Genomic DNA, 128,341 nt, shown 5'->3' with positions numbered 1-128,341 from the left:
ATTAGAGCAGTTTGGGAGCTCAGTGCAGTCAGAGGCAAAGTCTGTGTGTCACAATGTCACCTCAGCCTGGCACAAGTCAGCTCCTACATCCAGCTCTTGTGGTTCTTGTGCCTTTCTGGGCCCCTTCTGGGCCTCTCATGGGCTGAACTGTCTCAAGGCACCTCTGAATCTGTGATGCTGGGACCCAGAGCCCCCCACTCACCGTCTGTGCCCTCTAAGACACCCCGAACCACAGCCTGCACCCCGCCAGGCCTCAGCAGCCTCTCGGAGAGCAGGTGCCCGCAGAGCCGCCGCAGCCAGGCCGGAGCTGCCCCGGCACTCGGAGACCTCTGGAAGGGAGGAAAGGAGCAGGGTAAGGAGCGTATTTGCACACACCTGTGCCAACCCCACCTCTGGGCAAACAGCCCATGCTCTGACAGAGAGCACAGGACACATCTGAATTGCTGCTTCATCCAGTGGCATAAAGCAAATTGGGAATTAACGAGAGAGGACAGCCCACAGGTGCTTAGCATGCCATTCCATCTCTGGAAGTGTGCAAGGCCAGGTTGTACAGGGTTTGGAGCAATGTGGGATAGTGGAAAGTGTGCCTACGCATGGTAGTGGGTGGAATGAGATGAACTTTGAGATCTCTTCCAGCCCAAGTCATTCCGGGATTCTGTGATTCTATTAAGGGCATTAACCCATGGGGACTTTCTAAAACAACACTTAAGACATTCCCCATCTCCTCCTCCCCAGGAGGCTTTGGAACGGCCCCAAAGAGCAGCAGGCGCCCCGTGTCACCCCCGGAGTGTGAAGGTTGAGGTTTGGAGGAGCGGAGCTGCGCTTGGCCGGGCACGGTGGATGTGGGTGCCAAGCCAAGGCGGCACGTGCCGCGATGACAGTCCCTGACACACCCTGACACCCACACTCATCTCCTGCACAGCAGGGCTGGAACGACACACAGCCAGCAGCCTCATCTGCGCTCAGGGACTGCTTTTAAAGGTGTAAGAACATTTCCAGAAGAGCAGCACCCTCGGAGAGTGGGAACCATGGCGGTACGGACCCTGCTGGCCCCGTGCCGGGGATGGCCCCGGGTACCTGCTTGGGCTGTCCCTGCAGGACGAGCAGCTCCTGCACCGCCAGCGGCTGGTAAACACGGTCCAGGATGTCCCTCAGGGCTTCCCGGCACCGCGCTCGCTCCGCTTCCGAAACACCCTGGAACAAAACATACCAGGGCTGATGAGAACAGCCTGGCCGGGCACTAAAGCCGCGGTCCCGACGGCGTGCCGGGCTCCGTGCCGCCTGTTCTTTCTCTCGCAGCGGCACGGCGGGCAGGGCACGGGAGGCACCGCCTGAGGAGCGGGCTGGGGCTCGGTTAGACACCCACACCACCACCGGGGAGCGGGCACACGGGGTGCGAGTGTGGCACGGACCTGGCAGAGGGCGGCGGGGCCGTGTCCTAGCCCGCAGAGCCCGAGGAGGAGCAGACGGAGGTGCCGGCCGAGCAGCGGGGCGCCCAGGGCGGGCAGCCGGGCCAGCTCGACCAGCGCAGCCACGGCGGCGAACAGCCGGGCCCCGCGGGTGCCGGGCGGCGGCCCCAGCCCCGGCCGCGGCCCGAGCCCCGGCGGCAGGTGCGGCAGCAGCCCCAGCCCCACGACGGCCCGCAGCGCCCGCCGCACCGCCCGCTCCTGCCCCACGCTCAACGCGTCAGCGCCGGGCCCCGGCGGTGCCCCGGGGGCCGCGGGGACGGCGGGGGTGGCGGCGAGCGCGGCCAGGCGCTCCTTGAGGCACAGCAGCAGCGCCAGCAGCCCGCAGGCCGCCGCCCAGCCCGGCTCCGCGCCCGCCACCCCGGCCGCCAGCGCGGGCGCCCGGGACAGCACGGCCGCCCGGAGCTCGCGCAGCGCGGCCCAGCCCGCTGCCCGTGACAGCCGCTCCTCCAGCGCCGCCGCGTTCCTGCGCAGCGTCTCCGGGCACAGGGCGGGCTCCGGGCCGGGCTCGGCAGCGTTGTCGCCGTCACTGGGCGGCCCCAGCAGCAGCTCCAGCGCCTCCACCACACGGGCCGGCTCCGGGCCCGGCCGCGCGCCGCCCGCCATGTCGGGACTGCTGTCAGCGAGCGCCGCCATGCTGCCGAGGTCAGGGGAAGGGGCGGGGCCGCAGCCGGCCGCCATGACAGGGAGGGCGCGTGAGGGGAGGGGCCGCGCTGCTGGCCGCCATCTTGGGGAGGTCGGGAAAGGGAGGAGAGAGCGGCCGGGGAGCCGGGGCGGGCCTGGGGACACGGGATGGGCCGGGGAAATGGCTCCCACCGCCTCAGGACAGCGTTAGACGCGCTCTTGGGAAAGAATCCTTCTCACTTGAGAGCGATGAGCCCCTCCCACTTGTCCAGAGCAGCTGTGGCTGCCCCATCCCTGGAAATGCCCAAGGCCGGGTTGGCCGGGGCTTGGAGCAACCTGGGACAGTGGAAGGCGTCCCTGCCCTTGCAGAGGGGTGGAATTTAACATCCTTAAGGTCTCTTCCAGCTCAAACCCTTCCACGATTCTGAAGGCCCACTTGCCCTGTGGAGGGGGCCACGGCCACACCTGTGCAGCAGGTAAAGCCTTCCAGCACCGGCAGAGCCTCACGCACAGAAAAGTGGTTTGGTTTTCTTAAAACAATTTATTATTTCAATTTTATATAAAAAAACATGCAATCAACACTTGGCCACCGCTGGTTTCACAGCTTGCGTCAGACCCTTTTCCCATGATAAAAAATACAAACTGTGATAACAGCTAAACACAGAGGTCAGGATTTTGGGAAAGCCCTTTGATTTTGGGAAGTACCTTTCAATGACTGCACGCTAATTACACCTGGGAAGACGCTAATTACACGACATGGGAAGAAATCAAACCATAATCTGGGATACGGAAAAATAAAAATCTGCCTGTACATACTGTAGTAAATACAATTCCCTGTGATGCAGGAATCACCACCTGTGATGGTGCATCTTTGGTCTGTGTTGATCGAGTGCCTGGTCGCACTTCTCCATCAGCAGGTTCACGATCTGAGCCTGTGTGGGGCTGGGAGCACGAGGTATTTTGGAGAGTGCCAGAGAAACCCTTTTTCCCCGCATGGAAAAGGGAAGAAGGACCTGATCCTGCCCCCCACAGCTGGGAGCACCTCAATTCCAGGATGGGGAATGGATTAAACTGTTCCATGCCCTGGAGCCAAGGGGGCCAGGAAACACCCAGACCACCCCAAAACCCCCCCATCCCCCAGCGAGCCTGAGGTTTTCTCAGTGAGGGAGACTTGGGCACAGGGTTCAGGAGGTGTTGGAGGGGGTTTGGCCACCCTGGACAGAGACCGACGTGAGTCCAGAGGGGTGAAATGAGGTGGCAGCGGCAGGCTGGGGGTCCCTAATCGTCCTCCTCGCCGCCGCCATAGAGCTCGGCCAGCTTGCGGAAGCGGCCGCCCCAGTCGTTGAGGTAGTCGTAGTCCTGGTCCCCGTCGGAGGCGGAGGAGTTGAGGGAGCTGAGCGAGGTGGCCTCCGAGCCGCTGCCCTCGTAGTCAAACACCAGCAGCGAGTCGTAGGGGGGGGCCGTGGGGTCCGTGTCAGCCGCCTTCAGGTTCTGGGGGAACAGAGGGGTCAGTACCTGTGTCCCTGCACTGGTGTGGCAGGGATGTGCCACCCCTGGGGCCAGGACTCACCTCGTCAATGAAGTTCCCAATCTCATCGGGGTTGGCGGGGCGAGGCCGGTACTGGGGGGCTGGCAGGAGGGTGGGGGCCACATCATTGCGGATCACCTCGGGCCGGGCGTCCAGCCCCCGGTGCAGCTGGCTCAGGTCATAGTCCTGGGGGGACAGCAGGAGTCAAGGCTCGAGGGACAACTGCGGGCACTGCCACCACCACCAGGTGGGCAGGGTCCAGCAGGCACAGGCATCCCACCTGGTCCTCCTCGCCACCGCCCTCCTCGTCATAGTGGTACACGTTGTCCCTCATGTCATCCTCGGGTGGGAGCAGCGGCTCCTTCACCACCTTCCTCCTCCTTGCGAAGAGCAGCAGCAGCAGCAAGAGGACTGCAGGCACAGGGATGGGGTGTCAGGGCAGCAGGGAGAGGGTGACCCTCTCTCTGTCCCTATCATCCTCATCCCCGGGTACTCACTGAGCAGAGCCAGGATGCCCCCCAGGATGCCAAGGATGGCAGGCACGCCCATGCCACCAGAGATGAACGCTCGCTTCTCGCAGTTCTTGGCTGGCCCCTCGCAGCTGCAGACCTGGGCTCGCACCTGTGTGATCTGCTCCTTGTTCTGCGCATCCAGCAGCTTCAGGAAGATGCTGTACTCGCCCGGCTCCAGCTCTTTCTTCATGGTCAGCTTCACCAGGTCTTGGTGAACCACAGAATCATTTGGGTTGGAAAACATCTCCAAGATTACTGAGTCCAGCCATCCCCCAGCACTGCCAAGGCCACCACTGACCCATTTCCTGAAGTACCACATTCAGCTCTTAAATCCCTCCAGGGATGGGGACTTCACCACTGCCCTGAGCAGCCTGTTCCAATGCCTGACCACCCCTTTCCATGAATTAATTTTCCCCAATATCCAACCTAAATCTCTCCTGGCACAACTCGAGGTTGTTTCCCCTTGTCCCTTAGGAGCAGATCCTGACCCTCACCTGGCTGCACCCTCCTGCCAGGGAGTTGTGGAGAGCAAGAAGGTCCCTCCTGAGCCTCCCCAGCTCCCTCAGCCACTCCTGGTGCTCCAGCCCCTTTCCCAGCTCTGCTTTGGGAACACCCTTGGCGCTGGCACAGGACTTTGTCCTGTGGCAGGTGCCCAGCCTAGTGCTCACAGCAGAGCCAGCACCAGAGCAGGTGGCACCCACCTTGTTGCACCACCCTGGCAGTCCAGTTGCTGCCGGAGCCATGCATCAGCTCTGCCTGGAAGGGGTAGGTGTTGGGGGGCAGGTCCTTGTCGATGATCTTCAGTGTCTGCTCCTCGGGCTGCCGGTTGCAGATGTCGAAGCTCCGGGGCTCTGGCACGGGCCCGTTGTCATTCACATCATGAAGCAGGAGGAGCAGCGTCCCCATGCCAGTGGCAGCTTGTGGTGACCCTGTGGGACTGAGAGTCAGCAAGGCACCCAGGGAGGGGCCTGGACCCCATGGGGGCACACAGAGGTGGGCACGGGGGCAGCAGTTGGCCACCCTCACCATTGTCCACAGCCAGGACGATAGCCTTGTAGGTGCTGTTGATGACATACGCCGATTCCCGGTCCAGTAACTGGGCTGCCGTGATGATGCCATTCTCAGGGTTGATGGCCAACCACCCCGCGGGGTCGCTGCCCATGCGATACCTGGGGGCAGCCAGGGGTCAGCAGGAGGAGAGAAAGGGGCACATGGGACAGTGCAGCCCCTCAGACACCCCAGCAAAGCCCCCATCACCCTCCACTCACGTGATTTTCTGGTTCTGGTCCTTGTCGGGATCCTGGGCTGTGTAGGAGGCGACCTGGTATCCCTTTGGCACATCCTCCCTCACCATCACCTCCTTGACTGGGGGTATGAAGATGGGGGCTTCATTCTTGTCCCTGACCACCACCAGGACAGTGGCTGTGGCAGGGTTCAGGGTCACGGTGAAGGGGACCTCGTTCTCCACTGACACCACGAGCTTGTACTCGTTCTGGGTCTCATAATCCAGGCCCTGGGGGGTGGGAGAGAAGTTGGGTAGTGCCAGCAGGGAGTCAGCTGGTGCTGAGGCAGCCATGCAGCAGCGGGACCCACCTTGGCAGTTTTCAGAACCCCATCGTTAGTTTTGGGGTCAGTGCTGATCTCGAAGTTGCCCTGCGGGTCCCCGCTCTGGATGCGGTAGACAGCGTGCCAGGCTGGGGATCCTGGCAGGTCCTGGTCTGTCACATGCAGCCGGGCCACTATCACCCCCACCTCGTTCTCGTCCACTGCCACCTCATACTGCAAGATGGGACAGGGACAATCACCTGTGTGGCCCAAGGCACCCCAGGTGGGGGCTTGTGCCACAATGGTCGGGGAGGGCAGCGGCCAGGGCCAGGTGGTACCGTGCTGGGGTTGAAGATGGGAGGGTTGTCGTTGGCATCAGTGACTTTGATGATGGCAGTGGCAGTGTTGGTCAGGCCGTTGCCCTCCTGGTCTGCAGCCTGGATGATCAGCGTGTAGTTGGGAGTGGTCTGCAGGGTAAAATCGCCCAGTTAGGGCTGGGGTGGGGACTGCAGTGTTCCCCTCCTCCAGCCATCACCTGCCTGCTCCTCCACCCTTCTCCAGCCTCGCTGTTCCCTGCTGGCACAGAGGCAGCCAATGTCCCAGCTGCCCACCCAAGGGGCTGGCACTGCACCCACTCCAGGGCTCAGCAAGGCTGGAGGTCCCTGGAGTGTCTCCAGCACAGCTCAAGGCTGCAGACACCCCTACAGCCAGGGACAGTGGCCCAGGGATTGCATGTCCCAAAACCTGATGGACACCAGGGCTCCAGTATCCCTTTCTCCCCATAGTACATCCCACTGCGGAGTAGCTGCAGGCTCCCCTGAGCTGTGGCAAGGTGCCCACCTCCCGGTCCAGTCCTGTGCCAATGACACTGATGATGCCCTTCTCGGCATTGATGGTGAACATGGCCTGTGCACCCTTGGGCTCCTCGCTGAGGATGGAGTAGCCAATGATGCCGTTGTTCACATTAATCGCATCATCTGCATCTGTAGCGTTCACAGTCATCACAGATGTGCCTGGACATGGGGACAAGTCAGGGAGATTTTAATGATGGGAAAGAATCCACTGGACACGCTGGCACTGCTCCTGCTCAGGGCTCTGTGTGGTCCCAGCTCAGAGTCCCCCACGTACCCGGCTTTGCGTTCTCCTCAATGTAGCCAACAAAGACTTGCTGGGTGAAGACGGGCCGGTTGTCGTTCTGGTCAGTGACGGTGATGATGATCTCCATGGGGTCTTCCACGGACTGCCCGTTGGCTGACACAGCATGGGAGTAGAGCTGCAAGGGCACAGTCAGCGTGTGTGCCGTCCCCAGGACTGTCCCCATCCTGCCACAGGCTGCCCTCACTCACCACATATTTATCCTTCTCCTCCCGGTCCAGGGGTTTTGTCACCTCCAGCCACCCCGTCTCTCGCTCGATGATGAAGACACCAGCGGGGATGGTGTCCGCTCCCTGCCCCGTGATGCTGTAGAAAACCTTGGTCTCCTTGTCCTTGTTGGATTTGATCTGGCAGCGAGGCAGGAAGAAGGGGGTGGAGACATGTCCCAGTGCTCTGGGGACCCCCTTGGACCCTGCCTGGTCCCTGTGGGGACACATACCTGCACCAGCTTCTTGGGGAAGGGTCCCCGCTCATTCTCGGGGCAGTTGATGGGAGGAATGACCCAGTCCCTCTTCTGCCGCCGGAGGCCGTGTCCATGCTCCGGGAAGATCAGCACATCAGGTACTGTGTCCTGTTGGGACAATGGCACCACTCAGTGCCAGCACCTTGCTGAGCCCTCTGCACCAGGGACAGGGGCTGCTGTGACCCCAGGGAATGTGTCTGTGCTTTACCTGCTGCATCCGCTCGTGTCGGTGCTGCCGCCACCGCTGGCGCAGGGTCACCTTGGCCGAATGCTTCTTGCCCGTGGCGTCCCAGGTGTGCACGGCAAAGGCGATCTCCCGCTGCTGGAGCTGCACGGGCCGGGTGGCAGAGACGATGCCATCCCTGCTCACCTTGAAGCGCGTGTCGTCCGGGAGGAAGGCAGCACGGTGCGGCTCACCACAGTCCACAAAGCTCACTGGGGACAGGGGACTGAGTGGCAGGGGGTTCTGGGGACATGGGCACACACAGCGCCGCCACACCCCAGCAGCGGTGGGGATGCTCCACACGCAGTGACACTTGCCCTGCCAGGATTCCATCCTGGGCACAGCACACAGTGCACCCCTGAACTGGCTTTGGTCCAGGACGGGATATGGCAGGACCCACCGTGCCACAGGATCCTGCCGGACAGTGACAATGGGGCGAGTGGCACCTGGCACAGCATGTCCTGGTCCCCAGCACCATGTACGGCATGGCACCAGGCACGGCACATCCCCATACGGGTGTATCCCTGTGGCACAGCATGTCACCACCACTGTGCCCGTGCTGCTCCAGCTGCTTTTCCAATAAAAACCAGTGCAGAAGTTCCTCACCTGCACTGCTACCCAGTGCCCTGGCAGACAGACCCCTCAACCTGCCCAGGTACGTCCAGGACCCCCAACCCCAGGGACAGCGGGCAGGCGGGGTCCCGATGTCACTAGCTTGGCACCGGGCTGGGCGCAGTAGAGCTGGGCCGCCACGAGGCAGCGGTCAGCCGGCATCACATGAGCCGGGCCGCGCTCCCGAACAAGCCCCCTTTGTCTGGGAGAGAGTTGTTGGAGCCAGCGGCACCCAGGCTCCGGAGCCAGCCCTGCCAGCATCGCCTCGGCAGGGGACGCGCCGGGGTGGGCGGGAGGCAGCGCGGCCCCGATAGGAACGGAGCCCGTGGGTTACATCAGCCCACGAGCAGCCCAGGAATCCGGGGTGGCTGTGGCATGGAGCGGGGAGCAGTCGCTGCCCCCCTGCCCACCCCTGTGCCCCCGACCCGGCCCAGGAGCAGCCGGCGCGATGCCAGCCCCGCTCAGCCCCACGGCGGGACCCCCGGCCAGGGCTGGGGGAGCCGGTGGGGCCGGCTGGGCAGGAACGTGCCGGGACAGGCGGGGAAGGAGCGGCAGCCTCGGGCACAGCCGCAGTGCTCGGCCCTGGCCCTGGCAGCGGGCCCGCTGGGTGCAGCGAGGGGCGGCACGAAGCCCCCAGCCCCAGACGGGTGCACCGAGCGCTCAGTGCTCAGCCCGCACTGCATTCCAGGAGGGTGCTCAGAACCAGCTCCCCTCTTCCCGCTCTCCCCCCTTCCAACTCCCCCCCTTCCCACCTGGCCGTGCACAACCTGTTTTTCCAGCTTGGCTGAAGGAGGGCTGGCCCCAGCCCTCCTCTCCCCGGGGCTGGGAGCTGGGGGTGGAGGGGGGGCCCTCTCCTGGGAATGATGAGGGTGGGAGAAAAGGAGAACTCAGGGAGTCCTACAGGGGGATCCCCCCACTTCAGTCCCCCACCACCACCTACAGGGCACTGGGACAGCCAGGCTGCCAAGCAGGGTGTGGGGCTGAGACCCCACTCAGGGAAACAGGGCAGCCCCCCCAAAGCCACCTCATGCCCTGTGAGGTCTCAGCGGGGCTGGGCACAGGCAGAGCAGGGTGTCACCATCCCCGCAGTGCCACCACCACCGTGTGTTGCGCACACGCGGCTGTGCCAGGGCAGGGGGCTCACCCCAGGGTGAAGGTGCTGCGGGTGACACATCCACTGACGTCACCCCAGTTTCGCCGTGACTTCAGACTCTCGAGGTTTCTCCACCCAGGGCTGACGGGGACTGTCCCAGCCCCCATCACATCCCCACCACCCCAGAGCCCCCCGACCCACGGAGCAGAGCCCTGGTGATGCCGCAGCCCCCACGCAGATGTTGGTGTTCGCCGCCCCGGCGCCGCGCAGGGCCTGTCTGGGCCTGCTGGAAGGAAAACACCGCGCTCAACTCATCAAGCTAATTACAGGCCAGCTCGTCAGCCTGGCCACAAGCTTTGGGGTGCTCTGCGGCCCAGCATGGCCTGGCGTCCACCAGGCTCGGCCACCCCATGGCTGGCAGTGCCGTGGCACAGCTATGAATCACTGGGTGCCACACAGGCCTCAAGGGCAGATGGTGCCTTCCTTCCTCCCACGCCCTGACTGTGACCGGAACCCAAAACTGAAAATGCTGGTGCCAGGACAGAGGATTCCAGCAGGTCTCAGTGCTGCAGGAAAGTCACAGGGCTGCCCGTCACCCTGGTATCAGGCCCCGCCCTGATGGACATCGGTTTCTGCTCGTTAATGATCAACCACAAGGCAAACAAACACAATTCCTGGGCTATGGGGCAGGGTCCGATTCCCGGCTCTCCCAGGAAAAGCCGTTACGGAACTGAGGATGTTTGGGAGCCCTTGGTGCAGCACTGGGTGCTCAGTACCCCTCGGCTCTGTGCCCACCCAGCCAGCCTGGCACACACACTGCGTGCCAGCATCACTCTCAGCATGAACTGGTGCAGATGGTGGCAGCCACTCCACACAGCCCCAGAGCCCACGGAGCCTTTTGTGGGGGCCCCAGAGTGGCAGCAGCTCCCCAGTGCCCCCTTGCCACACCCGAACAGGACTTTAGTGCCAGCAAAATGAGACACCAACATCCCCAAAACCCTAGGAGCCCATTCTGGTGCCCGTCCCCATGCCAAGAGCTGCTCTGGGGGCCTACGCTCTGGGAGCCTACACCTACAAAGGGGGGCTCACCCTGGTGAACCCAGGGTGCCAGGTGAGGCACGGGGCAGGGCAGGCGCCTGCGCACCCCACACCCCAACCTGCCGGCCCCAACAGGTCTGCGGTGCCTGAGTCAGCGCCGCCCGCGCCGGCGCACCCCGGGGAGCGGCTCCTGCTGCCCCCGCGCCACGACTCCATCCTGCCATGCCAGGACCACTGACTGGCGCTTGCCCTGGGACCACCAGAGCCCTCAGTGTGGCCCCACCGCTCTGAGGGACACACCAGCCTCTGTCCCCCATGCCACCTGCCACCACAGCCAGCCTGTCCCCACCGTCATGGCACTGTCCCCACCGCCATAGCGCCATCCCCACGGCACCATCCCCACTGCCACAGCACTGTCCCCACAGCCCCATCCTCGTGGCCACACCAGCACCACTCAGGCACGGAGCCACGGCTTAACGTCCCCCATCGCACACACCCCCCTGTCTGTCCCACAGTCCCGTCCCTGTCCTCACAGCCACCCTGCCCTCCATAGCCAGTTGTCCCCGTGTCCTTACCTCGTCCCACAGCCCGTCCCGCCGCCACGCTGTCCCGCGGCACCGTCAGAGCGAAGGTCTCGGCGGTGAAGCCGGGCTGGCACGACGCTGCCCGCTGGCACAGCCGCTGCCCGCTCTGCCCGGAGAGAGATCTTAGCACCGGGCAGGGGCCCGAGCAAGGTCCCGCTGCCCCGGGCAGGGTCCCGGGCAGGGTCCTGCCGCCCCATTCCGTAGCTCACCTGGAGCAGGAGCAAGAGGAGGCAGAGCGGGACCGAGCAACCCGCCCGCCGCCCCATGGCCGGTGCCGGTGCCGGTGCAGGTGCCGGTTGGTGCTGGAGGGATCGGGCGCTGCCACCACGGAGTCGCAGGTGCGTTCGGTCCCCTCCCGATCCCTCCCCGCAGGTGTCGACCCCGCCGAGAACCGCCCCGTCCCGCCCCGACGGGAGGCGGTCCCGTCCCGCCCGCACCCGGGATCGCGGTACCCCGACACCCGCTGTCCCTGTACCCCCCACGGTACTGGTGTGCCCTCCCCGGTACCGCGGAACCCCCGTTACTCCTTCAGCCCCCGGTACCCTCAACACCCCGGGTGCTCTGCCCATCCCGGGTACCCCCGGCTCCCCGTGCCCCCGATACTCCCGGCCCTGGTGCTCTCCATGCCTCTCCCGTACAGGGCAGCGGGAACAAGGGGTGCTGATGGGTGACAGGAGCCAGGAGTACCCCAGGGTGTCCCCACAGATCCCAGCTCCGCCACAGGGGACAAACATCGTACCCAGGGACCCCCCGGGCAAGAAGGACCCCTCCTGATGCTGCAGTCCCTGGCTTCCCCCATACCCCTCTGTCCCAAAGCACAGCACAGCTGGGGGTGACCCTATGGAAGGGGAGCCCCTGTGCCATCAGCTGCCCCCATCCCATGCCTGTCAGGAGCCGATCCCAGAGCCAGTGGGAGACCCCCAGAGCTCAGGATCCTGCCAGGGGCAGAGGCTACTGTGCCCACCCATGCTAGCACCCATGGTCTGGCTGCCCAAGCCAGGAGGGATTCAGCACCAGGAATGCCCAATGCCACCATTGTCACTCCCGTGAAGGACAAATTGGTGGTCAGTGCCCATCAGCACCCCTTGGGGACAAGGACACCCTGGGGGGGGGGCATGGGTGACACTGCAGCTGTGCCATAGGTTCCACACTGTGGTGGGCAAGGGGGCCCAGGGCTGAGGAGGGTTCACTGCAGGGCTCAGGGCAGCGCTGATCTCCAGTGAACAAAGTGACACAGAGCCTGGAACATCTAAAAAAACCAAATCCTTTATTAAAACTGACCCAGCTCCCATCCCCTTGTCCGCAGCATCACACGCCATCATTCCATACCTTAAAAAATAGATAATAACCACAAAAACACAGGCGAGGAGGTGAGGGGGCTGCGCTGGGGTGGGGGGCACAGCAGGGGGAACCCCCAAGGCACAAAAGCAGCAATAAGGCGGGGGCAGCGGCAGGCTGGGGGTCCCTAATCGTCCTCCTCGCCGCCGCCATAGAGCTCGGCCAGCTTGCGGAAGCGGCCGCCCCAGTCGTTGAGGTAGTCGTAGTCCTGGTCCCCGTCAGAGGCGGAGGAGTTGAGGGAGCTGAGCGAGGTGGCCTCCGAGCCGCTGCCCTCGTAGTCAAACACCAGCAGCGAGTCGTAGGGGGGGGCCGTGGGGTCCGTGTCGGCCGCCTTCAGGTTCTGGGGGAACAGAGGGGTCAGTACCTGTGCTCCTGTGCTGTCACCCCCCAGGCTCTCTCCAGGTCAGGACTCACCTCCTCGATGAAGGTGCCGATATCGTCGGGGTTGGTGGGGCGGGGTCGGTACTGGGGGGCTGGCAGGAGGGTGGGGGCCACGTCATTGCGGATCACCTCGGGCCGGGCGTCCAGCCCCCGGTGCAGCTGCCGCAGGTCGTAGTTCTGGGGACACACACACATGGAGAGGGGCAGAGTCAGGCTGCCCACGCTGTCACCAGACCCCTGACCCCCACACCCACCTGGTCCTCCTCGCCGCCGCCCTCTTCCCCATAGTAGAAGATGTTGTCCCTTGTGTCATCTTCGGGCAGCAGCAGCGGCTCCTTCGTCACTTTCCTCCTCCTCATGAAGAGCAGCAGCAGCAGCAGGATGACTGAGGGGAATAGTGCCATCAGTGGGGACATGTGTCCCCCAGGTGCCCAGGACAGGGGTATCCCCACAGCTCCAGGAGCCCCACTCACGCAGCAGGGCCAGTAGCGCGCCCAGGGTGGCGAGGACGAAGGGCAGGGCGGTGACAGGCTGGGGTCTCTGGGGACAGCCCTGTGCCTGCCCCTCGCAGGCACAGACCCGTGCGGTGACAATGGTCACTTGGGCTCTGCCCGGCTGGTCCAGCAGCCGCAGGTACACGCTGTAGGTGTCCGGCTCCAGCGGTGCCACCAGCTGCAGTGTCACTGTGTCACCTGTGTGAGATTGGGGGCTCACGGACGATGCACCAGGAATGCAGCCACAGCACAGCTGCCTCTGCTGAGGACCCCCCACATAATGTTCAGCCCCACTGCAATACCTGTGTCCCCCACCTCCACAGCCCAGCTGTCCTCCGAGCCGTGGGTGAGCTCGGCGCGGAAGGGGCCGGTGTTGGGGGGCAGGTCCCGGTCGGTGACGGTGAGGAGCTGGGGCTGGGGACTGCGCTGGCAGACAGTGATGTCCCGTGGCTCGGCCTCAGGGCCGTTGTCGTTCACATCAAGCAGGGTGAGGAGTAGCGTGCCCGTGCCCGTAGCCGGCGGTGAGCCTGGTGGGGACAATTCTGGAGAGGGGACCCCAAACCCAGGACTCTCATGGGGCTGGGGTGCCCCGGGCAGGGGTGGGGCCAGGCAGCCCCTGCATTGCTCCATGCTGGAGCTGGGATGTGTTTCCTGGTGATGGCAGCACGTGCCCCTCACGTGGGAGAGGGAACAAGAGCCCTTTCATGTCCCTCACCATCATCCACAGCCAGCAGCATGGCCATGTAGGTGCTGTTCTTGACGAAGGGGGACTCGCGGTCCAGGTGGTCCCGCGCGGTCACCAGGCCATTCTCGGGGTGCACAGCCAGCCAGCCTGCTGGGTCGTGCCCCACCAGGTACCTGGGGGGCACAGGGGAGCTGGTGCTGCGGAGAGGGGCAGCGGAGACCCCCCAAACCTCCACTCCAACCCCGTCCCCGCTCACTTGATCCTCTGGCCCTGCGCCTTGTCAGGGTCCTGGGCCATGCAGGCGGTGAGGGTCTGCCCCGGGGGCACATCCTCCGACACCGTGGCCAGCTGCACCAGCGGCACGAACACCGGGGCCTCATTGACATCCTCCACGGTGACTGTCACCGTAGCAGTGGCCATCGGCAGCTTCACGACGAAGGGGACCTCGTTGGCCACCGCCACGTGGAGCACAAACTGCTGCTTGGACTCGTAGTCCAGACCCTGGGAGAGGGGGAGACACGGGCAGTGAGAGCGGCACAGGCAGGACCCCACTGTGGGCAGCACCGGGGGGACATGAGGTGACACAGACCTTGGCGGTGCGGAGGATGCCCTCGTTGGTGGCAGGGTCGGTGGTGATGGCAAAGGCACCCCCGTCGTTGCCGCGCAGGATGGAGTAGACAGCTCGCCACGCCGGCGTGCCGGGCTCGTCCAGGTCGGTGACAGCCAGCCGGGCCACCTCGCGCCCGGCCACGTTCTCCGGCACGGCCGCCTCGTACTGCAGGTCAGGGGCACCATCAGCAGCACGGCCCAGCAAGCACCAGGGAGGGCCACACCCAGTAGGGGGGCCCACATTACCGTTTTGGGGTCAAACTCGGGGGCATTGTCATTGACATCAGCGATCTCGATGACGGCCAGCGCTGTGGTGGTCAGTCCCTCCCCGTCCAGGTCAGCTGCCTGCACAGTCAGCGTGTACTCCCGCACTCGCTGTGGTGGACAGACAGACAGACAGACAGACAGACAGACACTCTGTCAGCCCCTGCTTGGGGCTGGGACCCCTGCCCCACGGTGCTGCAGAGCCCACCTCCCGGTCGAGGCCGCTGGCAATCACACTGAGGGTGCCGGTGGCCCGGTTTACGGTGAACATTTGGGGATGGGGCTCCCGTGGCTCCTGGCTGAGGATGGAGTAGGCGATGACACCGTTGTAGGTCTCCACCGCATCATCCGCATCCGTGGCTGTCACCTGCATGACGGAGGTGCCTGGGGATGTGGATGTCCAGGTAAGTGGGATGCCATGGGGAACAGTGCTGGGGCTGTGCCCAAGGAACATGGCTGGTGGAATGCAGAGATTCCCCAAGGCATGGGGTCCTACCTGGCAGAGCTCCCTCTGGCACAGAGCCCCTGAACACCTCCTGCGTGAACTGGGGCTTGTTGTCATTTTGGTCTGTCACTGTCACGATGATCTCCATCGGCTCCTCCACTGGCTTCCCGTTCTCAGACACGGCGTGGGAGAAGAGCTGTGGGGTGGGGTGTGAGTGGGGGGCCTGGCAGAGCACCCCAACATCCCCCTGGTGTCCCCAGGCAAGGACCTACGTGGTACTTGTCGATGTGCTCACGGTCCAGCGGCTGCGTCACTTTCATCCAGCCTGACTCCTTCTCAATGGTGAAGATGCCCTCGGGGGGGGCATCTGCTCCCTGCCCTGTGATGCTGTAGAAGATTTTGGTGTCTCTGTCCCGGTTGGATTTGATCTGGGAGGAGACACAGGACATCCCGAAGGGATGGGGTCAGTATGCCCCGCCCCGGTGCAGTGGGGATGCACCCCCAGCACCATCTCCATGCCCAGACTGACCAGCCTCATACCTGAACCAGCTTTTTGGGGAAGGGGCCCCTCTCATTTTCAGGAACCTTGATGGGGGGGATCACCCAGTCCCTCTTCTGCCTCCTGAGAGCAGCGTGAGCCCTGGAGAGTTCCTGTGGGATGGAGGTGAGTGAGGGCACAGCCGGCTGGGGGAGGAGGGGATGGGGGATTTGCGGTGCAGCATTACCTGGGGGGAGTGCCTGCTCTTTGCAGGAACTGGGGCAGGGTCTGGCTGGCCAGCGGCATACCGGGGGAAACCAGCATCTTGAGGGGGTACGGCGAGAGCCCTGCCCACCCCCGGTAGCCGCACGGAGCCCCCGTCCTCCCGCACCCCGACATCGGGCTCCTCTGTCCTGTACGGCCCTGCGCAGCCTCCGGAGCTCCCTGCGAGGGTGAGGGGTCAGGGGGATGGGGGGACCTCTCCCCCAACACCCCCGAGCCGCAACCACCAGCTCCAGGACCCCGCGATCCCCCAGAGACCCGAGGCGGAGTGAGGCTGGCGGCGGTAGAAGAGAGGGAGAGGACACCAGGATCGGGGCAGGGAACACCGGGCGCCGTACGGGAGCGCAGTGGAAGTTTCGGTGGAAGTTTCGGCTTTGTTTCGCAGATGATGGGAAATTCCTGGGCGGGCAGAGCCCTGCCCCAGCCCCCTCCCGGTGTGTCACCCCCTCGGGGCTCCCAACCCCCCGTGGCCAGATCACTGGGCACTCAATCTCCCTCCCCCGCCTACCACGCTGCATCCCTCGTGCTGGACACAGCCCCGGCTCCGCTCCCCCCCCCGGGGAAAGGATTAGGGGATTAGCGGAGCTGAGCCAGCTCCGGGCGGCCGAGCGGCCCAGGGCGGGACCGGGAGCGGGGCTGGGGGGGCTGCGGAAGGCGTGGAATGGGGCACGGAGAGCTGTGCCCCACACCGGAGGGATCGAGCCCAGGGCCGACGGTGGGGCCATGTGGGGAGCAGCAGCCGTGCCCCGAGGGCAGCACCGGGGCCCCTCCCAGTCGGGGTGGCCGCGATAAGAGACTTTGATGGGTCTGGACGGGCATCATTCACCCTGGCAAGCCTGGGAAGCCCCCAGCCCCCGTCATGGGGAGCCCCCAGCCCCGCTCCCCAGCTGTGGCAGGGGTTGCTGTTCCCGTACCCCACCGTGTCCTCTGAGGTCCCTCCGTGGAGGGCCCACAGGGCTCCGTGCCCGCCGGGTGCCAAGGCGGAGCCGCACGGTCGGTACCGGGGCCAGGTACTGCCCACGGAGGGGGTCGCAGCTGCACGGCCAGACCCCAGCCTGTGCCCACAGCAGGGGCCTGGCAGCGCCCACCTCCAGTCCTGGCAGGCTTCGCTGATGGAAACGGGATGTGGTGTCCACAGCAGGCGGAGGTCGAGGCCGCTCCCTGGCACTTACCGCCGAGGAGAGCTTTTAGTGCTCCCGCGGCCATTAGACGAGCGCTGGCTCCGGCCGCATTCCCGGGCAGCTCCGATCCCCCGGGAGCCGCCGAGCGAAGAGGGCAACGGGCCCGGGCCAAGCGCCGGCAGCGAGCCAAGAGCTGGCAGCAGCAGGACCCTGCCCAGCCTCGGGCCAGCCACAGCCCGGACCCCAGGGCCGGAGAAGAGTGGCCCTGGGGCACCCAGCCCCATTGCCGGCCCCGCGCCGGCCACCCACCCTGCGGGGACCCAGCCCTGCTCGCAGCGGGCGCCCCACGGCTGGGCCAAAGGCGCTGGCATCAGCCGCCAGCAGCCCGGTGAGATCAGACGGGCATCGCCAGCCCCCGGGCACAGCCAGCCCCACGGCCAAGCCCCACAGCCCGGGGGGAAGCACAGATCTGGACCACAGGAGCCCGGCTAGCCCCATGGCGCAGCCCCACACTCGAGGCACAGCGAGCTCCTCCCGAAAGGCAGCGGCCCCGCCACCGGGGGCAACGCGATCCTGATCCCGGCAGCGAGGGAGGCCCTGCCGTCCCCCCACTGCTCGGAGGCCCGATTCCCGATCCCGGTCCCGATCGCGGCCCCAGCCCGTCCCCGAGGCGTTCCGGGGGTCCGGTGCCGCCGCGCCCCGACGGTGCGAGTTACCTGGTGCGGGGAGCGGCCCGCGGCGCAGCCCCGGGAGGACGCACGGCGGGGACGGGGAGAGGGCGGCCGCCGGCAGGAGCGGGGAGAGGAGGAGGAGGATGAAGATGGAAAGCGGGCAGAGCCCGGAGCGCGGCCCCCGCATGGCCCGTCCGTTGCTGTCGCCGCCGCCGCCGCCGCTCCGGTCGCCGCCCGCCGCGTCCCGCCCCGTCCCGCCCCGCAACGCCCCAGGTGAGGCGGCGGCCGCGCAGGTACCGCCCCGCCCCGGAGAGCGGCCCCAGTACGCCCCAAGCATCCCCCGGAAATGCCCTGGACCCCTCTATTACCCCCGGGACCCTCCAACCGGGAATTTACCCCCTACAACACCCTCGGCAATCCCCGTTACACCGCGGTACCTCTCTGGAAGCCTCCGGCAACCCCCGATACAACACCCCGATACCACACGGGCAGCGCCGGTATTCCCCTGGAACCCTACGGCAATCCTCAGTAGCCCATGTAACCTCCCGGGCACCCACCCGTCAAGATCCAGGCGCATCCCGGTACCCCTCGGGCACCGCCCGGTACCGGAACGTTCAATACTCTCCGGGCACCCTTCTGAAATCCTGCTGTCAATCCACAGTACCTCCCGGGAACCCTGGGGCACCGCCGGTAAATTCTTGGAATGCCGTGGCAACCTTCGGCAACCCGCGATACCCCCCGCTAACCCCCGGGCACCCCGTCGGGCACCTCCCCGGTCTGTAGCCATCGGGATCGCCTTTGGAAGCCCCTGGCACTCCCCGGTAGGGCCCGGCAATCCTCGGGCACCGGCCGAGGCACCCCCGCTCTCTCAGTGCCGCCCCCCGGCGCCCCCGGCCCCGGAGCGCAGCCCCGTGGGCACGCCCGGACATCCCGGTATCTCCAGGCACATTCGTGCTCCCGCCATTCCTCCCTCCCGGTGCTCCCATGACCCTGGCACCTCCCACCATCGCCCCCGCAGGAACAGCCCCCCTTCCCCATTCCTCCGTGCCAACCCCGGGTGCCTCCTCCCCCTTTGCCGCCTGTGGGAGCACTGGAACTCTCGGGGGGGACCTGTGTGTGCCCCCCAGCCCCACTGGAGTGGCGGTTCCCGTGGCCACCGAGGGACAGCTCCGAGGGGTTCCTGGACTCCATCGTCCCGCCCAGCCTGGAGCAGCATCTCGTGTGCTGGGTCCCCCATACGGCGCCCCCAGACCCGCCGGGGCTGGCAGCTCTGGAAAGCCGGTTCTGCTTTCCTGGCCAAGGTCACTGACGCAACAGGGAAAGTTCCCAGCTGGCACCTGGGGGGAACAGCCAGTGCAGCTGCAGCCATGGCACTCTGCACCTTCACCCTCCTCCTCCTCCTGCAGGTGGGACCATCGCAGTGGGGCCGGGGCTGTTGCATGGCCACCCCCCCCCCCCGAGGTTCTGGGCAGAGCCGTGTCCCTCCGTGGCCCTACAGCCCTGCTCTCCATCCCACAGGGCATGCTGACCTTCCCGGAGCATGGACACGGCCTCCAGCGGCAGAAGAGGGACTGGATCATCCCCCCCATCAACTGCCCCGAGAATGATCAGGGACCCTTCCCCAAGAAGCTGGTGCAGGTACATGTGCCTGTGGACTGGGTCACAGGGAGGTCCCTGGAGGACTGGGACACCTCTCACCCTCCCCTTCCTGCCTCGCTGCCAGATCAAATCCAGCAAGGACAAGGAGATCAAGGTTTTCTACAGCATCACGGGGCAGGGAGCGGACACCGTGCCCGTGGGTGTCTTCATCATCGAGCCGGAGACGGGGTGGCTGGAGGTGACAAAACCCCTGGACCGGGAGGAGAAGGATAAATATGTGGTGAGTGAGGGGAGCCTGTGGCAGGATGGGGACGGTCCTGGGGACGGCACACACGCTGACTGTGCCCTTGCAGCTCTACTCCCATGCTGTGTCAGCCAACGGGCAGCCCGTGGAAGACCCCATGGAGATCATCATCACTGTCACTGACCAGAACGACAACCGGCCCGTCTTCACCCAGCAAGTTTTCCACGGCTCTGTGCTGGAGGGAGCTAAGCCAGGTGGGACCACTGCCACCACCTGGCAGGCAGCACTGGAGGGATGTGTGACAGGTCACCAATAACCACCTGCTCCAGGCACATCGGTTCTGCAGGTGCTGGCCACCGACGCAGACGACGCCGTGAACAACAATGGCATTGTGAGATATTCCATCCTGAGCCAGGTGCCAGAGAAGCCCCAGCCCGGGATGTTCACCATCGACAGCAGCTCTGGGCTGGTCTCCGTAGCCAAGCTGGGGCTGGTGGCAGAGGTGAGTCCCGGACTCAGCCCCCACCGAGCTCATCCCCCACTTGTGGGTGACAGAGCCTCTTGCCGCAGGTTGTCCCTGAATACACACTGGAGATCCAGGCTGCCGACCAGGAGGGGATGGGGCTGCGAGCCACCGCCACCGCCCGCATCACGGTGCAGGTGAGACGCTGAGCCCCCCGGTGCCCCGGCAGTGCAGAAGGGCAGGGCGAGGCTGTGGTGAAGCCGGTGCTGGCTCCTGACATCCCCACGTGCCCGGCTGCCGCAGCACCGATGCGCTCCAGGTGCTTTCCGTGGTGGGAGGCGAGACTGGGATGGCAGCTGTGCTGTGGCTCCTCCTGGCCCAGTGCCCCAGCTTCCCACCGGGCTCTGGGCCACCAGCCTCGGGGCCACGGCGCTGCCGGAGCGTGGGTGCCAGCGGGGCTCCTGGGCACAGCTCCCAGCGGGAAGCCGCCCGTGCGGCTCGGCCCAGCCGGGGAGGAGCACCTGGTTCTGCCGGAGCCCCGTGCCAGGATAGCGGCATCCAGCCGCGCCAGCTCCACCGGGAGAGCCGTGGCGCCAGGAAGGGAGGCCGGGCTGGGGATGGCGTTTTGTGCAGGGTCATCGGCCACAGGTCCCTGGCCAAGCGGGACAGAGGACAGGCAGGTAAGCTCGCCAGGGTGCCTCTGTGGCACCCCCACGTCATCTGGTGCTGGTGTCAGGCTGCCAGTGGGAGCTGCTCCGGCTCCAGGGAGGCTGCCTGGTCCTGCCAGCTGCTGGGACACGGCCCCGAACTGTGCTCCCACCCCAGCATGGGAACTCCAGGAGAAGAAGGGGCCTGGCTGCCCCCAGCAGCGCTGACCTTGATGTCAGCCAGCTGCAGAGAGCTGGGCAGGGTCAATGTCCGCTGGAACGTGACAGCGTGGGCAGGGATGGGGCTGCTGGGATGCTTCCTCATCGGGTCCAGGCTGGCTGCTGTGCTGTGCCGAGGCCCACCAGGACAGGCAGGTGAGCAGGGAGCTGCACAGACCCTGCATCCTGGTGGGAACCAGCTGGCACCCACACACAGTGGCTGTGGAGCCTGGGGCTGAGCACCGTGGCATGGGAAGGACGTGGGTTTCCATATCCCAGCTCTGGGGAAGAGCGAGGTGCAGGGATTTGGCTCCAGCACAGTCAAGGAGAAGGCACATGGTGCTGCCAGGACAGGTCCAAGCCCTGCTTCTCCCTCTGCCACAGGCTGACAGCATGTCTGAGGTGGGAAACGGCACCCTGACCACCCATGTGCTGAACACGGCCACGGGGCTGCCGGCAGCCGGCCTTGCTGTCCGGCTGGCCCAGCTGCAGGAGCCAGGGCCACAGTGGATGGAGCTGGCACAGAGGTAGGAGAGCTGGTGGCACTGGAATGGGGCAGGGACACTGCTGCCAGTGCTCTGTGAGCTTGGCCAAAGGCTCCTGGCACAACTGGGGTTTGCTTGCTGGTGGCAGGGCTGGTGCTTGGGGGTACAGTGGGGCAGGTTCTGGGGGTGGGGCTGTACTTTGGGGTGCAGCAGGACTGGCTTGGTCTGGTTTCAGGTACACGGATGCGGACGGGCGCTGTCAGCCCCTCCTGGCACCGGGACAGGCCAAGTCTGGCACCTACAAGCTGCACTTTGAGACAGCCGAGTACTGGCGGGGTCTGGGGCACACCAGCTTCTACCCCTTCGTGGAGGTATGGAGTGTGGGGAGACTGGGGCCAGGCTCAAGGGTCTGCACTCCCCAGGGCCTCACTACAGGAGGGGGATTCCCACTGCTGTCTCCTCACTCTCCCTCAGGTTGTCTTCATCATCACCGACCCGGCACAGAAGCTCCACGTCCCACTCCTGATCAGCCCCTACTCCTACACAACCTACCGGGGCAGTTAGAGGGGCTCTGCCTTCCCCTGGGCACCCAGGAATGGTGCCACTGATGCCATTAAAAACTCCACACAGCACCGTTTTGTCTCAAAAAATCGCCTTCCTCTTCTGGAGGGACAGAAGGAGCCCCGGGGTAGCCTGGTGGGGTGGGGGGGATGCCTGGAGCCCTCCAGCTGTGGTCCCCCTTGGGAGGAGAGGTTCCTAAAGATGCTCACTGGGGTCTGTTTAAAGGCATGGAGCAGGAAATGGGCACAGCCCCACTATCAGTGTGCCAGTAGGACCCTCAGTGCTGCTGGCATCAGGTGGGCACTGCAACGAGTCCAGCAGGGCCCTGCCCCAGTTCCTGCCCTGGGAAGGGGAAGGACAGTGGCTGGAAACCCAAGTTGTCCACGGGGATGCCAAAGGCTGTCAGCTTTGCCTCGAAGGTCTGCAGCATGTCGTTGTGTGCCTGAGAGGAAAGGGTCCCTGTCAGCCCCTCTGTCAGCAGAGGAGAGCTCCCTGCACCCCCAGCCTCATTTCCAACCCCCAAGCCATGGAATCACAGAATCCTTTGGGCTAGAAATGCCTCTGAGATGACCGAGTCCAACTGTTCCCTCAGCAGTGCCAAGGCCAGCACTAACCCACATCCCCAAGTATCACATCCACACAGCTCTTAAACCTCTCCAGGATTCCTCCCCACCCTTACCTTGCAGACTCGGGCCAGCTGAAGCTGCAGGTCCTGGATGGTGGCATTCTTGGAATTGAGCACGTCCTGCAAGGGGAGATTGGGCTGAGGCTGCGCTGCCCAGCCCTGGGGACACGATGGCCGGGTGTGGCGTGGCAGAGGACACGCGAGAGGAGCAGCACGGCCTGGCAGATGGCCACCACCCTGCCCCCTCTGAGTGGCACTGCCAGGGACAGCCAGCCCCGGGCAGGGACAGGGAGCTCCCAGATGAACACCACAGCCATCCCGGTCTGCCCTGCTGTGTGGGGAGTGCTGGCAGCACCTGCTCCAGCAGCACCACCCTGCTGCCGCGGCACCACGGGAATTACGGGGAGCCAGGCTCCTGAGGCAGCTGAGAGGAGGAATTCAGGGACCCCAGCAGCTGCAGGAGAGCCCGACGCCAGTGATGCCATCCCAGGAATGTGTTTTCCTTCCACCTGCTGGGAGGTGACACATCCACTGCCTGTCCCACAGACCTGGTGTAGGAGTCTACGAATCCCAGAGCATCCCAGAGTTTCCCCGACTCCCCCTGCAGCAGGGACCCGGGTGGGGACATGCAGGAGGGCACCAGGTGGTGGAGCCCTCGTTCCCTGTGTCTGTGCCCAACCCGCAGCAAGCACTGCTCCCTGGCTCCAGCTGCGGCAGGCTGCAGGAATGTGGGTCTCCAGGCTCTCTGCAGAGGTATTTTTAGCACGGCAGACACCGCAGAGCCCCAGGATCCTGTCTGCACTGTCCCCATGGCCAGGCAAGGCTCACCAGGTGTGACCCCCCTGCACAGAGCTCCTGGGTGCCACTGGACCTGCAGGTAGCCGGCTGTGTGGCAGCACAGGGTGCTGGCAGTGCCATGGAGCCTGTGGCCATGCTCCTCCAAACAGGCCCCACCTGAGAGACAGATCAGTGCCAAACTCTGCCACCCACACGCTCCACTCTCCAGGCAGAGCCAGGTGCCCCATGGCACCACATGTGGCCCTGGGAGCACTGGGAACGAGTGCTGTGCCACCTACAGTCATGGAGGATGGGGACTGGTGTGTTCCAGGGCAGCAGGCACCCCACAGTGCACTCTGCCCCCCAAATCCAGCCCTCGCCGGGCCCCAGTACCTCCAGCTTGTGTGAGACCAAGGAGAGAGCGCTGGGGTCGAGGTTGGAGACTGCAACGACCTCACTGAGCTCCACCTCCTTCTGCTCCAGGAGGCTGAGGAGTCCCTGCAACTTCCGCTCCAAGAGCAGGTTCTTGAACCCTGTTCTTTGTTGCACCTCGTTAATGGCTTTGGTGAACTTCTGATAGAGCTCGTCTCGCTCTTCCTGGACCTGCTCCGGGAGACAGCACAGTGTCACAGCACCCTCGGGACCCCAGGGGACACAGGGGCCTGCACAAGGCTGACTGGGGTCTGTGTAATGGTGTGGAGCACAAACAGGGCAGAAAACTGGTCCAGCAGCTCAGCCCGGCCGTTCCCCACGGCACCTGCAGCCCACAGGGAAGGCAGGTGCTGCAGCACAGCTTCCCCCCCTCCATTCTTCCCTCGCTCTCTCCCTCCCTCCATGGCGCAGCACCTGCGCTTCTCCCTCCTCCCCCTCCTCCCCTCCAGGCATGGAATGCCCCAACGGGATCCCTGCAGCACTAATTCAGACCCCAGAGAGGGCCCCCGGCACATGGGGGTCTCTTCTCTCATCCCCACAGCTGGCAGCAGTCCCTGGCTCACAGCTAGTTAATAACTGTCCTAATTAGGACAGTCTCTCCTCCAAAGCCTATTTCTGAACGCTCCGAATCTGGCGCTGTCTTAATGATGGATTGTTAATGAGGCCTCGGATCAATGTTCATAATCCTGGGGATTTCTACGAATTGCAAATGAGCTCTCTCCTGCCTCAAAAGATTTATCTGGGTTAGTGGGGGGGAGCACTCGCTCTGCACGGCTCTTCCTGAGCACCCCAGAACAAGGAGAGGGAGTGAGCCTGGAACGCTCGGCAGAGGAGGCCCGTGGCAATCCCCCTCTCCCGGCTCTGCCCCGTGCAGCCTGGGGGCCTCGCTGGAGCGTGCATGATTGCTTAGCAAAGGACAAGGCCAGGCCTGTCTGCTGACCGTGGGAGAGGCTGGAGCTGGGAGCAGCTTTGCTGGGAGCAGCGGTTATCACCCGACTCTGGATTAGCTTTGGAAAGCCCTGGGCTAAGCACGGGCTCTGCTAAGCCCCACGCCCTGTCCTCTGCAGAGGGTTTGGAAAAGGTTTGGAGAGGGTGCCAAGCCCTGCCTGCAGGTCCCACCTTACTGAACCGCTGCTCCAGCACCTCGTGTTCCCATTGAAGGTCCTTCAGTTCCTTCTGTGTGACTTTCAGATGGGCTTTGGAGTTCTGTGAACAGGAAGGGAGGGTTAAAGAGCACGGGATTCTCTGGGAAGTGTTGGATATGTGTTCTGGGAAGGGAGGAGAGTGAGCAGCAGAGAGAAAACCAGGCAGCACCCACACCAACCCCCCTGCAGTAGCGTTGGTCTCCCTTCCAGTCTCTCTTTGGATCCCCATGTGAGATCCCACAAAAGCACAGTAAGCAGAACAGGCAGGACTTGCAATCACTGCACACCAAGTGGCAGAGGTCAGTGTTTTTTCCTCCAGGAATGAGCCCATGAAAGGACAGGGCTGGCCACTCACCATCAGGGCCTCCTTGTCCCTGTAATAGTGAACCAACTTCTTTTGCAGCTCAGCCACCAGCTCCTGGGCCTCCTGCAGCGGCTCTGCCAGCCCCTTGTTCTGGCGCAGCACATCTGCCTTCTCTTTTTCCAAGACAGCCTCCTTCTTCTTCAGGTCTTCCACCTGCTCCTGTTCTTGGGAACACAAGTCCTGGCTCCTGGGAGCTGCCCAGCTCCTCAGAGTCCCCCACACCCTCGGGACACCCTCCCACTCATATGCTGGTGCACAGGCCAGTGGCAGCACCCACATTGACACCAGAGAACTGCCAGATCCAGATTACACCCTGGCAGGAGCAGTGACACAGGGATGGGCAATACCTTCAGGAGGCTGATGAGTGTCAGGTTTTTGGCAGTGATATCGTTGTAGTAGTTCTTGATGGCACCAAAAGCCCCCTCATGGTTCCCCATCAGCTCACTGATCTGGGTATTCTTCCTCTCCTCCAGCTCGTGGATCTCCGTCTTCCTCCGCAGGTCCATCTCATCCCGCAGTGCCTGCATCTTCCTGGTGTACTTGGCCTCCATCTCTGGGGGGAAAATTGTCAGAGCTGGGGAAAAACTGGCTGAAACTGGGGAGGAAAGGTGATCAGAATGGGGAAGGGAGAAAAAACACCCACAACCGAGGGAATACTCGCCAAAACTGTGTGGGTTGGGACCAGCTGGAATTGGAGGGAAAACCAGCCAGAACTGGAGGGCAAACTAGACAGATACAGGGAGGAAAACCAGTTGGGACTTGTGGGGAACACTGGCCAGAACCTCAGGTGGGGGAGATCAGCCAGAAGTGGGGTGGGAAGGTGACCAGAACCAGGAAGAAAAAATGGCCACAACTGGGAAAGGAAAAATGGCCAGAACTGAGGAGAACCTGCCCCCATATGCTCAAGGTGCTGCTTGGGAACCAGAAACAGCACTCCCTGTCATGCTCCTGTGGGATCTGCCTCATGCCCTGACCTTTGGTCTGCATCTCAAAGTCGCTGCGTAGCCGGGCCATCTCCTCCTCGTGTTTCTGTAGGAAGAAACTCAGTGTGGGAAGAAACAACCAAATCCCAAGCCAGCCCAGCCCCAGGGATTCCCTCCTGCTCTTTGGGAAAGGATTCTGATGCCATGCTGATGCAAACAGTGGCTTGTAGGTTCTCCAGCTGCTCTCACAGCTCCCCACTGTGGGAGAGGGGTCACCCAGGAATCTCTTCTCCTCGTTCCTGCACCAGAAATCCCATCCCACCCCACAGATTGGGGAGGGAGACAAGGAGGCAAGATCCCACTCCTGCTCCCACCCTGGGGATAAGGCACCTCACAGGTGGCTCCAGACGTACCAGGCAGAGGTTTGTAATGGCTGCCTCGTTGGCCAACTCCTGCTCCTTCAGCCTTATGCTCAAGGCGCGCTTCTCTTTCCACAGCTCCTGCTCCTGGTCCCAGTGATCCTTCTGGGCCCGCTTCAGGGACAGGACTTCCCCTGCCTTCAGCTCCGTCAGATTCTCCTGCTGCTCATGCAACAGGTGCTTCACCTTCTGCTTGTACACCTGAGGAGAAACAGAGAGCGGGTGAGGGGCTCAGCAGGATTACCCAGAACTGGGATGCTGGTAAAACATTCCTGGATTTCATCCTGCGCAGCTCCTACCCCTCTCCTCCTCAGAGCTGCCCAAGGCTCACCTGGAGCCCTTCAGCCCCACCTTGATCTCCAGTTGGTGCCGCTCCTCCGCCTCCTCCATCTCCCGGTCGCGGTTCCGCAGCTCTGCCTTCTTCTCCTCCAGCTCCTGGCGGGTGATTTCCCAGTAGCTCTGGATCCTGCTACACTCCAGCTGGAAGGAGTTCCGCTCCTGCCGCTCCCGGTCCAGCTCCTCCCGGAGACGCACCATGTGCTCCAGCAGCTGCCAAGCCAGGAGGAAGGGACAGGTATGGGGGAAGGGAGGTCTTTGGAGACTCCACATCCCAAACACGGCAGGATGTGGTGGTTGTCACTGGTGTGGAGCTGTGGAGGTTCCTGACTGAACCCTGCAGCTTCTGGAAAAGGAGTCCCAAACCTCATCTGACTGCCTGCAGCCTGGGATAGGGTTCTGGCTCGCAGTGTCCAGTAACACCATTCTCAGGTGCTCAGATACTTCTGGTCCATGGAATTGTTTGGGTTGGAAAAGCCTCTAAGATCACATTGAACTGTTCCTCCAGCACTGCCAACCCCTAACCCGTGTCCCCAAGTGCTACATCCACATGACTCTTAAATCCCTCCAGGGATGGGGACTACAACACTGCCCTAGGCAGCCTGGCCAGGGCTAGACAACCCGTTCCAAGAAGAAATTTTCCCAATATCCAACTTGAACCTTCCTCAGCAGAGCTTGAGGCCATTCCCTCTCCTCCTGTCCCTTTTCATTGGGAGCAGAACCCAGCCCCTCCCAGCTGTCCTCTCCTGTCAGGGAGTTGTGCAGAGCCAGAAGGTCCCCCCTGAGCCTCCTTTTCTCCAGGCTGAGCCCCTTTCCAGCTCCCTCAACCACTCCTTGTGCTCCGGACCCTTCCCCAGCTTCATTCCCTCCTCTGAGCTGGAGCTCCTCAGGGTCTTTCTTGTCGTAGGGGACCCAAGATTCCACGTGTGGCCTGAGCAGTGCCCAGAACACAGGGCTGGGGAGCAGAGGGTGGGATGAGGAGCCTGCTCCTTCCAGGAACAGCAAGAAGCCCCCTCCCCAGCCCCAGCCAGGCGCCAGTGACACAAACCCCGGCTGCTCATCCCTGTCACCCTCTGCACCTGTTGTCCCCGGAGCTGGGGCCAGGCGCCACGCAGGGTCCCCAGAGCTGTTCTGACATGTCCTCACGCTTCCTCCCCGGGGCTGGCCCGGGGACCTCTCACCTGCTCCTTGCTCATGTCCTCCGGGGCCGAGGCATCCACCATCGCCGGGCCTTTGCCCCCCTTCCCTTTGCCCCCTGCCTTCTTTTTGGGTGCCTGAGGACAGAAAGCCAAGCACAGGAGGTGAATGGGTGAGGAGCGCTGCTCAGGCCCCCGTGCCGGCCCCGGAGCATCCCTGCCCTCACGGCAGGGACTCGGTGACAACGGCGACACGGAGCCGGGAGCCCCGGGAGCGGGCGGGGACAGGCTCATGCGCTGCCATTGCCGCCGACTCGGCTCCGTGGTGAACCCCGGGCACAAAACATCTGTACCCAAAATAACGCCGGAGAAGCATCGCCGCGGTGCTGGGAACGGCGCCGAGGGGCTCAGTACCCTCCCCGGGAGCGGGCCGGGACAGGACGGGGATCCTAGAAATCGGGCCGCGGGGCTCCACCGCTCTGCCCTGCCCGCACACCCCGGCTGCAGGACACCCTTCAGCAGCCGCCCCAGTTCTCCCCCGACCCCGGTTCTCCTCCCGATCCCGATCCCGGCCCGGGCCCGGTTCCGCTCTCACCATGGCGGCGGCCGGCGTCTCCGGGCAACGGACGGCAGATCCCGCGAGACGACGGCGAAATCTCGCGAGAGCTGCACTGCGGGAGACACGCTCCCTAACAACGCCACGCTCCGCCCTGGCAACGGGGGCGGGGCCAGCGAGATGGGCGGGACCGGGGCGGGGACCGGGAGGGGACGGGGCGGGGACCGGGAGGGGACACCGGGGATAAGCGGGGGGACATCGCGGGGACCGGGCGGGGAGGAAGCGGCGGGGGGCAGTGTGAGGGAACGGGGAGACTGGGGGAACCGGGTTGTTCGGCGGCGGAACGTGTTCTGGGAGGACAAACCCGGGGGTCCCGCTGTGCCCGGCACAGGCTGCTCCCACCCCCGCGCCCCCCGCTGTGACCCGGGCTGTCCCCACAGCTGGGGTCCCCCGGTCCCCGTGTGCCCCTCGGCTCCTCCCGGTCCCCTCCGCTCCCTCTCTTGTCCTCCCGGTGCCTCCCGCCCCTCGGCTCCGCCCATCCCGGTGTCCCCGCCCCCGGTGTCCCCGCCCCCGCCGCGGCGGGCAGGACCGTGCGGGCTGCGGGCTGGCACCGGGCCCGCCCAGCACCGGACTGGCACCGGACCGGCACCGGCACCGGCATCAGCCCCGAGCCCGGCCCATGGCGGCTCCGGCAGCCGTCGCCGCCGCAGGTGAGGGCGGGGGGGCAGAGCGGGCAGGCACGGACCGGCACGCCCATCACCGTGGAACCGGGCCGGGCCCCGCGGGGCGGACAAGGAGATGTAGGGCGGGGGTGCAACGGGAAGAGGAGCGGGGGGGGCGCATTGGGGTGCAAAGGGGGGCGTGGGGCCATGCTGGGGGTGCCCGGCTGCAGGGGGAGGGGGATGTGGGGGGCGGGGACCGGACATCGCGGGGGGGTCTGAACAGGGAGAGTCGGGGATGGAGGGAGAGAGCAGTGGGGTACCCAGAGAATGTGGGGGGCCATGGGGGTGTCCTCAGGGGTCTGAGGGAGCACCGGAATGCCCTGGGGACTTGGGTGGCGGCAGTGGGATGCTCGCAGGAGGTGGGGGTGCAGTGGGGTGACATGGGGAGGCAGTGGGGTGGCCGGGTCGTCAGACGGAGCAGGGGAGTGCCGTGGGGATTTGGGATTGCGACGGGGTGCCCAGGGAATGTGGGGGTACGGTGGGGTGCTCGGGGGTGTAGAGGAGCAGCAGGGCGCTCACAGGACACGGAGGAACACTGGGGTGCCCAGGGGACGCGGGGAGCAGTGGGGTCCCTTGCAGACATCCCGCACAGCTGTGCCAGTGCCGGCGTGCGGAGGGGCTTGGGGACGGCGAGGTGGCTGTGCTGGTGCAGCTGAGGGGGGTCCGGTGTTCTGGGGGGGCCGCACCTGGCGACAGAGGCGATTCCAGGGCTCCCCTGCACGCCCGTCCCTCCCGCGTGTGGCCCGCACACCGCCGTCCGTAGCCGCCAGCACGGGGCAGCCCCGTCCGTGACCCCGGGGGAACGGCGGGACACCGGGCCCTTGAGGGGACAGTGCCACCGGGGCGGGCCGCGGGTGCCCTGGGGTGCCGGTACCGGCGGCTGCCCGGCTCTGCGGTTGCCGTGAGTCAGCACACGTCGTGCGGGAGAGATCCCTGATCCGGCCCCGCTCCCGCCAGGCAGCCGGTGAGCCCAGGCCGGAGCGGGCGGTGTGGCTGGGGACACTGCTGGTGACACGGCCGGCGGCACGGCGGGACCATGCAGGCGGAGGCCAGAGGGGAGTTCTGCAGCCGGGACCAGCGCCCTGGTGTGTGGGGGCGTGGTGCGGGCAGGGGGTGGCACGGCCCGGTGTCGCCCACCGGGGCTGGGCACCGAGCGGGGCGAGGCGGCGGGAGCGGGCAAGAGCGGGCAGTCCCCGTGTCCGCCCCACGGGGATCTTCTCTGCTCTGGAGCGGGATGAGAACCTCATGTCCCAGCCCGAGGGAACGTACCTGCGGGGTCAGGATGTGACAGAGTCAGAGTCGGGGCAGAGGGCTGGTGTCCCACTGGTGTCCTGCCGATGTCCTGCAGCTCCACGTGCCGGCAGCAGGAACACCCCGTAACATCCCTTTCCCCGTGGGGTTGGAGGTCTCTGTCCCTGCCCCGCTGTCACCATCCCGGTGGGAGGGAGGCGATGCCCACCCCTGTGCCGTGTCACCCGGTAATTCAGCGGTGGCACGGTTTGGTGGCGGCGCGTGGTGCCAGGACCCCGTGGGGACAGGGTGCCGCGTCCCCCCGTGCTGCCCTGGGCACGCAGGGCCTCCTGCCACCCTCAGCACCCGCTCAGCCCCGAGACACGGCTGTGCCCCCGCTGTGTGCCACAACCACGGGCTCTACCACCACCGTGTGCCGTGACCTGTGCCATGACCATGGCCGTGTGCCACGGCCGCCTTGTCCCTCCGGCTCTTCCCGCGGACAGTCCCAGCACAATGCGCCCTTGTCCGGGCCCCGGCACAGGCTGCGCTTTGTCTCGCCGACACAAAGGGGCTGCGCGGGGCGGGGGGCGGGGGCTGCCAGCTTCCGACACGAGGGTCTCGGGCAGCTCTGCCCGTTCCCCCGGTCATCCCCGGGGGTCCTGCTGTCCCCGGCCCCTTAGCTGGGCACCCCGGGAGTGCTGGGGGGCCCCGGGAGGAGCTGCCCTTGCTGAAGCAGAAGGTGCTGATGTGGCAGAGCTTGGCAAGGAGCCACTGGTCCCGGAGCGCCCTGCAGGGACCCCGACCCACGGGCCGGCCCAGGAGACCCCCCGAGTCCCCGCGGAGGAGCAGGGTGGCATCCCCATCCCCAGCGCCGGCCTGCTGCAGGTCACCGAGCGCCGACGTGAGTGAGGCCCTGAGCTGGGCTCCCTGCCTGCCTACAGCATCACCTGCCTGTCCCCAGCACCTCTGGCTCTGCTCTGGGCTTTCCTGCCTGTCCCCCAGAGTCTCCTTGGGTCTCCTGCCTGTCCCCGGTATTCTGCCATCCTCTGGGTTCTCCTTCCTGTCCCTCGGGTCCCCTGACACCCCTACGGTCCCCTGCTAGCCCCCAGCCAGTCATACCCCCCCAAAGCCCCTCATACCCCCTGCTCCCTGGGCCACAAGCAGCAGACCCCCGCCTCCCCCACTGGGGACAGCGGTGGGTCCCCAGCCTCCCCCCGGTGCCCGCAGAGCCCCTGAGCAGCGTGTCTTCGCTGGAGGTGCACTTCGACCTGCTGGACCTGACGGAGTTGACGGATATGTCGGACCAGGAGCTTGCCGAGGTCTTCGCCGACTCCGACGAGGAGAACGTGGCCGGAGAGACGGCCGGCGGTGAGCGGGGGTCCGGGGCCGCCGCTCCCGGTCTGTCCGCCCGTCCCGGTGCGTCGCTGACCGCCCACCCGCCGGTGCGTCCCGCAGGGCTGCAGCCGCCGGCGGTGCCGCGGGCCGGGTACCTGCGCTCGCCCTCCTGGACCCGCGCGCGGGAGCAGGGCCGGGACAAGAAGCACCTGAGTGACCCCGAGCTGCCGCCGGGACCCCCGGATGCCTTCCTGCCCGCCGAGCGCCCGCGGGAGCCGTAGGGACAAAACCCGCCGGGGGACACCGGGACAGGCCGGTGCTGCTCCCGTCGGTACTGATGGAGCCCGTCCCCGGGCGCAGGACTCCCGTTAGCCCGCCCGGAGGGCAGAGGCGGCCCCAGCCCCGCGGCGGGGACGTACCGGGGCTGCCCTCAGCCGGTGGCCCGCGGCCCCGGGGGGAAACCGGGCCGGCCCCGCCGGCCCCCGGGAGCGGCACGGCCTCGGTTGCCGGGAGCGGCGGGTGGGGCAGGACGGGACGGGTCGCACGGCTCAGCGCGGTCGATGCCGGTGCCCGCCCGGTTCTGATGTAGCAGTGCTGTGATCCGGTAAAACCGACCGACCGATCCACCGCCGGCCTCTGCCCGTCTGCGCCGCCGCGCGGGGGAGCGGGAGGAGCTGGGGGCACGGAACACTTCGGGAGCAGCGGGAACGGGGCTGCCCGGCCGGTACCGGGGCAGCTCTCGGTGGGCGAGAGACCGGCAGTGGCTGCGGCACATCGCCCGCAGCGCAGTTCTATCCCGCGGACCGGCCCGGTGCCGGTGCTCGCCCCCCGCAGCCCCAGCATCGGCGGGAGCTCCCGGGCTGCCACCCCCGGGCATTCGCACATCCTGCCCGTGGCCCCAGTGCCCCCCGCCGCCGCCCGAAGCAGGGACACGAGTGCTGGGTTGCGCAAAGAGGCTCGTTAATGCTACAGGGGAGAAGGGGAGGCAGCGGCTCCACACCGCACCCGGTCCAGGCCGGGGAACATCCCGCAACATCCCCCGCGGGGTTCGGCCCCGGTAACGGTGGTGGGGAGGGACCAGAGTCCAGTATTGGGTGTGGGAGGGACTCGGTGCCATCCCGGTGCCAGGGCTGAGCCCTCCCGACAGCAGCAGTGACTCCAGGAGAGCGCAGCACCAGCCCCGGCCTGCACCCCATCCCTGCCCGCACCCGGCTCCAGGCAGGGTCCCAGTTAACCCGATCCTGGCCCCTCCGGTGAGGCTCTCCATCCTCCCGGGAATGGCTGGGGTCCAGCAGTGATTCCCTCCCGGCAGTGCTGCTATTTCCACGAGCAGAGGATGCCAGAGCCAGGGCCACCCCTGTCCCCAAACCACCGCTGGGTTGATTGTGTCCATCCCAGGGCCCTGTGGTGGGTGGGGGGCAGTCTTGGGCCTGAGATCCCACCGTGGGGCCAAACCCCCCTCAGGGCTCTGCCTCCGTGCCGGAGTCCTGGAACAAGGATTGCTTCCGCAGGCTCAGCCGGGTGCACCGGGGGCAGGTGGTGGAGTTGTCGTAGTAGCAGTCCCTGGAGGTGGAGGGGGACAGTGTTGGGTCACCCCCTGGCATCCCCATGTCCCCACATCCCGCCCCCGCGTGTCGGTACCTGTGGAAGACGGCGGAGCAGTCGGCGCAGACCGAGGTGTGGCTGTCGAAGGGGAAGAGCACGTCGCCCTCCCGGCACAGCTCGCAGACAAAGCCCTTGGCCTGGCATCGCTGGGGGAGCAGACGGGAGGAGACAATGGTGACCCTTCCAGCCCTCCACTGACCCCACGGGGGTCTCCCCACGGCTCTGCCCCGCACCGTGGGCTCACCTCGCAGTCCAGCTTGATGTGCTTGGCAAAGAGCGTGTGGATCTCGGTGAGGGAGCAGCTGAGGCGCCCGGCCTCGATGTCGATCAGGTCCTGCAGTGAGTACATCTCATCGTTCTCCACGAAGTGCTGCCGGTCCTGCAGCTGTGGGCAAACGGGGCACTGTGACCATCACCGCTGTGTGACCGCCACCGCTGTGTGACCATCACCGCCGTGTGACCGCCACTGCCACACCTGGCCCTGGCCCCCCAGCCTGACCTGCAGCAGCAGCCGCGCCTCCATCGCCTCCTTGCAGGTGATGAAGTAGGGCTTCATCAGCAGGATGTCCTGGCGCAGCTTCTACAGGGACAGGATGGGATGGGGTGGGGTGGGAATGGGAGTGCGTGTAGGGGCAGGGATGGGACAAGGACAGGGAAAAGGGCAGTGACAGAGGCAGGATGGGGACAGGGGCAAGGATGAGATGGAGACAGTGTGAGAATGGGACAGGATGGGGATGGGGACAGGGACAGGAATGGCATGGGATAGGAATGGGGATGGGGATGGAAATACAGACAGGAATGGGGACAGGAATGGGAGTAGGAATGAGAACAGGGATGAAATGGGAATGGGGCAGGAATGGGAACAGGAATGGGGACAGAGATGGGGACAAGAATAGGACCATAGGGCAAACGGCAATGGCAGGGGCAGGATGAGGATGGCGACAGGGACGGGGTTGTTAATGGGATGGAGACAGAAGCGTGACAAGAAAAAGACCAGATGGGTCACGTTCACTCCTGTTGCAGTCTGGGCACCCTCTGTCCCAAACCCCCCACCTCACTTGCTTCCTCTCTGTGGGACCCAGTGGGTACCACTGGGGTCTCCCCACCTCCTGCTCACCCCACAGCCCCTCCATGGTGTCCCCTGCCCTTGTGCGGGTCCTCCCCAGACCCAGCACTCACCCGGATCTCCACCAGCTCCTCCACGTAGTTGAAGAGCAGTGGGTTGATCTCCCGCAGCTTCAGCACCGGCCGTGACACCATCAGTGCCAGGTACCTCATGCTGCAGCGCGACACCTGCCAGGGCCACCGTCACCCCCCGCACCTGCCAGCCCTGCCACCACCCACGGAGCCCTGCCAGGGACCTGTCACAGGGACACGGCCCTGGGGACACGGCTTCCCCTCAAGTGATCTCCACCCAGTGACCCCCATAACCAGGGACATGGCCCCCATGAACAGGGATGTGGTTCCCCATGTGACATCTACACAAGGCCATGGTCCCCAGGGACATGCAAGATCAGGGATGGGATCCCCCAGGTGACCTCTCCAAGGGACGTGCTCCCCAGGGACCCCCATAACCAAGGGCATGGCCCCCCAGGTGGCCTCTACCCAGGGCCACTGTCCCAAGGGACTTTGGTGACACCCCAGGGTGTCCCCACCCCATGCCAGGGGCACCTTGCGGGGCTCGAAGTCCCAGTTGTGGATGGCACGGGCGGGCACCACGGCCAGGTCGTTCCAGTGGCAGCTGGAGCAGTAGTAGAGGCCGGTGTAGTCGCACTGCCGGGCCTCGCTGGGCACCCCCCCTGCGGTGGCACGGGGCTGGCATGGGGCTGGCACTGGCACCCCCCTGCTCTCTGCTCACCCCACACCCTGTGTGTGCCCCCAGAACACCCAGCAACACCTGGGGACATGGCAGGGCCCCAATGTCACCTTCCCCAGATCCCCGTTACTCCCAGCCCCCAGTGCCCAAACCTTCAGCTCCTACCAGCCCCACACACCTCCCAGCCCACAGCCCCTCAGCCCCAGGCAGCTCCCCCAGCCTCACAAAGCCCCCCAGGGAGCCCAGTCCCACAAGCTCCCACCTCCCCTCAGCCCCCCTCTCAGTCCCACAGAGCTTCATTAAGCCCCCAGCCCTCACCCCCCAACCCCACAGAGCTCCCAGCTCATCCCAGCTCCACATCACCCAGCCCCACAGAGCCCCACAGGCCTCCCAGCCCCCGAGCCCCCTGCTCCCCCCAGCTCCCCCCAGCCCCCCAGCAGCAGCAGGGGCTCACGGAGGGAGATGGGGGCCCGGCACTCGGCACAGCGATAGTCCTGGCTGTCCAGCCCGCTCTCGGGGCAGATGCTGAGCTGGTACTCGGCCTGGTGGCTCACCTGGGCCCGCACGCACGGCCGGCTCACCAGCGGCAGGCACTTGCTGTGGCACCGGTAGTAGCAGCCTGGGGGGCACAGGTGGGTGTCAGTGAGGGGATGGGGGAAGCAGGGACGTGGAGGGGGTGTCCCAGACCCACCTGTGCAGGTGTACCAGGTCTGGATGAGCCCCCAGATGATGGTGCTGCACTTGTCGCACATCTGCTTGACACTCTTACTCTTCTCCTTGTAGAAACGATGCTCCAGGACCACCCGGATGTTGGGCTCATCCTCACCAGGGTCCTGCAGGGGGAAAGGAAGGTCAGAGAACTAAAGAACCATGGAATAGCTTGGGTTGTACCTTAAAGCTCATCCCATTCCATCTCCTGCCACGGGCAGGGACACCTTCCGCTATCTCAGGTTGATCCAAAGCTTGTCCAGCCTGGCCTTGGACACTGCCAGGGATGGGTGTCAGCATGGAGCCCCAGCCATAGAGACCCCCTTGCCCCAGCTCCAGCCTCAGCCCCACCTTCAGCTCCTGCAGCTTGAGGCGGAGGTGGATGAGCCGAACCACGGCGTCCTTCTGCCGCTCCGAGTGCTCGGGCAGCGCCAGGATCACCCGCTTGCACTCCTCAATGGCCCGGCGCAGCTGCGGCACGTCCGACGCCAGGATCAGCCCCTGCCGCCACCACCAGAGGAGGAGGAGGGTGAGCTGAGTCCCCCACATTCCCCCCCATCCTCACAACACCCGCCCCACTCACCACGGGGCGGGAGAAGTGGTCCTCGGCCAGCCCCAGGTCCAGGGCGCCCTCGGGGTCCCCTGGGGTGGGATCCGGCTGCTGGGCTACAAAGTGGGGTCTCATGGGGGGACTGAAACCACCCCCAGGATAGGGGTACCAGGGAGGGGCTGGGCCTGGTTGCCCACCCCAGTGTGGGACAGGGAGTGGGGTGGGGGAATCAGCACCCACCTGGGGCAGGGGATTCTCCATCGGGGCGCTCCAGCTGCTCAGGGGTCTTGTTGAAGGGGTTCAGGTGGGCCTGGCGGAAGCGGGCCAGCCGCTCATCTGACGCCATTGCCACCGTCCTGCTGGGGAATGGACACTGCCTTAGTCACCTCAGCTCTGGCACTGTCACCAGCACCCTGTCACAGCACTTGCAGTGTATCGGCAGCACCCACACCCTGGCACCGGCACCATCACCCCATCACAGGCACCAATAGCACCTCAGCAGCACCGACACTGCCACCAACACCCTGTCATGGCACTGACACTCCAGCACTGGCACTGATGGCCCAGCAGCAGCAGCGACATGCCAGCACCAGCAGCACTGTCACCAACACCTCGTTATCAGCACTGACACCCCGGCACCGACACCTCACTGTCACCGACACCCTGGCACACCCACAGAAACCCCAGCGCCGGCACAAACACCGACACAAACACCGACACGAACACCGGCACAAACACCGGCACAAACACCGACACACGGACACCGACACACGGACGCAAACACCGACACACGGACACTGACACCGGCACATCGGCACCGGCACTGACACCTACACACCGTCACCGGCATTCTGTCATAAGCACCAACACCCCAGCACCGTCCCCGTCCCCGACACCCCGGTCCTAGCACCGTACCCTGTCTCCGTTCCCGTCCCGGTCCCCGTCTCCGTTCCCATCCCCGCGGACAGACGCGTCTCTCCGCCTCCCACGCCCGTGCCCCCGCCCTGCCCCACCGCCAACGCCCGCTTCGGCCCACGGTCACCACGTACCGGCACCCTCCACCCATCCCGGCCCCCCGAGGGCGCCGCTGTCCCCTCGCTGTCCCCTCGCTGTCCCCTCGCTGTCCCCTCGCTGTCCCCCCGCGGCCCCCGCGGCCCCCGCGGCCCCTCCCGCGCGCCCGCCAGGGGGCAGCGCCCCCGCCCCGCTCACCGCCGCGCGCCGCCGCCAGCCCCGCCCCCGGCCAGCCCCGCCCCCGCCCAGGCCCCGCCCCCGCCAGCCCCGCCCCGCCCAGGCCCCGCCCCTCGCTCCCTGCGTGCTGCTGCCCCCTGGCGGCCGGCAGACCGCGCCGCGCCCGGGCGGGGCCGCTCCGCGACATCCGCACTGTCCCCACCCCTACAGACCCCGGTGCCATCGCACTGTCCCCACCCCTACAGCCCCCGGCCCCATCGCACTGTCCCCACCCCTACAGCCCCCGGTGCCATCGCACTGTCCTCACCCCTACAGACCCACCCCTACAGCCCCCGGCCCCATCGCACTGTCCCCACCCCTACAGACCCACCCCTACAGCCCCCGGTGCCATCGCACTGTCCCCACCCCTACAGCCCCCGGTGCCATCGCACTGTCCCCACCCCTACAGACCCCGGTGCCATCGCACTGTCCCCACCCCTACAGCCCCCGCGACATCGCACTGTCCCCACCCCTACGGCCCCCGGCCCCATCGCACTGTCCCCACCCCTACAGCCCCCGGTGCCATCGCACTGTCCCCACCCCTACAGCCCCCGGCCCCATCGCACTGTCCCCCCCCGGCCCCATCGCGTTGTCCCCACCCCTACGGCCCCCGGCCCCATCGCACTGTCCCCACCCCTACAGACCCCACCCCTACAGCCTTTATCGTCAGTGTCCCCATCCCCACAGCCCCCAGCCCCACCGTCCCCTCTCACATACCTCCTTGTTCCTATAGCCCACAGCCCTACCGCCCAATGGCCTCCAAGGCCAGGGGACTCAGATCCAGGAGTGTCCTTTCTCCTCCACAGCTGGGCACACACCCAGCCCTGGGGAAACACCCTGGGGTCCCTGGGCTCTGTGCTACCACCTCAGTTTGGGGAACAAAGCAACTGTGTCCTGGCACAGGGAGGTGGCTGCCACACCCCCCCAGCGTGGAGACGGGTGACAGTGGGGACAAAGGCACAGCCTGCCCAGGACAGCCGGATCTGAGGGGCAGAAGGGTGGGGGGCAGTGCATGGGAGCTTCCCAAACGCCTCCCCTGGCTGGGAATGTCTGAGGGGCCAAACCGTGTGGGTGTCCCCCATCCCCCCTACCCAGCAGCCACAGACAAGTAGAACCTGGACAGCAATAAATTTATTAAGTATTCAAAAAAAATAATAAGACACAAACCAGTAAAAAATGAAAAGGTGGGAGGTAGGAAGGGGGGCAAGGGGCCGAGCCGGCTCAGGGGGGATGGGGCCAGGAGACACTGAGGGGATGGCAGGGGGAGCAGCACCTGGAGGGTGCAGCAGCGCAAAGCCGGGGGGGCTGCGGGCACTGTTGGGGGGCGGCGTCGGGCGTCACTTGGCGCCCTGCGCCTCCGACTCCTCCTCGTCGTCCTCGTACATTTCACCCTCCTCCTCAGCTGTGGCGTCCTGGTACTGCTGGTACTCGGACACCAGGTCATTCATGTTGCTCTCGGCCTCAGTGAACTCCATCTCGTCCATCCCCTCGCCCGTGTACCAGTGCAGGAAGGCTTTGCGGCGGAACATGGCTGTGAACTGCTCCGAGATGCGCTTGAAGAGCTCCTGGATGGCTGTGCTGTTCCCGATGAAGGTGGAGGACATCTTCAGCCCCCGCGGCGGGATGTCACACACGGCCACCTTGACATTGTTGGGGATCCACTCCACAAAGTAGGAGCTGTTCTTGCTCTGGATGGCCAACATCTGTTCATCCACCTCCTTCATGGACATGCGGCCACGGAAGACAGTGGCCACGGTGAGGTAGCGGCCATGGCGGGGGTCGCAGGCTGCCATCATGTTCTTGGCATCAAACATCTGCTGGGTGAGCTCGGGCACGGTGAGGGCGCGGTACTGCTGGCTGCCACGCGCCGTCAGCGGGGCAAAGCCGGGCATGAAGAAGTGCAGCCGCGGGAAGGGCACCATGTTGACGGCCAGCTTGCGGAGGTCAGCGTTGAGCTGGCCGGGGAAGCGCAGGGAGGTGGTGACGCCGCTCATGGTGGCCGACACCAGGTGGTTGAGGTCGCCATAGGTGGGGGTGGCCAGTTTGAGGGTGCGGAAGCAGATGTCGTAGAGCGCCTCGTTGTCGATGCAGTACGTCTCATCCGTGTTCTCCACCAGCTGGTGGATGGAGAGCGTGGCGTTGTAGGGCTCCACCACCGTGTCCGACACCTTGGGGGACGGCACCACGCTGAAGGTGTTCATGATGCGGTCGGGGTACTCCTCCCGCACCTTGCTGATGAGCAGGGTGCCCATGCCCGAGCCGGTGCCCCCGCCCAGCGAGTGGGTCAGCTGGAAGCCCTGCAGGCAGTCGCAGTTCTCACACTCCTTCCGCACCACATCCAGCACCGAGTCCACCAGCTCGGCCCCCTCTGTGTAGTGCCCCTTTGCCCAGTTGTTCCCAGCACCGCTCTGCCCTGGGAAAGAAAAGAGGCTCCGATGGCCGCTGGCCCCCCCACGCCCACGGCCCGAGGGGACCGGGACGAGGATCAGGACTGGGACCAGCCGCCGCTGGCAGCACCGGGGAGATCTGACGCCGGGGCGGGGTGGGAAGCAGGAACCGCAGAGGTTTGGCGGCGTGCCGGCAGTGCCGGGCCCCGCGGCGCGGGAGGGGTGTGCCCGCCGAGCGCCCCGGGGACGGCGGCTGGCAGGGCGGGTCCGAGGATGCAGGGGCTGGGGGGAACATGGGGGGACGGTGCACCCCTCCCTCGCCGGGGACCTACCAAAGATGAAGTTGTCAGGGCGGAAGAGGTGGCCAAAGGCACCCGAGCGCACGCTGTCCATCGTCCCCGGCTCCAGATCCACCAGGATGGCGCGAGGCACGTACTTGTGAGCTGAGAGAGACCCCATGATGGGAGGGGACCTGCTGCCGCCCCCCCATCCCACCCCAGAGGTGTTCCCCAGCACCCTGCAGGGTTCTACGGGGCAGGGAGTACAGGTCGTGTCCCCCCCAAATCCCGGGGGCTCAAGGCGTGGGTGCATGTCTCATGCCCCCCAAACAATGGGGGTCATGGGTGGGTGCACATCTGTCCCCCATTCCCCCTCTGGGCCCCGTGGGGTGGGTGGATGTTCCTGTTTTGTCCCTCCCACACCACAGGATCCTACAGGGTGAGGGCAGGTGTCCCTGTCTCCCCAGACCACAGGGTCCCATGGGGTGGGTGCATGTATCACACCTCCACCCAGATTAATGGGTCCCATGAACTTGCAGGCACATGTGCACCCCTGCCCCTCAAACTGCAGGGTCTGAGGGGGTGGGTGCACATGTCTGCCCTCCCGGGGTCCAACAGGGCTGGGGTGCAGGTGTTGTGTGTGACCCATCCCAAATGGCAGGGTCCCACGGAACTGGGTGTACATTATTTTCCCCTGCCCCACACTAAATGGTCCCACGGGGTGGGTGCATGTGCCTGCCCACCCCACACCTCTGTGGGGTGGGTGTGTCTATCTGCCCCCCCTCCCCACCGCAGCAGACCCAGCTCCTCCTGCACTGGGGGGTCAGACTGGGGCCCCAGCCCAGGGTGGGGGTGCCCGGCTGCCCCGCCGGGGGAGGTTCCGAGGGGGAGGTCGCTTACAAGAGGCCTCATTGTAGTAGACGCTGATGCGTTCAAGCTGCAGGTCCGAGTCCCCCACGTAGTTGCCGCTGGGGTCGATGCCGTGTTCGTCGCTGATCACCTCCCAGAACTGGGGAGGACGGGGAGCTCAGAAGGGGGGGAGGTACTGGAACACCCCCAGGCCCCCGGGCGAGGCTCGGGGCACCAGGATCCTCCCATCCCTAGGCAGGGCTGGGTGGGGCAAGAGGCACTGGGATCCCCCAAACACCCAAAATCCCGAGCAGGGAGGGGCTTATCAGGACTCCTCAAACCCCGGGACAGGGCTCAGCAGGGCGGGGGACACCGGGACCCCCAAACGGCGGGCAGGGCTCAGCAGGGCGGGGGGCACCGGGACCCCAAACGGCGGGCGGGGCGCGGTGCGGGCGCTGTCCGCGGTGCTGACGGACAAAGGCGGGGGGGCGGGGGGCGCGGGGGGGGGCGGGGCGCTTTGTCCTCCCGGTGAGGCGGCAGCGGGGGAGGGGAGCGCAGGGGAGGGGGGAGCGGGTCTGCCTTTGTCCGCCGCCCGGCTCCGCCGAGGCGGGCGGGGCGGGGCGGCGGCGCCGTTACCTTGGCGCCGATCTGGTTGCCGCATTGCCCCGCCTGGATGTGGACGATCTCCCTCATGGTGCGGCCGGGCCGGAGCGGAGCGGGACGGGAGCGGGCTGGGGCCGGGAGCGGAGCGGCACCGGAGCGGAGCGGCACCGGGAGCGCGGGGGGCGGCGCGGCCGCCGCCGCATCCTTTATAGGCTCCCGCCGCCGCACCGGGCCGGCCGCTGACGTCACCGCCGCCCGCAGCCAATCAGCGGCCGCCGCCGCAGCGCCGCAACAGCCCTGCGGCACCGGCACCGCCCGCCACGCCCCGCCCGGCCCCGCCCGCGGCCACGCCCCGCCGCGGCGGAACGGGGACCACGGCACCCGCGGGGGGCACGGCCGGGGGGCACCCCCCGCACCCACCGCCAGCGGGGGCACCCCGGGATCCGTGCGAGGACCCCGGGACCACCCTGCGTCGGCGGGAGCGTCCCGGAGCGGCGGGGGCGGCGGGGCGGGGGGGGACACACAAGGGACACCCCTCCCAGCCGCGTCCCGGAATGGGGAGGGATAGGGACGGGGTACGGGAGGGCCGCCCTGGGGGTCCCAGGGTCGCCGGTGGCCCCCGCGGGACCGGGAACAGTGCCGGTGCCAGTGAGGAGGTGGGCGGCGGCGGGCGCGGCCCGAGAACAAAGGCGACGGTGATGGGCCCTTTGTCCCCCGCGTGGGGTCCAGCCTCCCGCCGCCCAGCCGGTCCTTCCCGGCCCCGCCGGTCGCTCAAGGGTCACTTGGTCCCAGCGGGAACCGGGAGGGACCTCTCCCCCCGGGGCTCCCCGGGGCTGCCCGATGCCAGCCACAGCGTCACTGCAAAGAGCCTTTATTGGGAACCGTGAGTCCCTCGCCCGGACCGGGCACCCCGCGGCTCGTCCTGTCCATCCGTCAGTCCGTCCATCTGTCCGTTTCGGGGCGGGGGTGGCCGTGCCGGTACCGTGTCCCCCTGCCTACCAGGAGCACGTCACCACCTCCCGCAGCGTCCGCCGGAGCTCCTGGCTCCGGAAGGCGTAGATGAGGGGGTCAATCACCGAGTTACAGATGATGAGGATGAGGAAGAGGTTGAAGTAGCTGAAGAAGCAGGTGCAGAAGGGGTTGGTGGGACAAGTGACGATGAGGATGAGGTGGAAGAAGAAGGGCCCCCAGCAGATAAAGAAGACGCCCAGGAGGATGGTGAGGGTGACGGCACCCTTCAGGCTGCCACCGCGGTGGGCAGTGGGTGGCTTCTGCTGGCTGGAGATGCTGTGGAGGTGGTGGCGGGCCAGGGCGAACATGTGGATGTAGAGCACCAGCATGAGGACCAGCATGAAGAGGAAGAAGCCGATGAGGCAGAGGAGGATGGTGTTGCTGCGGTAGTAGGTGATCAAGACGGTGCTGGAGACAGTGCTGGCCAGCCAGACGCTGGCCATGGTGACCACGGCCCGCTGCAGTGTCATGATGCTGTGGTAGCGCAGGGCATAGAAGATGGTGATGTAGCGGTCAATGGCGATGACCCCCAGGAAGGAGAGGGAAGACACGACGGAGCTGCAGATGAGCATGTCGATGACGCTGTCCATGTGGCGCACAATGCTGGGGCGCATCACCAGCACGCCGTGCTCCAGCAGCAGCATGAAGAGCATCTCCGCCAGGTTGCTGATGCTCACCAGCATGTCAGACACCGCCAGGCAGCAGATGAAGTAGTAGGTGGGCGAGTGCAGGTTCCTGTTCTTCAGGATGGCGGCCACCACCAGCAGGTTCTCCACCAGGCTCACCAGCCCCAGTGCCAGGAACAGCTCGTTGGGAATGTCCAGCCCCTGGCACCAGCCACCGCTGGCCCCGACCGTGGCGTTGCTCTGGTTGCCCTCGCTGGCATTCGAGGGCTCGCGCAGCAGACGCAGGGGGGCCAGCGTCGACATGGCCCCCTCCACAGCCCCGGGGCCCCCCGTGGCACCCGCACAGCCCCCGAGCCCCCGTTGTGCCCCGCCAGTTCTCCCGCGGCGCCCGGCGGCGAGGCCGAGGGGATGCCGAGGAATTGGGGACGGGAGGCGTGGGATGTGCCGGGGGTGTCGTGTGCCCGCCGGGACCCTCTGGTGTGGCGGCCGCTCTCTGTGCCAGCGCTGCCCGCGCCCCACGCCCGCCGGCCCAGGTTGCTGAGGAAGAAAGGGCCCTTTCTCTGCCCCACTTTAAAGGCGGCTCCCGCAGCTCCTCCTCCGAGGAGGGTGGGCACCTGCATGAGGGAGGCACTTGGGCAGTGAGGGGAGCCACTGCTGAGGCCAGGGCTGAGAGGATGGCCTTGGGGAAGGCGATTGCTTGGGATCACCATGTGCCCGGCTTCCCAAACACCCTGGGGTGGTCCATGCACCTTAGGGGCGCTGCCATAGGGTCCCCTGTGCCCTGGGAGACCGAGCACCTTAGGGTGCCCACGTGTCCTGAGGTCCTGTGCCTGCTGAGGGGACCCCTGAACTCTGGGGGGCTGCATATCTTGAGAGGCCCCCTATGCCCTGCAGGCTCAATGTGCCCCATGGGACTCCTGTCTTGGGGGGTCCCATCTGCCGTGGGGATCATCCACACACCCTGAGCTATCCATGCACCTCAGGGACCCCCGTAGGACACTCTGCACTGCCTGATCCAAGCTGTCCCACGCATTGGGACTGGCAGGGGTCCCATTCCCATGGCCCCAGGGAAGATGTACAATGGGGCAGGCATGGGATGCGATAGGAATCGTCAAAGGCACGATTAAATGGGATGCTGCAGAGCCCGGCGCCGGAGGGATCCCAGGCAGGCGGGGTGAGGACAGGACCCATCTGACCATCATGTGCCTTCGGTCCGTGTTGATGCCTGGAGCCGCTCGGCTGCCAAAGAGCCATTCACAGCTCCACCAGAAAGCCGATCCCACGGTTATCCACTTCCGTTGGGAAGCCCTTCCCTCTGGCACGGATGGGAATGGCTCAGCTGCACACACTGGGCATGGGGTCCCAGGCTGCCCCCATACCAAATTACAGGGATGGCATCCCTTGGGATTTGGATATACCAGTGGGGAATGGAGCCAGGGCAGGCTGGCTTGAGACTCGGGTCTGCACACACAGCCAACCCACACCAACTGCAGCCCCCTAGGGAGGCAATACAGCAGAAACAGGGATTTATTCCATGTATTCACCATTACTCTGCAAAAAAAGGGAAAAAAAAAACTTTAAAAAAGCTTTAAAAGAACAAGCAGGAGTTAAGGTTTGACTGTGGCTTACCTCGATCCTGACTCTAGAAGGTGAAGGTGAGGGAATAAATGATAGACAAACAAAGAAGGGGGGAAAGATTTCTTCTCCAAACATAATTGAAAGGCTGAAAAAGCTACTCCATGCACAATTCTACTGGCACAGGGGATTCTGAGACCTTTGTAAGGTTCAGTGTAGTGAGGGTGCAGAGTATTTTGTGGAGGGAGTGAAGCTCCAGGCTATGGGAAGCACAAAAGAGCTGAAGAAGAGGGCAGCAAAACCCCTCTGGGAATTAAAGACAAGAGCCAGAGAACAGGGAGGGAAATAGGATGGAAATTGTGTGTAGAGGAGGCCAGAAGGGGACTAAGCTGCCATGGGGACAAGGGACAGCTGCTGTTGATTAGCTCGGACATGCTCAGACAGCCCTTGTCCCCTGTTAAGAGAGAGGCCCTGGCCAGGGCCCATCACTGCGGATTCAGCCCCGCTCCCCAGATGGAGACCGTGCCATGGATGCAGCCCCCTCCTCAGAACAGCCCATTCCCACAGCCAGTCCATTTGTGTGACTTTATTGGAGTGCGACACAAATCGGGGGTGATGCCACAGGGTTTGGGGACAGCCAGCCCGGGCTCAGTCCCAGTCGCCATCACCCTCGGGATTGTCGTCACGGGGGGGCTCCTGGAACTGGATGTTGGCCAGCATGTCCCGCATGGCCGCCATCAGCCTGTTCACCCCCTGGTTGAGGTCCTGCGCTGCCCCGGCCTCGTCGTCCCCGTCGTGCCGGATGTCCCCCTACGAGAGAGCAGCACTGTGGTGGCAGGGACAGGGACAACACTGGTGCCAAAGCAGCAGCAGGCTGTTGCCAGCAGTGGCTCCTGGAGCAGGAACACCATGGGGGAATGGTGCACCCAAATCCCAACGTGCGCTCACCTGCAAGTTAAAATTTGGCAACAGCGAGCGGAAGAAGAGGGATAAAGTGCTTTCGTTGGAGGGATGGCTTGTCCTGGAAGACACAAGTGGCACCATGGTGAAGGTACAGCTCACTTTGTGACTCCTCAATGGGATGTGGCAGTGCTGGGAGAACCATGGTGCTGCTGGAACCAGCCCTGAGGGAGGGAACTGGGGGTTCCAATGGGATTCTGAATTCAGGCAACTCTGAGCAGCAACTGTGCAAAGCAGTCACTATGAGCATGACCAAGGCCAGGTTGGAAGGGGCTTGGAGCAACCTGAGATAGCGGAAGGTGTCCCTGCCCATAGGGGTGGAATGAGATAAGCTTTAAGGTCCTTCCAACCCAAACCATTCTAGGATTCCATGATTCTACCAGCTCTGTTCTGAGGGCTGGTGTTGAACACACCTATGGCATCACCCCAGCACCAGGACTGGCTGTAATTTAAATTTCCATTTACCCCAAACCCTCCCAGTCAGCCATGGCCTGGGTTTTCCCTGGCTTTCGCCCTATGGCTGGGAATGGCCAGTGGTGACCACTACGGGAAGCAGCAGGACCAGTCCAGCCTGTAGCTCTGCCTGCCTGGAGCACCACAGCTCTTGCAGTGCCATGGAGGAGGATGTCAGCACCGAGCACCCACGGACAGCCTGGGAACACGGCCGGCTGTGCCAGTGCAGGCACCAGCAGAGGAGGTGGTACCTTTCTGGTCGGGTGTAGGAAACAATGGAATCCAGAGGAGGCAGGGGGTCAAACCCCATCACTGGCTGGGAGGTCACCTCCTGCAGGGGGAGGAGAAAGGAAGAAATGAAGGAAAAAAGAAGGAATGAAGGAGAAAAGAAGGGATGAAGGCTGTGCATCCAGCAGCAGCAAACACGAGTGCCCACAGAAGCTGTGAGTGACAGGGGTTAGGACGGGCCCAGCAGGGACACAAGTGCCACCATACCACGTGCAGTCACAGCCCCTGTGTCCCACCAGGCCCCTCACCAGAGGCAGGGCTGCTGTGGCCTCCTTCATCTCCGAGAGGATGATGTGCCGGTAGATGTTCCTGGGAGCGCTCTGGTACCGGATCTTCCTCCTGAGGCGGGAAGGGGACACAGCAGTGAGCCCTGAGCAGGCACATTCCCATTTCTGCTGCTCCAGGTGCAGTGTCAGCAGCTTCCCTGGCTCCGGGGGACAAGGCCATATTGGATGGCGCTGGCTTAGAGCGAGCCAAAGGGGGTGGCAGCTGCTGAGCTCCAGAGAGAGCGGAGAGCTCAGGAATGAGCAGATTGACCTTGGTTTAGGACACCTGATGGCTCTCTCCTGTTTCTCAGCACTGGGAAGTGTTTCTAAGCTCTCACCTCCCTGTGTGGCCATGCCTGCCCTTCCAGGCCACCCCTCCACCCTCTCCAGGATGTTTCCAGGGTACAGGTGGCAGCCAAGCCTGGGGAAGGCAGTGCAGGATATGCAATGCAGGTTCAGCCACTGCCTTCCTGGCCCCATGCTGTGACCTTTGGCATCAGACCAGCAGCTGTGGGGCTCTGAGCCCTGTCCCAGACACTGGAACTGCTGCTGCCTAGGACAGACCCTCTGTCCCACTCTGTCCCCTGGCACAGGAACCCTGCCCTCCACCCTCTGTGCTCACTTGTGCTCGGCCTCCTGCACCAGCGTGTCCTGGGCCTCCACCATGTGCAGAACCTCGTGGACGTGGGGCTCCAGCCAGGCCATGACTGCTGGGTCCTTCCACAGGGCGTGTGTCCTGCCCACGTACAGGGATGTCAGCTGGTTCAGGGCGGGCGACTGGCTATGGGAGATGGCTGTTACTCACGGCACCCTCCTCCTCCTCCTCCTCCTCCTGCTCATCATGGGATGCTGAGGGCTCAGCTCTGGCCTTTGGCGTGGGAACACGAGAGGACTCGCAGGCTCCTGCCTGGATATTGCCATCCACCTTCACCAGAACTTCTGCCTCCATCTATTTTTAGGCTAAGCAGAGCCATGAAATGAGGGGACACTGCCCTGGCCTGAGGGAGAGCCTTCGCACGCTGAGAAGAACACGTGTCAAGGGAACGCAGACTGGCTGGAGACAGCCTGCCCTGGGAGGACACATGCACTGCTCCCCCTCCCTGCACACACCAACAGGCTCTGGGGTGAACTTCTGACCTGTCCACCTTGAGGTGAGGTGGGTCTATCAGCCTGATCCACAGGCCATTATGGAAAGCCATTATCAAAAGGATTATCAAATGAGGCATTATCAAATGAGCCTACTCAGGGAAGCCAAACGAGCTCCTCCATTAGCTGTCTGAGCATGCAAGATCCCCGCCGCCGGCAAAATCGATCCCTTCCCTTTGCTGAGAACATCTCCAGGCCTTACCTGATCTGGGCATTCAGCCCGAAGAAGGGGTGGGAGGCGACCCTGGCGTCGGGCTGCACGCTGCAGTGATCCAACAGCGGCATCAGAACTGCAAGACAAAGGCAGAGAACTGGTCTGGAGCTGCTGGTGAGGGGCAGGGTGGGGTGGGGTGGGGTCACCCCTGCAGAGAGCCACTCCCCTCCTCAGGGCCAGACCCCCCGTGGCACCAACACGGACACAAGGAGGGGGTGAGCACACTGCTGGTCCCTGCGCTCACACAGGCATTATTCCAGTCACCCCAACAAGCAGCCTAAAAAATGTTTCCAGCCCCCACAAACTGAATCTCTGTTGGAGAGCTGGTTCTTCCTGCTGCACACACCCTCCCCTGGGCCTGAGGGCTGTGTGCTCCTTTCATGGACAGCAGCACCCACAGGATGAAAGGGAGAGTGATGGGCACCCATGGGGAGAGCACATCCAAAACAGAGCTGTGCCTCGGAGGGAGAGCCAAGGAGACCGGCTTGTCCTTGCTCTGGGCAGCCTTGAGGAGGTGAGACATCTCCCTGCTCTGAGACTCCAGCTCTCATCCTCCCCCAGCCTGCTCACCCCTGACCATTGCTGGTGGAGGAGCACTGGCTGCTCTGGGGAGGGAGGGCAGAATCATGGAATCACAGAATTGTAAGGTTGGAGAAGCCTCTAGGATCATTGAGCCCAACCATTCCTGCAGCACTGCCAAGGCCACCCCTAACCTGTGTCCTCACGGCTTTTAAATCCCTCCAGGGTTGGGGACTCCACCACTGCCCTGGGCAGACTGGGCCAGGGATGGACAACACTTCTGGGGAAGGAATTACTCCCAATATTGAACTTTGAGGCCATTTCCTCTTTTCCTGTCCCCGTTCCCTGGGAGCAGAGCCTGACCCCACCATGGCTGCACACTCCTGTCAGGGAGTTTTGAAGTCAGTTCTGAGCCAGAAGGTCTCCCCTGAGCCTCCTTTTCTCCAGGCTGAGCCCCCAGCTGCCTCAGCTGCTCCAGCCCCTTCCCCAGCTCTGTTCCCTTCCCTGGACATGCTCCAGCCCTCAGTGTCTGTGCTGGGGTGAGGAGCCCAGAGCTGCACTCGCCCAGCCACACTGGGCACAGGCACTGCCGTTCTGCCCGACCGCTTCCGCTCTGACTCAGGGCTCCCTCCTCAAAGGCCCTGGGCAAATTCCTGCCTCTGCATCCGCCTGCCGGGAATGCAGTCCCGGCTCTCCCAGAGGACAGTGACAAAGCCCTGGAGGATGACCTCACCGGTGGGGACAGACTCACCGCTTGGGAACATGATGAGCGCGAGCTGGATGAGCCGGGCCGCTCGCTCCCGGGCCTGGCCCCGCTCCAGCTCCGGGCGCTCTTCCTGCTGGCTCAGGAAGAAATAGGCCAGTGGCACCGAGAAGGCGAAATTGGGCAGCTGGGACAGATTCCGGTGACTCTGCAGGATCAGAGCGAGCGTTACCGAGAAATGATGCTGTGCAGCAGAGCTGGGCTGTGCAGGGTCGGGGCTCTGCAGGCTGGGGTTAAGTGAGTTCCCAGCCCCTGGCTCAGTGCTCCCACAGCTGAGTGAGCAATTTTGAGTTCTTACAGCTATCTGCAGGACCCAAGGATTACAGGAACCAACAGCCCGGCCTGTATGGATCATTCCAATGCTGCTGGATGCCAGCTGGGCTGTGAGACCCCTCCAAAGGGCTCACCTGGTGGGGAGCACCCCAGGCACCCATCCCCTCACCTGCTGGCCACTCACCTCCCACTCCTGGAAGAGGCGGGTCAGGAAGGTGTATTCCCTGGCCCGGAGGGACAGGAAGTCGATCAGCAGCAGCACACAGAGCGGGTCATTCTCAGGATCAAGGCTTGGGAGCAGGGGGAGAGAACAAACCCAGTGTCACAACAGCTGAGAGAGCTGCCCTGATTTCTGAGTCCAACAGCCTTTCCCAGTGACATCCAGTGACTCAGCAAGTGCAGAGAACAGGAACGCGGTCGCTCCTGCATGGCCAGCAGGATGACAATGTGGTGCTCTGTGTCCCTACAGAGGGGACAGTCCCCTGCCACCACCCAGGAGAAGGATCAGTGGCCACAAACTGAGTGGGCTGAAGCCACTGCCACACTTTGCTCTGCTGAGCCTCCAAGCTCAGCCACAGTTTGGCAGTCACAGGCCGCCCAGGACCCCTCGTCACCCATCACCTCTCCAAAGGCACCAGCACATCCCCAGCACAGACTGTGCAGCTCTAAGGGGTGGGAATGAGGCCACACCAAGCCCAGGAGCAGCAGGACCCCTCTGGGGTGACTGTGCCCCCAAACCCAGACACTCTACCCTTGGTGGAGGCACCTACCTCAGGATGAGCTTGCAGAACTCCAGGGCTGTGCGGGGACAGCCCCTCTTCTCCAGGAACATCAGGTGCTTGAAGAGAGCCAGGAAGAAAGCCCTGCATGGGGAACAGCAGCAGGACTTAGAGAAGCATTTTGTGTCACTCAAAAAAGGGGACACAGTCATCAAGAGCTCCTCACCCCCAAGCATCACATCCTGATGACACCCCCCCAGCCCCATGCTCCCATCTCTTGTTTTTGTTATCTTTTTGTGCACAACCAGGGACAGAAAACTCATGAGCTGCTCTGGAGACTGGGATCAAGTCAAGTAAATCCCCCAAATCCACATCCCACCTTGTCCCAGTGGCATGGGGACGGTGACACAGAGCATGGAGGCCCAACACCTGAACTGGTGATACAGGTCACTGATGGCACAAAGCGTGTCAGCCACAGGGACTGAAATGTGAGCACCCTCCAGGTACAGCAGTTTGGGAGAGATGGCTTGGGTCAGCTGACTGGAAAATTCCCAGAATAAAGTCACCTTTCCCAGCAGCTGCAGAGCTGGAGTTACATAAAGACCCAAGCTGGGAGCAGTGTGAGTGCTGGGGGTGATGGCTGGAAACACACAGCAAGGACTGTTGTACCATTTCAGGCTAAGGGGTACTAATGGCATGAGAAGGATATGACAGGGAGGGACAGCTCCTACTGCAGGAAGCTATCCCTTGGGAAAAGGGATGCTTTGTGCAGAAGCCTCCATTCATGAGCTGCCTGTGCTCCAGCACCATCCCAGGAGCCCCCCACAGAAAGGGATGCTCAGAGGACTCCCTGGACGAGCAGCAGTGGTGAGTGTGGGTGGCTGTGGCCAAAAGGGGTCCAGGAGCTCCAGCTGAGCCTTCCTGCCCCCCAGCCCTGCTCACCTGTTCTCTGGCCGCCGGTAGTCCAGCCTGCAGGTCCCACTGGTGAGGCTGAACACGGGGTGGAAGGCGCATTCCAGGCTGTACAGTGCCCGCTCTGGGGACAGCAAGGTCCATGTCAGGGACAGGACAGGGACACCAGCCCAGCACAGCACTGCCCAGCACTCGGTTTAGCCCAAAAGACAGGAAACCAGCTCATTCCCAGCCCAGTAAGGCACAAAGCTACTTCACACAATGTGGTGGCAACAAGTAGCAGGGCAGTGAGCACTTCCAGATAATTCACACTCTGGGTGGGAAAAGGAACCATTCTGCTTGGTCCAGGAAGAGCCAAGCTCCTGCCCCCCACTGCCCCTGCCAGGGGAGGATTTCACACCAACACATCTGCTCCTCACCTCACTCTTACCTATGAGATCCCGGGCCATCTCCTGGTCCTCCTGCATCCGGCACACGTCACTGAGCTGCAGGAGGGAGTCCACGTGGTAGGGGTTCATCTGGAGCAGCAGCTGCACAGGAGCATTGCAAAGATTCTGTGTCATTACCAGTGTCTCCCTCACTGACCCAGGTACCTTCCAGCTCTGTGACACACAATTCCAAGATTAATCCCACCCTGCCAGATCCATCCCCAAGCTGGAAGGGCACAGGGAGCTCTTCCCCAGCATGTGCAGGATGGGAGCCCCCAACAGCAGCCTCCCCTGGGCAGCTCCCTCCCAGCTTTTCCAGCAGAGGCCATGCCACGCCTTTATTCAGCTTTACTGCTCTCCTCCAGATCTCTCCCAGCTCCTCCATTTCCTTGGAAAGGAGAGAACGAGATGCAGGCACTGTTACAGTTTGGGGTTTTTTTATCTATCCCTCAACAGTTCTGAGCATTTGATCAGGCTTTTGCATCCTCTGGACATTTGGACACATCTATTACAAATCCAGGAATCAGCAATGGTAATGGATAATAATAAATAAATATTTACTTCCAGGCTTCAGAAAAGAAGTTAACTTAAAAATCTTCTCTAATACACTAATTATACTAATACACTAATTATACTAATACACTAATTATATTAACTGTACACTAATTATATTATAAATAGTCTTTTATCAAGTACCCAAAACCTCAGTTCAGTAAAATACTGAAGCTACTACAAATCTTCTCACACTTTGGGGATTTTTTTTTTTTTTATAAAACCGAAAAAACAAAGCTTCCAAAACTCTAGCAGTTTCCATCTGCAGGGTGGAGACCACCTACAGCACAAAGACTGGATATTCCAGGGTGTTCCAGCCCAGCCTGGAGCCACTTGCCTGATGATTAACCTCTTCCTTAAGGGATAAAACTCTTAAGTTGCTTTCTAGTCCGCTTTTTGTGGGGGGGGCATGGAGCACTCAGGGTCACTGTGATGGGAAAAAGCCAAGAAAAGGTCATTGAGACCCTTTTAACCTGCCAGCAAGTACAGAAAAAGCACTCACTGAACAAGAGGCTCCCCAAAAGCAATGTTTTATGTACTGAAACCACAGCAACAAGACAAAGCTGGGCTCTAGCTATGCCAGGACTGTGGTGACCATGGACAAACCATCTGGAATTGCCAAATCCATCTGTTACATCTTACCCTTGATGGAAAAGGGGAAGACTTCAAGCCATATGAATGTCTTCAAATTTAGCCAGACCCCCTAAGAAGGTCAGAGCATTCAGATTAAAATACCATGGAAAGCCTGTCCTGTGTGGGGGACTGAGCTTGAGCTGTCCTTGGGACACTCACTGCTGCACAGGAATTACCTTGGCTCACTTAATCCAAATCCCTCAATCCAGGCAGAACTGCTGAGCTGGAGAGAGCCCCGCAGCCCTGAGCTGGGGATGGGAAAGCAGAAGGAAGTAAACTTTATTTAGCAAACAATGGGCTCTTTAAAGAACATCTCCAAGGCATGGATCCCAGCTCATGTGGCCAGACCTTTCAGAGAAACATCCCTCAGTTATGGTTTAGTTGGGTGCAGAGCAATTTTGCTGTTGCTTATCACTCCAAACTATAAATGTTACCATACAGCTTAATGAGCTCGGACACGCATGAAGGACTCCTAACACAAAAGCCTGTTTTGCTGAAATACCAAGAAAAGACACATTTTTCATCCTTGCAGGAGTTTATAAATAGAACAGCTGTTAGTTTGGATTCCCAGTTCACGATGGGTTTATACAATATTCCTCCTTTCCCGGCTAAGAGCTGAGACAAGGGAGCTTTGTTCCCACCCTTCCAGCCAAACGGACAGCTCCTGTGGGTTCCTCTCTCAGAAGGTGACCTGGCACGTGCTTGGCAGAGCCACCAAGGCTCGGCCACCAGACCTCCTCTGCACCAAGGAGGTCACTGATTAACAAGGTGACAGCACAACTCAGCGCTGCCTCACCCCACACAGGGCTCTACTGTCCAAAGAGGTCCTAACAGTCCAAATGAGACTGGAAATAAATAATCTGAGGCTCTGCAGAGGGATCTGGACAGGATGGATCAGGGGGATGAGGCTAGTGGGATGAAAGTCAACATGGTGACATGCTGGGTCCTGCTTGTGGGTCACACCAACCCCATGAATGCTACAGGCTGGGGGAAAAATGGCTGCAAAAGAACCTGGGGGTGCAGGAGACAGTGGATGGACAGGAGCCCAGGAGGGCAGGAAGGTCACTGCCACATGGCCTGTGTCAGCAATGGTGTGGCCACAGGAGTGACCAGGGCAGTGCTCATCCCCTGTGCTGGCATTGCTGGGGCACTTCCAATCCTGGGGTCAGTTCTGGGCCCCTCACCCCAACACAAGCACCAAGGGGCTGGAGCACATCCAGGGAAGGGCAACGGAGCTGGAAAAGGGGCTGGAGCATCAGAAACAGCTGAGGGAGCTGTGGGGGGCTCAGCCTGGAGAAAAGGAGGCTCAGGGGGAACCTTCTGGCTCTGCACAATTCCCTAACAGGAGGGGGAAGCCAGGGAGGGGTCAGGCTCTGCTCCCAGGAACAGGGGCAGGACAAGAGGAAACGGCTTCAAGCTGAGGCAGAGGAGATTCAGGTTGAATATTTGGGACAGTTCCTTCTCCAGAAGTGTTGTCCAGCCCTGACCTCAGTCTGCCCAGAGCAGGGGTGAATTCCCCACCCTTGGAAGGATTTAAAAGCCATATAGATGTGGCACCAGGGGACATGGGTTAGGAGTGGCCTTGGCAGTGCTGGGGGAACAGCTGGCTTAGAGGCTTTTCCAACCCAAATGATTCCACTGGAATGCACCAGCCCAACCTCCCAGGGAAAGGGACTGCAGGAACACAGGAGGGAACACTACAACCAACCCAACGTACCACTATGTTGTTGGGGTCCATGGACTCCACAGCGTCCAGGAACTTGAACTGGACCTGCTGGTACTCACGGTGGTGCTCGAAGGTGAAGTGCTGCATCCCCCTCCGGGTGTCCAGCAGCTGCATGGTGATACCTGCAGGGTGCAGGGGAGACCTGGGTACCCCAAAAGAACCTCCTCTGCTCTCTCACAGTGAGCATCAAAAGCTCACTCCCATCACTGGCTCCAGAGACACATGTGCTTTTGGAAACTCCCAGAGAATTTCACTCTTTTCCCCTGCCTCTCATGAGTCCAAATCCCAAACCCACCCAAAAAACCCAGGCTGCTCGTTCTGCCCAGGGATCCTTCTCATTATCCAGCAGTTCTGCTGCTAAGATGGGAAGCACCCATGCCCTGCAACCTCCAAAGGAGGGGAAAACAAACCCAAATCATAAGGTACAACTCCACAGAGCTCTCTGTTGAGGCAGGAGGTGTATTTCCACCAGCTGAGGAGCACTTCTCCCTTAGATTCCATGGCCTGAGCAGCATCCATGTCACATGGGCCAAGGGTTAAGAGGGCAGGAGGCAGCCCCAAAAGCCTCACCTGTCTTGCTGTAGCGTGGCCAGGTGTTCTTGGGAGCTGTCAGCCACATGCTGCGGACGTACTGCCGCTGCCTTTGCCTTGGCCTGGGGAGGGGAACACACAGGTCACAACTCCTCAGCACTGACAGGATGAAACCATGTTAAAGGGAAAAATGTGATCCAATTTCTTCCCCACAGAGAGCTACACAAAGCTGTGCCCGGAGCTCTACGTTTGCCTTCAGGACACAACATACCTGTGCTCAGGCTTTGCCTTATGTGCCCCATCTAGGCCAGCCAGTGCCTCCAGCATCTCCACTTGTAGAGCTTCTCTCCCTGTTTTTATCCCTGCCAAACTCTCAGCTGCCTCTGTGCTTCAAACCGCTTCCCATGTCCAATCAGGAGAGCCCCACATCCCTCTGACTCATCCCTCTTCCCAGCAGGGCCTTCAAATGGCAACTGATTAGTTTAAGCTGTACTCAAAAATGCACAATTTATTGTTTCAGGAGCAATTCAGGATCAAGGCTACTTTGAGGGAGTCATGTCTCCCCAGAAAGGGATCACTGACTATCCTGAGTTGGAAAAGACCCACACAGATTATTAAATCCAACTCCTGGCCATGCACAGGACAATCCCAAAGGACTGCAGTTTCTTCCTCAAGTACCAAATGCTCTTCCACAGATTTTCCCTCCTTCCACCTGCACTGCTCCAAGCTCAGACCATTCCTGGTTGTCCAACCAGCTCATGGAAGTGGGGATTTTGTGGGTGACAGCACAGTGCAGTGGATAAATGCAGAGACATCACACCCAGGGAGCAACAGGTTCCCTGGGCACCTGGAAGCAAGTGGATGAGACACTCTGAAAGTATTCAGGGTTCACCTTCTGTCCAGAGGCTCTGGGATGGCAACAAGGGGTGAACGGTGGAGAAACAAACAAAACCTGTGTCTGCACTCTGTGAACTTGAATGAAAGGACCTTTGAAGGTGGCTTGGAAATAAATGAGAGGGGAAAGGAGCAAAAGAAAAAGCAAATGCCAGTAAAAGCCTGGAGAAGTCTTTCCCCACCTTGTTCATACTGCAGAAAATATTCCTCTGTCCCAATAAGCAGCTACTAAATGAGTAACACACCCTGAGCCTGGGATTACCTGCCCAGGTGTGGCACTGGGGACTCCATGAACGCTGCCAAGGGCAGGACAGACACACTTCCTCGGATTTGGAAAGGGTTTAATATCAAATTTTGGACTAACCTCTGGTCCCCAAGCACAGCACGAGCCCCAAAGTATCTCTTCAACTCATTCTCTGGATTCAAGTTTCTGAGAAGGTGGAAAGAAGAAAGAAAAGCTCCATTAATTAAATAGTGGCACACTCAAGTATCTCCATCAACACCCAGCTCCCCACTGGGCTTTTTTCCTCTGGAAAACCCCCAAACTGTCACACTCTCCCCACTGATCAGACACAGCATGAAGAAAGGAGACTGAAACTGCCAGAACTGGAAGGGAAAGCCCTGCTCCATCAGACAGGCTTTCTTCCTGCTCTGCTCCAGAGCTGGGGAATACTGCTGCTGCCCTCTCCAGGGCAGCTGGAGCCTTAGCTGGGATGTTCCCGGGAGAAGCCTGGGCTCGAGAGCACAAGTGAATCCCATGTCAAGCTTTACACACCAGGGCTATTGGCACCTCTGCAGAGGTTCTCCCACAGATGATCTGAGGCTGGAAGGTCCCTCTGGAGACTAATCTGGTTCTGCCACCACTGCAAGCAGGCTTGGCAGCAGAGAATCCCCATCAGAACCAAACACAGCTTCCAGAGGAGCAGATAGGAGTGGGTATGTGCACAACCATCCCAACCCAGAGCAGGGATGTGCACAATCATCCCAACCCGGAGCAGGGATGTGCACAACCATCCCAACCTGGAGCAGGGATGTGCACAACCATCCCAACCCAGAGCAGGGATGTGCACAATCATCCCAACCCAGAGCAGGGATGTGCACAACCATCCCAACCCAGAGCAGGGATGTGCACAACCATCCCAACCTGGAGCAGGGATGTGCACAACCATCCCAACCCAGAGCAGGGATGTGCACAACCATCCCAACCTGGAGCAGGGATGTGCACAACCATCCCAACCCAGAGCAGGGATGTGCACAACCATCCCAACCTGGAGCAGGGATGTGCACAATCATCCCAACCCAGAGCAGGGATGTGCACAATCATCCCAACCCGGAGCAGGGATGTGCACAACCATCCCAACCCAGAGCAGGGATGTGCACAACCATCCCAGCCTGGAGCAGGGATGTGCACAACCACCCTTTCAGTCAAGGTGCTGAGTTCCTGGACAGATCACACTGGGAAGCTCCCAGCTGCCTCCTCAGGGAGCAGATATCCTGTCACACCAAGGCCAGAGCCAGGTGGGAGCCAGCAGTACCTGTGCTCCACATAGAGCAGAGGCCGGGTGTCGGCGGTGATCCCACCCTGGCTCTGCGGGGCCAGCCTGGGGTCCTCGATCCTCTCCAAAAGGCTGTCGATGTCCTCCAGGTCGTTGTCTTCCTTAAGAAAGGCAAAGCCAAGGCATTTATTACAGGCTGAGTCACAGCAGCTTGCAGGCCACCCAGCACAGATCCCACCCAGCTGCCTGCAGCTCATCCCGATCCCTGGGTGGGGGGGCTGTGGCTCTTCAGAGAATCCCGGAATGCTTTAGGTTGGAAGGGACCTCAAAGCCCATCATGTTCCACCCCTGCCATGGGCAGGGACATCTCCACTGTCCCAGGCTGCTCCAAGCCCTGGCCAGCCTGGCCTTGGACACTTCCAGGGATGGAGCAGCCACAGATTCTCTGGGCAGCCTGTGCCAGGGTGTCACCACCCTCCTCACAGGGAAGAATTTCCTCCCAATATCCCATCCAACCCTGCCCTCCGATAGTGGGAAGACATTTCCCCTTGGCCTGATACTCCACTCTTTGTCCAAAGATGTTTTAAATATTTAACCCTCTACTTTCCACAGAAACACCAAGTTACTGCAGTGAGCCTCAATACAAGGTCTCAAACACCCACATGACTTAAATCCAACTCTCCCATTCCCCATTTTCCAACCATCCCAGGAATCCATCCAGCTGCTCACATCCAACAGTTATATAACACTTTAACCCTGATTTCCCTCAACAAACAAGTGACACATTTCTTATGTGCCTGTTTCACATCCTCCTCATGATGTCCATGGGTGGAACACAGAATTCCATTCAGGACACCCAAGCAGCACTGCCAGCCTGCCTTCTCAAGCTAAATTTAGCCCCTGTGAGTGGAGTGTACACAGGAAAGGGATAATGTGCATGGAACTGCTGGAACAGAGATTGCATTATCCCTCATTGGCAAACCAATCTGCCTGGGTCTGGGTGTCCCCCCAGCCTCCAGCTGGCACATGTCCCCCTGCTGCTCAATATTCTTGGATTGGGAAAGGAAACAGGCTCTCCAAAAGGGTTTTCCACCTCAGAAACTCACTCCTGATTGGAATTCCCAGGGAGGAGGTGGCCAGCTGGGCGCTGGCACTGCTGTCACGGCTTAGCCACTCCCTCCAGAACCCGGTGGCTCAGCATGTTGAACACTGAATCTCCCTGGAGTGAAGAGGGAGGTTGGACTCCATCATCTGGGAGGTCTTTTCCAACCTTAAGGATTCTGTAACTCTGTGGACAGTTCAGACTCAAATCTCACCAGAAAACCAGCTCCCACCTGAACCTCACTCCTACTGAGTTAAGAAGATCAATGATTTTAATCCAACTGCTACATCCAGCTCTGGGGTCCCCAGCACTGGAAGGATGTGGAGCTGCTGGAATGAGTCCAGAGAAGCCCATGGAGATGCTCCAAGGGCTGGAGCCCCTCTGCTCTGGAAACACCTTAAAGCCTCTTTCAGTGCCTAAAGAGGCTCCAAGAAAACTGGAGAGGGACTTCGGACAGGGGATAAAGGGCTGGACAGGGCTTGTAGCAACCTGGTCTGATGGAAGGTCTCCCTTCCCATGGCAGGGGATGGAATGAGCTGAGCTTTAAGGTCCCTTCCAATTGAAACCATTCCAGGATTCCACAATTCCAAAAAGGCTTCTTTAAATTTTGAAATGGCTTTTTTCCTAGAATCTCTCCTACAGACACCTCAGAATTCCCACTTTGCCAACCCCACTGCAGGAATCAGCCTGGTCCCTGACTCAGAACACACACATACCACAGTCTCTCCTGATGAATTTTTCTTGGTTTTCCTTTTCTTTTTTTTCTTCCGTGGCTTGTTACTCGTTGCCAGCTGCAAAGACAAAGGGAAGAGCTGTCAGCATTACCATCAACTGCAGAGGTGCCAGCTCCATGGGGAGGAGAGCATTTCCCACAGGGATCAGCACACTGAGGGTCCTTAAATGAAACCAAAATTCACCCTTTAGTGTTTGTTAGTGGGTGGAAATGAAAACACAAGGAGAAAATAGAGGAAAGCACCGAAGAGTCACAAAGGGTTAAACCTCAGCTGACTTTCACATCAATGTCTAAGGCTACAAAATCAGGAGAGAAACAAGTTTAGCTCTGCCAGGTGCGGAGGAAATGCTTCAGCATCTTTCAGTGCCCAGGATAAGCTGCATTTCTGCTTTCTCGGTGAGCAGGACAGTTCCCAATTTCACTCCCATTTCCACAGAAACCAACACCTGAAAAAGGCCCCAGCACCAGAGTGCCTCTCCCCTGCAACTGCTTCAGCTCAGGATGCTGGGGGATTGTAGACCTGATTTTCTGAGTCTGAGAGAGTTTTCAGCCTGTCAGTAACTGATCTGTTCCCAAGGGAAAGTCTCTTGAGAACATTTCTCTCACAAGGACTGTGTTTTGTAAATAGATAGTAGTTCTCAGAATAATATTGTACAGCTGTGTTAAGTGTTTTCTCTTGTCCCATCAATGAGATGAGAGAGGTGTTGTTCCCTTTACCAATCATGTTAAACCTGTATTGGAACACCTTATAAAAGGAGCTGAAAAACCCCAAAATAAAACCCTTCTCTTCTGATAATCATACCTCTGCCTGCTGTAACTAAATCCATGCTACTTACCTCGTGTCCAGTAGCGACAGGGGATCCCCTAACCTGACTGGCACAGCTGGGAAGCACATTTCCAGGATCTAGCAGGTAGCTCAGCAAGGGATCACAGCATCATGGAATGGTTTTGGGTAGAAGTGACCTTAAAGTTTATCCAGTTCCTACCCCCTGTCTGGGCAGGGACACCTTCCACCACACCGGGTTGCTCCAAGCCTTGTCCTGGCTCTGCCCAAGAGCAGCAGCTGCCTGCCCAGGGCTCCCATGTCCTCCCTGGAGCTCTGGGAGCAGCCACAGGTGTGTCCTGAGGTGCTGGCACAGCAAACTCACCAGATCAGGAGCCCTGGGGCCACTGCTCACACAGGGACCCACTATCCAGAGCACTCACAGCCCCTGGGCTGGCAGAGGCCAGCAGCACAGCTGCAATGCACACAGACAGTGGACTTTGTTCCTCTGCCACCCAAACCAGGAACACAAACCCCAAATGCACAGCCAACAAGTGAGACCAGGGGCCAACCCCTTTGCTCCCCCAACCCTCTTCTCCATGAGATCTGGGCTGGACTTGCCATGGAAAATTGTTAACTAAATGCCCCTTTCCTTACAAAATCCTGCAAGGAGACACTTCTGGGCTGATACAGACCACAGGAGGACTCTTGATACCCAATGACAACAAATCACTATGGGGAAGAAGAAATTCAGTGTTCAGTTGACACTGCTTAAAGTTTTCACATCCCCTGTTCCAAAACAAATGCCTCCTTGAGACCACTCCTCCCTGGCCCAACCTCAGAGCTCATGTGGACACAGCACAACGACCCCCTTGCGTGCCTCCTCTCTGCAGCTGGAAAATCCCCCTGCACCCTACACACAAACCCAGCTCTCAGCTCCAAACTGCTCATCCTCACGCAGATGTAAGTTCCCAGTGTGCATCCCTCTGCTGGATCCCTGGGAGCAGTTACCGTTTGGTCTGGCTGCTCAGCCTCCTGCCCCTCTCTCTGTCCATCACCGTCCGTCTCCTCGGTCACAGCCCCTTCCTTGCTCCTGTCCTTGCTCCCTCCTGCCGTGTCCTGCTCGCTGAGCCGGGTGTCCGGTCGCTCCTCCCCGGCCACCGGCTCATCCTCCGACTCCTCAGCTGGGATCTGCAAACAGAGGGACAAGCTGCAGGGACAGCCCAGGGATGGCATTCCCCACGGATCTGATCCAACACTCCACCTGCAAATAGACGGAGTTTTGGACACCCCTCATGTCAAGCATGGACCCAGTGGCTGCCCAGACAGTCCCATGCACATGGAGGGGAGCACAGGATCTCCTCACACCATGGACTCTCCTCTTCCCTTGGAAGAGCCTCCAAACCCAGCCTTGCCTGTGCTGACACAGCCAGGCCTCGGGGAAGGACAGGGAATGGCTGGGGCTGGATCAGGTGTGTGGAGGGCAGGACAAGGCTCTGGACAAGGCACCCTAAGGACCCAGCAGTACCACCAGGGCCCATCTGACATCCAGCACTGGGATCCTGCAGTGCTGGGAAGCTGGCAGGGATGTTCCTAAAAACAGTTTCACCAGTCCAGCTCTGACAACATCCAGACCCAGCCCCTCCCAGGCCTCTCTCCCATTTCCTCCCAGTTCAGCCCCAGTTACTGCCCCCCACCACCCAAACCGATCACTCCCACCCCAATCGCTGACCCCAAATCACTGCCATACACATTGTCACCTCTGCCACCCCCACTGTGAGCCCTTCCCAGTCACTGCCCCCCTGTTCCCTCCAGTCACCCCCACACCCCGCCAGCCTCTGTCCCCAGGTCACTCCAGCCACCCCCAGTGACTTGTCACCTCAGCTGTCCCCCAGCAATGTCCCAGACTGCCCACCCAGCTGTCACCCCCAGTCACTGCCCCCCAGTTATCCCCCAGTAACTTTCCCCCCGAGTCCCTGACACCGCAGCACCCCCCTCAACCGCTGCACCCCGGAGTCACCCGGCTCTGCCCCCCTCACCAGCTCGAAGCGGTTGCTGACGCCGGCGCGGGGCGGCCCGCGGGGCCCCTTCCCGGGGGCTGGCGGCGGCCCCCCCTCACGGGCGCGCTCCGGGCCGGGGTCGAGGCCCAGCTCGCCCAGCCCCGGCCCCTCCTGGCCCCGCTGCTCCCCCCGCAGCCGCCTCAGGGCCCGGCGCGACATCGCCCCCGCCCGCTCCGCGCCTGCGCCCAAACTGCGCCTGCGCACCCGCCCCGCGCAGGGCCCGCCCACTCCCACCGCGAGCACCCATTGGCTGATGCTCAGCAGACCACGCCCCCTGAGCGCCGCGATCTCCGGCCCGGAACCGGGAGCGTGGGAACCGGGGGGAGGCACGGCCCGGGACACGGCTGGGGACCGGGGACCGGGGACCGGGGACCAGGGACAGCCTGCTCCGGGCCCGGGGACAGCCTGCTCCGGGACCGGGGACAGCCTGCGCCGGGGACCGGGGAGCGGGGACAGCGTGCGCCGGGGACCGGGGGCAGCCTGCTCCGGGACCGGGGACCGGGGACAGCCTGCTCCGGGCCCGGGGACAGCCTGCGCCGGGAGACCGGGGACCGGGGACAGCCTGCTCCGGGCCCGCGGCTGCGAGGGGGACATGGGAATGGGGAGCGGGATGTTCCCGCGGTGCTGTGCGGGGTCACGGGTGGGCACAGGCGGGGGGGGAGGAGGGATGGCGGTGGGAGATGTGCACGGTGAAATGGAGTGCCCCCATCCTCGATCCCCTTACACCCCGCAGCACCCTTCCCCGCTCTTCCCCATCCACTCCGGAGCAGCCACGCGGCCCCAGGGCAGCCCAGCGGGTTTATTATGGAGGGGACATACAGAACAGCCATGCCAGCCCAGGGCACCGGGCACCCCGGCACAGCCAGGGCTTGGCACAGAAGCGGGGCCGGGGGGACAGCGCAGGGGCTGCGGGTGTCCCACAGCAGGATCCATCCCCCAGGAGCTGCCCCGCAGCGGGACCCGTCCTCCGGGGCTCTGCAGTGTCCCACAGCGGGATCCATCCCCTCGGGGGCCGGTGACGGGGACAGAAGGGGATGGCAGGGGCAGCGGGAACGGCTTCTTCCGCCCCCTGGTCCATAACGTATATAAATATAGAAGCTGTGTGTATCCATCCTATGTATATATGTACATCGGGGGGCTGTGCCGGGGTGACCGGCACCCCCCTGGCGACCATCACCGGGGCGCCCGGCCCTTCACGGGAGCCACGCGTCGCTGTAGAGGGAGCGGGCCTTGGCGCGGCGCCGGGACGCGGCGCTGGCGTTCAGGACGGCCACGCTGCGGCGGCTGGAGCTGACCACGTCCGTGACGAAGCCGGCGCAGTCGGAGCAGACGTCGCGCAGGACCGAGCCCTGGGCGTAGATGTGCGGGAATTCCTCCTCCACCCGGCGCCAGCACGGCCCCGAGAGCGAGCTGCGGCACAGGGCACCCCGTCAGCCTCCGCCGGAGGAGGAGGAGGAGGAGGAGGGAGAGGGGGAGGAAGGCTCAGGGACTCACTGGAAGGGCTCCCTCCGGCGCAGCGGCGGGGCCCTGGGCGGCAGCGAGCCCGGCAGGCTCTCGAAGCCCAGCGCGTAGACGGGGATGTGAGCCAGCTTCTTGGAAGGCATCTTCATCTGCCGGAATGTGGGAGTCAGGGCGGGATGGGACAGGGACAGGGACAGGGACAGGGACAGGGACGGGATAGGGCATACAGGAATAAGGATGGCTGCAGTGACAAGACAGGACAGGAGTGGAGTGGCATGGGACAGGGACGCAGTGGCACTACCCAGAGCCAGTCCCTTACCTTTAGACTGCAGGAGCTACAGACAGACCTGAGTACACAGAGAGAGGTGGGTGAGAGGGGCCATTGTGGGGACCCTGCTGCTGCCCTCCCAGCCCCGTGGCACGGCACAGCACGGCACAGCATGGCACAGCTTGGCACAGTGCTCACCTCTTGCAGAAGAAACACGATGCAGGCCAGGAGAAGAGAGGAAACTTGGCCCTGCAGCAGCAGCAGACCTGTGGGCAGAGCAGGGTGAGCTGGGGGTGTGTGGGTGGGGACACGTGGCCCCCAGCCCCTCCAGCCCCCCATTCCCACCTTCCCCCTCCGCAGGCTGCTGTACAGCTCCTTGCTCTGCAGGAACTTCTCCATCTCAGCCTTGACCAGCACCCTGCGCACATTGATCATCTCCTCCACAGTCAGGGCCAGGCTCTCCACAGGGTGGCTGAACTCCTGTGGAACAGGGGGGAAATGTCACACTGGACTGTGGCACAGGGCACGGTCCAGAGCACTCCTGTGCCAGGGCAGAGACTCCAAACATGGGCAGAGCATCCCTGGCATAGGCAGAGTGTCCCAGGACAGGCAGAGTATCTCTGGCACAAGGATCCCCCAGCCTCCATGTGTCCTTGTGCCAGGCTGCCATATGCCCACGGCCATCCTCGCCTGTTGTCCCCAGCCCTTGTTCCCAGCTGGTGTCCCCAGAACCCACCAGCCAGAGGTGCTTGGAGCTGCTGGCAGGGGCAGCACTGGATCCATCCTCCGGCCTCTCCTCCACAGCACCGAGGGCAGCCCGGGGCAGTGCTGGGCCATCTGGCAGCGGGTGGCAGCTGGCGGGGACAGAGCCTGCCGGGAGGGACAGGGAGACCATGGCAAGGTCATGTTACCCAGTGCCCCCACTGCTGAAAGGCGGGGCACAGACCCCTGGGGACAGGGACATGGGGACTCCTGGCAGTACCTGAGCGGGGCCGGGGCTCGGGCTGCAGTGGCTCTGGGTCCCGGGGCGCAGCCTGGTCACCCCCCAGCTGGCTCTGCAGCTGTGCCAGGTCCTGCTCTGAGAAGGAGCGATCCCGCTTCAGCGGCACCTCTGTGGCTGGAGAGTCCTCATCCTGCAAGGCCATGGCACTGTCACCAAGGGCACCCCAGCACCCCCCGAGTCTCCCCACCTCTGCAGGTTCCCCCTTGCCTCAGAGAGGTTCATCTCCTCCATCTCGGCCAGGGTGGGTGCCTTGAGCAGAACTCGTGGCCGTGGGCGCACAGGCACGGCACTGGCCGGGCACCGGGACAGCTCGAGGCAGGAGCTGGAGGTCAGGTGGCCGGCACAGGCATGTGGGATGCAGGGCAAGGAGCTGTATCCTGCAGAGGGACAGGCTCAGTGCCGTGGGGATGGGCACACAGGTGACATAGCACAGCAGGGAGGGGACATCGGTACCTTTCTGCTCCACGGGCCGGAGCTTCCGCTCCTGCCTGATCTCCTCCAGGATCTTCTCATGGAGCGTCCTCTGCTTCTGGGGCAGCGGGCGCAGCCGCCGCTCTGATGCCTGCGGGATGCACAGATGGGACACCCAGGGATGGCACCCATGGGACCCACCAGCACTCTCACACCAGGGAGGTGGCCCGGTGCTGGCACCCACCTGCTTCAGGGGGGGCCGTGAGCGGATGAAGTCAAGTATGAGCTCGTGGGCATCTTTCTTCACCCGGGGGGGGATGTCTCCATCCACCTGGGGAGAGAAGGGGGTCAGTGCTGGGCTGGAGAGTGGCAGGATGGAGGGTGAGGGGCTGGCACGGTGGCCACGCTCACCATGACCTTGCGGAGTTTGTAGTTGCGGGCACGGATGTCCTGCATGAGCATCTCAAAGGGCGTGAGCTGGTACTCGGTGGGCAGAGGGTTGAACTGCTTCTCTTGCACCTTCTTCAGCTTCACCCCATGCCGCAGCTCCCTCATCAGCTGCACCCACAGCCGGGCCTGGGGGCACACACAGACACGGTGTCAGCAGCCCCCCATGGCCAGCACAGCCCCCATGCCCGGCCACGCTGCCGTACCCAGTCTGTGTTGCGCAGGTTGCCCAGCTCCGCCGCTGGCCGCTCCTCCTCTTCCTCATCCTCCTTCAGCTTCTGCAGAAGCTGTTGAGGCACAAGATGCTGTCACCCTGTCCTGGTGGCACTGAAGGTCCAGCCGGGAGTGCAGCGCTGAGGTGCACCCCAGTTCCTATTCCCAGCCAGCACCGCAGTATGGCAGAGGCTGCACGGCCAAACACCGGCACCAGCAGCCCCGGTTGGGATGGGCAGAAGGGGCACTGCAGCCTCCCCAGTCCCTTGTCACTGCAGGTGCTTTCCCCGGCAGGGCGGCGGTGCCAGCGGGCACCCATGCTCACCTCCTTGGCATCGCGGATCTTGGCGAGGAAGGCCATGAGCTCCACGGTCTCGGCGAAGAGGGCGCGGCACACAGCCTGGTAGTGCGCCGGGGCGCCCGCGGGGTCGGCCAGGCGGGCGGCACAGCAGCGCATGGCCTGGCCGAAGGTGCGCACGGAGCGAGGCGGCCCCTCGCCCCCCTCCTCCTCCTCATCCTGCCCCCCATAGCCCTCGTCGGCCGTGGCGCAGCCGCTGTCCTCGGAGTCGCTGTTGGTCATCAGGTCGATGAGCTGCTCCAGGCGCGGGCTCAGCTCCCGCTCCTCGTTCTCGTCCAGTCCCCAGTCCAGCGCCCGGTACACGGCAAAGCCCAGCGACTGCACCATCTGCGGGGGACAGCACCGGCTGGGGACCCCGTGCACTCTGGCACCGGCTGTCCCCGCTCCCCCCTTGCTGCTGGGTCCTGTCCCAGGACCTGTGACCCCGGGCGAGGGGGGCAGGGAGCCGTGCCCACCCCACACCGGGCTGGGATGGCAGATGGGGCAGGTCACCGGTCCCCACGTACCTGGGCTTCGGCGGAGGGCGTCAGAAGCGCGGGCAGGTCTGGGGGAGGAGGGCAGAGTCACCACCGATACCCACGGCCCCGTGCTGAGTACTCCACCCTACATCACCCAGGGATGTGGTACCCACCCACTCCGGCTGTGGAGCCCCCACCCTGAGCTGCTGACACCCCCTGCTGCTCCCCCCCCCCCAAGTTGGGATCCCTTCCCTGGCTCAATCCCGTGCTGTCCCGGTCCCAGGGCATGGCTCCAAGGGACAGCAGGCACCTGCCCATTGAGCCCAGCTATCCGGCGGTGCTGGCACAGCTGCCCAGAGGGCACATTGTGGGGGCACAAGCATCCGTGTACCCCTCACCTCCGGGGCTGGAGGGAACTGAGAGCTCTGCACCCCCGGGGAGCTGCCCCCTGCACTCCTCTGGGGTGTGGACACCGGCAGTGTGGGGACAGGCAGCCGCAGCTGGAGCATGGCACACGCGGGAATCCCAGGACATGTTTGTGGGCAGTTTGAACCCTCCTGGCAGCTGCAGCACAAGGAACACCAGTGGCCTCTGCAGTGTCCCCAGGGCTCCCGGCTCCACTTCCCTCATCATTAGCTCTGCATTGAGCTGATCAATGCGGCAGCCACCAGGATGTGCCAGCCGTGTGCAAGCCAGGAATGGACAGGAAAGGCAGCACAAGCGGTGGCCCTGCCATGGTACCACACACAAGCCCATCAAAAAACCGTGTCCCGGACTGTGCCTGGCTCCCACTGCAGTGACAGCTCCTGGGATGCCACCTGGTGGGTCCCAGCAGCTCTCGCCAGTCACCGGGGCACAGCTGAGGAGGGAATTCCCATAGGACGGGGGAGTGGAGCGGTCCCAGAGGGTTCCAGAGCTGCTGGCTCACCTAGTCCGGATCCAGCTCTGTGCCCTGGCAGAGCTGCAAAGCCACGTGCCAGGCTGGTGCCACCACCTGCAGTGGCACCGAGGGGCACCCGGAGCCCTCCCAGCCTCAGGCTTCACTGTAAAGCTTTCACTGTTTCATCCCTGGGGACACAGCTCAGGTTGGCACAGAAGCAACCTGGGAGCAGGAGGTGGCACAGTAGCACTGATAGGTGGCACTGGCAGGTGACACAGGCTCCAGCCCTGCGGTGGCTCAAGGCAGGGTGTGGGACCACTGCCATGCAGGACCAGTGGAGCCGGTGTGACCACGCCATGCCCAGCTGCCACGGGCACGTGCCATGCCTGTGCATGTCCCTGCCCTGGGCATGGAGCCACCGGATGCGCCCCCGTGTCTGCTCAGCCACCGGCACTGAGGACACACAGTGACCCCGCAGTGTCCCTGCCCAGCGTGAGCGAGGCCACACAGTGACTCGATGACACCAGGCGCCATCCCCAGTGGCCTCGCTGTGGGGCGAGACGGGTGGAGGCGCTGGCCATGCTCCAAGTGCTCCTCGTGGCACCCAGCCACCCGGTGTCACCGCTGGCAGCCAGCCTGGTGACACCCCGGAACCGTCACAGCCATACCCGGCAGTGCAAGCCACCTGTGGAAGGGTGGCTGGGAGGCCAAAGGCCAGGGATGGGACTGTCCCGTGTGCCACTCCCGGGGCCCGGAGCCGGGGACAAGGTCCCCTGCAGTGCAGATGGGTGCCCATGGATGTGCCTTGTGTCCATGTGGCGGTCCATCTGTCCTTGCTGTGTGTCCTGCAGCCCCTTGGTGGATGCCAGGACCCTACAAACACCCACACGTGTCCCACAGCGTCACTGGGTCACCTGGGACGTCCAGTGCTAGTGACCTTGTTGGTGATTGTGCCACGCCAGACCCCCAAGTCACCAGCCCACGCCCTCCCCAGGCCCCAGGCCACCCCTTGCACCGATACCGGCAGTGCTGGCGTCAGTCCCCCTTGCCAGGGCCAGGGGCTCACCCCCATCCCTGCCGGTGCCGCTTTCCTGCTCCCCGGTGCTGGGACGGGCCCTTTTTCCTGTCCTCACAGTCTGTCTGGTGACCCCCTGCACCGCTGCCCTGCTGCCGGTGCCTCGATGTCTGCCCCCCCTCTCCGGTGCCGCTTCTCCTGCCCATCTGCTGCTCCGGGACCGCTTCTTCCCCGCCGCTGCCGGTCCTTCCCGCCGGGGCCTCTGCGGGTGCCCCCCCGCTGCCGATACCCCCGCTCCCTCCGCGTCCCCGACGCTGGTGCAGCACCCCCTGCCGGTGCCGGTAAGTCCCGGTGCCGGTAAGTCCCGGTGCCCCTAAGTCCCAGGTCCCCGCTCTTTGTGCTGGTAAGTCCCGATGGGCCGGGTCCCGGTGCCAAGAAGTCCCGGTGCCAGCAAGCACCGGTGTGGGTAAATCCCAGCGCCTCGCTCCTGGTGTCAGCAAGCCCCGGTGCCGGTAAATCCCGACATCCCGGATCCCCGTGCTAGTTAGCCCTGGTGCCGGTAAGCTCTGGTGTCCCCGTGCCTTTAAGTCCCAATTCCCCGTTCTTTGTGCTGCTAAGCTCCGGAGCAGGAAAGCCCCGATGCCGGATCCCAGTGCCGGTAAGCTCCAGAGCAGGAAAGCCCCGGTGCCGGATCCCAGTGCCGGTAAGCTCCGGTGCCCCGCTCCCAGTGCCGGTAAGCTCCGATAAGCCCCAGTGCCAGTACGTTCCGGTGTCCCGGGTGTCGGTGCCCGTAAGCCCCGCTAAACCTTGGTAAACCCCCGTGCTCTGCTCCCGCGGTGCCGATAATTCCCAGTGCCGGCAAACCCTGCTGCCCCGCTCCCGGTGCCCGCAAGCCCCGGTGCTCCCCGGTGCGCTCCAGCAAGTCTCGGTGCCCGTAAGCCCCGGTAAACCCCGGTAATCCCCGCTTGGCGGTGTCGTCCCGTCCCCCCCCCACGCGGGCACCGCCCGCTCCCGCCCCCCCCCGGCGGCGGCGGCCCTCACCGTGCGGCGGGGCGGGCAGGCGGACGGAGCCGTCGGCGCGGAGGCGGATGTCGGTGGTGCGGAGCGGCGCGGGGGCCACGGGGGCGGCGGCGGCGGCGCGGCAGCCCTGGAAGCAGATCGCCCAGGCCTGCTCCTCGTTCAGCGGCTGCTCGTAGCACTTCAGCACCTCCTCCAGGGACAGCTCCCGCGGCGGCCCCGCGCCCGCCCGCGCCATCGCCCCATCCCGCACCGCCGAGCGCGGGCGGGGCGCGCCGGGCGGGGGAGACGGGGCGAGGCCGCGCGGGGCCACGCCCCAACAAGCCACGCCCACTCCGCATCTCCATCCCGCACCGCTGGGGCACGCTCCGGGGGCGGGGCCGCGAAGGGGAGGGGCGGTGGGAGAAACCCCGCCCCCGCACCGGCACCGGCACCGGCACCAGCACCGGCACCGGCACCGGCACCGGCACCGGAGCGTCTCGGGATGGCGCGGGCCGGGCAGGGCCGGGCGGTTCGGGACGGTACGGTACGGTAACGGCACGGTACGGTGGGCGCGGCACGGCGCGGTGGGCTCGGTACAGCCTGGCATGGCACGGTACGGCGCGGTGTGGCGCGGCACGTTACAGCACGGCTCGGCACGGTGTCTCATGGCTCGGGATTGTTTGGCACAACGTGGGACAGAATGGGACGGGGCAGTGGTGTGGCATGGCACAGCACGGCTCGGGGCAGTATGGTACGGCTGAGTGGCACAGCTTGGCATGGCACGACACAGCTCGGCTCCGCAGGGCACATCAGAGCTCAGCAGCATGGCACAGCACGGCTCAGCGCAGGACAGAACCGTTCAGCGCCCATGGCATGGCATGGCACGGTACAGCACAGCTCAGCACAGTGTGGCACAGCCTGGTACAGCCTGGCACAGCTCGGCACAGCATGGCACAGCTCGGCACAGCCTGGTACAGCCTGGCACAGCCCGGCACAGCTCAGCACAGTGTGGCACAGCTCGGCACAGCCTGGTACAGCCTGGCACAGCTCAGCACAATGTGGTACAGCCTGGCACAGCCCGGCACAGCTCGGCACAGCCCAGCACAGCTCAGCCCGCCCAGGCTGCGGGACTGGCAGCAGGGAGTGGTTGCACTGGGTGAACCGGGAGCAGAGTGCAGGGTTCAGGGTGCACAGCGGGGCACGGGGCACGGATTGCAGGGTGTGTGATGGGGCAGTGCCCAGCACGGGTGCGGAGCAGTGCTGGGTGACACCCCCGAGGGACACGAGACCCCCCCGTGCCCCAAGAGGAGCAGGGTGGCCACGGTGCACGGCTCAGCCCAGCCTGGCTCTTGCCCCATTGAACCCACACTCCACATGTGGGGCAGCACGGGCGGGGCACGGTGGCCTTGGCACCAGGGTCACCTGGGGACACACGAGCAGGAATGAGGGCAGGAACACAGGATGCCAGTGCCCACGGGGACTCCTGCCATCGGAGCAGTGGGGTGCCAGGAGAGTCCTGGGGCACTCGGCTGGGATGAGGAGCTGGCACAGGAAAGGGACCAGGCTGGGACAGGAAAGCTTCCTGGAGGGAAGGACAAGAGTTCCAGGCACCAGGGTGTAGTTTGGGCATGGCCAGGAGCAGCAGGAGTTGTGTGAAGGTGCCAGGATGAGCTGGAGTCTCTAGGGAGACAATATCCCATGGGAATGTGGTGTGTGGGGTTGGCATCCTGCAGCCACTGGGAAAGTCTGACACGAGAGCAGGATCACCTTTGGGCACCAGCTGGTCCCTTCAGACACACAGGGAGGGCAGGATTGTCCTGACACAGCAGAAAGGACAACCAGTGCATGGGAAAGGTCAAAGGGAGCAAACGAACACTCTTGTCATGATGAGCTTCCCATTTCCATGATGGAAGGAGAATAAAATCCTGTCTCAGCTCCATTAACCAATGAGCATGAACTGGGATCAATCCCAGGGCTGTGCTGGCAGGGCTGGGACAGGGACGGAGCTGACACACAGCTGCTCATCTGTCCCAAATGGCCAAAGAGCCTCTCCAGGGCTGGAGATGTCTGTCAAAGAGCCTGGGATGGAGCAGAAAACCTCTTCAGTTCCCATCCCAGAGAACCCGAACAGTGCCAGCTCCATTTTTTGAGGAGGAAACTGGGATAATGGAGCTGGGATGCTGAGAAACACAGCCCCGGTGGTGCCCTGGGGTTTGAGAAAGGGGAGAAGGGATACGGGTGATCCAAGGTGTCCGTGCATCTCCGGGAGCTCTCAGATGGGCAGTGGGGCGGGTGGGACCGTGTTGCAGGGAGTCATGAGCGCGGTGCCAGCTTCATCCCCAGCTGGATCCACACGGGATCCTGCCCAGCTGCCGCCCCCGGGGCAGCTCGTGGCCGCGGCGCCGACATCTGGGTGTGAATTGGGAGGTTTGGATGCCCCGTTTAGCCTGTAACGAGCCGGTTCGGAGCCTGTTTGGATGCGGGAGGAAAGCCACCCGTGCTGCCCACCGGAGCAGAGCCGTGCCGGGCCGGTTCCCAGCTTTCCAGCGCCTCCGGACACAGCCGGGGCGGCACCGTCGGGGATGGGAGCGGGAGGACGTGCGGCGTTTGAAGGAAAACTCACCCTGCAGGATTCATGGGAAGGCATTTGCATGATAAAGCACGCAGCCTTTTGCTTTGGGTAAATCTGTAATTAATACGGAATCGTGGTGTAATTAAAAGCTACCGGCATGGAAAACTCAAACAGAAGCCAAGCGTGTGTGTGGATGAGGGAAATAGAATTAAAGCCGAAAGAAATTAGGGGGAAAAGAAAGATGAAGTGATTGGGAAATGGTGTCAGGGCACTACGGGAGGGTTGGAATTCCTGGCTTCTGCAGTGTGGAAGCAGAATAAGGTGGGGAGCTGGGATGGGGGACGGACAGAACCCTTTCCCAGCCACCTGCAGCAGGGCTGTGCCCCTGTTTCCTCGTGGATAATCCATTCCCCTGGCTTTCAGCTCTCATATGCAAAAAAAAATATCCTTACAAAGCCACTGGGACCTGACACGAGCGCGCAGAGCACCTGTGGGGTGGATGTGCCTCTCCTGCTTTCCCTCCATGCTGCAATCAACTGGGAACGTGGAGGAGGGAGCATTTTACTGGGCAGTTTGCTCCTCAGACATGGCCAGAGTTTGAGGGGGGGTACTCTGAGACCTTGAGGACATTTGTGACCACTCTAGAGGCATTTGAAACACCCTGGGGAACTCGGGGGCACCATGAGGACCTTAAGGTCACCCTTGGAAACTCCCTGAAGACCTTGAAGGCATCTCAAGGACCTTGGGAACACCTCCTGGAGCACTCTGGAATGCTGAGCTCGGATGCCTGCTGGGGCCAGTCAAGTTGGGAGACCCCAAAATCTGGGGCTGCCCAGACCACCCCCTCAAAATCTGGGGCTGACACAAAGCTGCAGCTGGCATTGGGGGTTAAAGCGCCTCAGGAATGTGACTCTGGCAGGGATTCCCAGCCTCGGTGGGATCCCGTGGCACTGTCCATCCTGGACACCGTGATGGATCTGCTGGCACTGCTGGCTCCCGGCATCAGCATCACGTGCCACTGACTCACACCCTGCCAGGCCACGCAATAAACCATCCATCAATAAACCATCCATGGCAAATTCCAGCCAGAGCTGCTTCCTGATGGTGGACACACCCCGGGGACTTCATCTTTCCATAAAGAATCATCATTTCTGCTCCAAGCCGTGGTGGCCAACAGCAGCGGCTCATTGTCAGGAAGGATCAGATCAAAGGGAAAAATCCCTCTGGGAATTCTACTCTGCTCCCTGTGAAACTTTGAGGTCATTCTAGATTTAAAGAGATCTGAGGAAACAGAGGGTGAAGGGTTTTGGACGAGGGTCTGGAGTGCCAGGACAAGGGGAATGGCTTCCCACTGCGAGAGGGCAGGGTTAGACGGGACAGTGGGAGGGGTGGGGAGCTGTGGCTGCCCCCGGATCCCTGGAAGTGTCCAAGACTTGGGACATTGGGGCTTGGAGCAGCCTGGGACAGTGGAAGGAGTCCCTGCCCATGGTGGGAGGTGGAACAGGATGAGCTTTAAGGTCCCTTCCAACACAAACCATTCTTTTCCAATCCAAACCATTCCGTGATTCCATGATTTATTCTCCCAGCAATGCTGGTGATTTTTCCCTTTGGGAATTCCAGCCTTTCTTGTCCCCTTCCCTGGGTGGGATCAGGGTCAGCAGCATCCTCACTGTTCAGAGCTGACAGGACCGGAGTCCCCCGCACTGTCCCGCACAGTCCCCAGCTCTCAGCCCGTGTGGAGCGGGTCTCCTCACGGTGTCCCGCACTCTCCGCAGCTCTCAGCCCGTGTGGAGGGGGTCTCCTCACCGTGCCCGACCCCCGTGTTTCCCCCATCCCTCCGTGCCCCGCTCCCGCCGCTCCCGCCGCCCTTCCCAACATGGCAGCGCCCAGCTCCGCCACTACCAAGAGGGCGGCAGGGGGCGGGACCGCGCCGCGTATCAACCAATAGAAAGCAGAGATGGGGTGGGCGCGGCACGGCCGCTCCTCCCTTCCAGCCAATGGGAGAGGTGGGCTCGGCCGGCGGCAGCCAATGGTGGCGCGGGCTCGCGTGGCGGGAAGCGGCGGGCCGCGATGGCGGGCGCGGGCGGGAGGAGCTGGCGGGATCTGCTCGGTACGTGTGGGCTGAGGCGGCCCCGGGGCGAACTCTGCGCCGGGCGCTCCCCGCGGGGACAGCGGAAGGGACGGGGGGCGTGAATGTCCCCGCTCTGCTTTCGTACACCGCTTCTCTCTACCTGCACACACCCCTCTCTCTGTCCCCGCGGCCCGCTCCAGACACCCACCCACATCTTCCTTCCTCAAAACCCCCGTGCCCCGGTACACAACATCTGTCCTCGGGACACAGCATCTGCCCTCGGTACACAATATCTCCCCTCATACACCCCCGTCTCCCTGCCCTTACGACCCCGTATGTTTTCCTCACATCCCCGCTTTGCCCTCATCCACCAGCATCAGGGAGCGGGAGGTGGGAAACCTAACCCAAAACCTAACCCCAACCCTAACCCTAACCTCAACCCTAACCCCAACTGTGAAAAACGAGGTTCACGTATTTTTTTATAGAATTTAAAAGTTTAATAAAAAGACAATCAGGAGATAAAGTATGCAGATACGGCTGGGTGTCTCTGCGTTCAGCCAAGAGAGCACGCCTTACTAACAAAGGATTGTCTCTTAAAAATAGACTCCTACTACATATCCATAAATTCTCATACATATTCAGACATTCTTCTTCGGATTTTTGGCGTTCCTCTGTTTAGTTTTTCCTTTCCCCCCTCCTTCCCAATAGATCAATCTTCTAGGTGCCACTAGGTTTTATGTCCTTCGATAACGGGTGCCATAATTTTTTCCTTTGGAGGGCTTGAAGGGCTGCTTGTCTTCCTCTGGACAAGATAATCTTAGGATGCAGGGGGTCTCTGACTATTTTCTTTTTTAGTCTCTGGGTTATATAAACAGGAAAAGTAGTTTGTGCTTTAATATCATGTTATAGCCTAACATCTATGTATTATACCACTATTTCTAAGTTTCATCAATAACAGAAATAAAGGAAACTATATTAATACAACAAAATTTTCTAATCTTATACATATAACATTCATTATAATATTTGTGAAAAGCCAATAATATGATATGCATTTATAACACCAACCCTAACCCCAACCCTAACCCTAACCCACAGCCAAGGGAGGTGCTCTCAGGGTGCCCTGGGAACACACTGGTCAATAAACCCAAACTTCTCAGCAGGGAGAGCCAGGAAGAGGAAAAGCTCCCTTGGGAGCGAAGCAGAGCTGCAGGAAGCGGCTCTGCGGCTGCTGGATCGCCACCAGAACCTGGGTGACCTTCTCCTGGAGGTAGGAACGGGACAGTTCAGGGTGTCGTGGCCCTGCTGGGACAGTGGGAGATCCCAGCTGGAGGTGGGTGTCACTGGCTGTGGAGTCAGTGTCCCAGGAACACAGTTTTCCGTGATATGGGGAAAGAAAAACCAACAGTGTAGGAGAAAGATGAAGTTGAAAGCTCTGTGTTGCAGAAATCAGATTGTTATCCCTTTTCCATCAATGTTTTACAGGCTAAAAATGGTTAAGCATGGATTTGGGACAAAAGGAAATACAGTACATTTTCCTTTGAGACAGAACTGGCTTCTTGTGAATTTAGGGAAAACAATTCAGGAGAGACTTGGCTGTTCTCTGAATTACCAACCACACCTGACTAACATGACTGTCTTCACAACAACCTTATCTTGAGCCACTGTTGTGATTCAGCCACGTTCTCCCTCTCCTCACACACTGATTTTACAGCTACAACAGATAATGCAAATATCTCCCATAGTACAGGATCTGTCTTTCTCTAGAGAATATTTCTCTATTATAAAAGAAAATGGGCATTTAGCTAGAAAATGATCCAACATTTGGACATGTTTCATTAAATATTTATGGCCTCATGGCTTCACAGAAAGGACTTGAAAGATAAGGATTATAGAAATTCTGCTCCTGGTGCTGCTGCTGAGCTGTTTGGTCCCTGGAGATGAGGAACTTTGACTTGTATCTCCTTTTTTCTGCATAAACTGACAATAACTAAACACACATCTCTTGTAAGGTGGAATCTGTGCTTTTTCATTCTCATGTGGGATCTCTGTGTTAATTTCACTTCAGTTGCTCCAGCAGTGCAGGGATAGGTTTGTAAATGTGTGTGACAGATATCTAAGAGTTTTATGGGTTTTTTTTTGGTTTCCAGGTGGGAGATTCAGCCAAGCCAGATGTGCAGGATGGGGCAGAGCACCAGGGAGTGTCACCAGGGTCATTTATAGGTGAGCATGTGCCAGGCCAGATGCGGGGAAGAACTCTTCCTCAGACTGAATTTTTGCCTTTATGTGCAACCTGGTTTACTTTCTTTTCATTGTTCTTGTCTTGTTCCTTACTTGCCTGGAGATGACAGTGCTTTGCTGTTTTGTTTAGTCTCTGTTCTGCAGGAACAGGCCTCAAAACTGGGTGTGCCCACAGCAACCTTGGCAGCCAAAAATGCCATTGCCAACGTGGAGAGGATCTGCCAGGATTCTGCCAGCCCCTCAAGAGTCCCACTGCTCAACTCTGACCAGAGAGTAAGGGGAATTTCTCTTTAATTTAGCAACAAAACAAAACAATTTATCAATTTAAACAAAAAAAAAAATCAAAAAAAGTTAGGTTTGACTCTAAGCCCAGTTTATCTGCTCTGATTAAGCCCTAAACACGAGCAGGCAGTTATTCACTGAGGTGTTTGATTTGCTTGCAGAAGTACAAGATATACAAAAAGGGAAGTTTAGGCCTTTGCCCTGAATTCTCTCCATCATTTCACCCTTTAAAAAACAGAAAACAGGGCAAAGCAACAAATTGTTTTTCTGAGAGTGTGTTATTCACAAAGGGAATTATTTCTGCTTTGTTTCTTGGGTGATGCCAGAAGAGGTTGTCCTGCTTGCTTCAGACTGTGAAGGATTTGCTGGCAAACAACGTGTTCTGTCGCTCCCTCTTCTGCCAGGAAATGTGGAAAATGAAGGTGAGAACTCATGGAGAAACACTGTGGTGTTACAGACCTTGAGGTTTCATCCACGGGATGTGGCATCTCTGAATTCCTGAGAATGACTGGTTTTCCTGACCTTCCAAAAGCATGAGCTGAATTACAGATGGTGGGGGTTTTTTGGTTGTTTTGGGTTTTTTTTAGAGAAAGTTCACTGGGGCCTTCCTTGTCTCTGCAGTGGGATTTGCTTTTTCAACTCAGGGTTCAAAACTCAAGGTTGGGAATTATTTGAATTATTGGAAACTGCCACAAAAGATCATTGACAGCACCGTGGTGATCAGGTGGTGGTTTTGGGGTGCTCTCCAGGTCCAGTGCAGAAACTCCCAGCTGACTGTGGGGTGACAGTCCCAGCACACTTTGCCAGCAATATTCCAAGTGTCTTTGGCATCCTGGTTCTCTGCTTTGTTTACCTGAGAGTGGTGATAGGACAAAGTGAGGTCATAGAGAAAGAAACCAGATAGCAGATAACAGCTTGTGCTGCCTCACAAATGGGATGTCTTGATTTTATTTAGGTGTATTTTGTGGAGACAGGTGGTGCTGTGAGTGGACTTAAGGGCTTTTTATGAGTGGGATGGTTCTGGTTCCTCCCTGCTCTCATGGGAAAGGAGGAAAAGGCTGATCTGCCCAGATAAAGGGCTGTGCTCTGGTCTCAAATATCCGCTCCTGAGCTGAAAATAGAACCTGTGTGTTTCACAGGCTGATTAAGATCTGGTCCTGGGGCAGACATGGGGATAAGTGAGAGATAACTCTGTAACTGAGGGTGTTACAGTAAGAATTAGGTTGTGAAGACAAAGTATGTGGGCTAGTTTGGGGTCAGGGTGTGAGGCAGCTGCTGGTCACCGCAGAAAGCTCCCGGGGCTTTGGCTTTTCCCTGTGCCCGAGGCCCCCTTTTCCTTCTCAAGGTGGGAAGGCTTTGTGAAGGCGTTGGTTCTGCCTGGAATGCTCAGAAGCTGCTGCTGCTGCACCTTTCCCTGCCAGGTGCACCCTGCCGTGCTGTTTTGCCACCTCAGGACTCTCCTGGACATGCTGTTCTGGGCAGCAGCTGGAAGGGCAATTACAGGGCAGCAATTTGATCCACACAGGAGTGATGCCTGCTGCAGATTTTTGTTCATTTTTCCTTTGTGTTCATCAGCCTTTCTGCCTGGTTGATTGCAGAGTCTCTCCCTGTAGTCTCCTGCAACCCCAGCTCTATTGGGATATGAACTTGAGAGTGGCAACCTTGTTCCACAGAGACTAATAAATAATAGACTAAAAGACAATTTTCTAATCAGCATCTGGATCTGCATTAACAAGACCTGAAACTCAGCTGTGTTGCCTGTTTCCTGGGATATCCCTGCTCCTTTTGATTCCCGAGGGGAAAGATGAATATATCCATTATTTGCCCAAGAACATTTAAAATGATGATGCATCTACATCCCTAAACCCCCAAAATTTCTACAAAGCATCATCTTTCATCACCAGGTATTTCCTGTGTTGCCAGTTTTAAATTTTAACGATTTCTGGATAGCTGGAATGAACAGAATCCAGCTTTATTTTTCATGTATCACTTGCAATAGCCAAGTGTTGACTGCCCAGTGCAGGCTGTGACCTGATGGTGACATCTCCTTAGGAGCCCCCGGTGCTGGAAGCCGTGTGGCACCTGCACAGTGCTGACATCGCTGGCCTGGCAGAGCTGCTGGAGAGGTGAGCGGGGCTCTGGAGGTTTGCAGATGTAGCTAATCTCCTAAAGCCTGTTGAAACATAATCAGGGATTAGTCATGAGTATTCTGGACTGAGGATATAGTCAGGTGCTGGCAAGGGATCAGATTAGCAGGATTGAGGAGCTGCTGTGGGCTTGGGGGGTTACTCTGGGGTAATTAGCCCAGTTTAGGTGTGGTGGCTGCTTGGTGTCCACCAAGTGGACTCGAGAAAAAGTCTTGCTCTGCAGAAGGTGGGTGTTTCCATCTTCACAAAATCTTACACTTTTTTGGTCTGGCAGCGTTAATCTCCAGAGAATTGTCTAAGAATTTTGCTTTTTTCCCCCCAACGAGTGTTCAAGAGCAAGTTGGGCAGGGCTCAGAGCAACCTTGTTGAGTGAAAGGTATCCCTGCCCAAGCAGGGAGTGAAACAAGATGAACATTAAGGTTCCTTAACCATCCTTAACCCAAACCATCCCATTATTCCATGATACAGAGCTAACAACTCACCCATTTGTGAAGTTCAGGTTGTTTCCTGTGTCAAAGGAATGTCCCAGTGATCTTCTAGGCTTCTGATATTGGTTTACTTGTCTTTTCACAATGAAAGCAATTTAAGGGAACCAAAGACAATAGAGTAAGAATTTAATTTCTTTTTTGAAGCATTTTTATCCATGTGTCTTATAAATTTCAACTGAAATTCTTCTAGCAGAGGCTTTTCAACGGAAACACTTTCATGTCAGGGATGAGGAAATGCTTGGATGCACAATTTCACACACATTTTTCCTTTGCATGTGTGTGTTGTGGGATCCTTTTATAAAGCAAATAATATAAAAAGCAACTGTTGGTAAAGCAAACGTGCTGGTCCAAATTAAATAAATGAAGTGGCACATTTAGGGCAGAGTGCACAGGTGGAGACAGCTGAGTGTTACAGAAAGCAAGAAGGGTTGAACTGAAGGTGCTTTTGTGTGTTGCAGGAGCCCAGCAGGCCCAGCAGCAGTGGAGTGGCTCTGCAGCAGCCTCTGTGGCCTCTGTGAGCAGGCTGGGGACATCCCCTGTGGGGACATGGAGCTGGCACAACGAATTCTCTCAGGCAAGGCCCTGGGCTGGGTGCAGGCCAGAACCTCAGAGGAGTAACAACACAGGCCTCACTTTGTGTTTCCTTGCCTCATTTCTCTGGGGAGCATATTTTTTCTATGTTTGGCAAATTTAGCAAATTTTCTCCCTTTAAAAAATAATTGGTTTGAATTTTTCCATCCCTTGGAGTTATGGTAACTGAAGAAAGTGCAATTGGGAGGGGTGTGGTTCAGGGGTGAAACACTGGCACTGTGTGTCTGAGATTTTGGGCCAGAAATACTTCAGAGTTCCATTTCCCCCCTGTCAATTTCTATTATTTATTTTCTTAGTTTATTTAGGGAAAAAATCCCTCCAATGTCTGAGGGGCTGAGTGTCTGTATTAAGGGGATGCTGGAACACCAATTCCTTCTTGATTTGCAGACTTTGCCATCGTGTTTCTTCAGAATGGCTTTGAGCAGGCTTCGGAGCTGGGAAGGAAAGTGGAATTCCAGAAGGTTTCCTATGTAAGGACAAAATGAAGCTGGTAGCAAATGGTGCTTTAATAAAGCAATTCCATTAAACTCTGGCTCTTGCTGAGTACAAATAATTCAGAGCTTGGAGCTGCAAGGAGAGGGTGGTGGTACAAGTGCTGGAATGGGGGAAATGGTGAAACCAGAAGTGAGACTTTTTGTATGGAGAATTGCTCCAAGGTGGTACATCAAGGGGTTTTAAAGCTTCCTTTCACTTGGATTGCTTGGGTATTCCATTAGAATATGAGACATGGAATGCTATTTTATTTCTATTTTTATTTCTGTCTATTTTATCCGTTCTATTGCAGAGCCTAAGGTCAAAGCGAAGCTTTAAGAGGGACAAAATGCTTTGAGTCAGTTTACCTTTTTTTTTTTTTAACATTGAACTGCAGCTCTTTAAAACTCTAAATCCCTTAATTTGTCAATTTTGAACAGATCTGCCGTGCTGTCTTACAGAGAATGCTGGCATGTAAGTATTGCTGTGATCCCAGCATTGTGCAGCCACTGCTGTTTCCAAGACTTCTTTTCCTTGCTCACTGCTGAATCCCTAAGGAGAAATCCTTTGCCTGGCTGCTTTGTCTGTGCTGTTGTGCATAATATTTATGTCACTGATTTTATTTGCCTCTGCTTTCCCTGTGGTTCTCTTAAAGTGTCTCCAGATACTGCAGATAATTTCTTGCCTTTTATGCTACTTTTTTTTCCTGCTCCCAGCTTTAACATCATATACCTGACCCCATTTCCTGATTTTAACAGGTTTGCTTGGAAGCAGGTGGAGCACAGAGGTTAGGCCAGGATCAGTTTTGATGCTTAGATTTATTTTTTCCTGCCTAGTAAATTGAACTTTGAATTGACAGCGTTGAGCGATTTTTGCCGACTCACTGTTTGGATTTGCAGGCTAATGTTTTCTGAAACCTCTATTTTTGTGCTGAGCAAAGACATCTAGTGTAGGTGTGTAGTCTTTAAACACCAATGTTCATGAACTGCAATGTGCCTGCCCTGGCCTGAGCTGCCCTGGTGCCGAGGGCTCAAAGCAGCAGCGCCTGATTTACCAGCAAATCCCGACACAGGGAGACTAAACACACTCACACGGGGTTATTTTTGTCCTGTGTCACAGCTGATCCTCACAGGGAGATGCTGTACCTGCTGCTGTCACGTTCCTTACACCCCTGCCGTGTCCCAACCCCTGGTTGGTGTCACCTGACTGCAGCTGCTGTCACTCCTGTCTCCTTAGTGACAGCTCTCCTGGCTGGCACTCCTGCTTGTGCTGCTGCAGAGGCTGCTGCTTTCTCTCTGCTGAAAGGTGACCCCATCCATCCCAGGCCATAGCACCCCTCTCCATCCCTGTGGGCACTGCCAGCCCCATCCCTTGCTCCAGGTCTCGCAGGGAGCGCTGTCTGTACACAGAAATGCCTCACAGCCCTTGCGAGCTCTTCTAAAAAGAGAAAGCTGCAAGAGAAGTGCTGTATTATTTAATATGTATGAATCCCATCTCAGGTGGCCCTTTAAGGGTTGAGAAGCAGCCCTCCTCAGCAGAGGAGTGGGGATTTTGGAGGAGGAGGAGGAGCAGGCTGTTGGCAGGCAGACAGGAGTCTGCATCCTGCTCTTCATTTGCCCTTCCCGTTTGCGCAGCCTGCACTGCCACGCTCGCAGCCTGCGTGCCTGCAAAATGCACGGCATGAGGTTTATATAAGATATTTTATTAGTCCATACTTTTGGGTCACCTTTGAGGGGGTCTCACTTCATTAATCTTTGGAGAACATTTGGGTTTTTAATGTGAAAGAATTCCCTATTACTGAAGACCTTCAGAGGAGGAGAAGGACAGGCTGGGAGTAGCTTGGGAGCAATGTGTTCACTGTAATGATCTGGCAGTGTTGAACTGCTGTGCCTGAAGATAAGCTGAGTTTATCTCCTTTGCTTTATTCTCCCCTACTTAACCTTAAAGTATTCCTCAGCAGGAGAGCAGTGTTACATCCTAAAGCTGTGGTGGCATGTGAGGGACCTCTGCTTCACTGCCCCTGCTCAGTAAATTTTCTTTTCGTTTTTTTTTTTTTTTTCTCTTAACGAAATGATTTGAATACACAAACCAAGCTCCTTTAACAGTTGAAAGAGGAGGATTTTAAGGGCGGGGTGGCACAAAGCAGAAGTGCTGCTGCAGCAGGCTGCAAAGCAAAAGGGTTTCCCAGTCTGTGGGCTCGGAGTGGTGTGGGCTGATCGTCAAGACAACGGCGCTGAGCAAGCTGCCAACCTGTTTGATCTCTACCCATCCTTTTGGGGCAGATGGAGCTTTTAAAGGAATTCCTGCTATGCAAATGACACATTACAAACGCGTGGCCCTCCCCCAGCCTGCTCTTTGTTCGGACCCTGGTCTGCAGGGTGGTTAATTCAGTTTGTGCAAATCCCTGCCTCCAGACAGGCTTCACCCTCACAGATGCATTAGGGTTGGGTTTGGGAATGAAATGCTGATTTGTATGCATTTTTAGATGGCTTCATTATTAGCATGTTCTTGGGAATGTGTTTTAATTGGTTCAAGGGCAGTGGTAATAGTTTCTGAGTCTCTGTGTCACTTTGGAGAAAATCTGGTAAGAATTGAACTGCTGAGCGGCTTCTGCACATTTCCCTAGCGGGGTCACCTTTGTAAAGGGGCACAAATTGCTCATTCCTGTTTGTTCCCGTGTGGGGTTTGGTGTCATGTTCTTTTCTCACTGGGTTTTTGTGTGTTTTGGGGTCCAGGGGTGCTTGATGCTGTTGGTAAAGAGAAGCAGGAAGATGTTTCCATGGTGCAGGCTGCGAGGTTCTGGTAAGAAACGTTCCAAATAGTGTCAGGAGGAGAATTTTATCCACTGTTGCTCTTCGTACAGAAACAGGAGGAATGTTGTGAGGTGTTTTTTTACTTATTGACACAGCCCCCACTCCTCCCAGTGCTACTGGTGCTTGGAATTCTCCTCTAATAAAATATGTGCAGACAAAAGTGCTTGTAATAAGGATAAGGACCAGGTAGGAAAGTGGGTTCTGGCAGTGCTGGAGCCAACCCTGGACCTCCCTCTTGTCATGCCAAAAATTCCCCATCACATTTTCTCACTGCCTGTGAGGAGAAACACCTGGAAGGTGCAACCATCTCCAATTCCTGATTCCAAACTTGTTTTATTTAAGTGCTTTGTGCATGTCACCTTCAAACCCCTGCTAGGATACACCTTAGACTCACATTTGTAAATCTGATGGCTGCGTTGTGTTGAGTAACCACGAGTTGTTTGGGTTGTTTTAATACATGCAAAAAAAGTATATATTTGTGGCAGTTTGAGAAGATGGATGTAGAACAAAAATCAGTCATTCACCCTAAGCTGCACCTGGTTGTTCCTATGACATCAGCAGCTAGTGGATCATTTGTTATCAGTACCTGGCTGATCACAATCAATCAGTACCTGGCTGATCACCTGGCTGACACTGTTTCTGGTATTTCCTTGTCCTCTGCAGGCTGAATGTGTTCAACGTGTCACTTTATGGAAGTGTGGCTCACCCGGATTCCTTGAGGCAGTTTTTCAGACACACCCTGACTGAGGTTCTCACCTACAACCCCGTGCTGAAAGGTGGGAATGGGCAGGGACAGATGTTTCCAGGTGTGTCCAGGTGTGTGCAGTGCTCTGTCCCTCCTCTGCCTGGAGGACCCAGAACGAGAGCAGCCTCCTGCTTCTCAGCTCCTTCCTGGGGTCTGTATAAGCAGGTGCCAAATCAGGGGAAAAAAAGTCACCTGAGGGTCATAGTTCAGGAGAAAGTTTTGGACAGGAAAGTTCTAATCCCAGATCAGTAATTGTGAAGCTTGATGTTTTTAGGAAGAAATATGTTTGAGCTGTAAAATCTCTGGTAAAATCCCCATGAGCTGTGAGCTGGAGCTGCTTGTCTGTTGTGTGGGAGAGCTGTGTCATTGCTGGCTCCCAGATGAGAGAGGTTAATGAGGGAAAAGCTGATTCCTTGGTGATTCTCTGTGCATGTGCCACGTCAGCCTAAGCACGTGTGATCACCAAAACAGCTCTGGGGTCACAGTGCCATAGTGGAATGGCCCAGTCCCTGTGCCACAGCCAAAGACAAATGGGAGACACAATTACACTGGGCAGTTTTTAATGGCTGCACAAGGGAAACTTATGTGTTTTGGGTTTATTTTAAAACCTGCTGCTGAAGTTTTCTTTTTGTGGGTGCAGTGTCTGATGCCATCCAGATGCAGAAGGAGTGGAGCTTTACCAGGACTTCTCCCCTGCTCACAGCTCTGTACCGCAAGGTTTGTCTGCCTGGTATCATAACTTTGTTATGTTGGGTTTATAGCCACTGAAATACCTGAAATCAGGTTGTTGGAAATCAGTGTAACATTATCCAGTTGCAGAATCCAAACCAATCACCTGAAACACCAGGAGAAGGAAGCATGAAGGAAAGGAGCTATGGTGTTTTTTGCTAGTGCAGAGCACTTAATGAGAACAAAGATGCTGATTGGAGATGGGAATTTTCGCTGGTACAGAATAGACATGAGTTCTGAAATAATGGGAATTTTACTGTTTATTGTAGCTGGTGCTGGTTCCAGCCCAGGCTGATATTTGGGCCTGGGAAGCTGATCCAAAAGCTGCAGGATAGCTTGAAAAAGTCACAGAGAAGCCTGTCAGTCTTGTCTGTATTCCCCTCTTTCTTGTGGCTGGATGTCCTGGCTAACAAGATTTGCCATCACTCCTCCAGCTGTTGGTGGCATTCAGTGTGAAGGAATCCATCTGCCAGCTGCAGCAAGTCCTGGAGACCCACGAGGTGAACTGGCAGCACGTCCTGTCCTGTGTGTCCACGCTGGTGGTGTGCCAGGCTGAGGCTGAGCAGCTCTTCAAGGGTAGGTGGGCACTGCCAGCCTGGTGTGTGCCCTGCTGCTGGGGTGGGGAGCAGAGGAGTCATCCACAGGGGCTGGCTGGGGTTCCTGCAAGGAAGAGAGCAGCAGGACATCTGCTTTTCCACTCTGACTTTCCATGTCTGTGGTGATGTGAATGCCAGGCCTCGTGCCTGCCACTTCTCAAACTTTGTGTACAGCCCAGGGTGGTTGTTTGATAATTACCTTTGTTATTAATTGGCATAGTGATTACTTAGTTCTAGCTCACCTTTGCTAGCAGAGCTTGTTTGTGAGAATTCCTTACTAATTATCCCAGTGCTGGACTGCCTGCAGGAAATCCAAGTGTGTTTGACAGCTGAAAGTGCATAAAAAAATAAAATCACACCCCAGAGGTTCTCCAGGCTGCAATACATATCCTGCCTTATGTTTTATCACAGATATTTGTCTTCCTTTACTGCAGAAAATACAGCACTGTTGTCAGGAGCAAAGTGTGAGGTTATTGTTTTATGTTCCTAGATCTACTGAGCCATCTCCTGCTAAAGGCCTTTGGGAATTATGACATGGAAAACATGATCACTGCGTTCCTGATCGCTCGTCAGGCTGCTCTGGAGGGCCCTGCTGTCTTCATGCCTTACTCAGAGTGGTTTAAGGTGAGACTAAGTGAGGCCTGACTGGTGAGCTTTGCTTTAATTGTGTGAGGCAACCTGTGCATAAGGAATGTTCTGCTACGTGGAGAAAGCCTTGCTCCAGACAGGATAACCAGGAACGAGAAAGGGGAAGAAAAATAAAAAAGAAAAGTACAAGTGATGTTATTGATATTAGGAATGATTGAATATTTATTACTGCCTTTGAGTCTGCAAAGAATAAATTTATTTGGCTTTCCTCAGTTTTCCCTCCTTTCATCTTTTAGGTCCACCTTGCCTGTTCTAGTTATTTGCTAGGAATGCAGACATGTAATTCCTGTTATTATCATCATCTTGGATGGATTTCAGTATCTTGATAAGCAGCACTGTTGTTATTGCATACGTTGGGGGTTGTGGCAGAGGAAGCATTCCTGTTTCCTGGAGGTTTGCATGCAGCTGTAATTGCTGTGTTTGACCTTACAGATAATTGGTTGTTGCTTTTAACTGTAAACAGGTGGGTATTTTAGGGATGCAAATCTCCACATAAATTCTACCTGGAAATTCCTTTGTATGAGTTTGCAAATCTAAGCTCAGCTTTTGCTGATAGAGCGTCCAGGAGGTATCAAAAGGCAAACTGCTTGTGTTCTCTGTGGTCTCAGACTGGTTGTTTTCCTTAGAATGCCCAGATAAACCTGTGTAGAAACCTGCAGATTTGTGGGTCCTCATGAATCTCAATCTTTTGGTGCATCTCAAAGTTGCTTTGTTTAAGTGTTCTCATGGCAGCAAACTCCCACAGAAGTCACCATGATCCAAGGGAGCCCCTCTGCTCCAGAGCCAGGCTGGGAGAGCTGGGGGTGTTCACTGGAGAAGCTCCAGGGAGAGCTCAGAGCCCCTTCCAGCATCTAAAGGGGCTCCAGGAGAGCTGGAGAGGGACTGGGGACAAGGGATGGAGGGACAGGACACAGGGAATGGCTTCCACTGCCAGAGGACAGGGATGGATGGAATATTGGGGAGGAATTCCTGGCTGTGAGGGAGGTCAGGCCCTGGCACAGGTGCCCAGAGCAGCTGTGGCTGCCCCTGGATCCCTGGAAGTGTCCAAGGCCAGCTTGGATGGGGCTTGGAGCCACCTGGGACAGTGGAAGGTGTGGCAGGGGATTGGATCTAGGTGGTCTTTAAGGTCCCTCCCACCCAAACCATTCCATGATCCTATAAACATTCTCTGGAGCCTTTTCTCCAGAAGGATTCTCCTGACAGAAATGGGATGTTTGGGATTGGTGCGCTCGGTTATGGCACTGCTTGGGGGAGGATTCTCTCCACGTTGAAAGGCTTTTCTTGCCATTTTCTTGTCATTTTTCTTGCCATTTTCCCCTGTTTCAGGCTTCCTTTGGGAATGCTGGTGGCCACCATGGGAGCAGTAAGAAAACTCTGGTCTTCCTCTTTGAGTTCCTGTCGGAGCTGGTGCCCTTTGAAGCTGCGCCGTACCTGAAGGTGAGAAGGTGCTGACAGAGATGGTTTTCAGGTCCAGAGCTCCCCCAAAGTGACTGTCCTGGTGCCTTTCAGTAGGTTCAGCTCATTATAAATGTTGTTGCAGTAATTGCATTACTTCTGGTTCATTATTCAAACCCTTTCCTTCCTGAAATAAGGAAGGACAAGATTCTTTTATTGATGACGAGAATTCCTTTCATGGAATTAAGTTTAAGCACTTTGCCGATTCTATTTGTTTGTTGTTGGGAAAAATTATTGTCAGTTGCCATGAAAATGATTGATCCTTAACCAAGCAATTATGCTTTCTTTGGGAAATATTTGAGGTAAACATTAGTCAGGATGAATTAGTTAGAATCTTACCTGGATTTCCTGGAGCAAAGGCAAATCTTGTTGTGATTTTCACGTTTCAGGTGCACATCATGTACCCACCTTTTGTGCCCACAAAGCACCGCTCCCTGCTCTTGGAGTACATCACCCTGGCTAAAACCCGACTGGCCGACCTCAAGGTCAGGAAATATTGTCTCTTTTGAGAAGAATTCTCTCTGGATCTGTCCAGCCCTGCTGTGAGTGACCTCCTGCACCTCTCCCCTCACACAGGTGGCCATAGAAGACATGGGGCTCTATGAAGACCTCTCTGCTGCCGATGAGGCTGTGCAGGTACTGCTGCTGTCCCCCACTTTTCTCATCAGCCACATCCCTTTTCCTCTGGAAAAACACCGAGGTTATCAACCTCCCTGCCATCCCAAAGCTGAGTGTGCTGCCAAAGTCTCCAGCTTTTAGCCAGAGGTTTTAGTGGCCATAAATACAGGATCTCCCCAGTTTTCATGGAGTCACATTTTATAGGTATCTTGATTCTTTTCGGTGGAGCACTCTCCATCTCTGTGGTGTGAGACCAAAGTGTGGATATCCAAAGGAGATTTGGAGGTGGAGACTACACCCTGCAGTTTCACACTGTGGTTCATGATAAATTTGGGGTAACAACAGTAATTTATAAGGAAGAGTTTGGCTTTATTATTCCTTCCTACATTTTGATCAGAGGAAGATGATTAGATGATTACATGAAATACAGGCTGGAGGCAGGGTAGATTCATCTAATACAAGAAACCCAGTCCTGTGATGAACTCAGAGGCATAAGCAAAGATTTAATTGATTTTTTCCGAGTCTGATCTGGTTGTCCATTGAGAAATTTGTTGCAGCTTGTGGCGTCTTACAACTCCAACAAGAGAAACCCTGGGTGTCAGTCCCTCTGCCTGCAGGCACAGGCTGGAAGGGGAGATGATGTGTCTTAATTCCACATGTACAACTGAAATAGAATCACAATAAAGCAAATCCAGAACAGAAAAGGTAAGTTTGTCATCACCCTCCATTTCTCACATCTTTTTCTTGTGTGAGGCAGCCCCAGGCCCAGGCACTCCGTGATGTTGAAAAGGCCCTTCAGATATTTGAAAACACAAAGAAGATCCCAACTTCTGTGATAGAAGCCAGGTACTGTGTGCTTTTCAGCTCCTCCTGGGCTTAGCTAGAATAATAATAATAATAATAATAACAATAATAATAATAACAACAACAACAACAACAACAACAACAATAATTGTAGCCAAGTCTGAAACAAGGAAACAAGAAAAATTGAGGATATGAGTAAGGGAGGTTTGGGGAAGTTCTTCCCACTTCCTGAGGAGTCATCTTAATAGAGGATATTTGTGGGGAGAGTGAAAGGGCACATTCTCCTGTGCAAAAGAAGTCCAAAATTATTACAATAGAAAGCAAAATGAAAGAAATTAAAAACCACTGGCTAGTCTAAACCTGGTTTGTCTGTGGTTATTCATGTTGCCATGAACATTTTGTATTTGCAGGAGCCAAGTTTACTCCTGAGGTGTGGAGATGGCACTTTGGCATTGCTAATACTTGGCTCTGTTTATTTTTTCAGCATTTTCAGACGACCATATTACACTTCCTGGTTCCTTCCAGCTTTGCTCAGGCCCCGTGTGGTCAGTACTTGGCTTTTTTCTCTGCCCCTCCCATCAGCTGTGTGTTTGTGCACAGATAATTTGCCCCTGACCTGGCCTTTTCCTCTCTTGCAGCTCCCTAAAACCCCAGATGGACACATGGCTTTTATAGACTCCTTAAAGAGGTATCCAGACCTCCCAGTGTTGTTTTCTGTGCTGCTGGGCTTTCTTTTTGGGGTGTTTGATATCAGATTATCAGAGGCTTTGACACCTTGGTTACAACCAACCTCATGGCAGGGCTTGGTGGCTCAGGTCTGTGGCTTGTAGGTTGTGCATGGAGGAACTTGTCTTCAGCTCTGTAATTAGTCCTCTGGCCACTGTGAAATCATTATTTAGGAGTCCCTCTGGCTCCAGGCCAGGTACATTTTAATGCAAATCTTGAAGGCTGAATATAAAATTTCCCCAGGAGTATGAGCTCCCTCTGTGAAAGGCTTTTTGGGAGGGGGTAAAGGGGGAGTGAAAGATGAGACTTAGATGTCTGTTAATGATCAAGGGGCACCAGGATGATGCCCCAGGAGGACACAGCTCCTCTCAGGACTCGAGCTTGCCTTTCATGCATGTTTAAAAGTGCTTTTCTGCACTGCAGGAACAGCTTTAGTTTACATCCAGTAGTTCCTCTGTAACCTCTCATGAAGGAAGAATGTTTGCAACACTGCCTGCAAATGAGGTGCTTGGTGCTGCCTTGTCATTCCAGTCTGGCTCTAAAATTAGAGACTGGATCATTTAGTGAAATTAAAGTTGTAAGAGAAGCAGCTGAGTTCTGGGGAGCCTCGTGGGACATGTTCTTAGCAGCAAGTGCCTGCCCTGCAGAGAGGAGGTCACACCTTGGTCTCAGCACGTTCGTGTTTTACATCTGTGAATGCTGCATCTCACAGCTCACTCTCTTATGGGATCTTAGACATCAACTAGATATTAAATAGCCATTAAAATATTAATTAATAGCATAGACAGTATTGGGTTGGTGTGTGCCACACGTGTGCGGTGCTTGCTGTGAAAGCCTTGGGTAGAAATCTCTGCCCCTCATGTCACATAATTAAAAAATGCTTCAGATGCTCTTTATGCTTCAGAGTCCCTCTAATTACATTTCATAGAAGGGCTGTTGTTTGTGCTTATTTAATAAAGCTGCAGTTTGTGGTTATGCAGGATAATAAATCTCTTCTTTTTCACAGAGCTGATAAAATACCTTCAAACTTGTACTCCACATACCTGCAAGCCTGTCAGGCTATGAAAGAGAAGGTGTTACAAGGTAAAAAAATACATTTACTTATAGATCAATATGAAATGTTAATTTTTTCCACTGCTGTCCTCCTGAGATGAAAATTTTTAAAGATTTATGGCTGAATTGGTATTTAACCCATATAAATGTTATGTCCTTTATGCTGTAATGAGGTGTTAAATTCTTCCTCCTGCAATGGCTTTTTCTGCCAGCCCTGTTTGGGTGGGATTTTTGCAGTCCCTGGGAGCCCTGTGCTGTGCTGAGGCTGCAGATGATTCCTGAGCCTGAGCTGGCTGAATTCCACCTCCAGGACCTTTCCATGAATCAGCATTTGCAGCCTGAGCTGGGAATCTGCTGTGCTGGGGAGCTGCTGTGCTGATCCCTTGTGCAAATGACACTTGTGCTGTCTGAACTCCTGGCATCCTCTTTTAGGAGGGGATTAGGGAGATCTGGGGGGGCAGGAGGGGCTGGGAAAGGGATTGCAGCTCCTGGTTTATGGGTGTTTGGGCGGGAGGTGATTTCGGGTCCCATCGCTGCAGCTTTACTGGGGCAGGATTTTGGATATTTAATGAGGGTATTTAATGAGCTCTGCTGTCTCTGTCAGCAAGTGGCTGTCTCAAACACACCTTCCAATGGATTACACACAATGAAAGGTCAGGCTGGGGAGCAGAGGCAGTTCCCAGATCGTGGTGGGGGTAAATTACAGATTCGTGCTCTGACTATGGAGGTAAATCCGTAGCCAAGCCCTGCTCGGGGCCTTTGGATCTTTCTGGAGATGCTGTGGCTGGAGAGGCATCCCCGGATCCCGGGACAGACGGGTCCCTGCGCTGCCACTGACCTCTAGTGGCACTGCCCTGGCCTGTGCCACCCCTGAGCCGTGTCCCCTCCTGTCCCCTGCGCTCTGATCCCGCTCCCTGCCCCCTCCCCGGGCTCGGCACACCCCGGGATTTAGGGCAGCCCCAAACCCCGTTTGTCAGAGCTCTGCACACGCAGGTGACTCAGTGGTCTCCCAACACCTTCTTTTACAGCTTGTTTACAACCAGTATCAATTTCAACCTTTGTCATTTGCTCTTCTTGCTCCTGGGTGATTTATTCCTGGCCCCTGTACAAGAAGCTGTTCCTAAGAACTCTGGGGTGGTTTTGGGGCTGTGGCAGTCGCTGGTGGCATCTCTTTCTAGTGGTAAAAGGCATTTCCTTTTAATCCTTCTCTTAAACAAAAAGCCAGAGTAACATGGGGCATCTGGAGAAGCTGCTGATGTATCCATGCTGTGATGTCTGTCTCTGCATTCTGAGCCTGACTCCAGTCCTGAGGACAGCAAATGTTTCTGTGAGGGGTGGAGCTGGAGGAAGTGGGAAGAAATCTCTGAAAACAGAACTTCTTTGCCTCTTGTCTTTAAAAACTGAATTCCTTTTTGCAACTAGGCATAAACCCATAAATTATTAATTAAATAGCACATTCGGAGTGTAAAAACAAAGCTCTGTGTGTGGCAGACTGACAGTTTGGGGTTTTGTTAGAGCTTCAGGAAAAGTAAACTCTGCTTCTCCAGAAAGTGCACGTTGAGATTGCTGAATGCATTTCCTCTCCTCCCTGTCTAGATGACTCCAAAGCAGAGCCCAGCCATTCCAAAGAGCCTTTTGAGCAGCTGAAGGCTGAGCTAGCTGAGCTCAGGACTCTGGTTGTGGACCAGGCTCAGTGGGAAGGTATGAGGGAGCTGCTCCTCACTGACTGTCCCAAAAGCTGCCTGAATAAAGTGTGGCAAAGGCACAGCAGGAGTTACTGCCACTGGCACCTGTGTAATCCTTCAGAGCTGGCAGTCCTTCCAGCTATGAATATGTACATTTCAGTGTCTGGTGTATTCCCATGCTTAATCTGGGGTTTATTTTTGTGATAATCACACCAATCACTGCTGACTTGGCCCCCCTTTGCAAAGCATTTTCCTCTCTGGTGTGAAAATTCTTCTTGAGGTGTGTTGGTAACAACACTGGGAAAAAATAATGCTGTGGATGCTGATCCACTGTGCCCCAGCCAACATTTTGTGCTGATTAAAGCTTTTACTAACACACTTTTGACTCTGCTTGGTTTATATTGTGCTTCTTCTCGCTGCTGTGGGGTGTTGTGAATGTTTCATTCCTGCTGTCCTGTGCCCCTGTGCCCTCCCTGCAGATGTGGCAGCTCAGCTTGCCGCGGTTTCCGACAGACTCCGCGGTGTCCTGGGTGACAGCAGCGAGGACAATGAAGCTGCTCCTTTCAATTCCCCGGTCCAAGTGGCTGTCCCAGGCCCCAGGCTGGCACCCTGCCACCAGAGCGTGAGTACCATCTGCCCTGGGCTGAGCAACAGTGGGGCTGGGCAGGGGAAAATCCGTCTGGATAGAAGGTGTGAAAGGCTGCTTTGTCTGCCAGAGCAGGAAATGCACTTCTCCTTTTGTGTCCCTTATCCTGCCCTGCACAGACACAGATTCCTGTGTTTTAACCACCTGGAAGTTGCTGGATCTGGAGATATTTTCTACCAGAGCTGTCCTGTGATGAGCAAGGCTTTCTTCAACAGCTTTGTCTGGGTGTTTGTTGTGTGCTGGGGTCATTCCTGGGCTGTTAAGGGCTTAATTTTCCACCCTTAGTGGCAGTGGATTTGTACAACCTGTAGCCAATCTCATTAACCAGTTTGTTTCCTTGCTTTAACATCAGGAAATGTAATATATACAAAGCAGAAAACTAGGTTTAGGCATCCAGCCTGACAAGCAGGAATTAGTGGTGAGGGGTTTATTCCTGGTGCTTTTTGTTTCAGGTTGTTGATCTTCTGCTGACATCATTCTGCCAAACCCTACTAGCTGCTTCCTCTTTTAACCCTCCTGACAGGTAAGATGGGAGTCCAAGAGTAGAAGCAAAAGTGGGTGGTAATCAGAATTCCATCACTTGTGCAGGGCTGAGGAGGGGCTTTGGGTGTCCAAACCCCCGGTGCCAGGCTGGCAGCTGCAGGTGAAGTGTCTGCACTCCAAGAACGAATGCACTCTGAGCTACATGAGCAAATCAAACACTTTTCCCCTCTCTTGTTACAGATCCCTTCAGCAAAGTGGCCTTTGGCTCTGCTTTGTGCTCTGTGACAGGGATTAACCACCCCCCCAAACAGTGCCTGGCCGTGGGGGGTGGCAAAACCAATCCCTTTTCTCCTGGAATTCCTCCCCCTGGCAAGGACTCTGTGGGTTCTGGCCTGGCTGAGGAGGAGAGGCAGCCCTGGGAGCCCTGCTGGTACTCAGCTCCTCCTTGATGTAGCAGAGCCTGTAAACATTATGGGCAATGTGTCAGTGGAAAATCACTTTGTTGGGCAACAAGGCCGTGCTGAGGAGCTGGCTGGGATCCCTGGTGCTCTCCGGAGGGCAGCGTGCCTTGGAACCAGGGCATCCCTCCTTCTCCTGCACTGCTCTGCCCTGCAGCAGATGAGTCACTGATAAATACCTGCCTGAAGAGTCACTGTGACAAACAAGAGTCCCAGGAAATGGTGTCTGAACACAGCTCCCACCTGATCCCCTTTGAGGATGGGTTTTTTCAGTTATCTGGGTGGGAAAATCCCTCCCTGCCCCTGCTTTACAGCAGGGCCTTGTCATAGCAATTCCTTCTTGCTTTGTTTTCTGATCCCATTTATTCCTCTGCCTGTGTTTGCCCTGTGCCCCAGGCAGCTCCTCCTGTCCTTACTGTCACCTCAGAGGCCACTTAGACCTTCTGAGATGACACAGGTATTTGAGATGCCATCCATTTGGTGGGGGGCACGTCTGTTCCCTGCTCAGGTGCCCCAGAAGTGCCCCTTCCTTTGAGCCTGTGCATGGAATGATAATTGTGCTGTGTTTACAGACAAGCATGGATCAGCTCCAGGGTGTTTAAACATTTTTAATTACCCATTGCTGTGATGGGGATAAGTTTAATGAGCCTGTGGTTTCACCTTCTTCAGGCAGGGCCCGTGCCTCTCCCTGCTGGTGAAGATGATGTGTGGACACAGGAATCTCCTGCCTGCTCTCCTGGGCAGGCTCTGCCAGCTTATTTATCACCAGGTCGGTTTTCCAGCCAGGAATCCTGTGGTGCTAAAGGCCATCCTACTCCATTTCCTGAGCTGGGGGGCATGGAGCTGTCTGGGCTGCACTGGGCAGGGACTTCAGTGCCCTCCAGGCTTCCCAAAAATACCCTGTGTTGGTCCAAGAGTATGAAGCTGCCCTCAGTAATGTGAGGAGAATTTTTCCCTACAGAAATACTGCTCGTGGAAGGTTAATGCATTTTAACAGAAGCTAAACCAGGCAAGTTTAGGAAAGAGACAAAAGAAAAATGCTATAATGTTTCATTCCTAAGCTTCCACGTTGAATAATTCAGTTGTAAGAATTTAAAAATAAAATTAAGGTACTCCTATCTGGGCTGCAGCAGTGCATGGTTTTGTTATTGGCTAATTTCCTCTGCCCTGTGATATTGCAAGGGTGAAAATCAGAGGCTGATAGACTAAATTATCTGTCAGAGAAGCTAAAAGCCCTGAGAACCCCAAAATCTGAATTTACAGTGAAATATTTCAAGTTGCTGTATTACAGAAACCTCCAGTTTTGCTGTGGGCTGTCTCATCTGCTCCATTGCTACTGCAGCACTGATGAGCAGAAACAGTGTTCTGCTCCTTCCCTAACTCTTTTTTCTGTCAGAAAGGTGTTTTGGTACAAAATGTTACAATAATACTAGTGAAGTATTACAGTATCAAAAGTGAAATCTTAAAACATAACAATGAGACAAAATAGAAGACTATTACAAATGAAGTGTTACAAAGTTACCAAAAATATCTTTGCTGCTCTTGTTTTACCTTCCAGGGTCCTTCCCTCCATGCTACTCATATTTTAGGACTGGCAGCTTTTGTGATCCACTTAAGTGAATGCAGAGCTTTAATTCCTGGAGTGGAAGCCGATTTTGGGGTTTCTCAGGCTGTTCCTGGAAAGGCCCTTTCTGTTTCAGAGTACTGGAGCTCCTTGCTTGTGTGCAGGACGGAAGAGTCCTTTGCCTTCTGCTTGAGGTGAGATGGGGCATCCACCCCCTCCCTGCTCCCCCAGGTTTTTGGGGTGCTGGGAAGGCTCCCACGGAGGGTTTCCAGAGCTCATGGAGGTGGTGGAACCAACCAGACAATGGAGTTCTTTCCTTTTCTCTCTCTCAGGTTTTGCACTGCAGCAGCAGCTTATCTGATGTGCAAGTTTTCATCCTGCTCTCATGAAGAGTTTTGTGCCTTGATTCCTCCTGGCCTGATTAAAAAGGTAAAAGGGAAAAAGTTTTTGCTGTAACTTATGAGAAAGTTCAGTCTCAGCCCGATGTCCTGCTGCAGGTCCCTGTACAAATACCACTCAACACCAAGAAAACAGCATAGAAATACATCTTTGTGCCCTCCCCTCTCTTGCTGGGCAGTTCCACAGGAGCAGAGGTGGCTCTGGGCCTGTTTCTGTGACAGCCACCTGCAGGATGTGCTGCTTTCATTGCAGCTGCAGTACCTCGTGCCACGGCTGAGCTTGGAAGCTCGGGGAATCCTGTGTCAGGAGGCCAACACTGCCCTGAGCTGGACTTCCCTGTCCTGCCCCTCTCTGAATGACAGGAGAGCCAGCCTGTGCTTATGGAGGCAAGCACAATTCCAAGAGCTCCTGAAGGAAAAGGCATTCCAGGTACAAATCTTTTCCATCACCCAAATTCACCCTCTAATTCCCACTGGTTTAGATCTGCCCTTTGCAATTTCTTTATTGGTGACCAAAAGCTTCTTGAAAGAACCCAGTGCCTGAAAGTAAGAACTAAATACCTGAAAAGTTGTCTGACAGCTGAGTCATGTGGGCTGGGATGGGTGCTGGGTGTTATTTGATGGGAATGATAAGGTAGAAAGAAAACCAGAGGTAAAACTTTTGTGTCCTACTTCTTGGAAAAGCAGGAAGCTTGGCAAGCTATGGAAGCTCAGGAACCACGGAGCAAAGGCCTCTCCATCACCGTGGCTCCCTGCTGTGCTCTCTGTGAGGTGATGGAGAGGCAAATAACTGGGACTCCTTGCTCTTCTGGTGCTTTGTCTAAATGCCAATGTTCCCCTGAGCCACCTTGGGTTGCCTGGCTCAAACCATCTCAGCTTTTGCCTTTGTACCACCCCTGCAAAGTCTCTGGCTTGACAGACTCTCTTTTTTTTAACCTACTTCCTCTAAAACCAGTTTGTGCAGAGGAGTTTTTGGTGTTCCTAGAATGACTCCTTGTGCTTGGCTGCCTCAGTGTCCAGGGCTGGAACACCCCTGTGTTATAACCTCTCTTTGATGCTCACACAGCCTGTCTGAGGTGCTTGGCTCATTTTACCTTTATTTCTAAGAGCACATGTTCATCCTGGTATCTGGGCTTGGAGGGGATGAGGAAATGTTAAAGGGGTGGGGGGTCTGAGACAGACTTTATGGGATTTACATGAATTTTTGAAGGCCAGCGGGGTTTTAGCTTGAATTTTTTATAAGAGAAACAGCACAGGAACTTGCTTGGGTTGATGTCTCTTGTTTCATGTCTCTTAATCCACATGGGATTGTGTCTGGAGATGAAGTGAAAGTGGGTTTTATGCTGGGCAGCAGGTGGCTGCTCTGCACAAGTTATTTCCTCTGCTGTTCTTCCCTGCTCCTAAATCCTGGCTTTTCCCAGCTATCTTTTAGGGAGTGGCTGCTGATGGAGCTGGAAGTGTGCCCTGAAAAGGACATTCTCTCTGCTTCAGAGAGGTAAGGGCTGAGGGGCTCTGTTGGAAAGGGAATGGTCCAGGAGTCTCCCATCAAAATTAGAGAAAAGCACTGAAAATCAGGCAGTAAATAAACAGTTGCTGCAGGATGGAAATGCCTGTTGCCCTCTGTGGTTTGTCCTGAGTTCAAACACTGCTGGAATGAGGTGTTTGTGTGTTTTTACTCGAGGAAGGCCAGGGTGGATGGGGCTTGGAGCAACCTGGTCTGATGGAAGATGTCCCTGCCCATGGCAGGGGGTGGGGCTGGATGGGCTTTAAGGTCCCTTCCAACCCAAACCATCCCCTGGTTCTGTGGGGCTCACCCTGCATGTGCAGCCCTTCCAAATCACTTGTCACAAACCCTCCCTGTTTCTGGAAGCCAGAGCTGGGTGGGGTCTGCTGGAGGACTCCTTATGTCTGTTCTTACATGGTGCTTTTATCTGAACACTCATCACTCATGGCTCTTGATGTGTGAGCTTCCCTTTACATCAAGGGAAGGGCACCATTCCAACAGCTTTCCCATCTCCTCCTTTTCCATACTGCAGACAGGATTTCCATTACTGGGCCATCTATCAGAGGTACCTTCCTGCACCTTCTGCTGCTGGTGGCTGTGATGGAGACCTGGAGAAGGCGTGTGGAGTCATCATCAACGCCATCCTGGATTCCTCACAGAGGTGTTCTGTGCCATGGCTTCCCTTTCTGGGCCCTGAGGCTGTGCTCTGGCAGCTTGTCCCTTGTGTGGGGCTGGGGAAGCTGTTCCCTCCTGGTCTGGCTGGAAGGGGGAGCTGGGAGGTGGCCCTGTGTGACTCACCAGTCTGTGCATAAGCATCTTGCTGGAGGAGGCAGAGGTCTGGGGCTGCAGCCACAGAGGGGCCCTCGTCTGGCTGTCTTTTTAAAGTTGACTTTGAACTCAGGCCTGTGTGGCCAGACAAGCACCAATGCCCCAGGGGAGTGGCTGGAGCTGGAAAATGAGGAGGGAGGTTAGAGGAGAGCTGCTGTCTCAACTACAGCTTATTTAAGGCATAATGTTTGAGCTCAGTGCTCATCTGAAGCATCTGACTGTATTTGAGCTGTGCTTTCCCCTGGGCTAGCAGGGTGAGTTACCTCGTGTGTCCCCTAATTTCAGGCTGGACCTGGGTGGCTGTGGCCAGTCGAAGATGTCAGTCAGCCCCGAGATTCTCTGCAGGCTGCAGGTGATTTCAGACTGGGAGGTGGATGTTTAGTCCCTGACCAAAGTATTCCCCTCTTCCTCGCAGCTGGCGAGATTCCATTCGGCTCTCACCTGTGAGCTGAGGTGTGGCATTGAGAGAGCTTTGTCTTGTTGATCTCTGGTTGCTTCAGAGAGAAGCAAAGAGGGTTTGAGAGCAGGCTGGTGTGTGTCCCTCACTGTTTTCCCCCACCCTGCTCAGGAGCTGGTGCTGGAGCTGAGGTGCAGGCCAAAGCTGTTTCCTGGATGCTCACCTGCCCGCAGACACGTGGTGCTTGAGGTTCTCCAGGGAAGGCTGAGGGGCAGGCAGCACGGATCTGCTCTGGGAGAGCAGCTGTGGAGGCAGCAGGAGCTGCTGCTGCACAGGAGGTGAGTGCAGGCCTGAGCAGCTGGGAATGCCTCCAGCAGCACTGCTGCTCAGGGCAGGCTGCTGTGGGCAGTGTCCCCGCTGCTGAGCGCACAGCAAGTGACAGTGACACTTCACTTGGGGACAGCTGTGCAGGGGATACTTATTCCCTGGCACCCACTGGAATTGGCTGTGTTTCCATGTGCCTTCTTGGGCTCACACATCTTCATGGGGAGGCTGATTCCCTCCCTGACAGTAACCTCAGTTTTCATTCTTCCCTGCCCAAGGATTCTGGTCGGGCTCCCTGCATCCGCCCTGGTCACCACGTGTTGGAGAGGGAACAAAACAGTGTTGGACTGTGACAGCTTCTTTTGTTTTGTGAACTCTGAGCTGGTAGGTGTTGTGAGCCAAATGGTGATTGCTCAATGGGAAATGCTCTAGGTAAAGACCTTAAATTTGAATTTAGGGAAGGAGGTCACTTCCAAACTACGCAGAAAAGGTGTAGCTGCCCCACCCCTGGATGTATTCAAGGCCAAGTTGGAGCAACCTGGTCTATGGAAGGTGTTCCTGCCTGTGGTCCCTTCCAACCCAAATCATCCCATGATTCTGTGGCTTTTGGATTCATTCATTTGGAATTGTGGTGGCATTTTACACTATTAAGAGTAAATCCTTGTGAGTCACTTTGTTTGGTGAAGTGGGTTACAGGCAAGCTTACAGTGTTTCTGTGGAGGCCTGGAAGGGGCTGAGCACGAGCCCTTCTCCAATCCCTCTGTCATGACAGGGCCTTCAACTGTTTTGCTGTGGGGTGAGATCCTCCTCATCCTCCTCAGAAACATCCAGGGACATCCCTGCAGCTTTCTGGGAGAAGGTCATTTGACTTGCAGGTCCCTCAGGACACTGCTTTGTGCTCCAAGGAGAGCTGATTTCTATTTATTCATCATGACTGGCCTTTCCAGGCTCTTCTGTGCTGTCATATTGGGCACAGCCAGAAACCTCTGTTCACCCCAGGGCTGTTAATCCATCTGCTGCTGCCATCCTGGACCGTGGGTGCAGGGGCTGTGCAGCTCAGGTCCGTGGGAGTGCTTTACACAGAGGCCACGTTCCTGCTCAGCATTCTCAGGGTGGTTCTGTGCTGTCTGAGCCCTGTTGTGCCAGACACCCAAAATGCTCTTAGGAAATCCAAAGGCAAGGAATGATGATTTTCTTTCCCTCTTCCTGCAGAAGAACGTCTGTTCCAGGGGGTATGCACTCTCCTACGACATCACAGCTCACTTCTTCAGGGTAATGCTGCTTTTGTCCCTCACTGTCCCTGCTCAGAGCTTTCCTCCTGACACAGAGGTGTCCCCTTTGTACCCTCCTTTTGAGAACTCCTGATGTAATTCCCAGGAGAGCAGTAGCCAGGAAAATGAGGGGGAGCAGCAGGAGGAAGAAGTGGTGGAGGTGAATTTTAATACAATGCAGCAGAGCTGCTGGGGGAAGGAGCTGTTGGTTTTTGTTTCTTTTGCTGAGCCGTGCTGACCCCTACAGTTCTCTCTGGTTAGTTCCCACACGCTCAGTGAGAGACTTGGAGCAGCAGAGATGGATGTGTGGAGCCATCCTGTCATTTGTCCTCTTCCAGGGGCTGCTGAATGCCAGCCTGGACTGTGAGGATGCAGCAGAAGGGGTCAGCGAGGCTCTGACAACGTGTCAAACCCAGTGTCCCGTGGTGCTCCTCTCTGCAGCGGTGACTGATCTCATTTTGGTTCTCTGATTTTGGGAGAAATCCAGCACCAGCTCAGAGAGCTTGTGTTAAACACCATCCAAGTGTGTAACATTCAGCAGAAACTGTTAAAGCTTTGGGGGGTTTGCGGGGTGTTTTTGAGCTGTCGGTATCACTGATCCTGGCTCTGGGCTCCTGTGGTGTTGCCACGGGGGCTGTGTCAGAGTGGGGAGCTGGGAGGCTTGTCCTGGTCTCTGATGCACTGTGTGGGCTGGTTGTTACATCACAAAATGCCCAGAAATCCCAGGTTTGATTCCCTCTCCTGTGTGTAACTCCTTGTGTGCAGTTTTACACAGGGATTGCAGTTTTGGTGCATGTGAGCACGCTCACAACTCACCCTCTGCATTTCCAGGACGTGAAATTTCTCCTATTTCTGATGTGTGCATGTACAGCTTGGGCTTCTTCACTAAGGAGAGGGGAAAATCCCCTTTGTCTGAGCAGCTGCACCTGACTGCAACCAAGCACCGAGCACCCCACCACTAATGCTGCTGCTTTCCATCTTTGTCCCCAGTTTTGGTGGCCAAGGCTGGAGCCAGGACTTTGCTGTCAGTGGAAGAGACTCTTTGGGGCTCCACTTGCACAAGAGCTGGACAGACTGAGGGGCTGGCATGGCTCAAGTACCAGGTGTGTGTGAGAGGGATGGAGTGGGGAGCTGCTGTCCTGGAGGATGGAATGCTCACTGGGGCTGAGGCTTGCAGGACAGCTCCAGACAGACTCCTCTGTTGGGCTTAAATTCAAAATGGGTCGTGATAATGATTTAGTCTGGCCCTGTGTATGATGTGGGTCAGAGTGCTTCCCCATGAGGACAAGAGAAGCTTTGCAGAGGAGGCTGGAAGATCCTGGTTAGGAAAAGCCTTGGCACGGGTTTGAGTCATTCCTGGGAGCTGCAACACCCTTTTCTCCCTGGATTTGGGGAATCTGGGCTCCTGAAGCTGCTCACTGGCTGCTTGCTTCCCTCTTTACCTCACACTGTCTGTCAGTGCCCTACAGCTTTTCTCCAGAAGCTGGGAATTTATGTAAGAATCTCCTTGCAGGTTATGGCAGGTGATAATCACATGCTTCTGTAGTAGAGAGTTACTGCCTGGCCAACTGCTGATAAAAGAGATTTGATAATGCTTCTGTCTGCTTCTAGACTTTGGCTTTTTTATAACTGTCTCCATGTAGCATCCAACTACAGGGAAAACAAAATTAAGAGAATTATTTATTTTTTTGTCCCAGTCACAGATTTGCACCTTTTCCCAAGTCCCTGCTTTCCTCCTCATTCACAGCCATATTTTCCCCCTTTTTTACCTGCAAACCCATGGCATGTTTGTTCTGTTTCCCAGGTTCCTCTGTTCAGGGGCAGCTTTCCCTGTCTCTGACCCTCCTTGGCTCTCAGCTGCCTTCCTCCACGGTGCCATCCTGCAGCAGTCACCACGAGGACGAGGGAGACAGGCACTGGAGAGGCTGGGGACCGACGCAGAGCAGGCAAGGCTGGCTGCATTTAATGGGTCTGTTCTTCCCTACACCTGAAAACCAGAAATAGGAGGTCTTTAACTGAGAGAAGTTGTCCTGAGACTGTGCTGCACCCCTGGGAATCCCTGTTGGGAAATCTTGCTGGTGGATAGTTGACAAAAGGTGGCTGTAAATTGCCAGTTGCTAAACTCTTATCCTGAAGGCAAAGTTGTTCCAGGCTTAAACTTTTACCCCAGACTGGCTCCTGTGAAGTCTGGGAGGGCTGTTCAACAGCTGCTTTATAAACTGAAGCTGGAGAGAGCCCTGCAGAGACAGAGAGCTCCATCTGTGGCATGCCAGGATTCCCTCTCCCTCCAACAACAGCAGTCCTTGTGGATTTTAGCTTGGGCAACTTGGCTGGAAGGTGAAGGAGATGCAGGAAGTTTGTGAGACAGCAATGCAGGCATTTTAAGGGCTGTGGGAAGCTGTGCTGGGATTCCCAGAGACAGATTTCCTGAGGGTTTTCCCAAGCCTGGTCCAGGAAATGGCTCTGCCTGTCACCTCAGTGCAAGGGGAATTCTCTGGAGGGCTCTGCTGAGGAGGAAGCTGCGCTGCTGCCTGGCAGCTCTGGCTGTTGATTTTCCAGGGAAGAGCCAGGGTCAGAGCTCAGCATGGGAAGTGTCCCTGTGCCAGAGGCTCACAGGTGACAGTGCTGAAGCAGAACCTGGGCCTCGTGTTTACTCTGGGGGTTTTATTATTCCTCCTCCACTGTTTGTACTGGTCTGGAGCCAGAAACTGCCAGTCAGGAGTCACTGGGTGCACTTGGCACATGGGGAATAACTGCAGCTTTCACCTCAGAACTCCTGGAGGGTACCAGGGGCACTGAGAACCGTGGGAGGGCTGGGGGTAACTGAGGTCCCAGCAGGTGAAACACTCTGTGGTTCATCCAGGTCCAGTCTGGGAAGGTACCTGGTGAAATGTTTCTATTCCCTGACTGGAAAGGCCAAGTTGCAAGTCACCACTCCAGGCACAACTAACAGGCAGCCTCTTTTCCTTGCAGCTCCTCGTTGCTCTGCTGTTCTTCTCACTCCTGGATCTCATCTCAGCCAGAATAGCACCAAAGGTGAGTTCAGCCCGGGGGGAATTCTCATGACACTGGATGTGTCTGATCAGCTTGGTTTGCTGCCCAAAAACACTTTGTAGCAGCCCTGGGAAGGCTGGGAGCTTGTTCTGCCAGGAGGAAGGGATCAGCAACACCCCAGACAAGGCTGCTGAAAGCCCTTCTGTTCCCATCAGATTAAACCTGTGTTTTCCTCTCACTGACGTTATCTCCCCTTTCACTACTTTTATTTCTCCTCCTGGATGATTTATTATTTTCAGTTTCCTGTTCAGACTTTACACCTCCCAGGTAGTGCAGGAACCTCGTATCTCACTCAGCTTTTGTGTAGCATCTCACATCTGTCAGATGATGTTTTTCCTCAGGCTGGAATGTGGTACTTCATGGGAGAAGGGCTGCCCAGGAAGGAGGAACATTAGTTTCCAAATGGTTTAACGTGATTTAGTGGAGGAGCAAAGATGACAGACTGCTTCCAGCAGCTGCCTGCCCTGAGCATCCTGCTGCCTGTGAAGGCTTGTTTCTGTCCCTTTGCTGTCACCTCAGCTTTGAAGTGCAGCCATTTGGGGAGTCACCTCACAGATGGGATCAGGGAGCAGATTCAAGGCAAAAATAACCATTTGGTCTCAGTCTGCCCGTGGGAGAGTCTGGGGGAAGAGCCAGGGAGGAGAGAAACATCTTGTGCAGACAGAGCTGGGAGGTTAATCCATGTGAAATGAGTAATGAAGAAAGAAACCCCACAATAATCCCGAGATGTGTTGTCACTAGGAAGGTTAGAGGGGACAGAAGCTTCTCTAGTGGGGTGGATGCAGATGTGCAGTGGTCTGTTGGTTAATCCAGGTTGGATGGGGCTTGGAGCAGTCTGGTCTAGTGGAAGGTGTCCCTGCCCATGACAGAGGGGTGGAATTGAAATGATCTTTAGGTCCCTTCCAACCCAAACCATTCCACGATGCAGCTTTCCCCTCTCTCAGCGTCCTGTGGTGGCCTGGTTTGGTGAGGAAGGCACTGCCTTGCTCTGGTGCCAGATTCCCCTGGGGGAATCCAGGCTGCCAGGTGAGGGGAAAGACTTGGGGTAAATCCCCAAGGTCCTTTAGCAGAGCACTTCATGTGCAGTCTCTTGTGGGGGCCCCTTTCTGCTCTGATGCAACCACAGCCCAAGAGGAACGAGACCTCTCCTTTCTGACAGCAGGAAGGAGTGGATTTTCAGACGTCTCTGGAATGGTCCCTGGAGATCCTGCAGTGCCTGGAAGAGAGGGGCACATCCTGGCCACTTCTCTTCCATTCAGCAGAGAGAGGTGAGTCCTGTCCCCAAGGGCTGGAAGTGACCCATCCCTTGGGTTGGAGTGTCCCTGTGAGAAGGGGCTGCTGGGCCTTTGGAAGCAGCACAAAAAACACTTTGTGTGAAAGCTGAGAATACCCTGCTTCTGTCCCAGAGCATGGCAAACCCAACTGATGATCAGCAATAACTGAACTCAGTCTTGTTCCTGCTGGTAGAGAAAGCCTGAGGGGACAACTTGCTTCTCGTGCTGGTCACCACCCCCGAGCACCCGTATTTATTTGGCCTGGAAGGAAACTGTGCAGCCCCTGTGCTGCTCCAGGAGCATGAAAGGTGACATGAGGCCCTCTGAAGGTGCTCAGTGCTTCTCCCTGTCCTTGCAGACCCTGGGCAGTGCCGTGTCCTGCGCAGCGCGGCCTCGGACCGGCACACCCGGCTCCTGCCCCTGGCGTTCTGCAGGTACCGTCCAGCTGGGCTGGGGAGGGACTGAGGGGGATGTGGGTGATGGAGGGAACAGCACTGCTGGCCTGTGGGGAGCAGAGTTAGCTCTCACCTGAGCTGTGCAGGACAGAACACCTCACCAGGGCACGGTGCTGTCTGAGGAGCCCTGTACCTTTTGCTGTAGAACTTTGCTACAAGTGTCCCTTCAGCCTTTACAAACACAAGGGTTTGGAGCTGACTTCACTTCCTGGGGTGGCCCTGCACGCAGTGTTGAATCAGACAGGCAGAGCAGCAGCTGTGTTTGCCTTGTGCCTGTGTGTGTCTGTGAGCTAACAGAGCCCGTGTATGACCCCATCCAGCCTCACACCCTGCTTCCAGCGGGAGCTGCTCCAGCGGGAGCCCACCTTCCTCAGCGTGGCACTCCAGATGTACATCCAGCTGCTCCAGCTCTTTGTGGAAGGGCAAGTCCTGTCACAGTCTGATCAAGACCTCACAGAGCATGTAAGCAAAGCCTGGACTTTTTTTCTGCTATCATAGACTCCCAGAATGGTTTGGGTTGGAAATGACCTTAAACCTTATCCTGTTCCACCCCCTGCAATGGGCAGGGACACCTTCCACTACCCCAGGTTTCTCCAAGCCCCTCCAGCCTGGCAGAGGGAGCTCGTGCAGGTTCCTCATCCCCTGGGACAGAGGAGCTGCCAGGGCTGCTCCAAACCCTGAACACCCCCCTGCCCTCTGAGCTGTGACAGCCCTGGGTGTGGGGCTGTGGCTCCTGCTTCTCTTCTGAAGCAGGGACTGGGCTGAGGGTGATGTTTTGCCTCCATGGCCGTGTCTCTCCCGTGTCGTGCAGGATCCCTTGGAGCTGATCTCTGCAGCCCGGCGGTTCCTGCTGGGAGCCATCCCACACTGCCCTGCCCAGAGCTTTGGGAGCACACAGCCGGTACGTGCAGGTCTGCTCCCTTTTCTTCCAGTGTGTGAGCTGGGACTGCTGCTGTGGCTTCCCTGACCCACCTGGGGCTGCTCTGTGCTTCCCTGACCCACCTGGGGCTGCTCTGTGCTTCCCTGACCCACCTGGGGCTGTTCTGTGCTTCCCTGACCCACCTGGGGCTGTTCTGTGCCTCCCTGACGCACCTGGGGCTGCTCTGTGCCTCCCTGACCCACCCGGGAGCAGGGGCACACCCGGTGCTCAGCCGCTGGTGCTCAGCCGGTGCCATGGCCACATCCTCCGCCGTTCCCAGCACATCAAACCCTGCCCTCGTGTGGCCATTCCCGCTCGCTCTGGGGGAATTGTCAGGAACAGCCACGAGTGGAAGTTTCCCCCTCCTCTGCCTGTGCTTGGCTGAGAAGGCAGCAAACTGCCCCGGTGTTGCTGGAACTGGCTTGGAGGAAGCAGGAGCAGATCTAAACTGGCTCCCTGCCCTCTCCCCAGCTCCTGAGCGCCTGTGAAGGACTCGACCCAGAGCTGGCAGCCACCCTTCTGCACTTCTCACGGCCTGCTGTGGACATGGAGCTGGAGGAAGAGCTGGAACTGTTCTGAGCAATGGACTCAGCCCAACACCTCAATTCCACCTAACACAAGGAGCCACCCTTCCCACCTGGGCCATTCTTTTCAAATTACTTTGTAAATAATTTATTACAAGCATAACCATGAAGCTCTCGTTACAATAAAAAGTAGGTTACAAACTTTCAGTTTAGACTTGCTTTGGGAATCATAATTATGTTGTTGTTTTTTTTGTTTTTCTTCTTTTCCAAAACAAAATGTCTCCTCAAAGTTGTCCCACTGTCCTCTGTCCCCCTCGAGCCCCTGGGGGCACCTCTGTGCAGGCAGGGAACAGCTGTGGCCAACTTGGTTTCTACAACGTGTGCGTGGGGCTGGGGACACGAAGGGGGTGCTGCCAACAACGTCCCTTCCCCTGGGATTAGACACTCTTAGTACAACACTGCTGAATCAGACGTGAGCATGGAAATCACTGCATGAGAACAAGCCTTTTCTGAGCAAGCTGAAGCTAAATCCACGGAGTTCTTTGGGAGACTAAAACGAAGATTAAAAATCTCCTCTGCCGTACGGCTTCTACGGGGCTGGGCTGGGAGCGCGTCCCCGTGCCCTCAGGTGGGCTCGGGCTGTGCAGTCACTTCTGGCTTCACCCCCTGGCCTTCCGCAGTCCCTGAAGGAGTGAGGAGGAGGATGGGCTCCGGCTCCAGCGGCTTGGCTTTGTCCTGAGTCTGGGTCAGAGGGTGCACCATGGACATGTGGACGTTGAGGTTATGGGCCTTCTCGAAGCGCTTCCCGCACTGGTCGCAGGCGAACTCCAGCTCGGCCTCGGCTTTGTGTTTGGTCATGTGGTACTTGAGGGACGCGCGCTGGCGGCACTGGAACCCGCAGATCTCACACCTGCCAAGGGCAAAGGGGGCTCAGCACCAGCCCGTGCTGCCTCGCTCAGCCACGGAGAGCGCTGGGGCTGGAGCAGGTGCTGGGAACGGACATTTCATGGAATCACAGAATCCCGGAGCTGTTTGGGTTGGAAGGGACCTTAAAGCACATCCCATCCCACCCCCTGCCAAGGGCAGGGACACCTTCCACTGTCCCAGGTTGCTCCAAGCCCCATCCAACTTGGCCCTGAACACTTCCAGGGATGGGGATGGGGAATTCACACTGGGAATCCCTGTGCCAGGGCCTCACCATCCTCACAGGAAAGAGTATCTTTCCAATACTTCCAAATACTCCATTTAACCCTGCCCTTCGGCAGTGGGAAGCCATTCCCCCTTGTTAGTCCAGGACTTTGTCCCAAGTCCCTTTCCAGCTCTCCTGCAGCCTCTTTAGGCACTGTAAGGGGCTCTAAGGTCTCCCTGGAATCTTCTCCAGGCTGAACACACCCAGCACTCTGAGCCTTTCCTCATAGCAGAAGTGCTCTGTGACCCTCTCCTCATTCATTCTGTTTAAAGTGATCCAGCCAGGATGCTGCCAGCTCCAGGCAGGGTTTGTATCCCAGAATTACTGTGCCAGGGTGAGTGACTGATCCCTCTGATCCCCGATGGAATCACTTACTGCAGGGGCTTAGCTCCTGAGTGCCGCATCTGATGGACCGAGAGGTGTTTGCGTTGCTTGAAGGTCTGTCCACACTCATCACAGATATAGTTCCGTACCTCTGCCACGGGAAACAGGAGAGAGTCATGGATTCTGCCCAGTTCCTGGAATGTGCCCCGCACACACAGCTGCCCGAGCTCACTGTGGGAGTCTGAACCCCTCCCCAGCCTCGTGTCCCCTGCACAAGAGCCTGCTCCGTGCTCACAGGCACGCAGCTCCCTGTGCCCCCAGAGCCCCAGCACCTCCAAGGAGGGTGCCACGAGGCCCTGGGTGTCTGTGAGCTGTCAGCTGCAGGACACACCTGTGTGGATGAGCTTGACGTGCCGCTGTAGGTACCGGTCGATCATGAACACCTTGTTGCAGCCGGGGTGAGGGCAGGGCCGCTCCCGCACCTCCTCGTGGTGCTCTTTGATGTGTTTCTGCAAAGTGAGGACAGAGCTTCTGACAGGGAACAGTGGGGATCCCCAAACACCGAGACCACCACGTGCAAAACCAGGATTTGTATCCCAATCTAGCCCTGGCAGCAGGGGCTTTAGCTGGACACGGTGGAGCCTGTTCCAAGGGCTGCTGTGAGCCAGTGGCAGGCTTCCAGGAGAAACGGGGAGAGCCAGAGCAGATTGGAAAAGGCCAGGACTCTCAGCAGGCTCCTTTTAGTGGCTCACTGCCTCCTGCAGTGTAGGGTGGGCAATTAAACTCCCATCAGGGATCCTCTGCTCACATGGAAGTGGCTCCAGAGTACTGGGAGCTACCGGTGTGGGACAGGAGCAGAGCCCCAGCTCACCTTCATGCCATCAGCCCCTCTGTAGACAGCGGTGCAGCCCTGGTAAGGACACTTGTAGATGGTGGGCAGCTCCTCCCTGCAAGCAGAGGTGTGTGAAGAGTTGTGGGCATGGGGCCGTGGCCCAGTCCAGCCCTGACAGACTCTCCTTACCGTTCACATTTGATTTTTTTTTTCCAGCCTGGCTTAGGTCCCGGCTTCTTCCTTATTTTGGGCTCTTCCACCTTCTTTGCTTCTTTACTGTCGCTTTTCTTGCCAGAAACCCTCCAAGAAAGAACCAGGACAGTGGTTTAAGACTTGATCTTGGTTTTAGACCCACCAGAGTGTCCCCAGCTGTTACACCTGGCTGTGACCTGCCAGAGCAGGAGCACACACAGCCCCAGGTACCTAAGCTGGGCTGTGGCTGTACCAGGCTGGGGATGAGGGCCCAGCCAATTTAACCAAGTGGGGAGCTTGGGGACATCTCTGTGACCCCAGGAATGTGTAGGGAGCAGAGCCATAAGGAAAGACATGTTGGCCCCATGAAGGTGGGCACCAGCCCCCCACCCACCCTGAGAGCCCCTCACTTTTTCTCGGGGTAAGGCTCGAAGGAGTCATCTGAAGATTGCACATTTCTCTTCTCGCTTTCATCGTCGCTCAAGAAGTCCCTGGGAGAGAGAAGCTGTCCTTTACCAACGTGACCTCGGGCTGACCCTGGGCACCAGCAGTTCCCCATTCCCAGCACATCCATCTCCCCCACAGCACAGCACAGCAGCTGCTCCACGTGTTCTCCTCCCCATCCTCTCCCCAAGCCAACACAGCGCCGGTGAACACAGCAAAGACCCAAACCAGGTCCTTTTAGGGCTAAATCTCTGCAAGAATAATCAAACCACTGTCAGGAGAACAAAAAAACGGCTGTTACTGAAAGGATCTATTCATGGCTGAGGGATGTGGCTGCCGCTTCCTCCACTGGGAAAAGGAATTTTGTGGAGCAAGAATGTCACATAATAGTCTGGTGCAGGTTAATGAAGCTGTGGGTCATTCTGTACTCCCTCAAATTTAACAACCACATTTGGACTTTTTCCTCCTTTTAGGCCTTAAGCCGTACAAGAAGCAATTAATTCCTGAAAATAGGAAATAGGCAATTAATTGTTGTGGCCCTTTTAATGTGACAGCTGACAGGCTCAGCTGACACTGGAGTCACTGCACTTGGCCCTTTAGACTCTGAATGCCTGGATTCGTGTATTTACAGCCCCATTCCAAACACCTGCGTTGGATTGAGCCAAATCCTTGCTCACAGCAGACTGTGGAGCTGCCAGGTCCCTCCTGCTCCTGTTTCCCAGTTAATGGCTCTTCCTGGGAGCAGACAGGGTGGTTTCTCCACGTGCCACCCCGGGCCTGCATTCCCACTCCCGCTGCTCTCCCGCAGCCCCGGCCGCGGAGGGAACTGCCTGGAGGCTGAGGGGCTGCAGCAGCAGCTCTGGGCACAGCTCCTTCCCCAGCACAGAGAGGGGACAAAACAGGACCAGGATTGCTGGAAGCAGCCCACAAACACGGAGCACACGTGTGTGCAAACCCCCCAGAGCACAGGGGGAGCTCAGAGCCTCAGTGCCATGAGCTACGTGACGGCTGCGGCAGAGCCACCGCTCCGAGCCCCCGGCGCTGGTGGAGAAAAGAGCTCTCCAGGCTGGGGAGTTCCCACTGGCAAAGAAGACATTTAGGCTATTTTAAACCCACTCTTCTCTCACCCCTCAGAAAGGTCACTGAACTCGTCTTTTACCCGCTCATCCGACGTTGCAGACAGAACCTGCTTCCCACTCAACTGTCCTAGGGAATGAAGGAGAACACGGTGAGTTACAAGGAAAAGCAGCGGACCCACGGCGGCCGAGGAGGAGCAATCAGAGATTGCTTAAACCAAACTGTCCCCTCTGCCCAGAAACGGCTCTCCCTGTGCTCCACCCTGACCCTGCAGCTCCCAGGAGCAGCTTTTGGTTCTTCCTGCGACACCTGTAACTGAAAGATTTGTCCCCAGGCAAGTCCCAGCTGCTGACATCTCCTGTGGGTGCTGGAGCTAAACACAGCCCCACTTCTGGAACTCAAAATGGGTGTTAATCCCTTTCTTCTGGAAGTGGTGTTTGAGGCAGTGCACCCAGCCCAAACCCACTCAGCAGTTTTCCTTCAGGGACAGAAGGATTCAGCATCAGCTGCTGCACAGCAGGGAAACCCAACTTCAGGGTTGAGCCGAAAGAAACATCTGGCAAACGTGGTGCTGAGGAACCAGTGGCCATTCCATATCCCCAGGAAGAGCCTGGCAGCAGGGTCTCCCCTCTGTCAGAGGGGGAACAGCACACAGGAGTATGACCCTGTGTTCCCCTGTCCCTTTTCACGGCTCAGCATCCTCCTCCCTGATCAGGGGTCAATCTCTAAGCACTTCCCAGAAGGATCTGTGCCTTCAATGAGGAACAGCAGTCTCCAAGGAGAGGGCCCAGCCCCTTGTTGCTCCCTGAGCCACTTCTCCAGTTCCCTGTCCATCCCATGAGGGATGGGAGGGAGATCAGGAAGCGAATCCCTTACCTGTGGCAGTGCTCAGTGGGGAGACGGGCTGCGGCAGGGGCTGTTCCCGGACGGAGGCTGCGCTGTCCAGCTGCGAGGGAGACCCATCCCTGTCCTGGGGCGGCTCGTTCTCCACATTCAGTGGCACCGCCGTGGTCCCTTTGTTGGCGGGCTGCTGGCAAGGAGCTGTCCTTACTGGAGCATGCTGGGCTTTGGGAGCAGGAACGGCCTCGGCATCGTCTGCCCCGGCCCCGTTGTCAGTCAAGCGCTGCTGCGCCGTGCCCTTGCTCCACTCGCGTTTGACGGACAAGGCGTTGTCGAGCAGCACGGAGCTGCAGTCCGAGTCCGTGTCCATGACGTAGTCGTGGCCGTCCCCGCAGCCCCAGACGGCGCGGATGATGCCGCAGTACTCGGAGGAGAGCACGCTCCGCAGCCCCGGCACCGAGGCGCAGCTCCCGGCGTGTGTGTGTGTCCACGTCACCAGGCTGTGCAGGCACTGCGGGCTGGACGTGATCAGGTCAACTGGCAAGGGGAGAGGCAGCACAGTCAGGCCTGGGCACGGAGGGGACACGAGGGGACAGGGATGTGGATCTGTTCCCCCAGGGATGTCCCAGAAGGCAGGTGGGAGCCAGCCCAAAGGGCTGGAGCGCCTGCCAGGATCACAGAACCACTGAGGCTGGAAACGACCTCTGAGATCACTGGGTCCAACCCATGACCAGCACCACCCAGTCAGCCAGAGCAGAGCACTGTCACGCTCTTTCCTTAAGCACCTCCAGGGACAGTAGCTCCACCACCTCCCTCCATCATTCACAGCTGAAAAGGCATTTCCAATTGTTCCCAGTGTCCAACAGCAGCTGGGACAGGCCTGGCACTGCCGCCCAAATCTGCTCTGCTTGCTCTTCCCACCCCCAGGTGAGCCTCTGCCTGTTGGGCCCAGCCCAGGAAGGTGAGGATTCTCCTGGAAAGCCAGAGGGAGGAAGGACAACCATAACCAGCCGTGTCAAAGGACGCCAGAACCCCTCTGGATGCGGTCACTTCTCACCACCCATCAACCCCAGCCCTCCGCTGGTGCTGTGGCAGAAGGAAAAGGGGAGTGGGCACTCACCCAGGCAGGAGGCACCTCCTTCCATACCCGGCTGCGCCTGGACCCCGCTGCTCCTGCAAAAACCAGAGCGGCACAGTGGGATTTGGGGGTCACGGAGGGACCACGCGGCAGCACGGCACGGCGCTGCTCCGGGGAGGCAAGAAAGGCCACGTACTTTCCTTTGGACTTGGCGTGGCCCGTGGGCGAGGCATTCACCCTCTGGATGAAGGTCCGGAGGACGCTGCGGCACTTGTAGAACTGGGCATGGCATTTCTTGCAGACAAACTGTGGCAGCGCGGGGTCCTGCCGCACCGCCACACCCACCAGCCGCTGGAAGTCGGCGAAGAACACCTGGTCCACTCGCCGCTGCTTCTCCGAGTTCTCCCCCAGCACGGGCACCTTCCCGAAGGCATTGCGCAGGCTCCGCGAGGAGAACTTGCCGTGGCACAGCCGGCAGTAGCCGGTGCTCAGGGCTCTGCCGACTCCTGCTGAGGAGGAGCAAATGTGTCTGCTGAGGAATCCAAAGGTGTTTCCCTGCCCCTCATCCCAGCTGCCTCCTTAGCCCTGCCTTCAGCAAAGCATGGGAAATACAAGCAGGAAAAGACCCTTCTGACCCAAAATCAGCCCTTCTGGCCCCACTGTCCCAGTGGCAGAACCTCCTCCGTGCTGTGGTGTTCTGGGATTCTGCCAATGCCATCCCTTGGTTTCAGCAGCTCTTCCCGGATGTTTCTCTCCCAGATATTCACAGCAATCCCTTGGCTGCCAGTGCTGGCTGTGCCATTCCTCAGCTCCACAGCAGAGCCCTGGGGTGGGGCAGCTCCCGACCCAGAAGAGCGGGGCAGGATGCAAAGTGTCACCCGGTTCACTGACCTGCGACATCCCCACTCTGTGGAATAATTTCCATCCCTCTGCTGATCCCCGACAGTGCGAAGGGAACCCTGAGCACAGCCTCTTCCCCGCCCTGATCCGAGCCAGCCGTGCTCGGGCTCTCCTGCCGGGACCACCCGGGCGGCCTGGGGAGCGATGGGGGTCTCACCACACCCCGCGGGGGCGGCGGGACAGGGCAGCCCCTCCTGGGGGAATGTCCTGGGGGGCTGAACCCCCCGTTTGTGAGCGTCCCGCGTGTCCCCGGTGTGGCGGGGCAGCGCCGGTGTCACGGCGCCCAGCGGGGCCGTTGGAGGTCCCGCTTATCGGCGGCCCCAGCCGCAGCACAGCCGGTATCAGCCAGCCCCGAGCGGGATGGCTCCGACACCCCCAAACCCCGAACAGGACGGCGGGAGCGTCCCGACCACACTCAAGCCGTGATGGAGCGAGGGTCCCGGTAACCCCCAAACCGGAGCAGGCAGCGGCCGAGCACCCCGAGATAGCGGGAGCTTCCCCCGCTCTCCCTCCCCGGATTCCTCCTTACCTTGCGGTTACCGGCAGCAGGATGCTCGGTGTTTCGGGGGGAAGAAACTCCACACAAACGGGCAAATTCTGACCTGCCGCCCGCTCGGCACCGAGCCCCGGGACGAGGGCTCTGACCCCGGCCGTGCGGAGGGAGCCCCGCCACACCGCGGGCTCGCCCGTACCCGGTCCCCGCAGCCCGTCCCGGCGGCGGCCGGTCCCGCCGCTGGTCCCTCAGCGACTCCGGCCCCGGAGAAGCGACTCCGGCCGTGCCCCCGCTCCCCCCGCCCCGGTCCCCGCGCTCGGGCCTCACCTGCCTCCGGTGCGCAGGCGGTGGCCGCGGGCGGCTCGGCGGGCTCGGTGCCGCGGGCGGCCGTGCCGGGGGTCCGGCGGGGCGCGGGGGGGGCCCGGGGGCCGCCCGGGGCCGCCAGGAACCGCCCGCGCCGATCGCGCTTCATCGTCCCCGCCGGGCCCGGCGGCTCCGCCCGCCCGCAGCGCCCCCGCCGGCCGGGGGGACCCGCCGCGCCCGGTCCGTCCCGCCGCGCTCCGGGCGCGCCCGCGGCCCCAGCGCGCCGTTCCGGGCGGCCCCGCGGCCATGGCCGCGCCGGGGGGCGGCGAGGGGCCCGCGCCGGGCCGGGGGGGCCGCGGGCTGCAGGGAGCCATGAGGGCAGCGAGCGGCGCCCTGGGGATGGACAGCGCCGGGCGGACCAGGGTGAGAGCGGGGACGGCCCGGGAGGGACCCCCGGGCTCAGGCGCATCCCCGGGATTGCACCCCCGGGGCTCCCCCCGCATCCCCGGGCTCAACCTGCATCCCCGGCCTTCTCCTGCATCCCTGGGCTCCCCCCCGCATCCTCGCCTTCGCCTGCATCCCTGGGCTCCCCTCGCATCTCCCGGCTGCGTCCCCCGGCCTCACCCCCAGCCGCGGGGCTGCACCCCCGGTCTCATCGTGCATCCCGGGGCTCCCCCCGCATCCCGGGGCTCCCCCCGCATCCCCGGACTCACGCCCCGCTCTGACCCCTGGGCTCCCCCCGCCTCCCGTTCGGACCCGGAGCTGCGATCCCCCGGGGCCGGGGGGTTCCCGAGCTCCCCCACCCGCGGGGGTCCCTGCTCAGCCCCCACTTTGGCAGGAGGCCTACGTGGAGTACCTGAAGAGCATCACCCTCATCGCCCAGGCCCTGCAGGAGGAGGCGGCAGGCACAGGTAAGGCAGCACCCCTTGCCCCCAGCCCGCGGAACCAAGGTGGGAATCCTGCAGCGACCTCAACACACCCTCCCCACAGAGAACAGCGAGGGGGTCACCCCTGACACCCCAAAGCTGCTGAAGCTGGCGGAGCAGTGCCTGGAGAGGGTCAAATCCATCGCAGCGGCGCTGGGTGAGTCAGGGGTGGGGGTCCCGTTTTGGGGAGCTGGGTGCCCCCGCAGGGTCAGGCTGGTGGTGAGGCACAGCCGACCTGTCCTGCCCCCCTCCCCAGGGAAAGCCCAGGTGAAACCGGCTGCAAAGGAGCAAGGTGGGGGCCCTGCGCCCCTCCCCAGGCACCGCCGGGTCTGCTCGGACGAGGGGGGGAAGCTCTCGCCATTCCTGCCCCCGGAGATCTTCCAGAAGCTGCAGATCGCTGAGGCACAGAGCGCACGGAAGTACGGGGGTTTGGACATGGGAACTGGGACAGAGAACGGTGCAGCATGTGGGGCTGATGTGGACTGGGATACAGGGGCTGGGACGTGGGAGGCTGGAACACAGCAGGTAGAACATGGGGGGTTCAAATACGAGGGGTTTGGGACATGAGGTCTGGCAAGAACTGCAACACAAGGACTGGTGGTGGCCCCATGCCTGCCTGGGGGGTGAAGAAACAGGATGTGGTCCTGGCACGTGTCCTGTGTGCTGTGGCGAGTGCTGAGGCTGTTCCTACAGGGAGCTGACCCCGCTGGAGGAGGCCTCCCTGCAGAACCAGAAGCTGAAGGCGGCCTATGAGGCGCGGGTGGCGCGGCTGAACCCAAGCCAGGCCGTGCAGAAGACATCCCTGGCAAGTGGGGAGCTGGGGAGGAGCTGGGAGCCGGATGGAACCGGCAGCCAGGCAGGGAGAGGGTCCCTGGGGGACCCCCACTCCCCGCTGGTGGCCATGGCATGTGGGTGCACGTTCCCATCTCTCCTCCTGCTCCGCAGACGCTGTCCCTGCAGCGGCAAATGATGGAGAACCTGGTGATCGCCAAGGCCCGGGAGGAGACCGTATCCTTCCCTTTGGGATTGCTCTAAGAGCTGCCTCCAGCAGAGCCTCTGCCCTCTCCTGGGTGTCACTGACCCCATGCAGGCCTTTGGGCTCTCAGCTGGGGGTGGAGGAGGGTGAAGGGCATTGGGTGAGCACGGCGGTGGCTCCGGACCCTTAACTGTGCCTGGCCCAGCTGCAGCGCAAGATGGAGGAGCGGCGGCTGCGGCTGCAGGAGGCGGCCAACCGGTGAGTGGGGAGCACTGCAGGGACCCTGAGCTGTGGGGACACCCAGCAGTGCCCTCACTGGCCCGGGGTGTCCCCAGGAGGTTCTCCAGCAGCGTGGCCCTCACCCCCGAGGAGCAGGAGCAGCGAGCACTCTACGCTGCCATCCTTGAGTACGAGCAGGACTATGTGAGTGTGTGCCAGGGGCTGCTGGCAGGGCTGGAGGCTGTGCTGTGGCACAGGAGGCTGTGCCGTGGGGCAGGAGGCTGTGCCATGGGGCAGGGCGCTGCACCATCCCCACAACCAGCCCCGGACACTCCCCAGGACTGGCCAAGGCAGTGGAAAGCGCAGCTGAAGCGAAGCCCGGCGGATCTCTCGGTGGTGTCAGGGCTCTTCTCCTGCCTCCTGAGGTAGTGCTGGGTTGGGCACGGCCCTGCCAGAGCGAGGGGGCTGCAGCTGCTGCCGGTGCCCCCCGCCCACCCCATCCCTCTGCCCACAGCTGCCCCGAGCACCCCATCACGCAGCTGCTGCGGCGGCTGCAGTGTGCGGTGTACGCCCGGCTCTACCCCGCCGTCAGCCGCGGCCCCGCCGACGCCTCCCCGGCCTCCCCCTCGGCTCTGTCCTTCCTGTCGCTGGACGCGGGGGGCTCCTCGCTGCCCTCCGAGCCGGGGGGCCGCCGGCTCCGAGCGTCCCGCAGCCTGCACTGCATGTTCTCGGTGCCCGAGCACGGCCCGGCCGCGCTGCGGCACAGCCAGTCCAGCACCCCCCTGGCCGACAGCGGCGCCCCGGGGCCCACCCAGCCCCCCGAGACCCCCCGGGAAAGCTCCTTCGAGGACCTGGAGCGGTTCCTGGCGTCCCCCGAGGGCTGGGCCCCCGCAGAGCCCCCGGCCAGCTCCGGGCAGGATGCGGCGCTGCCGGAGCTGCTGAAGGGCGTCGTGAGGGACATCCACAATGCCATGGGTGAGGGACGGCTGAGGGAGTGGGGTGGACGGGGGGCTCTCCTGCACCCCGTTTGGGCTCGGGGCGCAGGGTGGGCAGGATGGGGGGTCCCAGTGTGGGTAGGACAGGGGGTGTCAGCGTGCTGTGTGACTCGCCCTTCCCAGACAGGCTGCTGGCTCTGACTCTGCTGGCCTTCGAGGGGCTCGGCACCGCTGCCGGCAAGGACCAGTGCCTGGCCTGCCTGGAGGAGGCTTTCTTCCCCCCACTCTGGGCCCCGCTCCTGGCCCTCTACAGGTACCATGACCCGCTTTGGAGGGTCCGAGACCCACTGACCCCCTCCTGGCACCCTCCTTGTCACCTCTGTGCCCGCAGGACGGTGCTGCAGCCCCGCGAGGCGGCCCTGGCACGCAGCATGGAGCGGCACCGGCACGCCAGCCCCGCCGACATGGGGCTGGCCTCACGCCTCTTCCCACCCGCCCCCGGCCGCCCCGCGTACGCCTCGGCCGTGCAGGACCTGCGCCTCATCCCGCTGGAGACCTGTCCCCGCAGGAAGCTGGAGTGCATCGGTGAGCGGAGATGGGGCTGTGGGGAGGGCACTCAGGGCTGGCGGTGACCCTGACAGCCGCCCTGTGCCGCAGTGCGAGCCCTGCGGGGCATCTGCGAGTGTGCCGAGGAGTACTGCGGCAGCCGGGACAGCCGGAGCCTCGCCACGGCCGCCATGTGAGTACAGGAACCGCGTCCCTCGGCCACGCACCGCAGGATGGGCAGCGAGGGGAGCTCCTGCGGCTCCTGTGGCCGGCTCGGTGATGGGGCAGCAGTCCCTGTGGCCACCGTGGGTGATGGCCCTGTTGTCACAGCGGGGCAGATGACCTGCTGCCCATCCTGTCCTACGTGGTGCTGCAGACGGGGCTGCCCCAGCTGCTCTCCGAGTGTGCTGCCCTGGAGGAGTTCATCCATGAGGGGTACGTGCCAGGGTGCTGGGCCATGCAGCCACTGGGCTCAGGACACCGTCACCCTCCCGGGACAGGGCTGTCAGGGCGGGAGGGGGGTCGGAACAGCAGCAGGGTCGAGGGGTGGCGGATGCCACGGTGTGCTGGTCATGGCAGCGTCCCAGCCGTGTGATGGGTGTGCGCACAGGTACCTGATCGGGGAGGAGGGGTACTGCCTGACGTCCCTGCAGAGCGCCCTGTCCTACGTGGAGTCCCTGCAGTGAGGAGGGGGCGGCGCGGGACCCCCACACCCCCGGCCAGGTGCTGCTGCCGCCCCCGCGGGTCCTCCCGCCCGCCAGGGGGCGCTGTGGCGCGGGAGAGGCCCCGCCCCGTGGGCGGAGCTACGGGCGGCACGCGCGTCCCGGCCCGGTGCGGGCGCGAAGGGAGCGGGACCGGCCGGGAGCGGCAGGTGGGGCGGGGGGAACCGGGACCGGGGCGGAACCAGGGTCGGGTGGGAGCACCGGGAGGCCTCGCGGGTGGAAAGGGGGTGAATCAGGGCCGGGGAGCGACACCGGCGGGACTGGGAGCAGGGAGGTGCCGGGGAGGCCTCGGAGGAGCGGAGTTCCGGAGCTCGGGCTGTGTCCGGGGGATCCTCACCGGTTTGGGAGGGGGTGCCAGGGTCTCACCTCGGGTGCCGGGGCACCAGGGCGGGGTCTCACGCTGCTGTACCCGCAGGATGTGTGCAGGCTCGGCGCTGCGGCAGGAGCACCGGCAGGACTACGCGCAGCAATTCCGGCAGGAATTCCACCGGGAGTACCGCCGCTCACTGGAGCGGGAGTTCGGCCCCGCCGGGACCTGCCCCGGCCCCGCCGTGGCGGAGCGGCTGCGGCAGCGGCTGCAGCGGGAGCCGGCGCTGCTGGGGGCCCTGCAGGAGGATGCCCTGGCACTGCTGGCCCGGGGGCTGCGGGACCACCGCGACCCCGGGCTGGCGCTGCGGGGCCTGGCCGGCGCCTTCCGGCTGCTGGAGCTGGCGGCCGTCAACCTCTACCTCTTCCCTTGGCGCCGGGAGTTCGGCACCATCCAGGTGAGGCCCTGAGGGGGTAAGGGGAGGGTGTGGGGATACCCAGACAGCTCCAGCCACGCTCCCCGCTCTCCTTGCAGACCTTCTCCGGCGCCTACGTGCACCTGCTGCGCCCAGCGCTCCCTGAAGCCGACCTGGTGCGGAGTTTGGGCCGACTGGGCTACGAGCGGCAGGACCGGCACCGCCTGGCCGTGGCCCGGCTGCCCCCGGGGCCCGTGCTGATCGCCGCTGCTGTCGGCTTCCTCGCCTGCCGCCTGGAGTGTGAGATCCTGGCAGAGCTGGCACCGCAGCTGCGGCGGCCCCACGCCGAGGAGCTGCTGGAGGCACGGCATGGAGCCACGGGTGCCAAGGGGTGCCTGGAGACCCTGCAGGACCTGGGGAAGCAGCAGAGGGCGGCTGCCGACTGCAACGACAGTGTGGATCTCTACCGGGAGATGCCAGACAGCCCTGAGGACGTGGGGGGCAAGGACACAGCTCCCCCAGCGCTGTGGAGGGACCCTCAGGATGTGCCCACGAGGGGCTGGGGACGCTGCGATGGCACACTTGGGCCAGAGCCTGTGGGCAGCGCCGATCCGGACACTTCCTCTCACCTCTTCCCAGAGCAGGAGCTGGTGGCGACCAGCAGAAGTCCCCAGGATTCCCGCCAGGACACGCCAGAGCTGCCCTGCTACCAGCTGCACTCGTGCCTGCGCCGGGGCATGCTGCCCTCGTACTGCTGCAGCACCTGCCGGCAGCTGCACGGCGGCGGCTGCGCCGCGGGACACGCCTGCCGCAGCCGGCACCGCGGCCAGGAGCTGCGCGGGGAGCGGCAGCAGCGGCTCTGGCTGCAGCGCACAGAGCTGGACATGCTGCTGGCTGAGAGCTCTGCACCCCGCTCCTGACACTGCTGCTGCCTGTGGGAAGGGATGGGCACGGCCACGGCTCCGCACAGGGACCCGGACTTGGCAGCCCACGGTGCCCGGGCCCTGCTCCTGTAAATTATTCAGTGCATCAGTAAAGTGGCTGCCTCAGCATGGGGTGTTGTGTCCTGGGGAGGGGGACAAAGATGCCTGGTCCAGGGGCACGGGCTGCAGTGATAGGTGACAGCACAGCACCCTGCAGGAGCAGCTCCTGCCTCCCTGGGATCTACATAAATTGGGGCGGAACCTGGGGTGTCATGAAGGTCTCCTTGTCCCCAGAGGAAGGAGAACAGAGGCACAGCTTCTCCCAGTCTTGTTGGCAGCAGAGAATGAGGTCACTCTCTCCCAAAGTTGCCACTGCCAGATGCTTTTATTGATGACAGAGTTGGGGTTCCCCCCACAGACAGCACAAGCCAGGACCCCATGGGATAGGACTGATCCTGCCAGGCCTGGGCATCCCCAGGCCCCATCTCTCCTCTCTCCTGGGCCCAGAGCCACGCTCACCCAGCCCCAGACTAGAGCCTGCCCCATCCTTCACGTGGAGATGGAGCTGGGAGCCGTCCTGGGAACGGATGGAGCCCCGTGGGGTACTGGGACTGTTGGGCTGAGGGAATCCTCCTCAGCCAGGACACATCACGCCTGTTCCCATGGGACAGCTCAGGGCTTGCTGCGCTTGGCCTGGCTCTCCGCTGCCGTGCCGGCCGCCCGCTTGTTGCGGTGGTGTGGGAAGGTGGGCATCAGCTCCGGCTCACAGGCTGTGGTGGGGCACAGAACGGGGGTCAGCAGGGCCCAAAGCCTCCCCAGGTCCTGCCCTGCCCCAGGAAGGGGAGTACTTACGCAAAGGCTTCTCCTTGAAGTAGGAACTCTCCAGGCAGTCCTTGGCTGTGGCCCTGCAAGGACAAGGGCAAGTGGCAGGGACTACCCCAGCCTGGGGAACAGCGTGGGGCTGGTTCCCTGCCCTGCCCACCCCACATCCTGCCTGCTCTTACCTTTTCTTGGGGTCGTACATGAAGAGGAAGTTGAGAAGTCGCAGCCCAGCCTCCGAGAGCCAGGGAAATCTGTGCTTCAGGTTGTTGTAGGGCTGTTTGCGCAGGGTGTACTGGGTGGCCAGTGGCAGTTTGGAGAACCCCTGGGGGAAGCACAGAGTGAGGAGGGGCCAGGGGAGCAGCCAGGGAGAAAGGACAGGGAGAATGGGCAGGGAGCTCTCACTGGCCAGATGTTCTCGTTGGGTGTTCCCAAGAGCTGCACGATGAGGTCGATCTGGTGGATCTCAGAGGTGCCTGGCAGCAGCGGTTTGTGTGCCAGCAGCTCGGCCAGGATGCAGCCAGCAGCCCTGTGGAGCACAGGAGCCTCTCCAGTGATCCCCCTGCAGTTTGCAGCCCCCCAGTTCCATCCAGGCAGCCTCAGCATCCCCCCCTTACCACATGTCGATGCTGGTGGTCTGGGTTGTCATCCCCAGCAGCAGCTCTGGTGCGCGGTACCTGCACAGGGGACACTCGGTGGCAGAGCTGGCACAAGCCTGTCCTGCTGGGAGGACCCACCCCAGCACCAGCCACTCACCACAGAGTCACCACTTTGGGGGTCATGGGCTTAGGGGGCATCCCATAGGTGCGTGCCAGGCCAAAATCAGCTGCAACAGAGAGTCAGGGTCAGGAGGGAGCCAGCTCTGAGCTCTGCTCATGGCACAGAGCAGCCACAGCCAGATGCAGGTGCTGGGACTCACCTATCTTCACACAGCCTTTGTCGGTCATCAGCAGGTTGGAGACCTTCAGGTCCCTGTGGGAAACAGAGCAGCTGGAGGTGAGAGACCACAAGCAAAATCCACTCCCGTCATTCCATGGCCTCCCTGCCCTGCCGGTGCTCCCACGCTGAGGGGCACCAAAGCCCCACCAGGAGCCGCTCCTGATGGTGCTGCCTGCTCTCATGATGTGCAAGGCGTCCCCTTTGTCCCCCAGCTCCATCCTGCCACTCCCACCTGTGGATGATGTAGTTCTCATGGAGGTACTGAAGGCCTTTGAGCACCTGCAGGATGATGCACTTCACCTGGGGACAGAGGACAGGAGCTGTGGCCTCTGTGGGAGCAGCACTGACTGCACAAACCCCTGCAGGCCAAACCCACCGGGGTGTCCTGCAGTCCCTCCATCCCTGTGTCCTCCCAGGGGGTTCTGGGTGGGCATTTTCTCCCAGTTCTGTTTCCCTGACAGTTTGCTCCAGCCCCAAACCCAGCCTGGGAAGTCCCTGAAGGGTTTACTGAGAGTCAGCAAAGCCCAGGCTCCATCAGAATCCCTGGAATCCCCCAGCTCAAGGCCTAGGGAGCCCTTCATGGTGCCCACATGTTATGGCAGGAATGGCAGCACCCTGTCAGGACACAAATCCTGCCCCACCCCGTACCTGAGCTTCTGAGAAGGGTGTTTGCATGTTCTCCAAGAGACTGGCCAGGTCCTGCTCGCAGTATCCCATCACCAGGAAAATGCTGTTGGAGAGAAGGTAAGGTCAGAGCCTCCCCAGGACAGGTTTGTGTGCTGAGGTGGCTGAGGGCTCCAAGGAAGGTTTGAAAGGCAGAGGGAGGACAGACAGGGGACTCTTACCTCTCCAGGTGGTTTCCCACAACCACCTCCTTCAGTTCCACAATGTTGGGGTGCTGGAGCTGCAGGAGCAGGGTGATCTCCCGCAGGCTGCTGATGGGCATTCCTGTAGGAGGGAAGGAGGAACAGCGGAGCTGCAGGAATGGCCAGGAGCCAGAGCCAGGACAGAGCAGCCCCTGTTCCCCCCGCTCCTCCATTACCATCTTTCTCGTTGTCCATCCGCACCTTCTTCAGCGCCACCGTCTCGTCGGTCAGCGTGTCCCGGGCACGGTCTGGGGACAGCACAGGCCACCTTGGCACCAGGACACACACCTGGGTTTGTCCCGACCGCCCCTCAGCTCCCCAGCTCAGCTGCAGGGGGGAATCTGGCCCCTGCCGACCCGGGGAGCTGGGATTCCCCACGGGGGAATGGCTTTCCACTGGCAGAGATGGCTTAGATGGGATTATCCGTAAGGAATTCCTCCCTGCGAGGGTGGTGAGCTCCTGGCACAGGCTGCCCGAAAAAGCTGTGGCAGCCCCGTGCCTGGAAGTGTCCAAGGCCAGGCTGGACAGAGCAATGTGATCCAGTGGAAGGCGTCCCTACCCACGGCAGGGAGTGGAACGGGATGAACTCGGAGATCCCCTCCCGGTCCCGCATGGCCCCGGCGCACCGGGAGCCGCCCGGCCCGGGGGGTACTGCCCGTACTCACACACGATGCCGTACGTGCCCTCTCCGATCCGATTCAGCTTCTCAAACTCCTTCACGCTGCGGCATCGCCCCAGCTGAAACCAAAGAGCAGCGTCCGGGAGGTGCCGCCTCGAGGGCTCCTCACCGGGACCCCCGCCGGCCCCGAGCGCTCTCACACCCCCGGGGACCCGCTGCACCAACCCGATCGGCTGCCGGAACCTCGAAGAAGCCGTCGCCCCGCAGTCGCCGCAGCCGCAGGGGTTCCAGCTCTGGCTCGGCCGGTCCCGACCCGGGTCCCGATTCCGGTGCGGGTCCCGATTCCGGTGCCGGTCCCGATTCCGGTGCCGGTCCCGCCTCAGCCGCCGCCATGTCGGCGATGGCGAATCCCGCGCACGCCGGGTATTATCCTGCCGCAGGCTCCGCCCACCCGCAGGCCCCGCCCACTCGCATTAAGCCTCTGGCAACGGTTGCTACGGAGGAACCAATAACGACCCTGTCCCGGCATAGCCCCGCCCCAATTGGCCCCTCCTCCTCCCTGGCCCGCCCCCATTGACCCCGCCTCTTCCCTGCCCCGCCCCCATTGGCTCCGCCTCATCTCGGCCCCGCCCCTTCGCTCCGACCCCTCCCCCCCAGGGTTCCCGCTGTCCACGTGACCTCCCCCGCCGCGTCGGTCTCGCGACACTCAGCGCGCGCACCCCGGAAGTAGCGTCAGCGTCACCCGGAAGCGGCGGCAGAACCCGGAAGCGGCGGCGGGCAGGATGGACGGTACCGGGGGGTTGGGGGGTACCGGCGCCTCCCGGTGGGGCTCGGGCGGGTACTGAGGGGTGCGGCTGGGGGTCAGAGCCGGGACTGATGGCCGGGACGTGTGTCCCCGGGCGGGGTTCCCGGTCACCCGGTCCCGGTCGTGTCGCTGAGCCTGTGCTCTCCTTCCTTTCCAGACACGCTCTTCCAGCTGAAGGTGAGAGCAGCGGAGCCCCTTCCGCCTCCTTTCCGGCCCCTATCGCCGGTCCCGGGAGAGTCTCGGTGGCAGTTCCGCTGGCTCGGCCTCATCGGGGCTCCGGTGGCGGGACCGGGACGGGAGGAGGCCCCGGGCCGCGGGGGGACCGGAACGCCGCGGGCAGAGGGGCGGGCAGTGAGAGGTGGGGGGGACAGGAGGGCACTGGCACGGTGGCACAAAGGGAATGGCTCCCAGTGCCAGAGGGAAGGGATGGATGGGATATTGGGATAATTCACCCTGGGAGGGTGGGGAGACCCTGGCACAGGTGCCCAGAGAAGCTCTGGCTGTGCCATCCCTGGAAGTGTCCAAGACCAGGTTAGATGGGGCTTGGAGCAGCCTGGGCCAGTGGAAGGAGTCCCTGCCATGGCAGGGGTGGCACTGGATGGGCTCTGAGGTCCCTTCCAGCCCAGAGCATTCCCTGCCTGTGCCCGGTCCTGCCCCGCTGGATCCCGCTGCTCTCCCGCTCCTTCCCGCAGTTCACAGCCAAGCAGCTGGAGAAGCTCTCCAAGAAAGCTGAGAAGGACTCCAAGGCCGAGCAAGCCAAAGTCAAGAAGGTGTGTGGGGCTGATCCTGCTGCTGCTCAGCCCTGTGGGGCCGCTGGAATTCCCTCCCTGGCCCTGCGGGGGGCACGGGGCACAGCCAGCGACACGAGGGGGGCGTTATTCCTGCTCTGGGCCATTCCCAGCTTTGGGATCACACCAGAGCTGTTTCCTGCTGGGAGCCCATCCAGCAGGAGCAGCGGGGGCCGCTGTGCAGCCCTGGGGGCTCTCTGAGCACGAGCTCTCCGTGGGCAGGCCCTGCAGCAGAAGAACGTGGAGTGTGCCCGGGTTTATGCCGAGAACGCCATCCGCAAAAAGAACGAGGGCCTCAACTGGCTGCGGATGGCGTCAAGGGTGGACGCCGTGGCCTCCAAGGTGCAGACAGCCGTCACCATGAAGGGGGTAAGAGCCTCCAGCAGGGCTTTGGGAGCTCCAGCCCCACCTGGAGCTTCCCCTCCTGCTGCCTCCAACCACCACAGGTTCTCCCATCCCCCAAAATGACCCCACTGGGGCTCCCGGTGGGCTCAGACCCGCTCAGGCAGGTTCATCCTACCTGGATGGGGTCAGGACGGTGCTTGGATTTGTGTGTGACCCTCAGAGCGTCCCTGAAGGAATCTCCCCCTGCAGGTGACAAAAAACATGGCACAGGTGACCAAGGCTCTGGACAAGGCCCTGAGCTCCATGGACCTGCAGAAGGTGTCGGCAGTGATGGATAAATTCGAGCAGCAGGTGCAGAATTTGGATGTTCACACGTCGGTGAGTGCCAGGCACCCAGGAGAGAGAGGGTGGGGCGAGGGTGGGGTGATGGGGGGTCAGGGCAGGGTGACAGAGCTGTGTCTGTCCCAGGTCATGGAGGACTCCATGAGCTCGGCCACCACGCTGAGCACGCCGCAGGAGCAGGTGGACAGCCTGATCGTCCAGATCGCCGAGGAGAACGGGCTGGAGATCATGGACCAGCTCAACCAGCTGCCCGAGGGGGCCTCGGCCGTGGGGGAGAGCTCTGTCCGCTCCCAGGAGGACCAGCTGTCCCGGAGGTTGGTTCTCTCCCAGTTCCTGGATAGTTCCAGTGCTTCCCAGGGTCCCTCACTGGCGTGATGGGAAAGAGCTGGCCCTTCCTGGGGGCTCAGAGGAGTTCCCTGGACACGCTGGCTGCAGCTGCTCCCGAGCCGAGCTGTTCCTGCCGCCCTGACCTCGCTCCCCTCTCATGCTGTGCCCTCCAGGTTGGCTGCCCTGCGGAACTGAGCTCTCCCGTGGACGGCAGCGGTGGAGCCGGGACCCCCTCCCGCAGCCCCGGCCCCGCCGCCCCCGCAGCACGTCCCCAGCCCCCCCTGCCTCGGGACTCCTCGGGGGTGGCAGCTCCTCCCTGAGCCGGCAGCAATCCCGGCCGAGGAACGCTGTGCTGGACTGTGGGGGGCTCAGTCTGGGGGTGCTGCCCGGCAGAGCCCCGGATCCCGCTGCTGACAGAACACTAAGGGGATTTTCCTGGGCTCTGGATGCTGCTCCCCAACTCCTCTGTTGTTCCCTGTCCCTGCCCAGAGCTGAGCTGTGGGCCGAGTTCCTCGGGAGCTGTTTGGGAGGAGCAGGAGAAGCCGCGGGAAGGGCTCTGTGCCCGGCTGTGCATCTGGGGAGGTCGGTGCCTTGCAGGAAGGGGCGGTGACAGCGGGGTGTCCCCTCCCTCGCTGTCACTGTCCCTGTGCCCTTTGCTGCTCCGTGTCCCGCCGGGCCGACACCCCCAGCCCCGTACCACGAAGTGCCCTTTGGAACGCCCCCCGCCCAGCCCTGTGCGTGTCGATCCACACATTCCCCAAGCACTGCCAGCTGGAAATGGTTATCCCGGCGCTGACTGCCAGTTTGGACCAGTGGGGACCCATGTCCAGCACTGGGACTGGCTGCAGCCACGTCCCCGAATGTCCCCCTGCTGGGTGGGTGTGACAGGGAACGCAAAACCATCCCGGGAGCAGCTCTGTCTCCATCCCTGTGCCTCGTCCCTGGGTACCCTCTGCCCCCTCGCTGCTGGCACCGGGCTGGGGACGGGGGCTGCGCTCCGTGTCCCCTCCCGCTGCTCGTCCCTGTCCCTTGTCACCTTCCCTCGGGGCTGGAGCTGTTCGTGCCCCTCCCGCGCCATCCCCGGCACCGCGGGGCTGCTGGATTGCTGGAAGCTCTCCAGGAAGGAAGCGCCGTTTCCTTTGGGTCTCCCAGGAGGAACTTTCACCTCTGGGGGAATGTCACGGGGGCCGCCTCCCCTGCACAAACGCTTCCCGCTGCGTTGATTATTTTTCCTGAGTTCAGTGGCCTTGGAGCGTGTGGCTGGTGACACAGAGCCTTCCTTGCCGCCGAGGAGGAGGAGGTGGCTTTGGGCTACAGCAGAGCACTGGATCTTGTGCCACCTCCTGATGGGCCGGGCGGGAAGCCGGGGGACCCTGGGGGTTTGTGCCTGGCTCCCTGCATGGTGTCCCCGTGGCGCTGGGGGCTCCAGCCCTGCCCCCTGTCCCTCTCCCCGGGCTGTCTCTGGGTGGTTTCATTTGGGTTGGGGTTTTTTTTTTAAGCTCGTCTTTTTTGCCTTCTTTTTCCCCGAACGGTGTCCGTGCCCTTCTGTGTGTTTAAATAAACAATCTCTGAACACCCCGGTGTGTGTTGGGGCTGTGGATGCAGACGGGGGTCCCCAGTGTCTCATCGTGTCCCCACCCTGTGACAGGACCTGGTGCCAGGGGGCTGCCCTGGAGCTGAGGAGGAGGAAGGGACTGGCTCTTGTTCCCAGAGCCCCTGCAGATCCAGGAGCCGGGAATTGGCTCGGGGTAGCCACTCTGGGGATTCTGGAGGGTGAATCCTTCCCCCTTCCCCCACTGTCACCACTCCTGCGGGGACCTGTCCCTTTCACACGGCCGAACCGGAGGGACCAGAGTGAGCAGGAGCTCGGAGCAGCTGGAACTCAGCTCCCTGCACCGTCCCCCAGCCCTCGTGGGGACAAGCTGGACCCCCGAGGGGAGACCCTGGGCTTGTCACCGCACCCATCCTGCCACAGCAACCTCACTGCCAGGGACGGGGAGGAGGG

The 128,341-nt window shown here is 59.8% G+C and overlaps 16 protein-coding genes and 1 long non-coding RNA gene across 35 annotated transcripts in view; 6 read left to right on the top strand and 11 right to left on the bottom strand.

Annotated features, from left to right (window-relative positions):
* The window catches only part of TANGO6 (transport and golgi organization 6 homolog), a 19,008-nt gene extending 16,838 nt beyond the window's left edge, over positions 1-2,170 (bottom strand). The window contains exons 1-3 of the mRNA XM_058846101.1: positions 1,413-2,170; positions 1,078-1,194; positions 203-329 (exon numbers count right to left, since the gene is read on the bottom strand). Coding sequence (XP_058702084.1) covers positions 203-329; positions 1,078-1,194; positions 1,413-2,147 — 979 coding nt within the window. The 5' untranslated portion in view covers positions 2,148-2,170. The remainder of the gene's footprint in view (positions 1-202; positions 330-1,077; positions 1,195-1,412) is intronic.
* Positions 2,171-2,611: 441 nt separating this feature from the next.
* On the bottom strand, positions 2,612-11,222 carry LOC131582730 (cadherin-1-like). Its single transcript, XM_058846192.1, has 16 exons — positions 11,053-11,222; positions 10,835-10,949; positions 7,502-7,728; positions 7,270-7,401; positions 7,022-7,177; positions 6,804-6,948; positions 6,516-6,688; positions 6,014-6,142; positions 5,724-5,909; positions 5,399-5,643; positions 5,157-5,299; positions 4,832-5,059; positions 4,116-4,337; positions 3,899-4,029; positions 3,661-3,804; positions 2,612-3,581 (listed from the first exon to the last, which is right to left on the bottom strand). The coding sequence occupies exons 1-16, from the start codon at positions 11,107-11,109 to the stop codon at positions 3,369-3,371; spliced, it is 2,646 nt and encodes an 881-aa protein (XP_058702175.1). The 5' UTR covers positions 11,110-11,222; the 3' UTR covers positions 2,612-3,368.
* An 891-nt stretch (positions 11,223-12,113) lies between these two features.
* Positions 12,114-18,059, bottom strand: LOC131582485 (B-cadherin-like). The gene is made up of 15 exons (XM_058845739.1): positions 17,657-18,059; positions 15,785-15,981; positions 15,600-15,710; positions 15,332-15,487; positions 15,111-15,255; positions 14,823-14,998; positions 14,597-14,725; positions 14,331-14,516; positions 13,998-14,242; positions 13,772-13,914; positions 13,359-13,583; positions 13,036-13,254; positions 12,817-12,947; positions 12,596-12,739; positions 12,114-12,521 (listed from the first exon to the last, which is right to left on the bottom strand). Exons 1-15 carry the CDS (start codon positions 17,946-17,948, stop codon positions 12,309-12,311), a joined length of 2,712 nt encoding a protein of 903 aa, XP_058701722.1. The 5' UTR covers positions 17,949-18,059; the 3' UTR covers positions 12,114-12,308.
* Positions 18,060-20,120: 2,061 nt separating this feature from the next.
* LOC131582488 (uncharacterized) lies at positions 20,121-21,882 on the top strand. Its single transcript, XM_058845751.1, has 4 exons — positions 20,121-20,597; positions 21,168-21,310; positions 21,504-21,639; positions 21,743-21,882. The coding sequence occupies exons 1-4, from the start codon at positions 20,226-20,228 to the stop codon at positions 21,830-21,832; spliced, it is 741 nt and encodes a 246-aa protein (XP_058701734.1). The 5' UTR covers positions 20,121-20,225; the 3' UTR covers positions 21,833-21,882.
* A 235-nt stretch (positions 21,883-22,117) lies between these two features.
* Positions 22,118-28,713, bottom strand: GAS8 (growth arrest specific 8). Of its 4 annotated transcripts, none has more exons than XM_058845741.1 (11): positions 28,582-28,713; positions 28,032-28,124; positions 26,866-27,063; positions 26,509-26,715; positions 26,147-26,201; positions 25,520-25,725; positions 25,164-25,331; positions 24,783-24,869; positions 23,625-23,834; positions 22,509-22,574; positions 22,118-22,271 (listed from the first exon to the last, which is right to left on the bottom strand). In XM_058845741.1, the coding sequence occupies exons 1-11, from the start codon at positions 28,582-28,584 to the stop codon at positions 22,122-22,124; spliced, it is 1,443 nt and encodes a 480-aa protein (XP_058701724.1). In that variant the 5' UTR covers positions 28,585-28,713; the 3' UTR covers positions 22,118-22,121. The 4 variants fall into 4 exon arrangements, with proteins under 4 accessions (XP_058701724.1, XP_058701725.1, XP_058701723.1 ...); XM_058845742.1 differs by lacking the exon at positions 28,582-28,713 and adding an exon at positions 28,340-28,533; XM_058845740.1 differs by lacking the exon at positions 28,582-28,713 and having other exon boundaries at positions 28,032-28,533.
* A 63-nt stretch (positions 28,714-28,776) lies between these two features.
* On the top strand, positions 28,777-32,130 carry DBNDD1 (dysbindin domain containing 1). Of its 3 annotated transcripts, XM_058845754.1 has the most exons (5): positions 28,784-29,252; positions 30,222-30,349; positions 31,252-31,398; positions 31,725-31,865; positions 31,953-32,130. In XM_058845754.1, the coding sequence occupies exons 2-5, from the start codon at positions 30,301-30,303 to the stop codon at positions 32,111-32,113; spliced, it is 498 nt and encodes a 165-aa protein (XP_058701737.1). In that variant the 5' UTR covers positions 28,784-29,252; positions 30,222-30,300; the 3' UTR covers positions 32,114-32,130. The 3 variants fall into 3 exon arrangements, with proteins under 3 accessions (XP_058701736.1, XP_058701735.1, XP_058701737.1); XM_058845753.1 differs by having other exon boundaries at positions 28,777-29,252; positions 30,226-30,349; positions 31,725-32,130; XM_058845752.1 differs by having other exon boundaries at positions 28,777-29,252; positions 31,725-32,130.
* A 636-nt stretch (positions 32,131-32,766) lies between these two features.
* Positions 32,767-37,759, bottom strand: DEF8 (differentially expressed in FDCP 8 homolog). 6 transcript variants are annotated; one of them, XM_058845749.1, is made up of 12 exons: positions 37,561-37,705; positions 36,752-36,870; positions 36,545-36,627; positions 36,313-36,462; positions 35,945-36,086; positions 35,708-35,872; positions 35,109-35,236; positions 34,617-34,730; positions 33,937-34,017; positions 33,682-33,822; positions 33,474-33,583; positions 32,771-33,395 (listed from the first exon to the last, which is right to left on the bottom strand). In XM_058845749.1, exons 1-12 carry the CDS (start codon positions 37,575-37,577, stop codon positions 33,293-33,295), a joined length of 1,353 nt encoding a protein of 450 aa, XP_058701732.1. In that variant the 5' UTR covers positions 37,578-37,705; the 3' UTR covers positions 32,771-33,292. The 6 variants fall into 6 exon arrangements, with proteins under 6 accessions (XP_058701730.1, XP_058701731.1, XP_058701727.1 ...); XM_058845750.1 differs by having other exon boundaries at positions 32,772-33,395; positions 36,752-36,867; positions 37,561-37,704; XM_058845747.1 differs by lacking the exon at positions 37,561-37,705 and adding an exon at positions 37,721-37,759 and having other exon boundaries at positions 32,767-33,583; positions 36,752-36,867.
* Positions 37,760-38,859: 1,100 nt separating this feature from the next.
* On the bottom strand, positions 38,860-43,857 carry TUBB3 (tubulin beta 3 class III). Its single transcript, XM_058846257.1, has 5 exons — positions 42,854-43,857; positions 41,889-42,605; positions 41,304-41,412; positions 40,458-40,568; positions 38,860-40,151 (listed from the first exon to the last, which is right to left on the bottom strand). Exons 1-5 carry the CDS (start codon positions 43,793-43,795, stop codon positions 39,076-39,078), a joined length of 2,955 nt encoding a protein of 984 aa, XP_058702240.1. The 5' UTR covers positions 43,796-43,857; the 3' UTR covers positions 38,860-39,075.
* A 1,781-nt stretch (positions 43,858-45,638) lies between these two features.
* Positions 45,639-62,693, bottom strand: TCF25 (transcription factor 25). Of its 3 annotated transcripts, XM_058845785.1 has the most exons (19): positions 62,478-62,693; positions 61,450-61,629; positions 59,659-59,733; positions 57,880-58,001; positions 56,709-56,774; positions 55,490-55,572; positions 54,911-55,041; positions 52,011-52,110; positions 51,611-51,704; positions 50,777-50,812; positions 50,720-50,746; positions 50,134-50,239; positions 49,665-49,824; positions 48,383-48,470; positions 47,657-47,815; positions 47,017-47,107; positions 46,732-46,811; positions 46,016-46,088; positions 45,639-45,877 (listed from the first exon to the last, which is right to left on the bottom strand). In XM_058845785.1, the coding sequence occupies exons 1-19, from the start codon at positions 62,655-62,657 to the stop codon at positions 45,716-45,718; spliced, it is 2,013 nt and encodes a 670-aa protein (XP_058701768.1). In that variant the 5' UTR covers positions 62,658-62,693; the 3' UTR covers positions 45,639-45,715. The 3 variants fall into 3 exon arrangements, with proteins under 3 accessions (XP_058701768.1, XP_058701767.1, XP_058701769.1); XM_058845784.1 differs by having other exon boundaries at positions 50,720-50,812; XM_058845786.1 differs by having other exon boundaries at positions 45,739-45,877; positions 46,016-46,191; positions 50,720-50,812.
* Positions 62,694-63,278: 585 nt separating this feature from the next.
* Positions 63,279-70,936, bottom strand: SPIRE2 (spire type actin nucleation factor 2). The gene is made up of 15 exons (XM_058845812.1): positions 70,054-70,936; positions 67,166-67,203; positions 66,627-66,986; positions 66,295-66,375; positions 66,053-66,217; positions 65,886-65,972; positions 65,684-65,792; positions 65,438-65,607; positions 65,210-65,360; positions 64,964-65,097; positions 64,573-64,707; positions 64,426-64,493; positions 64,279-64,306; positions 63,993-64,108; positions 63,279-63,908 (listed from the first exon to the last, which is right to left on the bottom strand). Exons 1-15 carry the CDS (start codon positions 70,835-70,837, stop codon positions 63,692-63,694), a joined length of 2,643 nt encoding a protein of 880 aa, XP_058701795.1. The 5' UTR covers positions 70,838-70,936; the 3' UTR covers positions 63,279-63,691.
* Positions 70,937-74,640: 3,704 nt separating this feature from the next.
* FANCA (FA complementation group A) lies at positions 74,641-106,929 on the top strand. Of its 3 annotated transcripts, XM_058845816.1 has the most exons (43): positions 74,641-74,693; positions 75,815-75,924; positions 76,805-76,877; positions 77,026-77,168; positions 77,504-77,599; positions 79,230-79,303; positions 80,271-80,386; positions 80,791-80,873; positions 81,315-81,348; positions 83,610-83,676; positions 84,351-84,463; positions 85,073-85,149; positions 85,596-85,737; positions 86,248-86,381; positions 87,732-87,842; positions 88,250-88,345; positions 88,437-88,496; positions 89,236-89,324; positions 89,767-89,827; positions 89,921-89,970; positions 91,015-91,091; positions 92,658-92,762; positions 93,226-93,368; positions 93,845-93,915; positions 95,003-95,102; positions 95,892-96,091; positions 96,230-96,326; positions 96,549-96,725; positions 97,717-97,790; positions 98,332-98,460; positions 98,913-98,979; positions 99,196-99,362; positions 99,627-99,732; positions 100,561-100,620; positions 100,958-101,062; positions 101,610-101,722; positions 102,424-102,565; positions 103,593-103,655; positions 104,833-104,941; positions 105,306-105,381; positions 105,723-105,864; positions 106,214-106,303; positions 106,793-106,929. In XM_058845816.1, exons 1-43 carry the CDS (start codon positions 74,654-74,656, stop codon positions 106,898-106,900), a joined length of 4,290 nt encoding a protein of 1,429 aa, XP_058701799.1. In that variant the 5' UTR covers positions 74,641-74,653; the 3' UTR covers positions 106,901-106,929. The 3 variants fall into 3 exon arrangements, with proteins under 3 accessions (XP_058701799.1, XP_058701798.1, XP_058701796.1); XM_058845815.1 differs by having other exon boundaries at positions 89,767-89,970; positions 104,836-104,941; XM_058845813.1 differs by having other exon boundaries at positions 89,767-89,970.
* On the bottom strand, positions 85,686-88,304 carry LOC131582528 (uncharacterized). The gene is made up of 3 exons (XR_009278352.1): positions 88,200-88,304; positions 87,837-87,987; positions 85,686-85,821 (listed from the first exon to the last, which is right to left on the bottom strand). It is a non-coding gene; the product is annotated as an uncharacterized LOC131582528 (long non-coding RNA).
* A 48-nt stretch (positions 106,930-106,977) lies between the features above and the next one.
* ZNF276 (zinc finger protein 276) lies at positions 106,978-114,700 on the bottom strand. 3 transcript variants are annotated; one of them, XM_058845817.1, is made up of 11 exons: positions 114,542-114,700; positions 113,018-113,330; positions 112,864-112,916; positions 111,780-112,310; positions 110,954-111,032; positions 109,793-109,873; positions 109,380-109,490; positions 109,230-109,305; positions 108,750-108,867; positions 108,410-108,509; positions 106,978-107,755 (listed from the first exon to the last, which is right to left on the bottom strand). In XM_058845817.1, exons 1-11 carry the CDS (start codon positions 114,684-114,686, stop codon positions 107,470-107,472), a joined length of 1,893 nt encoding a protein of 630 aa, XP_058701800.1. In that variant the 5' UTR covers positions 114,687-114,700; the 3' UTR covers positions 106,978-107,469. The 3 variants fall into 3 exon arrangements, with proteins under 3 accessions (XP_058701800.1, XP_058701802.1, XP_058701801.1); XM_058845819.1 differs by having other exon boundaries at positions 111,780-112,280; XM_058845818.1 differs by having other exon boundaries at positions 113,018-113,327.
* Positions 114,701-114,787: 87 nt separating this feature from the next.
* On the top strand, positions 114,788-119,393 carry VPS9D1 (VPS9 domain containing 1). Of its 2 annotated transcripts, XM_058846244.1 has the most exons (16): positions 114,788-114,940; positions 115,356-115,428; positions 115,508-115,600; positions 115,700-115,862; positions 116,137-116,248; positions 116,389-116,451; positions 116,625-116,677; positions 116,755-116,842; positions 116,978-117,063; positions 117,153-117,613; positions 117,757-117,886; positions 117,965-118,158; positions 118,231-118,312; positions 118,450-118,554; positions 118,730-118,842; positions 119,257-119,393. In XM_058846244.1, exons 1-15 carry the CDS (start codon positions 114,824-114,826, stop codon positions 118,803-118,805), a joined length of 1,896 nt encoding a protein of 631 aa, XP_058702227.1. In that variant the 5' UTR covers positions 114,788-114,823; the 3' UTR covers positions 118,806-118,842; positions 119,257-119,393. The 2 variants fall into 2 exon arrangements, with proteins under 2 accessions (XP_058702227.1, XP_058702226.1); XM_058846243.1 differs by having other exon boundaries at positions 115,508-115,862.
* Positions 119,258-120,483, top strand: SPATA2L (spermatogenesis associated 2 like). Its single transcript, XM_058846256.1, has 2 exons — positions 119,258-119,605; positions 119,683-120,483. The coding sequence occupies exons 1-2, from the start codon at positions 119,258-119,260 to the stop codon at positions 120,481-120,483; spliced, it is 1,149 nt and encodes a 382-aa protein (XP_058702239.1).
* A 365-nt stretch (positions 120,484-120,848) lies between these two features.
* On the bottom strand, positions 120,849-124,152 carry CDK10 (cyclin dependent kinase 10). The gene is made up of 13 exons (XM_058846188.1): positions 123,955-124,152; positions 123,776-123,848; positions 123,287-123,358; positions 123,090-123,192; positions 122,893-122,974; positions 122,477-122,544; positions 122,225-122,277; positions 122,062-122,131; positions 121,923-121,982; positions 121,711-121,834; positions 121,491-121,630; positions 121,339-121,391; positions 120,849-121,256 (listed from the first exon to the last, which is right to left on the bottom strand). Exons 1-13 carry the CDS (start codon positions 124,120-124,122, stop codon positions 121,159-121,161), a joined length of 1,164 nt encoding a protein of 387 aa, XP_058702171.1. The 5' UTR covers positions 124,123-124,152; the 3' UTR covers positions 120,849-121,158.
* A 235-nt stretch (positions 124,153-124,387) lies between these two features.
* Positions 124,388-127,911, top strand: CHMP1A (charged multivesicular body protein 1A). Of its 2 annotated transcripts, XM_058846190.1 has the most exons (7): positions 124,388-124,518; positions 124,692-124,711; positions 125,227-125,304; positions 125,545-125,691; positions 125,917-126,045; positions 126,136-126,323; positions 126,510-127,911. In XM_058846190.1, the coding sequence occupies exons 1-7, from the start codon at positions 124,512-124,514 to the stop codon at positions 126,529-126,531; spliced, it is 591 nt and encodes a 196-aa protein (XP_058702173.1). In that variant the 5' UTR covers positions 124,388-124,511; the 3' UTR covers positions 126,532-127,911. The 2 variants fall into 2 exon arrangements, with proteins under 2 accessions (XP_058702173.1, XP_058702172.1); XM_058846189.1 differs by lacking the exons at positions 124,388-124,518; positions 124,692-124,711 and having other exon boundaries at positions 124,718-125,304.
* The last annotated feature ends 430 nt before the right edge of the window (positions 127,912-128,341 follow it).

Source organism: Poecile atricapillus, chromosome 10 (assembly GCF_030490865.1).
Source record: "Poecile atricapillus isolate bPoeAtr1 chromosome 10, bPoeAtr1.hap1, whole genome shotgun sequence".
NCBI lineage: Eukaryota > Metazoa > Chordata > Aves > Passeriformes > Paridae > Poecile > Poecile atricapillus.
The sequence above is the reverse complement of the archived record's forward strand: the minus strand, read 5'-3'. Positions and strand labels throughout refer to the sequence as shown.

Excerpts from the sequence above, each read along its gene's own strand:
- LOC131582730 (XM_058846192.1), bottom strand. The coding sequence starts at position 11,109 with ATGGGGCGGCGGGCGGGTTGCTCGGTCCCGCTCTGCCTCCTCTTGCTC. Across the intron at positions 7,402-7,501 it reads GACACGAGCGGATGCAGCAG|GACACAGTACCTGATGTGCT; the intron begins GTAAAGCACAGA and ends TTGTCCCAACAG. Across the intron at positions 6,143-6,515 it reads GCACAGGACTGGACCGGGAG|ACCACTCCCAACTACACGCT; the intron begins GTGGGCACCTTG and ends TTTACCCTGCAG.
- LOC131582485 (XM_058845739.1), bottom strand. The coding sequence starts at position 17,948 with ATGCTTGGGGCGTACTGGGGCCGCTCTCCGGGGCGGGGCGGTACCTGC. Across the intron at positions 14,999-15,110 it reads GCCAGAGGGAGCTCTGCCAG|GCACCTCCGTCATGCAGGTG; the intron begins GTAGGACCCCAT and ends CCACATCCCCAG. Across the intron at positions 13,255-13,358 it reads TGTGGAGGTGGGGGACACAG|GTGACACAGTGACACTGCAG; the intron begins GTATTGCAGTGG and ends AATCTCACACAG.
- LOC131582488 (XM_058845751.1), top strand. The coding sequence starts at position 20,226 with ATGCGCTCCAGGTGCTTTCCGTGGTGGGAGGCGAGACTGGGATGGCAG. Across the intron at positions 21,311-21,503 it reads TGGATGGAGCTGGCACAGAG|GTACACGGATGCGGACGGGC; the intron begins GTAGGAGAGCTG and ends GTCTGGTTTCAG. Across the intron at positions 21,640-21,742 it reads GCTTCTACCCCTTCGTGGAG|GTTGTCTTCATCATCACCGA; the intron begins GTATGGAGTGTG and ends ACTCTCCCTCAG.
- GAS8 (XM_058845740.1), bottom strand. The coding sequence starts at position 28,280 with ATGAGCCTGTCCCCGCCCGCTCCCGGGGCTCCCGGCTCCGTGTCGCCG. Across the intron at positions 23,835-24,782 it reads TGGAGCAGCGGTTCAGTAAG|GTCCAGGAAGAGCGAGACGA; the intron begins GTGGGACCTGCA and ends CTCCCGGAGCAG. Across the intron at positions 22,272-22,508 it reads AGCTGGCCCGAGTCTGCAAG|GCACACAACGACATGCTGCA; the intron begins GTAAGGGTGGGG and ends CTTTCCTCTCAG.
- DBNDD1 (XM_058845753.1), top strand. The coding sequence starts at position 30,301 with ATGCAGGCGGAGGCCAGAGGGGAGTTCTGCAGCCGGGACCAGCGCCCT. Across the intron at positions 30,350-31,251 it reads CAGCCGGGACCAGCGCCCTG|AGCTTGGCAAGGAGCCACTG; the intron begins GTGTGTGGGGGC and ends CTGATGTGGCAG. Across the intron at positions 31,399-31,724 it reads GCAGGTCACCGAGCGCCGAC|AGCCCCTGAGCAGCGTGTCT; the intron begins GTGAGTGAGGCC and ends CGGTGCCCGCAG.
- DEF8 (XM_058845744.1), bottom strand. Across the intron at positions 36,628-36,751 it reads TGGAGAATCCCCTGCCCCAG|CCCAGCAGCCGGATCCCACC; the intron begins GTGGGTGCTGAT and ends CCCACTTTGTAG. Across the intron at positions 36,087-36,312 it reads TCAAGCTGCAGGAGCTGAAG|GACCCTGGTGAGGATGAGCC; the intron begins GTGGGGCTGAGG and ends TTCCCCCTGCAG.
- TUBB3 (XM_058846257.1), bottom strand. The coding sequence starts at position 43,795 with ATGTCGACGCTGGCCCCCCTGCGTCTGCTGCGCGAGCCCTCGAATGCC. Across the intron at positions 41,413-41,888 it reads GCAACCAGATCGGCGCCAAG|TTCTGGGAGGTGATCAGCGA; the intron begins GTAACGGCGCCG and ends CGTCCTCCCCAG. Across the intron at positions 40,152-40,457 it reads CCCTGACAACTTCATCTTTG|GGCAGAGCGGTGCTGGGAAC; the intron begins GTAGGTCCCCGG and ends TTTCTTTCCCAG.
- TCF25 (XM_058845784.1), bottom strand. The coding sequence starts at position 62,657 with ATGTCGCGCCGGGCCCTGAGGCGGCTGCGGGGGGAGCAGCGGGGCCAG. Across the intron at positions 59,734-61,449 it reads CTGAGCAGCCAGACCAAACG|CTGGCAACGAGTAACAAGCC; the intron begins GTAACTGCTCCC and ends TTGTCTTTGCAG. Across the intron at positions 52,111-54,910 it reads TGGACCCCAACAACATAGTG|CTGCTGCTCCAGATGAACCC; the intron begins GTACGTTGGGTT and ends GCTCCTGTGCAG.
- SPIRE2 (XM_058845812.1), bottom strand. The coding sequence starts at position 70,837 with ATGCTGCTGAGCTCTGATGTGCCCTGCGGAGCCGAGCTGTGTCGTGCC. Across the intron at positions 65,973-66,052 it reads ACAAACTCCGCAAGGTCATG|GTGGATGGAGACATCCCCCC; the intron begins GTGAGCGTGGCC and ends TTCTCTCCCCAG. Across the intron at positions 65,098-65,209 it reads CGAGCCCCGGCCCCGCTCAG|GCTCTGTCCCCGCCAGCTGC; the intron begins GTACTGCCAGGA and ends CCCTCCCGGCAG.
- FANCA (XM_058845813.1), top strand. The coding sequence starts at position 74,654 with ATGGCGGGCGCGGGCGGGAGGAGCTGGCGGGATCTGCTCG. Across the intron at positions 79,304-80,270 it reads CTGGCAGAGCTGCTGGAGAG|GAGCCCAGCAGGCCCAGCAG; the intron begins GTGAGCGGGGCT and ends TGTGTGTTGCAG. Across the intron at positions 96,726-97,716 it reads TGAAGGAAAAGGCATTCCAG|CTATCTTTTAGGGAGTGGCT; the intron begins GTACAAATCTTT and ends GGCTTTTCCCAG.
- ZNF276 (XM_058845817.1), bottom strand. The coding sequence starts at position 114,686 with ATGAAGCGCGATCGGCGCGGGCGGTTCCTGGCGGCCCCGGGCGGCCCC. Across the intron at positions 112,917-113,017 it reads CACGCCAAGTCCAAAGGAAA|GAGCAGCGGGGTCCAGGCGC; the intron begins GTACGTGGCCTT and ends TGGTTTTTGCAG. Across the intron at positions 109,491-109,792 it reads GAGCCTTACCCCGAGAAAAA|GGTTTCTGGCAAGAAAAGCG; the intron begins GTGAGGGGCTCT and ends TCTTTCTTGGAG.
- VPS9D1 (XM_058846243.1), top strand. The coding sequence starts at position 114,824 with ATGGCCGCGCCGGGGGGCGGCGAGGGGCCCGCGCCGGGCCGGGGGGGC. Across the intron at positions 117,887-117,964 it reads CCGCTCCTGGCCCTCTACAG|GACGGTGCTGCAGCCCCGCG; the intron begins GTACCATGACCC and ends CTGTGCCCGCAG. Across the intron at positions 118,555-118,729 it reads GAGGAGTTCATCCATGAGGG|GTACCTGATCGGGGAGGAGG; the intron begins GTACGTGCCAGG and ends GTGTGCGCACAG.
- SPATA2L (XM_058846256.1), top strand. The coding sequence starts at position 119,258 with ATGTGTGCAGGCTCGGCGCTGCGGCAGGAGCACCGGCAGGACTACGCG. Across the intron at positions 119,606-119,682 it reads GGGAGTTCGGCACCATCCAG|ACCTTCTCCGGCGCCTACGT; the intron begins GTGAGGCCCTGA and ends CTCTCCTTGCAG.
- CDK10 (XM_058846188.1), bottom strand. The coding sequence starts at position 124,122 with ATGGCGGCGGCTGAGGCGGGACCGGCACCGGAATCGGGACCGGCACCG. Across the intron at positions 122,975-123,089 it reads GTGGGAAACCACCTGGAGAG|CATTTTCCTGGTGATGGGAT; the intron begins GTAAGAGTCCCC and ends TCTCTCCAACAG. Across the intron at positions 121,835-121,922 it reads ACCACCAGCATCGACATGTG|GGCTGCTGGCTGCATCCTGG; the intron begins GTAAGGGGGGGA and ends TGTGCTCCACAG.
- CHMP1A (XM_058846189.1), top strand. The coding sequence starts at position 125,071 with ATGGGGCTTGGAGCAGCCTGGGCCAGTGGAAGGAGTCCCTGCCATGGC. Across the intron at positions 125,692-125,916 it reads CAGCCGTCACCATGAAGGGG|GTGACAAAAAACATGGCACA; the intron begins GTAAGAGCCTCC and ends CTCCCCCTGCAG. Across the intron at positions 126,324-126,509 it reads GAGGACCAGCTGTCCCGGAG|GTTGGCTGCCCTGCGGAACT; the intron begins GTTGGTTCTCTC and ends TGTGCCCTCCAG.